Below are 136,614 nucleotides of genomic sequence, written 5' to 3'. Positions count from 1 at the left end.
TCAAGAGAACTTACCAGATTATAAACGTGCCTGATTTTCACCTATGTTTAACATATATTTGGTTAGAAGACATCCAAAGTAGAGAACTCTGTGAAGGGCTCTGTACCCCCGTTTTCCACGTCTCGTGCTCTCTGGTGACATCGTCCTGTCTGTGGAAATGGCCCAAACAAATTGAGACAGAACTCGCGCTTTTGTTCTGTTTCTCCTCAGCTCCCTCTGGCTGGCTGTCACCGCTCTCAGCCGTGCCCTCGCTCGTATTTTCAGAAGGGTTTCTTTTTCTTTTTTTTTTAACATGCTCAAAACCACATCCAGCCACCAGAAGTGACCCCGGCAGGAGTTCTGGGAAGCTCTCTTGCTGCGTGCTCAATTCCCTAATAAAAATCATATGAGCAGTCAGGAGGGAGGTCAATTGCTGAAATTCTTTTCCAGCAAACAACAGATGATTCCTGGTCTTTATTTTTTAGATTAAAATATTGAAGTAAAAATATGTTCATTTTTCTACAAATAATTTTTAGATGAAGGTTTACTGTCAGTAGAAAACTGTAGGACTGTAGTTTTAAAATCACTTGTAACTGTTTTTATGTAAATAGATACTTTATGTTTCTGCACAAAATGAATTTGCTTTTTGACTTCAGTGTGTTTCTGTTGCTGCATATTACTGTGTTCATCAGTTAAGCAGTGTATAGAGTAACGACAATTGATTTTCAGTGTTTTACTTCTCTCAGACTGTTGCCCAAGTCTCTTTATGGCACGTTAGTGAATTTCAGGCAAAGTAACAAATCTGTCTTTTTCTTTGAAAACCTGGGGCAGGATAGAAATTTTGAACTAAACGTGTTGTGATGTACAATAGCATCTCTGGCAGAAAGACAGTGTGGGGATAAATAAGTTTTGACTGTTGATTGGTTTTTGACAGTGCTGACTCTTCTTTAAGAAGAGAAGTTACAGTTCAGGTCTTTCACTGAAAATACCTTAAATAGGTGCACAAGGGCAATGAAACCCTCAGTGCAGTGTCACCGTTCCGTGATCTTCATTTCTCCTTCCTCACCAGGTAATTTTTACGGCACTCCGAAGCCTCCAGCAGAGCCCAGCCCCTTCCAGCCTGATCCAGTGGATCAAGTTCTTTTTGACAATGATTTTGATACTGAAACACAGAGGAAAAGAACCACATCTGTCAGCAAAATGCAAAGGATGGACAGTTCTCTCCCTGAGGAGGAGGAAGAAGAGGAGAAGGACGCAGTTAATGGCAGCGGAGGGATAGGTTGGTTGACAAGGGGAGAAATTCCCTGCAGTATTGTAGGGATGGATAAGAACTGTACAGATAACACTCGTGCTTGCTTGAACCGCTTCCTTAGTTTTGGTAAAGTTTGAAGGCAGTTTTCTATTCAGACTGGTGTTTTTACAGGATTTTGAAATTATCTTTTAAAAAGAAACAGCTGTTCTCCCACCCAGATGTGCAATTGCATCACAGAGAGCAGTGCTCAGTGGAGAACACGCAGTGCTGGGTATCGGCCAGTTGCATGAGAAGGAAGGAAAAATCTGTGCACTCTCCAAATAACGGCATCCTTTGCAGAGTGTATTCCTGCCCTGTAAATGTTAGTGTTTCATTTTGGGGAGATTGCTGATTTGTGTGCAGGAGACTGGAGCGAAACGACTGGTTTAAGGGACAGCCCTAGCTCATACTGTACAGTTTTCAGGTGATTTTGGTTAAGGGAACTGTCGCACAGCCTGAAACTGCCCGAAGGGGAGTGTGTGGAGGGAAGTACAGCTGAGCACGGTGAGCCTGGGCTGGTGGCGTGTCGGAGCTGGGCAGGGTGTCCTTGTCCTTGGGCTGTCACCGTTCCTCATGGAGGGGGGGGCACTGGTGGCGGGGGGAAGCCATCACGTTGCATTTGCGGATGATTCTGCCTGTGAGTGTCTAAGGCAGAATTATTGAGCAGACCCCCCCTAATCTTGCAAGCTCCAGGGCACGTCCCGGTGGCCAGGCAGGTGGTGGGGGCAAGGTCTCGGACACGGTGGTGTGAGGGAGGGCACCGAGAGTGACCTCAGGGCTGGAGGGTGGACACTTGCGTTTAAAGTTTTCTGCAGAGATTTTGGGGATCTTTTTCCTCTTGTGGCTTGCGGGAGGGTTATTGGCAGTTTGGGTCTTCTCTACGTTTCATTCTGGTGCTTTGAGGAATATTAGTAGGATCTGGGGGGGGGGGGTTGATGGCATTACAAACACTGCTCTCTGTGTGGGAACAGCACCAAAGTGTAGTCAACTTGGATTTCTGCCAGCGCTGATTTTTCAGCGTAGGCTCAGACACATAATACAAGGTTAATTCTGTTTGGCAAGGGAAAAGCAGAGTTCAGTGTTTTTATGTCAGCTTTTCAAAGTTCACAGCTGAAAAAAGTAGTGGAAAAATGCACATCACATACAGGGACGTGTTTGACATCCACTCGTAGCCAGATTAAGAGGGTGGTTCTTGGTGAGAAACAACATAAACAGCTGACAAATAGTAACACTTTCCCCGAACAACTGCAGAAAACAAAGAAAAACATTCAGATTCTCCTGACTGGATGAAACCTGTTCCCAGCTACAACCAGACAAGCAGCTCCATGGACTTCAGAAATTACTTGTCGAGGGATGAAACCCTGGAGCCGCTGCCCAAGAACTGGGAGATGGCCTACACCGACACGGGCATGATCTACTTCATCGAGTGAGTGGACCCACATGGAGGGGCTGCTCTGCCCCTCGGGGGGGAAGTGCTGGTGGGCTGTGCCTGGGAAGTTGCTCTTACTTCTCTCTCCTGCTCTTACTGCTTCTGTTTCTGTATGAAATTTCATGTATTTCTGCTGTTCTGTTCCTCACTGCTAGTCACCTATGCTGCATACTTGGTACGATTGCCATCGCGCAGGAAAGCCTTATGGTTCCACGTGCAAACTCTGTTTGTAATACGAGTTCTGTATCTCACAAAATACAAGGCTGGGTGGGTATTAGGTGAGGTGTAACATCTCGTAAACCTTCACTATGTCAAATTTCTCTGAAATCCGAGAGCTTGTTTACTCTTTCTTCCTTGGCTGGGAATGCTGCTTGAAAACACAGACAGCACAGATTAAACCCAGGATAGGAACGCAGCTCGTATGTGCACATGGGGAACAGCCTCATTTATTAATTTCTAAAGGAAACAAACACCTTACTGAGATTTAAGCAGAAGAAGAGGCTAAAAATGTTGTTTCCTTTCAGGTAGAAACAGCTGATATTCCCACCTGAGCTCTTGGGGGAGGGTGTTTTTACCTCTAATATTTCACATCTGTCCTGGAGAGTGTTCAATGTGCTCCTACCTCTGAGCATCATTGTTGCCTTCTTTTAGCATTTTATGGTGTGACTGAGGCACAATTAAAGGTCACATTATCTTAAGGCTACAGTTTGCACATGGTAGTAAACATCTAAAAGTCAGAGTAAAGCAAAGTTTCTTCAGTCTGAGGGGGTTCTCTTACCTAATGGTGTGTTCTGCTCCACAGTCACAACACCAAGACAACCACATGGCTTGATCCGCGGCTCTGTAAGAAAGCCAAAGCTCCCGAGGACTGTGAAGATGGAGGTGAGATGTTTAGAATTCATGTGTCACCTGCGGCTGATAAATGTCGGAGTCTGTCAGAGCCGGACATGATCTGTCACTGCTGTGGTGGGAGCTGCTTCCAGGTGCAGGGGACGGGAGCAGGGGGAGCAGTCCTGAGTGTCCCCGTCTTGGTGGCAGTAGGACTTCAGCTAAGACTGGGGAAGTCCACAGTGTGTTTTCCCTGGAGCAGTAGAATCTGGCTGAATGGTGGGTTTATCTGCATTCCTGAGACAAGAATGAGGTGTTTTGTTCCAGTAACCATCATTCCAGGGAGAAAGCTGCATGTGTTAGTGACGATCTCACTGGAAATTGTTGTGTGGGTGGAATGTGGCAGGAGGAGAAGGTCCATAGGTGCTAGAATATAGGACTAATGAAGAAGATACAGCACGATACCTAGTGCTAATGATACCTTTTGCATGGGACATGATATAATATATGAATGCATAAGTAGAGGGACTGATCTGACTCCCTTCAGCTCTTCACGCTGTTGCTTCGGGGCTTATGGGTCAGGTTGATGATTGGCCTGTGGACAATTCCTGCGACCATTTCCTACACAGTCACGCAGTTTAGTCAGCCAGAAAAGCACAAAATAGCTCTATCTTCAGCAAATGCCTGACATGTTACAAAAGCTGAGGCAGACTCAGAATAGCCTGTCGTCTCCTAAACTGCACAGCCTGACAATCGCGTATTCATAATGACGCCAGCTGGAGCCATGGGCGCGTACGGCTGCTTATTAAACATATGTGCAGCTCACCACGGGATAAAAAGAGCACTTTAAACAGAGAGATGCAGGATATCCAAATGAACAACATTTAAATGAATAGACCCACTGGGTCTTTTGTCAAACCCTGTGGAGTGATGCTGGTATTAATAATTGGGAACATGCTGTCATACGCTGGGAGAATTCCTGTTAGCACCAAACTTGGGGCAGCCTCAAACAAGATGACATGGCAATATTATCCTGCAAATGTCGAACTACCTGGCTGTATCCATTATGCTGGTACTTAACATTTCCATGGTCAAGATAACTCGAGCAGTAAAGCTAGAGTAATTGGACCTCTGTGTTACCTACTCATCACCTTCAGTCAGTAATGATCTGCTGCTGGGCACCGTCTTACCAGACTTGGAATTTGCCATAAAAAGGAGCTTTTCCCATGTAACTGTCAGTACCTGTATCAAACAGGTAATTTTTTTATTTCTCCCCTGGCTTTAGGGATGTCCAAGCCACGTCAGCAGCGTGCAGTGGTGCAGGAGCCGTCCAGCTGCCTTGGATGTGCCCACCCCAACACAGGCACTGCCTGGGTTTAGGGTATCTCACTGGATTGTAGACATGGGGGCGAAATAGCCTCCCGTGGAGGGGCTCATCCTGCTCAGCACGGAGGGCTGTGACAGTTCTGAGTGAAGTGGTGTCAGAATGCAGTGAAATGTCTTGATGTTACTGGGAGGATAAATAGAGGCGGCATTGCTTCTGCCAGGGGCTCTGAAACAGAAGGTTCAAGGGGAGTGGAGATGCCTGGGTTTACAAGCTTGGGCTGAGATCCTGAGGGGCATTTATAGCTCTACTTTGTGGTGTATTGGGGGCAGAAGCACCGTGACCATATTCATATTGTATAGTTTATAAAGTCAACAACTATCAAATCACATTAATAATTTATAGTTAGATTAGATAATGTCTTTTTCTTCCCCTGTATAGGTTTATAGCTTAGTTTGTATCTTGTCTTTAAGTTTATTATATGTTTAAAGTGGTGTGATTTTGTTGAATACAAGTCTCCTCATCAGTGGAACAAAGAGTGAGAGTTACAGGGCTCCAGAGTCCCAGGAACAGGCTGGTACCCTTCGTATGTGGGACCTCCCCCAAACAGATGGGGGGAAGAATAAAGGACTTGTATTTTCCTCGTATTTTTCATGAGTCTGTAATCTGTCCTCTCATTCCTCCATAAAAACTCTGATATTTGTAGATAGTTTTCCACTGTAATGGAGAACTCTGTTCTTTTTGATTGCAGAACTTCCTTATGGGTGGGAAAAAATAGAAGACCCTCAATACGGAACATACTATGTTGAGTAAGTGCTAATTGTTAATTGGATGTAGTTGTACCTTGAGCGGAAGGTACTGAAGCGCTGGATGTCTGGTGTGTCTGGGCTGTGGTGCAGCGGGAGCATTAACCACATCCCGCAGCAGCAGCCCCCGAGGCAGTGAGCGCACGGACACGCTCTCCACCGGGGAGGTCCGAGCTGTGACATCGGTGACTCATGAGCCGGTTCCCGCCGGGGTGGGAGTGCGAGTGGCAGCCAAAGCCATTCATTAATGGGAATGAGCTGATGTCATTTTTGTTAGCTCTACCGAAGGTGGGGTCGCTTGATTTAAGAGTAGTGCCTGATAACTGCAAAAGAGCAAGAGTAACTTGTATCTCATCGCTGTCTTTGAAGAGCTGAGTAAATAACTACTAAATTGCTGCCAGAGCCCTTCTGAATCTCCTTCAGGTCAGAGTAAATGAAGTCTCCCTTTAGCCATGGAGAAGGAAATTAGTAGAGTTGAAAGTGTTAGCTTCAGAGAACAAGCTCATGGGGCTTGACTTTGCGAAGCCAACCCAGGCATTTAAATTCTGCTCAAACTTACTGGTTTTTCCCACTCTGCTGTACTGCTCTGGCGTCTGCTCCTAAAATGGTGGTGTCTGAGTTTGTAAACATTGTAGATAGATGGAAGCAACACATAACGAAAGAGAAAAAGCAGATTTTCTCAGTTCTAATTTATTACAACCTTCTGAAAATTACCTGATAATTACAGGAAGTGAAATTGTATTGGCTCTTAAAGTAAATTGCGTTGTTGAAAGAATAAAAAAGCTTTCAGTGTTGATTATGATCGTTTATTGTCATTCCTCCAGAGCACTAAATCTGAGATAATAAAAAATAGTATTTGCAGAGGTATCTTTTGTGGTTGAAATTTCAGCTTTCTGCTGAAATCCTGATCAAGCTTTTGTATGTCTGCAGTCACATTAACCAGAAAACTCAGTTTGAAAACCCGGTGTTGGAAGCCAAAAGGAAAAAACAGCTGGGACAGACTGACATTGGCTCTTCAAAATCAGGTACCGCTGGACGATACGTTCTTTGTCACCGGTATCTTTATCTGCCACTGTGCATCGTAAGTAACCGATGCTGGAACTAATCAAGGCATGAGCCTTGTCTTTGTGCTGGCCATTGTGGTATTGCCCTCCCAAATCTGCAGGGTTTTTTGAATGATTTTTTAAATGTTAAAATTGCATTGAGACCATAAGACTGCTTTAAAATAATTCTGATTGTTCCAAAGCTGGTTGTCATGAGCAGCTTTTGAATATACGGAGGGTTAGAAGAGCCAGGCAGGAGATGCAGGTTAAACCACACCTCGAATTTTTATGATTTTGATCTACTTTAAGCTTGGTATAGGGGGTGGAGTGTAAAATTGGGAACTACAGGTGGGAGCTTTCGTTCCAGTGCTGTTGTAGTCTGTTCTACGGTCTTGGAAACACTCACTTTCCCGTTCACTTACCTCAGTTGTGAAAGGAGCATTACAGTGTCCTGTTTGCTTTCCTCCGTAACAGTGCTGAGGTCAGCCAGTGCTAACCAAACAAATCATTAATCTGTATTACACCCTAAACCCAAACAAACAAAGACATTACCGAAACTAACCCTGGTTTCCTGCCTTCATGGCTCTTTATTCCGTAACTCCAAAGGAGCAGAGAAGACTGTCTTCACGAGAGACCCAGCCCAGCTCACGGGAGCGCTCATACGGACGGCACTGAAAAAAAGTACCATGGGCTTTGGCTTCACCATCATTGGAGGGGACAGACCTGATGAGTTCCTGCAGGTGAAGAACGTGTTAAAAGACGGCCCCGCTGCACAAGATGGGAGAATTGCACCAGGTAAAGTGTTATTTCTCTAAACTCCCGGTTCCTGTGCTGCTTTTAGAGAGTGCAGCTCCTGAGGCGCAGGAGGTTGGGTGACTCCATCCACTCTGAAAATGACCCCTCGCTCAATGAAATCGTTTCCAGTCTGTCAGAGATCTGTGCAGAGCCGTGGCTCAGAAGCAGCATTCTAGATACAGATCCACTTTGAGGACATTTCTGAAGATTTCAGTAGTTCTGCTTCAGCCAGAACTTTTGGATTCATGGTTGTTTATAGAATGGCTTTTTGTTCCCTCTCTATACGGAAAGTAAAAATAGTGCATTTGAATCCTGGTCTGTGTTGTGCCTTGTTGCTGCCAAGACACATAACACTAAATTCTGAAACTGCAAGAAGCCTGCAGCAGGAAGGAGCAGGCAAAGCTGTGGGCACTGGGAAGGGAGGGGACGAGGGGCCAGAGCACCTGCAGCCCGTGAAGAATGGCACGCTTTGTTGTTACACGTTTAATTAAGTTACCTGTAAGCTTACTGTAATGTACGGTTTACATACTGTAAAAACCAAAATGCTTCTTTAGGTATCACATAAATGCCCTTTCTCTTCAGAGAAGAAGGGTTCATGCTTTAGATGATTTAGTACTATTTACTAATGAGATGAAATGAAGGGATTTCCCGTCCGTTGCTGACCCGTTGTGTGAGCTGGTTTGTGCGCGGTTCCTGTTCCCCTTGGTGAGATTGAGGAGGACCCCGCAGCGCGGCGGTGGGGTGGGAGTGTTCCAGTGAGGGGATGGGGGTCTGTTCCTGCTGCAGGTCGTGCCATAAGAGAGTTCTGTTTCACTCATTCACAGGCATTTAGGAGAATAGACCGTTTGCTGGGAATATTGTATTGCACATGCAAAGTTTCCGGATCAAAATGGTGCAAATTATGGAAAGAGGTTTCAGGATCCGGAGCCTTCATCTGCTTCAGTTTGAAAATAGGAGGTTAGCCCTGTGTGGGCACAGTGTGAGACACAGAACGTGTGTGGGCACAATCCGAGTTTAAGTTCAGCCAGTCCTAAAATAAACATAGGACCCCCCCAAAAAAATCCGATTTATTCTGGGTGGAGTTTAGAAGCTGTACAATACGAATTAAAGGGGAAGACATCTGCTTGCAGGGGTGTGCGTGTGCTGCTTCATCTCCTCTGCCCGGACAATATCATTTTTTAAATCTGCTGCAGATTAAACTTTATATCTTTAGTATGCTGTGTTCTGAGATGAAATAGAATAAATGCAAAGAGGAAATCCTTTATGCTTTCTGGCAACAGATCGCCAAGAGGTGATGGCCCAGCCACTGCTCGTTACTAGTTTTGGAGACTGCAGAGCAATTCCCTCCTTGGGCTTTGCTCAGAGCCTCCAACGACTCTGGGTGGGTCTGGGTGCTTTTGTTTCTGGTTTTGATGCTGTTGAACTTTCGTTTGTGACAGGGGATGTCATTGTAGACATAAATGGGAGTTGTGTCCTGGGCCATACCCATGCAGATGTTGTCCAGATGTTTCAGCTCGTTCCTGTCAATCAGTACGTGAACATGACTTTGTGTCGTGGTTACCCTCTCCCTGATGACAATGAAGACCCTGTGGTGGACATCGTGACAGCTACACCGATCATTAACGGACCGCCTGTGGCCAAGGGGGATGTGTGTGTGACCAGCCAGGATTTAATAGCAGGAACGGTTGTGTTGGACCAGAATGGGAAGATGGGCCCTATGTTGGTCAACGGTCGTCTCAATGGCCCTTCCATGGACACAACTGAGCAGAGGATCTCTCTTGCCTCCTCAGGAGGCTCCCAGCCGGAGCTGGTCACCATTCCTCTCATCAAAGGTCCTAAAGGCTTTGGGTTTGCCATTGCGGACAGTCCTACAGGACAGAAGGTGAAGATGATTTTGGACAGCCAGTGGTGCCAGGGCCTTCAGAAAGGGGACGTAATCAAGGAGATTTGCCATCAGAACGTGCAGAGCTTGACACATCTGCAGGTGGTGGAGGTGCTGAAGCAGTTCCCGGTAGGAGCAGAGGTGCCGCTGCTCATCTTAAGAGGAGGTAAATTTACAGTTGTCATATATGGTTATATGCTTTTTAAAAGTCCTTTTTAGTACAATACCTAAATCGTGTCCTGTCTTGACGGCCAAGTAGCAGCTCATTACGTCTCTGAGCTGTTATGTTCCAAGTTTAATTTATACCCCTGAGGATTTGGGGTGAGAGCATGTTGCTAAGGGTTTTTTTCAGAAATTTTATTGTGATATGTTTATGCGCTATCTCTTCCAAGTGTCTGGGGACCGTTAAAGCAGAAATGTGGTCTGTAGCATAACACAAAGCACATGATGGATAGAGTTTTCTGAGGCGCTCCAAGTGTGTTCCAGTAACTGTAGCTGTAATGGGCCGGTGGTCACAGGAGACAGGAGGGAGCACCAGCGATGAGGTGGAGCTGATCGCTGGAAATACCAAGATAGTGCTCATTTTTGCATTTGCATAGTTATACCTCTTCATTGACTGTCAGTCACAGACAAGAACGTGTCTTCTCCCCAAAAGCTGACTAGTGGGTAGTGTACGTTTGCCAGGAGCTGGGGGAATTAGGAAGCAACACGTGGCTGCTGAGCGTCCCTTTAGGCTTTTCTTGCAGCCTGGGAGCGCCACATCAGTCAGTCACTGGCAAAAATCTTCAGGTCTGTTGCTGTATAAATGCTGCTATTCCTCAATCAGCTGAGGAAATAACTAGATTTCTTTGGCAGCAAGTGAAATTCCTCAACACAAATTCAGGAGGTCTCTGCACCAAGGAACTGCTATGTGATTCGATTGACCAGCATCGAGCAAAAAGAGAAATAGATGGTTTTCGTTGTTACAGAGCTCGCAGTTCTGATTCGAGACTTCTCTGAAATGATGTTTTTGGTCAACTGAACACTCACTTTGCCGCTTAAAAGAGGAGTGAATAAGCAGTTATTATTTTCAACCCGGGAGGAGCTGATTATATTGCATTAATGCTGTGTAAACTTTTGGTGACCTAGTATTGAAATCGCTTTCTACATTGTATTTTCTTCAGGTCCACCCTCACCTACCAAAACTGCCAAAGGGGTGAGTATTAGCAATGTATTTAAATTTGTTTCTGATGGAGCATATTCAGGGGGTTTTGGTTGCAAAACAGACTCATAAATAGGGTCTACTTAACACAAGAGAATCCTTTGAGTTTTTTGAGTTGTTTAATGGAGGTGATGGATATCTCTTACTGCTGGGAAATCAAGAACACAGCAAAGATCTTGTGTGATGACGGTGTAGTGTGGTTATGATTTTAAATATGACATTGCCATGTAAGTTCTATCATTATTTCCCTTTTTTGCACTGTATTTGAAATTCCTGTCTGTGTGCACTCTTTGACCTGCTTTTGTAATCTCGTCTCCTCAGGATGTCAGTCCCTGTGGTAATCTGCAGGATGGTTCAGCAAAACCACATCTACTTGGCTGGCACGAATTCATTGTCTTAAGTAACGGCTGTCAGAGTGCCCACTAAAAGGGAAACAAAATACAGTATTTATGGCTTTTTCATTGCTAATTACCTGTATTAAAGTGAAATGGGATTTCTAAAGGAGGTTTATGGTACTTCGATACTGTTCAATCCTTGCATAGAGTTAATGGGCTGGCTAGTTCTCCCATTTTTGAAGTGCTTGCTTATCTTTGAATCCATATTTTCAGGAAGTCTCTACATAGCTGTGCATTTCTAGTTTGATACTCATTATTCTTGGCAGCTTGATCTGTTGCGGTATCTTTAATATATATTAGCTCAGTAAAGAATCCTTGGGCTTAATAAAATCCCTTCTGATTTGTTAATGCTGATAGTAATGCATCTTTCTGTCCTGAGTGCTTCTTGTACGAATGAGGCTGGTCAGTGAACAGAGCTGTTCCTTTAAAATGTTTCTTGTACAGAAGAAATTATTTCATTTTAGGAAGAGCCCATGTCCAAGAGGTACATGTAGCTGCTTTTCCTCTCTTTGTCCAGCTGTTGAGTATTGAAGCTGTGTCCCAGCAAGGGACAATGTGAGCATGAGACAGGCTGCACCCCATAAGCTTTGCAGGTTCCCTTCCTTGCAGCCGTAGAGCTGCCCACCCCAACGATCTGGGGTAAATCCCTGTGGTTTGGGGGCACGGGGCTTGTCAGGCTCCCGTCTCACCTCACTGAAAATCCTTCAGGCTCGGGGCTGGCATCCCGGCACGGGCAGTACCAGCTTCCCATGGAGCACTCGATGTTCAGTGGCATTAAGCAGCGTGGCAAAATAACTCAGTTAAAAAGGGCAAGTTCGTGTGTTTGTAAACATACAAGAAGTGTCAAAGTGCTAAACCCCTCGGGGGAGTTCTCTCCACTCGTTGTAAAAGGGCATAGCTAAGGCTGTTCTGCTTGTGCTTCTGTTTAACACGCACAGACACATGCAGACGACCATGTTCCAGTTTCCTGGGTTTCAGCCCAGAATAAGCATTTGGAGTTACTTCAGTACATCATCGACTGGCAATTAGGCTGGGAGACCACAAGGATGCTTGGTCTCCTTTCTTCATGAATTACTAATAGGAGTGTTGCAGCTATCAGGTCATAAAAAAAAAATGCACGTACTGAATTACTAATGCCTGCACTACCCGAGTGCATTCCGCCTGCTCGGTATTCGTAATGCGGCAGCAGCCTGGCCTTGGGCACACGCGGGTGCTGGTGTTTGGCCGTCCCCACCGAGCCCCTTCTGCCCGTGGTCCAGAGCTCGGAGCTCCGGCCGGGGCAGCCGGTCCCGTCCACCCTGTGTCATCCTGCGGCCCAGAGCCAGCAGGAGCTGGTGGCTTTGCTCATCTCCGGGCATCGGTCATTTCAAACCCCTTCTCAGCCCGGTGGCCGTAGAAACCCGGCCCGAGGAGCAGACGTCAGTAGTGCGGTCAGACACGTGCGTGGGAAAAGCTGCGTTGAGTTGTGCAGTATTCCCCTGTTCCCTTGTTTTGCTCCGCATTTCACCCCTGTGTGATGTTTGTTGTCTTTGCACACCCACATACACGGGTGCCATTACGTTTGGGCTAACGCGGTGTTGTGGGGTGTGTTGCAGAAGGACAAGCAGGACAGCTCGGGGAGTCTGGAAGCTGTCGGGGACCCCATCCCTCAGCCCATGCCCTTCCCTCCCACGGCCGTTCGGTCAGGCTCTCCTAAGCTGGACCCTTCGGAAGTCTACCTGAAGTCTAAGTCTATATATGAGGACAAACGTGAGTACACCAACTCCAGCTTGGAAATGCTCGGTTAAGAAGGAATTTTTTCTTTGCCATATGTGTGGTAAAACACTGTGACTTTGGTATTGAGTTTTTTAACCTCCTGTCAATAAAACAGTTCAAGAAACGTGTAGTTCATACAGAAACAAGAAACTGTGGAACACCTTTTTTAAAAAAAGATACAATATGTTTCAGCCATATTTACAATAAAGCAGTTAATCACAGAAATGGGCTGAAGGATGACCTGGGAAGTAGACCCGACCATTTCAGAGTCTGTAGGAGGCAGCTCTGAGCTGTACCACAGACTGGTTTTATCCGCAGCTGGGATCTCTCCTTTGGCATTTGTCAATCCATCCTGTCCTTTTCCAACCTTCTCTTGAAAATTTCTTTTTCCATTTTGGAAAGAGAATGCCTCTGAAAATGTGACTGAATTATTTACTCTATTTCTGTTTATTGTGTTCTCTCCATAAAAAGAGTCAGAATGTACCACCAAAGCATAATCTTTCAATAATCAAGGATAACTCCTTACATGTTTTGAAATGTTGCTTTGTCTCAGCTCCAAACACAAGAGATTTGGATGTTTTCCTGCGAAAACAAGAGTCAGGCTTTGGTTTCCGGGTGCTTGGAGGGGATGGACCGGATCAGCCTGTAAGTGAAGCGATTCACGGTTTCCTACATGTCACCTTTCAGTATTGCTGCTGGGTGACTCCTGCTCTGTCAGCCTCTCTTTCTCCCCTCTTTCTCCCTCTCTGAGAACCTCCCCTCGTTCTGAGCAGTTCAGTGATGGCAGAATTGATAATTCAGTAACTGGTTGGACTTAGATGAGCCTCTGCTTGGGAGTAATGGCCAGGGAATGGGGGAGCTGGAGGCAGAGGGGTGGACGCTGGTGCGGAGCCCCCCGGGAGGCTCTGCCTCCAACTGCAGGCTTTAGGGACGCCCCGCTGTTTCCAAACAGGCAAAAATTGTTCTCTGGGAAGAAGGGCTGGGGCCTGTACAATGTGTTGGGGGTCAGGCTGTCGAGAGGAAAAGCTTTTGGAATAGACACTTATCGATGGCTTTCCGATTACAGTTATGGAATACAGGATTGTCCGTTCCCAGCTGTGATCCAGTCCTAGTCTGTTGGGTGGTTTTTTTCCTAACATGCATTTATAGAAAAGGAAGAGCAAACCCAAAGAATGTGACTTCTGTGGCACTGTGTAGCATTTGTGGTGTTTGGTTTCCATAACAGCCGTGGGTCGGTGTTGAGCTCCCGTCATGGATGCTGCGTGCGGGTGAGCCCCCCACTGCTCACCTCCGACAGCTACTGGCCATAATTACTCTTAATCTTTCATTTGACCTGGCTGTGATTGTGGCATATGAAATAGCATGGGCTGTTCTTATCTCGTTATATTTAGTAGCACTTTATGAGGTGGGGGTAGACAAAACTGATAAAAGGGGAGTGCAGCTGCTTGAATTCATTATCTAATCACCAAAAGCTGTGCACTGAAAAACCTTCAAGCGTGGAGCTGTCTGAGCAGCTTTTCAGAAGTGAATTTGAGTTCTTTTGAAAGCTTTTACTTCTTCCCCAATTACTCTGGCCTAGTCTTGGTTAAAAAAAAAAAAATAGAATAAGTAGAATGAATGACAGAGGCTTTTCAGTAATGTCTGGGAAATCATACCTATGTAAGTGCACAGTGTATGCTTATGTCAAAAGTTGGTCTTTTTAGCAAACTGACAGATCTCCTCAAGAGAGGGTGATAATTCCAGAATTCATGGAAATAAGGATTAAAATCCCCCTTAACAGTGTATTTACTGAATGCTTTGAGCCCCTAGATCGTATCCACTGAGTCAGCCTGTGCAGAGCACGTTTGCTGGCTGTTTCTGCTGGAGCTGGACAGTCAGATAGTCTCTAACGATATATTCCCAAACGTCTTCATCTCCTGCCGACAGATCTATATCGGGGCCATCATCCCGCTGGGAGCAGCAGAAAAGGATGGGCGGCTCCGAGCTGCAGATGAGCTGATGTGTATCGACGGGGTCCCTGTGAAAGGGAAGTCGCACAAACAAGTTTTGGACTTAATGACCAGCGCTGCGCGGAATGGGCAGGTGCTGCTCACCGTGCGCAGGAAGATCTTCTTCGGTGGTACGTGTCCGTCAGTCTGTCCAGAGAGGGCAGTCTCTTTTCTGTACAACATGCTGTATTCTCAAGTCTTTTGGCATCTATGTGTAGTGTCTATGAATAAGTGGATTCAAACCAGAGATGATTCGGGGCAGCATCTTGTGATTCTGCAGTTTTACAGCGCTGCCCAGATAGGCAGCGCACAGGAGATGATTGTCCCTGAGGTGATGATGCTGATGGTGTGAATGGCAGAGCTGGGGTGGAGCTCAGGAGAACTGGTGATGGTCCCCCGTTCCCATTAGTGATCAGTATTGCTTTTCCATTGCTTTATTCAACCATTAATTCTGAGTATATGCGAGTAAAAGGAAAAAGTTATTTTTAAGATCAATTCTCGATTCCTTTAAGATGCTTTCTGATAGACAGACTGCTTCAGGGCCACAATTTTGTAGGTTTCCTAAAAGAAAGTCTGGCTTCTGTCTTTAAACTGCCTCTTAAAAACATTTACGTTGTTCCGAGTAAACAGTTGTTCCTCACTTAAGATAGCAATAGCTGTAGTTTGTAGCTGCACCTCTGCCAGAGATCTTGCACTTGCAGCATGCAGAAAAGCCACAATATTCTTCTACTATCAAAAGGCTGCAGGTCGCTCTGGCAGCGTGTCCCCACTGCCAGGGCAGTGCAGGCCGGGGTGTAGCAGGGTCTCCCTGCAGAGCTCTGAGCACCTGGAGAGGCTCTGGGCTTCAAGTGCCTCGTCCTGCCTCTGATTTCTGTTTGATCCAAATTGCATTGTTAATAAACTCACCCCTTACTTTCCCCGGCAGTGTTTCCTCACGCTGGCACTGAGATGTACAGTTTTGCTGTAGTTGCTTGTGAAAACAGCAGTATTGGTTTTTCCTTACTTGTTGTTTTCTGTTACCCGCAAGGGGAAAAGCAAGCGGAGGAGGAGGAGTTGCAGCCTGTCCTGACGCAGAACGGCTCTCCCCGACTGAATCGGGTGGAGTTTGCAAACCAGCAGCCCCCGGAGGTCTATGATGTCCGTCTGCAGCGGAAGGAGAACGAAGGCTTCGGCTTCGTCATCCTCACCTCAAAGAACAAACCTCCTCCGGGTGGTAAGTGGCGTGTTCTGCCGGCCCGTGGAGAGGAGTGTGCGCCTGTCACAGGGCAGTCTGCAGGACAGAGGCCAGGCTGTGGTGATGTAGATTCTCACACTGCATTAATTTGTAGGCATTTTAATGGAAGTGTAGTTTTAACCTTGGCTTTATATTACCTAATCAGGGAGAATTTCAAATTTGGGGGATCTGAGAAAGCAGGGTTACCTGTGTGAGCCCTCGGAATAGGAGCCAGCTCAGTGTGTTCACCCACAAACGAACTCCAGTCACTGACATTAAGGTACAGATAACTCCCAAAGTCCTTATTCAGTTCCTTTAGTTCCCTAGTGTAACTCACCCTCCTGAAAGTTCCTCAGCTGGTTCCAGACACACATTGATGGCTTGAAAGTGTGTTTGTGTTTTATTGAGCCTCAGAAAGTTTCTTTTGTTTTTCCACTTCATTTTACTGCACAATAAAAAAACAGCAGGAGCACAGGAAAAAAACTGTTTCTAAATAACATTGTGCTGAATTCATACAATGGATCTTTGGAGTGTGATGCAGCCTTGGCTCAGATGGTACCTTTTCAAGAAGGTTAAGGCCAGCGCCGTGGAAGCTCTGGGCCGGTGGGATGGTGCAGGGAAGGGTCAGGCACGGAGCCGCTGTTGGGTTCCGGTGACAGAGGCAGGACGAGCTGTCACCCTCCCGCGTGTGACTGTCCCCCGCGTCAGTCACTGTGGGGGTGGCGGTGTGCTATCTGGTCAGTCGGATATTACGAAAAAATATGGTAAGCAGAATTATTCTATAATATGTTGGCGTTCTATTATAATATAACTGTACTACAGACAACATTTTTGTCTGAAAATGTGCTGCAAATCCCTATTTATTTGATACTACAACTGAAACCAGTTCCAGTGCTGGAAACATAAGCCCTGTGGTCTGGGCTGTTTCTGACACACAGGGAGAAGGAGACACTGGTGCCTCCCTGGACTGGGGATGTGTTCTGTGCAGAACTTTTCTGGGCCACAGTTTGTCATGAAACTGCTGTGTTTTTCTCAGGCCACAATACTTTAAAACAAGTAATCAGCAATTGAGTCTGCAGCCCTGCAGTGCTTTGCTCGGCACAGTTGGCTCTTAGGTTTATATAATACTTAAAAAAACAGTCTATTAAGGGAAGTGTAATTAAAATTTAAACTCATGGTAAATGCTAGAAGGCATCAATGTCTGTTCCTTCACAGTAACTTCTGCGTGTGCTAGCTCATTAAAACAATCCTTGATGGCTTTTTAATCTTGGGTGGCTGATGATGCTGTGAAAGTGTTTCGGATTTGCTGTCATGGCTTTGAAAGGGCAGCGGATAGTCCTGGCAGGCACATAGTGCTCCTCACCTCTCCCATCCCTCGGAGAAAAGCCTGTTTGGGAGAGCAGCACCTACAGAAAACAGGTATCCCTCAAACCAGGTACCCATCAAACCCACCTCAGGCTCTGGAGACATGAACGGGTGCTCACGTGAAGCACCGGCACAAACACTTGTGACACGTGGGGGTCGGTCTGGAGAGGTGTTTGGAAATGAGCTACAAAGGAGCAGTGAGGCGGTTCCTTCACAGAAGAGCCCTGATGAGATTTGGGGAGGACAGGAGCCAATTTTGCTGTGCTTTCAGGCGTGCAGAGGAGTGAGAGGCTGGTTCAGAGGCGTGGGGAAGCAAAGCAGACTGATGTGCTGGGATGGGATGGGGATCTGCTCTGCCAGGGCCACGCTGGCGGCTCCCCCAGCTGCTCTCTTGCCCCAGTTCTGGGCAGGCTCCCCGCATTGCGATGGCATCTCGCTGGCTGCTGTCATCTGCAGTGCTGATGTCGGGGTCAGCAAACCGTGAGAGGGGGTCTGTCCCCGGACACCGTGGCAGGGGCTGACCTGTCCATTCTCCCTGCTGAGCAAAGATTTCTTCATTCTCACAGGCTTTTCTCGTACTGGCAGTGCCACCCTTCAGAGCAGGAGCGGTCTCTGAGGTGACTGGGGCAGTTCTGGGCCTGGGCGGTGCTTATCTGACGTGAATGTTCACCATGTTGCTGTACCTGTTCTCGGTTCCCTAGTGATTCCTCACAAGATCGGGCGAGTCATAGAGGGGAGCCCGGCCGACCAGTGCGGGAAGCTGAAAGTGGGCGACCGCATCTCGGCGGTGAACGGTCAGTCCATCGTCGAGCTCTCACACGACAGCATCGTGCAGCTCATCAAGGACGCGGGCAACGTGGTGACTCTGACGGTGGTGGCTGAGGAAGGTAAGGAGGGAGCGGGGCCCTGGCAGCTGGATGGGCCCTGCCACACTGCCGGGGTCTGACCTGTGTAACTTCTGAAGTTAATTCACTTAAAGTAGAGTATTTTAAGATGTTTGGGAATTCAAGAAGGGAGAGTGAAGCTCACCCGTTTGCTCTGGAAGAGCTGAAGGCAGGTGGGGCAGAGAGAGACAGCTGCCAAGGTGGTTATACTGAGAAGTAAGATGCAAGTATTAACCACAGGATGCAGGCTAAGAGAAATTCTCATGGTTTCTCACGTGAGAGAGAGCAACTGCTGCTCCCACAGAAACCTGTCCTATCCAGACCTTCCATTCTTCAACCAAAGAGAAACAGCCTCTCCTGGGGGAGTTGCAGCCGACACAGGACGATGCTCTTGCTCCAGACAGTGCCCATCTCTCGCTGCCAGGAGCTGCGTCCCAGAGGAGGGACGTGCTCTCAGGAGCCCACGGGAGCAGCTCTGCCCGGCAGAGCCAGGGAGCTGGAGGGCGGCAGGAACACAGGGACACCCCCTTTCCTGATCCTGTCCATTTGGGCACTCCTTTTCCTTCCTGCTATGTTACAGTACTCAAATTGCCAAGTGCCACATCCCCGGGATACAGCAAAGTTCTGTCTGCCCAGTCTGCCCTTTGAACAGTGGCCACGTCCCACCATGGACACCAGGCTGGGGTTCTCCTGCGGAGCCTCCCCAGTTGCGGGCACGTTCCTCAATGCAGCAGCTGTGTCACCCGAGCAGCAAAGGGGGTGTGTGTGACTGCAGAGTCCCAGCTTCAGGGACCGTGTTTTTAATGGAAGCTCCCATGCAACGCTGCCTTCAGCGTGGTATTGTTCCTGCACAAACAGTTCACTATAAATATGGAAAATCCAATCATTTGAAGAGAAAAGCTGTTTTCCAGCCCTGCTTACCTCTGTGCTTTTCTGGGTTGCTGCTTGTGGGTTTAATTAAACTCGCTATCATTATTTTGCCAGAAAGTTGGCTTTCTTCACCTTTTAAATAATAAATACTTGTGAATAAAGCCAAGAGATCACTCTCTAATTTCACATTCATTGCAAATATTTAACATGCTATCTCAGCCTGTAATACAGAATTTCAAAGACTTAATTTTCCTTTTTATTAGTGCTTGAAACAGAGAGACTTCTATAAATTGTTATTTTCCTATTGAGATTTTAATTTTTACCAAATCTAATTCATTGTAGTTTGAAGGGACACACCTCAAAGCAGTTGCCCAGGGCTGAGGTCTGAGTTGGTTGCATTAGATCTGCTTCTCTGGGGCTCTTGATCAGCTTTGTTTTCCAAAGAAACTTTCTGAATATAACATTTTTGTCCCTTATTTATGCATGACCTTACTTGAACTCTGTGTAAGAACTTACCTTTTCTCACTTCATTAATGACAGACTTGGAGCCAAAACATAGAAGTAAAACAACAAAGAGAGGGGGGGCAGGAGGTCAGTAGCGGGTGATAAAATGAGACTGAGTGGTCAGAAAAAACATGTGGCTTCGAGGGGCTGGAGTTGGCGTGGGTCAGACGTGGAGGATGTCATGGGTCAGATGTGGAGAACGTGGTGGGTCAGATGTGGAGGATGTCGTGGGTCAGACGTGGAGAATGTGGTGGGTCAGACGTGGAGGATGTCATGGGTCAGACGTGGAGGATGTCGTGACAGTGAGGGAGAGCAGCAGAACCTGTTTCACAGCAATGGAAATGTGTCGCCCTTAATGTTCTCCTTGGTGTGGCCAGAGAATTGGGGTGCAGGTCCCTGTGCACCTTGAGCAGCGGCAGACGGGGGTCAGGGGGTGAGTGGGGGCTGCGGCATTTCCCCGCTGGCTGCAGGAGGAGCTGGGCTTGGCGGGGGTTAGCACTGGGAGATGCAGGATGCGACCAAAGAGAGAAATGCCCCTTTTCCAGAAGCTGCTCAGTGTCACAGGACACAGACCCTCGTCGGGGGCTGCTCCCCCCGCACCAGCTCCAGTGCCGTCCCCTGAGACTGAAAATACACCCCGTGCCCCTTCCGCTCCCTCCTGACCTGCGATCCGTACGGATAAAGGAGTCCCACTGCAGGCGCCAGAACACATCCTCTAACATTTCTCACAAAGCAGGAGCCTGTCAGCTCCTGTCGCCTGTGAGCTGGGAACAAAAGAGCACGGGCTGGGGAGAGGCTGGGGAGTTTGTACAAACAGATGGCATTTTTCTTGCCTGTGCTTCTAAATTAAAACTCTGAGTATAAACCAGGAGTAAAAGTTGACATTTTGTCTCTAGAGAAAATCCTCTCCCGGGCATGTCATGGGGGTAGCAGCGAGCGGGCCTGTGAAGGGCGGGAGAGGTCTCTGTACCCCAGAAATTCTGTCTTATAACGTGCATTGTGTTTTCCTGCCCTTAAAACGCTCGAGCGCTTTGTCGATCTTACTGGGGTTTGTTCTTAACTGAGAGGCGCAGCAGTGGGGTGCACTTGACAGAGGGCAGGAGCATCCCTGGTTTGGGTGCTTGGGATTGTTTTTTAAAACCCTTATAAGCAGAAGGAGTTTATTAGTGTATAATTCAGCATCTAAGTTCATCTTGGGCCACCTCTTGCCATTTCAGGTTCTAGCTAAGAGGCAGGGTTTGCACAGCCCATGGCCATTGCTGTGAAGTGACAGAGACATTTTGTGTCCTGAAACATGTTTTTTTCATAAATGCACTGGATTCATCGTAAAGTGCATGATCGCTGTGTTTTGTGTGAAGGGAAAATAAGCTATTCTAAAGGATTTTATTAAAATGTCATTATAGTTTAATTTTTACTTAGCCTTTGGGAGAAGGCAAAACAGTTTAAAGTTCTCTCTGGTAAGCTGTCAGTGAACCAGTCCCTCCAGTGTGGTGGGACCAGGCCGTGACCTTTCCTGTGGCTGCCCAGTAGCAAACTCTCAATTTGTGCCTTAAATGAGATGACGGTTTCCCTCCATCGTTGGGGCCTTCACCTCCGAATCCTTGTCCTGCAGGTCCTTCTTCTCCTCTTGCCTTTAAAAAGCGATGTTCTCATTCTCAAATGGACGTTATTCTTCAGCTCTTACAAAATTGTATTATATTGACTGTCCAAAACAACCTCATGAATCTGACTATCCCTGATCCCTTCTGGTCTTTACCACCTTGCAGAGACCATCTAAAACCCTGCTCTTCATCTCTGGTTCGGTTAAAATTGTGTTGTTTTTCTGAGGAAAAGCAGTGTGGGTAAGAATAAAATTCCTAGGAATTTATTCCATGGACCCAATGAACTGCACTTGGGTTCCTGGGTATGGCGTTAGACCTTGGAGATCCCTCTTTGTCTGTGGCGAGCGCGGCTCGGCCCGGGGGGGACCACAGCTCCCTCGGGGACCGTAGACACCGCTTGATGGTCACCGTGGCCCCGTGACAAGTGCTCTCTCTGGGGAGCTCTCTCTGACTGTGGGTTTTGTTTGTTTTACAGAACACCGAGGCCCTCCATCGGGAACGAACTCGGCGCGGCAGAGCCCGGCTCCGCAGCACCGGCCGCTGGCCCCGGCACAGCCCAGCGCCCCCGGCACCGGCACCGACAGGTACGGGGCTACTGGCCAGGGGGCCAGCGGGAGCCGCCTCCCCAGAGGGGCGGTTAGCGCAGAGGTGACAGCCCTGTCCTCTTGCCTCCCGCAGGGCAGCTGCAGAGGGTGAGGCTGGAAAAGAAGTGGCAAACAGCTACAGGATGTCCTGGCCCGAGCTCAAGCACCCGACGCCCTCGGAGGCTGCGGCTGTCGGCAGCCGTCACTCCCAGGTACAGGTCACCTCCCCAGAGTGGGTTTGCTAATGTTTTAAATTGGATTATCTCCTTAGTATAGTTGAATACTCATTATAATTGTAAAAGAAACAGAAAATGCTTGCAATGGGGCTACTACAGACCCTTTGACAAAGTTTCTTAAAGAAATCCCATGCATACCTGAAACTTAGAAGGAAAAATGCTGTGTATGTTTAGACTCAGAATGAAACCCCTGCACCTGCTCACACACGGGTTGTGGTGAATTCCCTTTAAATCATGGATTGCGTGTTTCTCAAAATATAGAAATGCATGAAGCATTTTTCCAGAAAAATATGTACAAATCTACCTATTAGTGCTCATCTTTTTCTCTCCAACTTTCTGTGCAGAATCCTGGCTGTTTCTTGGTGGAGCTGGAAAGGGGCCCCCGAGGGTTCGGGTTCAGCCTGCGTGGGGGGAAGGAATACAACATGGGCTTGTTCATCCTCCGGCTGGCTGAGGACGGGCCGGCCGTCAAAGACGGGAGAGTGCACGTGAGTTGGTTCTCCCTAATCAGCACTCCCTAATCAGTTCTCCCTAATCTCCCTAATCAGCAAATTCTCCCCTCGCACCTTGCTGTGCAGGGGACGCGTCCGCGCCATGGTGGTGTCCCGAGGGAGCGTGGCCCTGGCTGGAGCCGCTGGCCATGGAGGAGCAGGGCCACCAACCCCGTGCTGGGTGTCCCGGCAGCCCGGGCACTGAGGGGCTGCGCCCCCCCAGCCTGGGGGTATTCACAATTCGCAGTTCAGTTTCCACCTTATTTCCACCTCAGCTGGAAAGTGGTGCCATTTTCTGGCGATGCTTTAGAAGGGTGAAGAGGAATTTCTCAGGCAGTCGTGGCAGCAGAGCACGGCAGGAGGCACGTCTGTGGTGCAGAGCCTCCTGTCCTGGCGATGAGGAACCAGCCAGTGACCGCCCTTGGCAGAGACACTGCATTTAGCAGGTGTCTTTAATGGCTAATTTTATGCGCTGGTGACATCCACTGGCTGCTCCCCGCACTGCCGGATGGGCTTCGGGACCCTTTCGGGGGGGGCTACTTCAGCCCCTTTCCAGCAGCCCGCAAAGGTCACATGAGCTCTAATTACCTGCCCAACGCCTCTGTAAGTTGCTAATTGGCCTCAGAGACCTCAGTACTGATAACTGCGTAGTGATCTCCTACCTGGAATAAAAAAATCCTTTCCTCCCTTGAAGCCCGTTCTGGAGGGGAGCGCCCAGCTCTGCCCGGCGCCAGGAGCTGCTGTCACTGTCCCGCTGGTGTGACAGGGCTCGGCCACTGCCCCAGGGCTACGGGGTTCATCCCTACACCCCCTCCACACGGTGACCAGAGCCGTGGCTGCGTCTGTCTCATCCCTGTAAACCAGCCCCAGATGAGTGTAAGAATCTTCTCCTGGGCCAGCCGAACAGGAGACCTTGGGGGAGGGCTCTGAGCCGCCGCAGCGTCACGGAGCGGTGCTGCTCTTGCCGTTGCTGAGTGCGTTTTAGCATGAGAGGGAGATAGAAGCATCTGTCTCATTTTTTTTTTCTTTCTAATTTAAAAATGAGTTTACGGTGTCAGAGATAAACTAACCTGGTTTCTCTTTTCTTGTCAGGTTGGTGACCAGATTGTTGAAATTAATGGAGAACCCACCCAAGGAATCACTCACACACGAGCCATTGAGCTGATTCAGGCTGGAGGGAATAAAGTTTTGCTGCTGCTGAGACCAGGGACCGGCTTGATACCAGATCATGGTACGTTGTGTCGAGGGACCCGGGCCAGGGAGGGGGGTCTGATGAGGAGACTCTGGGGCTTCTTCACTGAGGTAGTTCCCAGTTCCTGCATTGACAGGCTGCAGGTGTTCTTATTTATTTTAAAATATAAGGAATATTTTTTGGTAAAATTAACACATGGCAAGTACCTAGGAATAGTACACAGTGTGAAATTACTGCATGTTTGTATATTTTACTTCGCTGGTTTTAGCCTCCTAAATTAGGGAATGCTTTGTTTTTCAAAGCCCAAACTTGGGAAAGCAGGAGAGAGGCACCTCTGCTCCCCAGGTGGACTCTGTTGGTTTAAGGTGTGAATTCTGCATCTACAGCAGGAAAACACAACTTTGTAGGCAAAAAAAAACAAAAAAAGAAGGACAGAAAAGCAAATACTCACAGGATTTGAGCTCTGAATTCAGCTGCTGCTCACAGAACTTTAGGAAATGCTCCAAAACAACAAATCTGCAAGACCTGGGGCTGTGGTGGGACTCTAAAGCAAAGGACACCTCTCCAAGCACAGGTTTCAGTCCTTTAACCCTTGATGCTGACACCAGGATCCTGATGGCAGACTTCTGGAGTTGTAGGGTCGCTTTTTCTGATGAAGAACTTTTCCATAATAGTGACCAAATTGGAGTTTATCATCTGAAAATTTTAAACACAGTTTGGACAGCGGAGAGTTCGTTGTGTTCAGTCATTTACAGGCAGCAGCTGGCAGCTCAAGGGATGAAATCTGCTCAGAACATTCTGCATTTCTTTGCTCCAGGGAGCTGGAAGATGCCCCATAACATCCCCATTCTCCCCTGTACAGCCCAGTCAATCTGGAATTAGCGCTTGGCACCGGAGGAGCCTGTCGCCAGCCGGGGGCTGCTCTCTGCCATCCCGCTGGGCTCCCGGCTGCTGCCTCCTTCTCTCACTGAATGACCTTGTCGTCAGGGGTTCACGTTAAATATAGTGCTCCTCGTGCTCTTGGGAGCTCCTGCCGAGGTTCTCTGTAGACCCAGCATTTGCAGCTGGGGGAGGCGACAGCGTGAGGGCACCCCCGGGCTCTCCTTCCACAGCTCCCAGCGTGAGGTGACACCGGCAGCGACGAGTGGTGCTTGTCCTGCACCACGGGCTGCGCTGTAGTTACCTGGATCGCGCCTGGCCTCTCCTTCACGGAAACCTCCCCAGTCCGAGGTAGAAACAGAATCGTAGATGGGTCTGAGGGAACCCCTGGAGCCCCCCCAGGTCCAGCCCCGTGTCAGGCCTGAGACCGAGTGAAGCCACTTGGATCAGATCAGAGCCGGGGAGGGGGGAATGGGTTTGTGCCTCTTGTCCTGCCGTTAATCACACGTGTCTGATGGAGATCTTGCTTGCTCTGTGATTTTGGTATGTACTTCTGGGCTTTTTCTCTTCCTCCTTCAGGTTTGGCTCCTTCCAGTCTGTGTCCCTACGTGAAACCTGAACAACATTAAGGGCTTTCACTGCTTTTCTTGGTTTTTCCTTAAAGACTTGGTAAATCTGCATGTCTTGTGTTTCGTCTCTTCCTATTATTAAAGTGCAAAGCTATGAATAACCTCAACTTTTCACTGTTTTCAGTTTTCCTGTAGTGTAGCAGTTTGGGTTCATTTCGGTTTCTTGTGTTAAACCCGGAGGTCGGGGGCTGCTCCGCAGTTCTGCTGTTTGGGCTCTAAGGCTGACGCGAGACTCCCTCGGTCCTGCGGGGATCGCAGCGTTGAAGCACAAGTTTTTCCCAAAATTGCCTCCCTGGGGTTGTTGCAGGCAATAAAAGATAGAAAGCTGACTAAATAAGACTTGGAGAGTATATAAGCAATATATACATAATGTTCTTAAATTGGAGATTTGCTCTAACACCCTGGAGCCTCGGTAGAGTGCACATTTCTGAAATACGTAGTGGGTTTTGGTAGTCATTTAATCAAATCTCTCGCTGTTCACTTCCAGGTGATTGGGATAGTTACAATCCATCTTCGTCAAATGTAATATATGAAGAACAGTCACCATTATCTTCATCTCCACATTCTGCTGCCCCATCTGAAGCGTGTTATTTACCAGCACCAGGAGAAGCTTTAACGAGCATTCAGCTGTCTGAGAAACTGGAACAAGCAAAGAACACTGTGCCTGAAAAGAAAAGCACTTTAACTGAGACCCAGTTTGAGATGAAGCCTCAGTCTTCTCCCCAGAGAACAAAGAACAGGCGGGAATGTCCCCCCAGCCCAGGGTTTGAAATCACAAAAGGTAGTTTAGAAGCAGGGACCAGAAGAGACGGATTTGCAGGTCCAGAGAAGTTGGGGGCTGGTGAGGAACACCCTCCTGCAGGATTCCATGGCCCCAGGAAGGGGGATCCTGAAAAAACCTACAGCAATTTCTCACATAAATCTGACAGTTCCAGAAAGAGTGAGAATAAAACCACAGAATCAGGGATGAACAGTGGTAACAGCAGGGGGTTTTCCGGTGGAGGTCAGGGACCATGTGCCAGTCCCCAAAAGCATCTCGCTAAGCAAGGAAACATGGAAACAGTCAGCAGGTTACAGGAATGTCACGATAGAACAACTGGTGGTGATAAGACGACCATCGAGCAATTGAGAGGTGGAAACAGTAGAACAGGAGTCACCGGGAAAGACACGAAGCAGAAAAGTTCTGGGAAGACAGAAGGGTGGTCTCCGGAGAGACAACGTGCTGCGTTTGATGAGAATAATCTTCTGTTCAGGGACTCCAGGAGAAATGCGTCTGAAGACGAAAAACTGAAGAGGTCTCACTCTGGGGAGCCGAGTTCCAGCAGGCTGAAAACTTCCAGCCTTTCCAACATCCCCCTGCTCTCCTTGGAGAGACAAAGGCGGCCAGAGCCGCAGGAGACTGTTCCGCTGGACAGACAGCACGGAGCACGACACACGGAGCTGCCCCATGGAACCAAAGATGATGGAATTTCCAAATCTGAGCAGAGTTCTCCAGTCAAGAAAACACCAATAACTCCTGGGCCCTGGAGGGTACCGAGCGCCTGTAAAGTCACCCCAGCAGCAGGTGTGGCTGAAAAACGGGTTTGACTGACGCTTTTTTAGAACATGGTTTAATCAAGTTTCTAATAATGGTCATTTAAAAGCATTGTTTCTTTTCACGAAGTTGTCATTTTTTACAGAAACTGGTTGGAGGGTGGAAAGTATTTGATTTGTTCTTAAATTATCTCAGCTGCATGAAGGACCTTGTGGATTGCTTAAATGAAACTCTCCCTCGAGCTGCTGTCCCCTGTCCTTTGCCGGCCTGTTCTGCTGCTCCCAACGTCACGCTGCTGCCGCTTCCCGATCGTGCTGTGAGTTCTGAACAAAGTTATTTAATGCCTGTATTGCCAATGTGATCATGACTCACTTGTTCTTGTGCCAAGTTACCTGCTGTACCCGCTCAGCCTCATCCTTCCCGTACATCACCGTCACCGGAAAGACAGAGTTTTGTTGGAAATGGGTGTTTTCTCAAGAGCACGTTGCATGTTTACGTGGGGAGACCCCCGTGTTCTGGCTGGTTCAGAGAGGAGTTGGGCGAGTTGGTTCTATCCGTTCGAGGGCAGCAAATGAGCCACTGCACCAATTGATGGCTTTTCTTAAATTTTATATCTAATACAAAATTGTGTAGATAAAAATTATATTTGACATAATGTTTTGTAATTTTGCTTTTTATGAACACAGCAAAATTGCTTTATTTTCTTGATTCATAAGGATGTTATAAGGCTACTTATAACAACTGTCTGCAAACATGTGGCTGAGAGGAAAGTCTGGGTTCTGTTAAATAACATCATCCCTTGTCTCATCGTGGCCCTGTGTCACCTGTAGCCTTCGCTGCAAACATCAGTGAGTGCACGTTGATTTTCGGCCTCACCGTGGTGCCATGTGCTCAGCTCCCATCTTTAATTAGTTAATGCTGGTGAGGAATGGGAGTTTCATCCTCTGCAGAGGGAACAACTGACCTTTAGGACAGAACCAGCTGCCGCAGCCGCGTCTTAATGCAGTTCCTGCCCATGTGTGAGAGACGTCTCCCGTGTTTTACTTTGCGTGTGTGATGTGTCTGGGAGCGGTAAATGGGGTGATACTCGGGGTACAAGAGGCTTCATATTTGTTGTTTGGGCTATAACCGTATTCCATAGAGGGATGTTACCGGAACATACTGATCCATCAGCCCTCCAGCTCCGAGAACAGCCGCCTGCGTGAGTTGAAGGGCTTTTTTTTCTTCAGTTTTAATGATGTTTTCCTGACACATTAAGTTTTAATGACTGTAAAGAAGTGGTAAAAGAAGCCCATTGGTCCAGTTTGCAGAAGGGAGTGTAAAACATCAAGATTTACTTACTCGTGTTAAAATTCAGACTAATACAATTTGCTGTTTGAATGAGTATCTCGTTTTGGCTTCGAACATTTCATGTTTTTAAAGCTAATGAAGCCCAGTGAATTGGATCCAAGTTGAATTCTTTAGAAGAACAGGTGACTCCTCAAACAGCTTTTTAAACAAAGACTTTGAAAATGAAGTGGGCTTTAAAGCAGACCTGAGCTGTGCTCTGCTGCTCGCCGTGGGGTGACCCATCGATACGCTGCGCAGCAGAACTTGTGCAAACGCTCCGTCCCGGAGCGTGACTGTGAAAATATTTAATACTCTGAAGTAGCCTGTGTAGATATTAACCGTGTGTTCTTAACAAGAGACTCTGTTTTATGTTGAGTTGTACGCACTTGCCCTGACCACTGAGTACGTAAAAAATTCAGCTGTTTAATACAAAGATTAATTAGCACCACTGAAATTACCTCCCCGTCATCAGCTGCCCCTCTATTATATTTTCTCTGTGTTGATGTGACCTGATTTCGTGTCCTACCTGTGTGTGACCTCTCCTTCCACAGGACTCGTACCTGTACTTACTGTATCAGACTTAGCGACGTGGCCTTGGAACGCGGAGCAATGTATGGATGTACTGGGTGTAAATTTTATATATTGTACAGCACCTTTATACAGACTTCGGAGGTTCTGACGAGAGAGAGACCTGTAAATCGCTCATTATTTTTTATATAGATATTAAAAAGAAACTCCAGTTCCGGGCCTGTTGGTTCCGCACTGTATGAAATAGATTCTTTGTTGATTTCCGTGCTGTGATACTTGAAACAGCTCAACCTGTGACCCAGGTTTTATCCACAAACATAATCCTCTCCTGGAAAACAAACGCAATTCATTATTGGACGTTCCCTTGACTCCCTGCTCAAGTAACAAATGGTCAACAAAGGTGTTATAAAAATCATCATGTAGACACACTCGTTAATGCTGAAATACGTGTACTGTAGGTTTATTTGTACATCTTGATATATAAAATTGTCATCTCCTTTTACATCTTAGAACTTTTCCATGTACAGAAAATAGCTGTAAACAATTTGCTACCAAAAATTCTTACGCCATCTGACCCCTGGTGTGAAAGAATGAAGCTCTGAAAAGTTCCTCAGTTTCTGCCTTTTTCATTACTAATAAATAGAAGACACTGGAGTCAGTTCAGGAGAACCCAAGTTTCACAGACATCTTTGAAACATGTTGTTTCTCTCCTACCCGTTCTAAACACGAATCTATTTTCGGGTGAGGAAATCCTCGCCACGTCTCTTCCACCGAGGAGCTGACTCTCGGGACAGTTTCTTCCCCAGGGGTTCCCGGCCCAGGCGCTATCGCAGGATCGCACCGACGCGGAGCTGCAGCAGCTTCTCAGGACGTGGAGCGGAGCCGGCTCCGGGGAAAAGCAGCACCGGGCTGAGCATCGCTGAGCTGTGACAGGGAATGAGCTCAGTGCAATAGTCCACAATTGATAAACGCGTCACGTGTAGTTTGTGGTGTGAGGGTAGTCTCAGGTAACTAACGCTTTTCAAAAAATGACCATCATTTATTCGCAGGAGTCTCGCGTCACTGAGCTGTCAGCCTGGAGGCAGAATTCCCGTTGCACAGAATGAATTTCACTGCGTCCTGGCTCAGTTCGGGACAGAGGCAAAGCCTCAAACACACTGAGCTTCTAAGGAAAACCCTCTTCAGCACAGGCAGAGAAATGCCCCCAGGTGGGATCAGGCAGAGCGGAGCTCTGGAGGAGGATGCACAAACTGGAAAATTCCAGTATAGCTCCAGAGGCCCCAGGAAAAGGCTGATGCTGAGACGGGAGGGCCAGCGCCTCACTTGCCACAGGCACAGGGTCCGACTGACAGAAACAAGGCACCTGGGGCTATCCTGGTGTCCCTGCAGTGGATCCTGTGGGGCTTTCCGTATGGATGCCCCACACACAGTCCCTGCTGTGGGCAATGGCACCAGGAGTGTTTGGCCCCAATAATTCTGTGCCGTGTGAGCCACGGGGTGACTTCACGGGTTAGACCAGTTTATTCTGTACGCTGTAGAGCAGCAAAGCAGAGGGGGAACTCTTGATACGTACAAATCCATTTAAAAATAGTAATTGCAGATGTCCATAGCTTGAGGGCACCTCTGCCTTTTGCCCAAGCTGTTGTTTATCCTCTCTGGTCTGGCCTGGTGCAGACGCTGGGTGCTGAGGCTTGGTCTGTTCACGGTTTAATTTTCCATAACTGAAAAGAAACACAGAGTGAGTTTGGGGCTGAAAGCTTTTCAGGTAAGACTCGGTCCCACCTGCCTTGACTGCTCTGCTCAGTGAGTGCCGGTTTAAGTGGGACCCCCCGGGAGCACTAAAGGGAAAAGAACCCAGGATTCTGAGCAACAGCTTTAAGTAAGTGGCACTGAAGACCTGAACAGAGCTGAAATTTGTCATCCCTGTCCTTCCACCCCCAAAACTGGCCTGGGGGGGAGATTCAATCCTCTCAATTACCGTGTGGAGCCCAATTCAAACCCAGCACCTTCCTGCTCAGGTGGGAGGAACTGGCCCATGGTACAAAAGTGACCCCAGAAGGTGTGAGTCCGTGGGAGTTCACACTTACTCGGATATTGAACCCCAGGAGATCACTTATAACACCCGAGACAGCGGAGAGTATCACAACACGTGTTATGTTGTAGATTAAGGGATTCATGGTCAGTCCATACAGCCTAAATGGAGTGTCTAATTCCTGCAGTGAAAGGGCAAAAAAGTCCATTAGTGTTTGTCCAGAAGCAATTAATCCTGACTTTTAGCATAATCCTGGCTCTGGCAGCCTCTGTATCCTGTCTTACATGTAGGTACTGAAATTCCCACTCTGTTTCAGGCCTCCCAGTTCAGAGAGGTTTTCTAACAGCCCTGGTGAATCTGCAGTCTCCTGTGCAGCGAGACTTGAGCTGCACAACCAGAGCGTGACACAACGGGTTGCAGAATTTGTCTAATTCATGTGACTCTCAGACTGCGCTTTCTTTCCAAATACCTGCTCTGCTGCTGTCAACCAGCTTCAACAGCGCTGCCGCCGAAGGAAAATGCAATTCTGGCAGTAGGAGACGGGCTGTGTCCGTACTACCCACTCCTCTCTCTTATCCAAATCGTAGGAAGCTGCTACTAATCAACTGTTCGCAGCACTAATTAACCACACCCATCTCATACTGCTGCCTGATCTCATGCCACGGTGATAGCACAGAAACACTCCCATAGTGAGAACTAACATACCACATGGAGACACAAGAGTGAGAAGAGCAAACACACACTCATTGTCATTAGTTAGTGCTTCCATAAAATTTAGCAACTGTATGTTTTTCGAGAGTGTGGCTTTACCTTCAGCAGCTTTGTAGAGAGTTTCAAAACATTGTTCACGAGAGACAACTGTTCCTTCTTGTTTGGCTTCTTCTCCATCTTCAGGTACAAGTTTATCTGTGACAGACGTTACAGACCAGATGTAAATAGTCCAGCGCTCGCCCCCAAAACTAACTTCTGACTACAAGAAATTAGCATCATTTTTTGCAGTCTGTCACACCTAAAGAAGTGGTGCAGCCACAGACAGGAAATTAGCAGCAATAATGTCATTCTTTTTCCAACGGACATGGCTAAAACTTGTTAATGCAAAGACAAAAATAATCTAGAATTTTACAATTTGAGTCTGTCCAAATGGCTAACAGCTCGTACAGGGTTTCATTGCCTTCTGTCCAGCAAAAGTGTTGATTTCTAAATTTTAAAATTTTATTCCAGTATTTTTTAAGCTGGTCTGAAATGCAATAATTATCTCTAAACAAGCCCCGAAGCCAAGGGGAGAATAAGCTGAATGGAGATACCTGCTCCGTGAGCAAGATGGAAATATTACTGTATTTCTTGTTAGTTTCAGAGCCCAGAGATGCCAGACGCAGTAGAAAGAGAAGAAGTGCTGCCTCCCAGATTAGGAACTCCCAGTTGTAAGCTGCATTCAGAAATGTTTTGTGACCCTTAAGAACCTGTTTAAGGGAAAAAGGAGGCAGTGTCAGTAACAAGTTGCCGTTCTTGGGCAAAGTGCTGCCCTCACTCCTCTCCTGAAGAGAGGTCCCTGCTCTGCAGCTCCTGCCAGCCTTTCCCTGGGTGTGGAACTCATGCGTGGAACAAGGGTAAAGTAAAGGTCTTGTCTCTAACCTGGCTTTCACTTGGAATTTGATTTATTTCTTTCTGCTTAGAAAATGGCACTTGTTCTTTCTTTCCTCCCTCTTTCCAATTAAAGGCAATAAAACATCTTTCCTTCCACATGTGCTTGTCCCACTCCAGCCTCACCCACCGCAGCCACGCTGCACTCATCCCACCGTTCCCAGGGACTGACCCGCTTTCCAGCAGCAGTGGGGAAAGAGGGCGCTGCAATTTGCCCTCTTAAATAAAACATCCTGTGAGCACTTGGATGCTTGGGCAGAGTCCTGCACTTTGGGCACAAAAGCCTGTGTCCTGAAACTTTCCTAATAATCATAAAAACCCAGCCTTCCCTCTCAGAGAACAAACAGCTATTACCAACTAAATGTTACAAAGCTTTTAAAAAATGCAAAACGCTCCATATTACTTTGGAGCTATTACAAACAGCTGCAGTTCAAGCACTTTACAGACTGGCAAAAGAAAAGCCTCAGTAGTTTGGTGTTTTCCCCCTATTTCTTAAAAAACAAACCAACCCAAAGTTAAGGTCTCACCTGGGCACAGCATATAAAAGCAATGGAAAGAGCCAGCAAAAAGACTGAGGATACGACGACGTCCACAGAGCGCTGCGGGCCTCGCCGCTGCCGAACAGAGAGGGAGGCGGGTGTGAGGTCTGGGGACAGCGCTGTCACCTCAAAGCTCAGCACGAAGGGCTGGAGCTGTTTAAGGGTTCAGGCAGCGCTGCCCAGCGATGGAGGTCACGTACATTTACCAGAGATGCGATCACAGCTTCTGCAATGACCCAACCCTGGCTCAGAACTCACCTTCAGATAGGAGCGAAGGGATAACCAGATCTTAATGTTTTCTACCTTCTTGAGTCTAAAGTGAGGAATTTCATATTTCCTGGCTTTCCGAGCAGATGTGATGTGACTAAAAAGCTTGGCAAACAAAAACCTCTGCAAATCAAAAACAACACCGTACACAAACATAAATTAGTCTAAAACAGAAAAAAGCTTGTTTAGGATTGCTTGGTGGTGACTGGCAGACAAGGTGACCCTTGTGGGACCTGGGGGAGCCCAACGGGGGTCCCTGGTGCGTGACCTCTCGGGTACATGGCAGTCGTCACCCTGTGCATGCAGAGGCACTGCTGTGGCTGTGCGGGAGTAGCCAGAGCTCTGGCCACAGCAGTGAGAACCCTGGCCTGCCCCCGCCACGTAACACTTACAGCCACTTGGGCAAAGCTACTGCCCACCAGTGCGAGCTGAATGCGATGCAGCAAATGATCCAATGCTCCACCTCAGACCCGGCAGCGGCTGCTTGCCAAACAGCTCCGTGCCAAAACCGTCCCTTCCCCACAGAGCGCCATTGCAAGATGTTAACAGTTCTTTTTCCTTTGGAAGCAGGGTATGAGAGGGCCCCGGGCTCAGGATGGGCACCAACAGCATTAAGTCTGTGACTGATGAGCAGGGGTCTGACCAGAGTCCCCACCGTGACCTCTCGGACACTCCCCAGCACTGAGACACTTGTCCTGCCCCTGTCTCCTGCAACAGGCAGCAGGGTTTGACAGAACAACTGCCCCGGGGCTCGGGATAGGAACCTGCACTTAAACCCACCTGTTTGTACGTTCTCTCGGCAACACACATCATGAAGAAAAACATCCAGGTTAGGCAGAGTCTTTCAAGGAAGTTGATGGCAGACAACACAAGGACGGGGGTGCTGGCGGGTGCTCCACAAAAGATGTGCAGAAGCTCCATCAGAGAAATGGAGCAGAGCTGCTCCAGGTTATCCGCGCGGAACAGCCTGTAGAGGAAGGGCAGGAACGCCAACCCAATGGTGATGATGTTCCCCAGCATCTGATACCCCACGCCTTGCTGGTACGCATTAACCTGGCAAGAACAAAACCAGGATGATTACCTGGGGGTTTGCAGCAAGGAGAAGGCCTGCTGTTGTGGCAGCAGTAATTCAGTCACGCATCCCCTTCTCCTCAAGGGACATAGCCTAGAATAATGCCACCCATTTCAGTCCAAACCCAACAACAATCAGTCAATCCTAATCGGCACTTGTTGGTCTCCAACAGGACCTCCTGCTGGGACAACTCTAGCTACAGTTTTATACCGCACCTCCTATTTGCATGGATAGCTATTTTCAAGTTTTTTGGTGGTTGCTTTTTAAAGCGTGGGGGAGAGAGGATGCAACTCCTTACAGCCCTCTTACCCTGCTCATGATAATCCCACTGATCTCCAGCACAGACATGTCCACCTTCTTACAGTCATTCCCCTCCCAGATCAGTGCACTCACTTTGGCAGAGGCGGGGCTTGTGTTCTGCAGCCAGAACAAATGGTTCTGTAACAGAGAAAAGAATGTGAAAGGCGTAGGATCTGTTTCTGTCCTGCTATTAAATAATGCTTTTTCCTAGACAGTACTTAGGTTGAGAAAGGGATTCCAAATTTGTCTTTGGGTGCAATACTTTGGGGATTAGCAGTGGTCCAGATAATACCAGGATGAGGGAGTTTATTGTTGATACTATTTAGACCATTCCAGATTTCCGTGTGACCAGTGGCTGACAGAAGGGGCTCACGTTAAACCAACAGCGTTCAGATGTGCCTTTCCTATTATTTGTGTAGACGGGGGGACAAGGATGTGTGTGGGGTGTGGAATCTTTCACAGAATTCTCAGCGACTGGATACAGATCCACAAACCTGCTGGAAAACATCTTCCTTCAGATCCCGCCGGGTGCCCCTCACGGCCGTGTCCTCGCTGTCGCTGGTGCAGGAGGAGCGACACTCGGGCCCGTGGAGCAGATCGTCCCAAAGCATGTCTTCGGTCTCAGAGTCGTGGCGAGTGCTCTCCGAGTCCCTGCGGGTCACGCTGCAGCTCCGGGAGCCCGCGCTTGTGCAGGACCGCGAGTCCTTGGGAGAAGAGCACAATTCTCACCACGCAGCCCCCTCCCAGTCCACAGAACCTCCTCCTCCCCCCAGCATTGGGTGAAATCAGCCTCCCCAGGGCAGCCGCACGCCCCCAGTCCCACCCACCCGATGGGAACTGTTAAACACAATATTATTAGAGACAACATTACTCAGTGAGTTTCTGCAACCGGCATTTCCACACAGGAAGTCACACAGAGAGCATGAGTTCCCCACCTCTATGCCCAGCAACATAAAAATTGACTTATTCATTCTAATGCAAAAGTTTTCTGCCTTTTGCATAATCTATTTCAAGATTTCATTTATATTTTATAATTTGATATTCATTTATTTTATTTCTATTTTATTGTCAGGTGGGTATAGTGGCAGGGGGCAAGATAAAGTAATGACGTGAATAAGTATATATCACAGAACAGATTTATTTCTACATTTTAAAATCAAAATTTATTAGCATAAAAGCTACCATTCAGTGCTGCCTCCCAAAGCACAAGAGCAATTGTAGCAATTCAACAAGAGGAATTAGAGGCAGCTTGGACCACACTATGCTGCCAATAGGGTGATTTTTTGTTGGTTTGGTTTAGTTTTGTTAAACAAAGGAGCATACTCACAACTGTGAACAAAGTTTACCAAGCTGCCAACAAGCAGGGAGTGAGGCCACACCTTACACCTGAAGAGGCTGAAGCATTATCATTTAATGATGGTCTGTCTATGGGGATGAAGCCCCTGCGCTGCCCAGGATGTCCCTCTACTCCCCAGGCTCTGCAAAGCTCTGTCTCTTGAATTTATGACCATACCTGACTATATAATGTGGATTCTAGTTCAGATTCCACGACACTGTCAGAGTCTCTGGCGACTTTCAAGGCTTGCTTGACCTGACAAAACCAAAGGAAAACCAACTCATTATCCATAGCAAAAACCAGTGGGAAAAATGGCATAAATTCACCCCGAGTACCTGTGAGACAGCCTGGTTCAGAGAAACAAGAGGCCTCTTTTTCTTCTCTTCATAGCTATTGTCACTGGAAACTCCTTCTACGTTCTGGCGTAACAAGATCCTTTGTGCCATCGCTTCAGCATCCTCCTCACTCGAGAGCTCATCGGAAACACCACCCCTGTTGGTGCAGTCATCCTGGAAACACAGCGGTCACAGTAAGACAAAGGCACCAGTAAAAGACCAGCCTGAACTCCATCACACCAAAGGTTAAAGACCAGCACTGCTGCTGCCCAGGCACAGACAGGGATCACTGATCACCTGCCAAGGCCGGTGGAAGATGATCTCCACAGAATACGCAGAAACAGAATCCAACTTGGCATCACAGAGACATCACAAATTCTAACTCATTACCCCTCTGCCTTGCACAGAGGTAATGAGGGAATCCTGGAGGGGGTGGAGTTGGGTTTGGGGCAAGGCTGGGAAGAGGAAGATGAAGCCGCAGTTCTTGGCTATGTCTTACCAGCAACTTTAAACCCAGGAGAACAGATGGGTCTACAAGCTGGTGGCTAGCAGACCCAAAATCGAGAGAGGTGTCCCCCCACACCTAGCGCTGCTCCTCCCCAAACACCCAGAAACAGAGGAGTTGGGACAGGACAGTACTGCACTGTTCCACAAATGTTCTTCATGTGGGAGTCAACACCTCACCAACCCAGAGGAGCCTCAAAAGTAACTCCACACGCTTTACATAGATTTCAACACAGGTCCCGATGCTTTAACTCCGTCTTCCCCAAGAGATGCTTCAGTTTTTACTTTCCTGCCTCCCCTCCAAGAAGGTATTGTGCAGCATTCTTTGCAAGGCAAATTATTTTACAGAACTGCTTTTGAAAATTGCTAATTTATTTATTTTTAATCATTACTAGTGGTCTTCCTTAACCGAACATCTTGTGATCAGAAGTTTCTACAACTAAACGAGCACTTTGGTAAAACAGACATTTTTCAGGCTTGTCTGTGTTTGACACACTTGACTATTGGGACAGATGAAAAGGCACTGACAGTGAAGCATCAGCACCACGTCAGCTGTGCAGTCGAGAAGCAGAAAGGGTTTTCAGGTGCCCTATATGCAAGCAAAGATTAGGAGAAGAAGGGAGTATCTTGTATTAGATCAAACCATACAGTTAAGTATCAACAAACTTTCAGGCACACACAGAATACACTGACATTTGCAGCTTCAAATGGATCTTTCCTGCCAGTACCTGGTGGCTCTTTTCCCCATCGGAAAGTTTATTTTTCTCTTTGAAGTGCAACAGCCTGTATTCAGATCTGGCATGTCTGTGCTTAATGCCATTATTCACAGCATTCACACCATTTTCTGTCTCAGTCCCTTTCTCAGCTACCAACTTTATTCTTCTAATCCTATGAGAGAAAATACAATTAAATGCTTTCATGTCAGAGAAAATATCTTTGAGGGAAACATCATGGTCTCTTTCACTTGCCACACAGGTACAACACCAGACAATACAGCTATGGGAATACATCATTGTCTGCCGCTGACAGGCTCCTCGTGTCCCGATTCTGTTGAAAAGACTTTTATCTACTTCACTCTCACTGGATGGCTCTTTTGTAACTCTAATAGTATCTTAAAACTTCTAAACCAAGAGGGAATTTTTTTCTTATTATTATTTTGAAAAAAAAAAATAAGTAAGAGCAATTAATAAGACAAAAAGTCCTCATCAAAAGACAGGACCTGTCAGTTGAAAACTCATCAAGAAACTCACTGGACAGAACAGCAGAAGACAATGAAATACTTTCCCGAACAATCTATCCTCCTTTTCCTCGAGTTACTTTTAGAAAAAGTAAGGTGGTGAAGTGGGATGATGATCCAAGCAACTTAAAACTAGAAGGAACAATTGCTTCGGGAAATCAGGTAAAACAGCGATATAATTTGAGCAGACGCATTGAAGAAAGGTCACTTATCTGATAAATAAAAATAAGGTCCCCCACTTCCTGCAACTCACCTAACGTTCGGTTTTAGCTATTCTGGGAGATATGGTATGATCTCCTAATAAGGACGTACTGAAAATTCATGAGGAATCAGCCTCCTACAATCCCAAGAGTGCTTCTACTTCAAAAGAAAGTCATTGGCAGACTCCGAGGATGTCAGTGACAGAACACTTCATTTTCCAGCTATCAAATTGTTCAGTGTCATTACAAACACAACAAACCCAGTGGAGATCACATACCTCCTTCGGAAAAGCACACTAAATACACCATTAAGAACGGATTCAGATTCAGCCTGCTCTTCTTTACTGTTTTTGTCAGAAGACCAACTGTTCCCATCGACTCCCACAGATTTGCGTAACTTCCTGATTTTTAAAAAAAGGAGAATTAAATTTGCATAGAAAGCTAATTTTAGGTCTTTCTTAGAAGATCTGAATCAGAATTGAACAGCTTCTTAAATGCTATTTTTCTTAAGTCATGCAGACAGAATGCTTACGTGCAGATAAAATAAATTTTGTTTGGATTAACAGTTCTGCATAAACCCACAGGACACCAGTGCATCACTGCCAAAGGATGCAACAGACAAAATCTGGACAAAACCTTTGCTGTAGAAATGAAGGCAAAACTACCCACATCCATCATTCTGGGTTCAAATATATTCTATCAGTGTTCACACGGAGTCAGACACCTAAGAGTCACATTTCTGGCCGGAGACTGTAACGTCTCCCACATGCACAAATGGCAGCAATGAATCCCCCACAGTCATCTCTGCCTTCATTTCCCTGTTCTCAGCACACACCAGCAATTCCCTGCAGCTAATGCCACAGCAGGGCACAGCACTGGGCTGCAAGACCTTGGAAAAATGCCTTTCTGCACAGAAAGCCCTCCTCTGGCCACACAAAGAAACTGTATTAAAAAGCTACGTTAAAAAAAAAAAAAAAAAAAGCCCAACTGACAACTAAAGCAGATCTATCACAGCCTGGAAAATTCGCTGCATTTGTCTTTGTTATGAGAAGATTACAAGTGAGACAGAAAATACTCATTTTCACATTTATGGTTGAATAACATATTTACATAAAAATAGAAGATATTTACCCATTAACTGCTACCACGAGCAATCCATCATGTGCTTTGACACCAACAACTGCACCCGTTACCCCACTCACCTCCTCCGCCTGCTGAGCCCGTTGTTTCCTGAAGGTCTGTTGATCTGGGTGGAGACGATCTGGCAGTGGACTGTTCCCATCAGTAACATAAGGCACATCGGTCCCATGACTTCGCTTGCATTCACAACTGGCATCATGAAATACAACACAACAGCTACGACTGAAAAGGAGAAAACTGCATCAAATGCAAAAATGGCCCAGCTTTTCTATCTAAAGAATTTATTTTTACTGTTTTATAATTTCAGCAAATACCAGTGCCACGCATCTTGAAATCCACATGAAGTAGGCTTCAGATAGGACCCTTATGCTTTAGATTAGGGACTACAAAATGATGTCACACTCCTCAGAAGCAGGACCGTGGCACAGACTGCCACCGCCCCTTACCTTGCATAACATAAAGCACCAGGAGCCACATAAAAATGCGCTGGGAAGTGACCTGTATCCACCACTGGCTGAATAACGGAAAAAACACAACTCTCACAATTCCTTTCCGAGTTAGCGACGTCCAGGGGATTTCGGGCTTGGCCTTGGCAAATGTAGAGCCTTGGAATTAAAGGAAAAACAAACAAGTCATTAATCGTGAATTACAAGAACTTCCGTACTTAGACCAGAGGCGGCAGTTCCCGAGGGTGACAGCGGCCCAGCCCCAGGCTCCTGCCCGCCCCGGCCCCTCGCCGCGTCTCAGCCCCCCTCGCCCTGCCCCGGCCCCGCGGCCGCCGACCCCTCCCCACCCGCCCCAATCCGCTCCCCGCGACTTCTGCTGAAGCAAACCCCCGAATTCCTCCTGCCTCCGCTCCGGGGCTTCCAGCGCTCCTTGTGCCGCCAGCGCGGGCCCCAGCCGCGCTCCGTGCCGCTGCCGGCTCACGCACAAGCCCCCGGCAGGGCACCGGCCTGTCCGGCTGGGCCCGGGGGCTATGCGGGGGCACCGGCGCCGCTCACCTCGGATCAAATCCACGTCGATCAGGTCAGGCTGGATGTGACCCTTCTTCTTAGGCTTGCTTTTGAAGCCCTACAAAGCGGAAAGCGAAGGCCCGTTAGCGGCGGGGGGCGCGGGGCCGGGGGCGCGAGCGCCGGCCGCCGCCGTTACCTTCATCTCGGTCTGCTCGATGGACTTCTCCCATATCTGCTGGTCGTAGGCCCCGATCTAGAAGGAGAGGAGGGCTGAGGGCACGGCCGGGGCCGCGCCCGCCCGCGCCGCGCCGCACTCACCTTCTTCTGGTACCAGGAAATGGCATCGGTGCCGCGAGCGGCCATGGGGGCACCGGGCCCGGTACCGGGGCCCCGTTACCCTGGAGACCGCCGCGAGCCCGGCGCTCGACTGCCTCCGCCTGCCCTGCCCCGCCCCGCCCCCGCCCAGGCAGCGCTGGGAGAGCGCCGAGCCCGGCCCCGCCCGCGAGCGGAAATAAACAGCCAGGCCGTAAAGGACAAAATCAGACTTTGTTTATTAAAAAAATACTTTACAGGAAAAAATTCTATGCATTCCGTTGGACTATTTTACAAAGAAATAGCTTAACAGTTTGACACTGGTGTACAGTCAGCTACTGAGGGAGACGCGCCGCGTTGGGGCGGGCCGAGGCCCCGAGCACTCGCTAAGGGCAATAAATAGACTAAGGCCGCACAAAGCGAACGGGCTCCGGGCGGGGGGACGCGGCCTCCGCGGGCACACGCCCTAGATAAATTAAAACCACAGAAAAAAAATAATCGTAGCTGCCAATCAAAATCAAATTAAATCACAAGAACAGCGATACAGAAATCTCTTTACACCTTGTACAAAGGAACCAGAACCGCGTGTCTCCCCCTGCGCCCGCAGCCCCCCCAGCACACGCACACTTTGGGGGGAAAAAAGCCGCTTTTCCGGGAGCAGGACCAGGTCCTTCCCTCTCCCCGCACCCTCGGCGAGCCCAGAGCTGCCAACGCCCCCCGGGAACCAGCTGTCCCAGAGCCCCCCAACCCGGGTGACCCCGCAGGGCCTGGCCCCTGCCTGTGGGAAACGCTCCGACGCTTCCCGGTGTCCGGGGGAACTCAACTGCGACAGCAGGAAAACCGACAGAGCACAGCAGGGAGCCCTTTTTCTCTATGGCAAGATCTATACCTGTGAAAAATGTCGATTATAAATCCCCTGAGAACACTTCACCGAGTGTCCCACCTTCCTGGAAGAGAACGTGTCAAGTATCAGCACAAAATGACTTGTAGCATGTCTAAAGGAGAGAGGAAACCAAAGCTAAACGGTATTTCATCTTTAAGTTGCATTTTGCTAGTCCATTTCTAGCACAACTGAGCCACTTGCCTTTATCCCAAGTGACAATTTTAATCAACAGCACTTTATTTAAAACAGAAGCCGAAGCCCGAGTGCCATATCTCAGAGCTGATCACTTCACAGATAGATTCGCAGCGTCTCCAGCAAAAAGCAGGAGTGGTTTCTAGTTGTCAACCAACACACACATCGCAGGGCAGATCCTCATAGTGGGGAACCGAGGATTTACAGCAACTGGCCACTGCGCTTGGAGTTACAAACTTGGAACGAGTCTGGGAATGGTTAGAACCACCCATGGAATCTGCCAAAGTTTCTCATTACATAGGCTGTTTTATGAAATCTTACAGAGAAATTCAAACAGCTGGTTATTTAACATGACAGATACTCAAAAATATTTACTTGGACCTACCCAAAACCCAGAGATTTGTTTCGCTCAGCAAGCACTAAGTGGCTTGAACTCTACTTCATTTCTAAACAGTGATATCTTATAAAAATCAGTATTTTACGTATCTTGTTCTGGAAAACATTTGCATCTTTCACATCCAGGCATTGTTCTAATTCTGCTCTGTTGTTTTCAGTGCAATCAAAGCGATGTGGAAACAATGGCTAGAGACAGTTTAGCGATCAGCTTCAGACGCAATCCCTCTCATACTTTACACACAGAATTGAGGTGGAGTTTGAAAGCATGTCATTTCGGTTAAAACGTATTAAAACATAAGATATTTAGGCAATGGATTTTTATAAAGTTTACTCCTCTCTTCCTCAATCTTCCCAGCATGCTAGAACAGCATCAGCCACATTCAAGTCATTTGAAGATACATTTCTGTAGTTAAATCTGACATTAGTTGATATTAAGTTAGTAACTGAACAGAACATAAAGAGAACACGACACTGTTGGTCACGTCCCTCCACCCAAAGAGATAAATCAGAGTATTCTCCTGGTATTTGAGGCTGTAGTCACAGATTTCACTAAAGCTACAGTTTTGAAAGCAACATGAGCCACTCTGGTCATCTTCCTTCATCCAGCTGAAAACATGCTATTAGAATTCACAGAGGATTTCCAAACTGATTCCCTCTTCACTCTACTTCAACTTCCACTATAAAACAGACAAGTTGGTGTACGGGGGCTCTTCATCTGTTTATTCTGCCTTTAAAGTTCTGTTTGCAGAATGACTGCAGTACCTGCAGATTTGTCAATTCCTGAGTGATTGTACGCAGTGCTGGCTGCCAAGGAACACCGCATGGATGCGCCTCTACTGACACGACCAAAGAACAGCACGTGAGGAGTGAGATGGGCACTTGGAAGACTAGCAGACTTGGTAAAAAGGAAAGAACACCCTTGGGTAATACGGTCTTTGAATGGGAAGGATGAACTGAAACCACTATTGCCTGTGAGGAATTTTACTTTGCACAACCCTTAAAGCTATGAAATTCCTCTCAACATAAAAAGTGGAAAAAACCCACCAGAGAACAGACGGCTCATTTACGAACCCGTCTGGGTCATCTAGAATTTCTGCTAAGATTAAATTACACCCCTGCATGAATCACATTACTTTTCATCATAAAAGCTTTCCATTCTAACACCTTATTTACACAGATTACTAAACAAGTCACTACCACTTCAATCTGTAAATTAGTTTTAAATTGAAATATTTCCTAGTCCTCATTTTTGTACCGAAGACAATACATACATACACATAAGGAGTAATACAGGTTCTAACTAATCACTGCAGTATCTTCTGATGATTATTTTTCTACCATTTTAAAATAGTGACCTCTACACTGAGGTGCTAATATGTATATAAAAGCCTACACAAACAATATTGCACAAAGTAAGATTTATAATAGAGTAACATATTTTAGAGACCCTTATAAAGAGAAGACTAATAATTGATATTAAAAAGATGCATCCAGAACTAACACAGCATCTTTGCTTTTGTCTAGTCTAACATAGTGTTTCAAATCTTTCCTACCCCAGTGAGGATTAGAACAAATAAAGTTGCACCAAAACCCAACTTGTATTCTAGATGTGGGGAGGGGCAGAAAGGGATGGGACTTTTCCTTTTGATGGTTGGACAGGGCAGTAATAAATGGGGTGAGTGAACATCAAATACAGACCACGTGTTAATATCCAGAAATATTGAAAGATTGTTTAAAAACTGTTGATAGCTGACACTCTACACAATTAGCATGTGCCACTGATTCTGCCACAGTAGCTGGGCACCCAGAAGCTACACATGGAAACAGCACTCCGATGCCAGAATACTTTTTATTGTGAAATAGTGATACAGAACTTCCTAGGACAAGGACAGCCGTCCCATGTCAGTCAGTTACCAACTCAATGCTAAATATATTAAGTGCATCAGTACAAGGGAAAGTGTGGTTCCATTGGACACGTTACGACCTGATCAAAACAAGCTGCCAAGTTGGTTAGTATTTTAAAGCCTTAAAGTGCTCAAAGATAGCAGTTTCCTCCACAAGACTACCAGTAGGTTCTCTAATTCTGACACTAGTATCATTCATGTTCAGGGAAGATGCATTTCAGAAGCAAAACCCTCACACCAAACAACATAAGCAGTGCTATGAAAAGTGTTAGGTCAGTAAGTCCTTGCATTTCAACAGGATCAGACACTTTCTTCAGTTAATTTTACAGATCACCTTTGCAGGAACTGTAAGAAATAGAGATCAATTTCTATAGCTTGTTTATAAACCAACATGTCAAGAACAGACATACCAAAGATTTCACAAATCATCAAAAGTGCTGTGCTTTCTCTTTTTTTTTTTCTTTTTTTAAGCAATTAAAATGAGATGGGAAAGTCACTTTGCAAGTCTTCTACAAAAGCATCGCTTTCTGGTGAGGATTAGAGATAAAGTAAAAGTAGGGAAGTAACACTGACCAATACAGTTCAACCATTTCATGTTCCTGGAGGAATTTCATTCTGACTTTGAGGAGATATTCAATATCTCTTTTCTTAAACAGAAAGAAGTGGTAGACCACTGTTACAGGTTGTACTAAGGGGTTAAAATACAACTTGAATTTTGCATAATCTGTGTAAAAAAGATATGCTTGACATTTTGGAATGTCACCTTTCTTTATAGAATTATAGGCAAGATTTCTCCAATAAAACATAAGCCAGTTATAAAACTATAACTTCACATCAAAATTTTAAAAAGTTGTTAAAAAAATGTTTGATTATATACATATCACACAGAAGAGCCTGCATGATCCTGTGGATTGTGTTGCTGATCAGACTCTATTTTAAAACCTGGAAGGGGCTGGGCCACCTGATCTGGTTGCACAAGTCCTGATACCGGAGCAGCGGAGGAGGAGAGCAGCCCTGGCCTGAGCTGCATCTCTACACCTGGATCTTCGGACTCTATTTTTACACTCACACACTGGGGTTCACCTTCTGACTCTGTCTGTCCAGGAACGCTACTGTTGAGGCTTGAACTGCCTTCTGCACTCTGAGAAGTCTCCCCCACAGGGTGATACTGTTTAAGTCTGATGTGCCAGGCTAAGCTGCAGACTGCTGACACGGTTTTGAACTGATGAATGACATTTCTAGGGATGAAGTAGATGTCATTGTCACACAACTGAATCCTAGCATAGCGAATGCCTTCCCGTCTCATTTGGTTTAGTTTGGCTTCATCCACCCATTGAACACACTGAGAGAAGGAAAGATGGTAAAGTTAGTGTATACTTTGTTTAAAGTAAACTCAGTACCCACCTATTTTCAACATACTTCATGTATAAATCAGAATGTTTCTGTTTAACAGATAAAGCTTCAAATTTAAATGAAGATTGGAGTTTTTAAATATAATTTAAGATGTGCATATCTTAAGAGAGGTCAACGAACAGTTAAGAGCATTCTACAGTTACAACTGAAAACAGCAGGCTCGACACGAGGCTGCGTTGTTTTGGCTGACAGGATCCTAAGACAAGATCAGTAAATCAGAAAAAGCAGAGATAGGCATACGTGACCACTCAATCAACTGCTAGTTGTCCTAGAGCACATTACCATGACTCACAGCACAAACCCCAGCTTGGTGGAAAGGAAAAGCAGCTGGACTAGGTGATCATTGTAGGTCCCTTCCAACTGACCTACTCTATTCTGAAACGCGACACAGGAAACTGCCCAAGAAAGCTGAGGACTGAGGGTACGAAGGGCTGGCCGTACGGTGAACATGGAAATGGTCAGAAGCTACTGCCAAAGCGCTAAGAACGAGCTGTCATTAGGGAAGGTTGGGTACCTGTGACACTGGAGGTTCATGCAGGTCCAACTGAAGTCTCTGCACAACATCAGTGAAATCTTCAGCATGAAAACAAACCACATCTTTGGTTATACGAGGCTGGTCACTCCTAGAAAAAGATGAGAATTCCAGGAATTTTTAAAGAATTTGAGTTAGAGAGTTACAGCTATTTCCAGCAGAGAGTTTCACTGAACCAACAACCTACTTCAATTTTACACTGGATGTGAAGTCTCATCACTTCTCAATACACACATTATTTTGAAGAGGAGATATAATTCACAGATTTTTATCTCTTTGTTTTTTCATTTTACTTCTTTCTTGATGCACACACAAGAGAAGTGATGTTTCACGGACAAATCCTACTGAAATGTCCAAGAACTAGGTTCAAATTGCTACTAGTGAAGTTCTATGTTCTAGGAACCACAATTTGCCCTTATTTTTCCATTCTATAATTAGACAGAATAATTCTGTATTAAAGGAAAAACAAAGTAACTCTGAAGCCAAAGTAAGAAGGAGCTGGGTTTTATTCAAGGACCGTGAATCAGAGTAAAGGAAGTTCTGGCACCTTTTGTTCAGATGAAAATCTAATGATATTGCTAACGATGCTCTCTAATGTCTACTGTAATTGCTGGAAATAATGATGTAACTGTAATTTCTGTGCAAGGTCAACAGCAATGTCCTAGGTCCATGAAATGAGAAGGTTCTGTAGCTATGAAGTTAATTACATTGAGTTCTTAGATTACGGTTACAGAAGTCAGCATTAATATCCCTATTCATGCAGAAAACAATCACAGATGATGGTCCAGGCATGATATCTTAAGCCCTTATTTTGTGTGTTACTAAAATTTTCTGCGAACTGCTGTTAAAACTTTTCTACTGCCTCAAGAGGAGGGAAAAACAACAGGTACATAGCTCGTGGTGTTCAGGCTCTGGACAGCACGTACCTCATTACAAGGTTTAAACCATTTTTTTGATTAGGCTTGTTTTCCAAGAAATTTTCTTTTATTTAAGAGAAAAAAATGTTTAGAACTACCCTCTCCTGCCAGGATGGTCGTGTTTCGGTGGCACTTACCATTCCCCAAACTGCACAGCCTTGAGAACCCCCACGGCGGCCGTGCTCTGCCAGTCAAAGCCCTGCCCCACGTGGTCCGCATGGGCTCTCGTTCGGTCTTCGAACAGGACCTCGCGGGGCTCGCTGGTCCGAGGTAGGTACTGCAGATTCTTGATTTCGTTCATTGACCTCAACAGGATAAAAACACATACTAAAAAAAAAATGTTTCAGACTTCTCAAAAATAAATACTTGTAGTAAAACAATCTTAAAGTGTTGTGTGCTGCAGGCTTTAAAATCAAAGACAGAGCACCTCCCTCTGATTTCTTCTAGGCTTCTATTCGACAATAAAATATTGAAACAAATAGAGCAAAGCACAATTCAGGTTGAGACAAACTTCATAGAACAAATCCAATCACTAAAGAAAATATTTTTGTTCACTTGTGCTGAAAATTCTTCCAGGAATTTAGTGGTATGTAAAATAGCTCTATTTTAATAGATACTGAAGTTTAGTTATTTGATAGTACGTCCAAAAATTCTACTGGAAATTAGAATTAAAATATACTCCCAATTCTTTATCTCCTAAAATTTGTTCTACAGCACCCTCTTCCTGAGAAAGACAGCAAGTACACACATATACCACAATTCTTCCCCAGAAGGCAGACAAAATTACAAGTGCTTTAGCACTGACATTAAAATGCGACATGAACAGTGTAAGGATCTCTGCTGTTTTACAGCCTTTCATCTGCCCCCCACACCAAATTAGTTCTTTCCACAGAACTAAAGAGAAATAAAACAAGTCTCCTGAAGGATAATAAAAAGAGATTTCAATCTTAATAAAGCATTGATCTAGGACATACTACCATGAATAGTGGTGAAATAAAATAAGCATCACAAATAGCATATTTGTCTTATCCACTGAGCCAACTTGAAACAGAAATGGAAATGAAAAACTTAAACCTGTGAATTCGCCTTCTGAGGAACTAGTTACATGAAGTATATTGATTTGTTCTCAAATCTAATGCAATATTTTGCATTTAATACAGAAAGAAAACATAACAGAACATTACCGGCGCCGTTTGAACGGGGATTTTGGCATATCAGCTGTTGGGATCATCTGCTCCCCTGGTCTCACCCACATTATGGGACCATCGTCACTTTGTGACCTGCACTGAAGTCTGAGACTGGACAGAGTGCCCCAGGGCAAAGTCATCTAAAAGAAAACAAGAACAAAACAACCCACAAAACACACAGAACACAAAACACTGGGTGAGATAGAAAAATTAAATGATGCCTCTGGTAAAACCAGTTCAAACTTGCTGTCAGAAGAATTGCACAGAACCTAAAATAAGTTGAAGAGGTAAAATATATTCCAAACTAACTGTATCCAACTCAGTTTTTAGGGAACTAGATGATTCTGTAGTGTGTATATATGATAAATAGTATCTAATTTTAATTATTTACACAACTGTAGCTACCTAATTCAGTACCTTTTGTTTGGATGCAGTAAAGAACATACCTCTGTACCCCAAACGACAAGCACATCAATAGAGAGAATACTTTATGGTTTCTAATTAAATATCTATAGTGCTCTAAACAAAATACTGTAAGTTTCTGCTTACTCTGAGAAATGGAGATTCTTCTAACATATCCAGGAATTCCGGGAAATAGTCCCCAACTTCTTCGTCCACTGCTCCAACAAGGCTGATCTGCCGCATGGGTCCCGCTCTGTAGGTCCCACAGCAGTACGTTCGATTGACCTGGATGGCCAGAAAGGGAGAGACAACACCACCACAGCTTTGGTTGTGTCACAAGAGATTAAAATTGATTAATGCAATACATAGGCCACAGCTAAGCTGAACCTTGGACTCATCTACAGCTATTAGAGGTCCCTCTGGGAAGATGCAGAGAGACCATTTAGAACAGACAACCATAGGGTACCCCACAAGAAAATGAGCTATTATTATTATTAGATCCACTAAGACCTTTCTCAAAGTTTCTTTTTGTTTAAAGTTCAGTTCTTGTTTAGGAACTTGGCCTGGGTCATTCCAGTTTACAAGGGCATCAGAAGTTAACAACTTAGTGAACAAATTACAGCAACAAAAGGGCTGTCTTTAAAAACAGTAGTGGATGACATGAGCACTAACTGCCACCACCTACAGACCAGACCATGCACCGCCTCCACCCTTGTAAAAGGGCCATGGGTAGTAAGACCCCTCAGGCGTCCTGTGCCTTTCAGAACACCACACAGCCCTCACTACCCTGCGTATCCCCTGCTCCACAAACTATCACACAAAAAGCATAGTTACAGGCATATTTAAAGTCAGCTCTTCCATGCTCGTGGAGCCATTCTACAGCAGCTGAACAATGTGCCAACCCATGTTCCACACACAGTAGCCAGCATCAGTGTTTCCTGAGACCACAGACCTGGTATCTGTGTGTTCCTAAGAGTTCAGGGTTAAGCAAGGAGTGCCCTTCTGTAGGGTAAGAATAGGACGCACAGATGAGGCACAAGCTTCAGGCAAATCAAGGTTAAGCTTCAGAAGTTTCTTTCTATTTTCAAGAAAAGCATGAATCGGTTGACAGTGACAATATTTCAGTATGACAAGGCAGCTATAAAACCAGCCATGCAAACACTTTGCTCCGAGGAAAAAAGCAAGAACACGAGGCTGCTGACTCTTTACAGCAGCAGGAGAAAGCAGGACAGTGTGACACGCCACTGCAGAGAGGGTTGTGTTCCACCAAAACCTGACAGGTATTTCAGTAAGGCCATCAGGCATTATTTATATGACTTAAGCGATAAACTAAATTGAGTGCAGTACAGATGCACAATTTCTCCATTTCTTACTTTGATAGCTTTTGTTAAAAGAAGAACTTGTCCTTCCAGAGTGAGAGACCTTTTTCCAGGATTAGGAGAAGTTATGATGGGGTAGACAACCAAACTGCAATATGGTTCACAAACCAAGGCTGTCAGGAATAAGATTAAGCTTTTCTGACAGCATGTTGCAGGAGCAGGAAGACTTATCCTGTTATCACCCCTTGGCTGCTTCTCCCACCTCCTGCCCGGAAGCAACAGCACCTTATGCAAAACCGACTTCACTTCCAGCTCCCCCCCTTCCCTTCCTCTGCGCCCGCTCGGCTGCTCCTTAGACCACACAGAGAATTCATCAGGCAGTTGATACGTTCCTTCTTGGGATAAGTGGAAGGGGGTTTTCAAGTGTAGGTATGTTCCAATTCAGACCTAGAAGCAGTAGTACCGGACCAGCTGGTAGGGAAAGTAAGAGTTCATTCTGGCTACGCTGCTAAGGGCTTTCAAACTGATGTATGTCCTTACGCAGAGAAAGCTCTCAAGTTACTGTTCAGTGATTTGAGTCTTGAAAGAGCCCTCAAAGGCCTTAGTCCAAGAGAATAGCTCCAAACTAAGCTTAGCTTTAGCGCTAACACATTAGAACAGATGAGCAGAGCCAAGGCAAGCAAAGAATCCAGAGAACATTGAAGCTTAAGTATTTTAATGTACAGAAACCAACCAGTTATACTACAACTAGACATGGGAGTGCTTGGTTATAAACATCCAGTTTACATTGTCCTCATTGACTGGAGAACAAAGGAGTTCACCTTGTGAGGGAGTTAATTATCACTAGATTTTTCATTAAAGTCCCCCAGATTACAATGCTTATTTTGAATTGGAGGCACTTCCTACTGAAATTGAGTTTGTCTGAAAAGGCACACAGAACGGCTGTACAAGCCAAAGGTCACATTAAATGGCAAGTTAACTTGCAGTTTACAGATCAAAATTTGATTTCTTGACACCGAGCCTCTGGGACTCCAGACCACCTAATGCCCGAAATCTCCTCACCCCAGCATGGGTCAGGTCAGCAAAGGGGTTCATGTGAGCAGAAGGTTCAGCGTAGAATGGAGATGACTTTTAACTGTCTTCAATTAAAAATAAAATCAATATTACAGCACACAACACTACTGTAACCTGCTTAATCTGCAGAGGCGTAACCACAAACTGCTTTCGTATTGCACGATTTCTCACACAGGAGGGTCCAAAAGTGAAGCTTGGCCTGTTTGTTCGTTCCTCAGCAGCACTGCACGGCACAGCAGAGACAGCCAGGCTCTCTGAAACGGGGCATTTTACCCCTCCTTAGTGAAGACAAGCGAGCTTCCAACACTTGGGTTTTAGCAGCATGCAGCCACCGTAGTCAAATCCACCATCAATTTAAATGCATCCATTTCAAACCAGACACCGTAGCACCACCTGTATCCTCTGAAGAGTCTCAGGGGTTGTGAGAATTGCACCTCCCCGTGTCGGCTCAGCGAGAGCAGCACCAACAGACTCGATCAGAGAGGATTAACCAGGTCACACTGGAGCCGGGTTTAGAGAGGTGTTTTAGACTGACCGAACCTCATGTCATGACTCAATCTTAATCAAGTTTAGACAGTACTTAAAATAGAATTAATTGAAATACCAGCACAGACTAGAACTAATTTATGACCATACGTTCCTCACACGTATGTATTTATAGTATGAGCTATTCACGTTCACAAGATGGAGACATTCACCGAGAAAAAGTGTACTTGTTAAATATCCAGTTGGCACTCTTTAGCCATTTTAGGGGGTCACCACACATACTTGAAGTAAATTAGAATGTAATCGTGATGCCAAAGAACACAGATAAATCACTAATAGGGCAGCCTTTAAGGCCTAATCCATGGAGAGGTTTCCCACCTGCAGAACACGTCTGTCCCAGGCAGACGTCTCGTGCTGGCAGCAGCAGTTCCTACGCTCAAACCAGCAGGTTTTGGAGAAATGTGCTCTCACATGCAGCTCTGTCAGCATAAGGAATTACTTAAACCAAGACAGAGAAGCTGGTTTAAAACAAGTGCTGCAGCAGCTACTCATCATCAAACAAATTCATAAGGTGTCAGAATCACTAATTTAATGGTATCTATGATAAATGCTGCAAAGTATTCAAAGATGCAGCAAGTGACCAAACAGTAACTTTCTGTACAGAGGTAACAGCTTTTCCAACACAAGTCTTGCTTATAAGCATGTGGTGAATTTGGAGAGATGCAGATAGCCCATCCACCAGCATTACTCTTTCAAAGCCTGTTACTAAAGGCAGCTCGTTCCACCAGCGCCCTGCACTACACAGGTCCTCCCTTCCAACAGGTGAACCAGTAAAAGTAATGAAGGTCTTGAATACAGACTTTAAAAGTAAGAGCAGTTTTAATCTGTTCTCAGACTAGACTAAGCGAGAAGAGGTTTTATTCCATCCAAAATAAGTTTACCTAAGTTGTAGTATTGCTGTATGTTCATAGACAGTCCTAAGCTTGATCACAAGAGTCACACGCAAGGGTTTTTCGTACGGGAATCTTGACATTTGCGTAGTTATTAGTGTTGCATCCATTTAAGATGCAGTTTGAGAATCTAAGATAGTTTAAGCCAATTATGAAAATCAAGGTAGTACATAAAGTGAAAGCCTTCTTCAAAGGCAATTAAAAAGCTATTCTAACCACCTCTCTGAAGCTGGAAAGTTTAAATAACACCCAGCATCAGCTACTGGGAGAATTAAGATGAAGTTAAAAAACCCAACTTATTTATAGTGAATGATGCACTGAAAGCTGAGCAGCAGTTGCAATCTGAACAACTCTTAATACAGACTTACTGTTCTTTTGAACAAAGTCAGTGCTCTCCCAAGTTTAGACCAACTGAAAATCTGCATGAGGGGAAGTGCAGATCTTTCTACAACTCAGCAGCGTTTGAAAACGTGCTTCACCAGCTACTAGTGGGCACAAAAGAGCTTTAAGCAGGAACAGGGATAAACAGCACAGCAGTAGTAGTTCCAACACCACCTTTTTTCATCTGCTAAGAAAAAAGTTTGTGCCTCACCTACTTTAGGCCATCCCTTCTCTGGATTAATGAGACCAATCAAATCCAGGTGTTGTGCAACTTTTATGCCTTTAAACAGTTCTTACCTGAGAGTGAAAGTTTGAAATTGTTGTTGTTTCAATGTCCTTCTTGCCCAAAATTTCCATTTTCACTGGAGTGTTAGGAAAGTTAAAAGCAAAGTAATCCAGGAAGTCTGGTAAATAAGCCGCGGCTCCATGCACTATGGCTAACGCATAGTAAGCTGCGTTTTTATCATTTTCACTGAATGACAACGCCAGAAACTCTTCTGCAAATCTCTCCATCTCCACTGGAGACAAAAATGAGAGTTCATCCATGTAAGCATGAAGGACCAGAGCACCACCATTGGACTGATGTTCTTCATGAATGAAGTTACTAAATTTAGTGCCAGTTTTCAAGAAGCTGCTGCGAACAGAGTGCTCCTGGTGCGTCACAAACGGTGTTTGTACTCCCTGGGGTATCCGGTATTCCTGCATTCCCAAATTCAGTCTGCAGAGCTGCTCATCCTTCAGATACCTGAAGGATTCCTTGTTCATCTCCAAGTTATCACACTGTCCTGGAGACAGAGTCTCCTTGTCGATGCGAGTGAGTCCAGCACACACTGTCTGCACTTCCTTATTGTACATCTTCAGGCGTTTCCCCCTCACATCTTCCCGGTGTTTCTTTTTCTTTTTTTTCTTTATCTTCTTCATAATAAGACTGTCAGCTCGCTGGGTTTTACCGTTTTCATCTGGAGTTTCTGGCAGCAATAATAAACAGAAGATCAGAGTTCTGCAGTTGCAGCATATTCACCCAAAAAGAATTAAGACCTCTCATTTGCTAAAGCCATCTATTCCCAGAGAGACTGGCCAATAGCAGTATCGTGACTTTTGACTTAATTATACAACAAAAAATGCAATAACATCTAGTTGTTATACAAAGAAAGCCTTGGATTAAGGAAAACTTTCAAAACTCAAGCTTAATATTTTAGAAATATTTCTATTTCTATTAGCTTTATTAGAATACCTTTAAAAGGAGTGCGTATTTCAGAACATCTATAATTAAGCATATTAATAACTTCTGACATTTAAGGCAGTGCCACGCAGGGGAGGAGAATAAACAAGTATGTGCAACATTTAAACATTAATACTTTCATTACAGAACAATTCCCTGATTTTGGATACACAATATAGAAGCAAAACAGAGGGCAACCGAAGAGGTAGAAGCATTATTGACATTTACTGCTGATCTTTTGTATTAAAGCTTAGAACTGTTATTTCCAAATAATGAAGATATGGCTAAACAAAAGTAAGTTTTCATATCAACAACACACATGGTTATAGTAAAATATCTAAAGCTATTTTTATGATGTGAATGGTTAGCATCTAGCTTCGTCATGGCATTTTATTAGACATTAATACATGATCTTTTATCTGACACTTGAAGTCCAGGAAAGGATTTTAACAGGCAGGATGTTTTCACAGCCCTGCAGCTGGTGGCTCCTGTACCAGTTACTAGCCTAGACAGAGCCCAGCAGAAAGCAAATACCTGGTGAAAGACATCATTCTAGCCATTTTTAATCCCCATTATAAATCTGCCCCACCAAAGTGGTGACAGACGCTGTAGCCAAGGCACCCGTCCTCAACTCATGGCTTCCTGAGAAGCCCAAAGCATCACTATTTTGTACAGACAGAGCACAACAGTGGCACTCCTGCTGATGACCCCATGCTAACCTGCCTGCAAACAGAAAGAATCCCAACCATCACACCCACATCTTCAGCCACCCTTTGCCAGTCTTGTAGTTAAATACTCAGTTAATTCAGAGCTAGAAATACAGGTTTGGGGTTTTTTAAAGGCCAGTCGACCCACAAAAGGCTGAGAGAGAAAATGTAAAGTAGTTGCGTCAGGCAAAATGTAACAGTTTAATTGCTCATCTTTTAGGAATAAAAACTAATTCAAATATTTAGCAAATAACAACGGAAGTTAGAAATCTTGATGGCCCAGCTGTTAAAAAACTCCATTGCTAAAGCAAGCTTTTAATCTGCCTGAACCAAAGAACTATTTCATGCCAGCATCGCTCACAACCCCCGAGAGCCGTGTCACCACGATGGCTGCAGGGACAAGAGGCTGCTGAAGGGAACAGCCGAGTAGAAGATGTGATCGCTGAAGTTTTTCAGCGGCACAGGGCTCTGTGCTAACACTTCCCTTCTTTGTCTGCAAAGCTATCAAATTTGTATTCCCTCTTTATTCTCTTGCAGTACTTGAAGTTAAAGAAAAAAGCATGTTACACTGATCTACGGGAAAAGGTGCAATGATAAATATACACGGCGTCAAGTTATTCAGTCTAACCACAGGATTTAACGACATCATCACACATTTGGTCTCAGAGCTCTTCACTAAAGATGAGTGACCTTCATAACAGCCTGTTGTAATGAACAGAATTACTCATGAAGCAAAGAGAGAGTTGATTGCTTAATACTAACTTCATACAATTGTCTTACGACCTGAAATACAAGTTTTCACAGTACTGCTGTTAGCCTTTACAAACAGCAAATGCCATTATTTCTATATTACAGCTAGGGAAAGCAGGAAAAGAAAGGTGGTATAGCTTGTTTTGATAAATGAACTGGAACAGTTCTTTGAATAAGCTTTTTTGGAAGTCTCAGAAGTTAAAGCGAGCATAAGCTTACTCAGTCACTGAGCTCTCAAGTAGAGATACTGCTTTACTAACTGCAAGGAACATACTAATCACAGATCTTTGTTCTGGTGAGACCAGGGAGTCCAAGCTGAAACTAAACAAGAACTCCATGCCATCAATGAGCTGTTGGGAATACTTCCTTGTAGATGTTCCTAAATTAATTTTTGGTTGTTAAAGGTGCCTTATTTTAAGCACTTCTAATTTTAGATATAGTTTAAAAACCTCAGACGTACACTAGTTCTAATTCAGAGTATCTTTCTGTTTGAAGATATTCCCCGACAGCAGACATACACCTTGCACTCTGTATTTCAGAGCTTCCAGTGAGCACTGGTCTATTTTCAGGATAAAATCCGCCCCGACTCCCTTCCACGGCTGCATCCACTGAACACAGCAGAGTCCCACTGCTGCAGTGACAGTAACCTCTGCACTAAGTGAAGCTGGACAGTGACAGCATGGTGGTGATACCTGACAATCTTGAAGAAAATACAGTTTTAATTATTCCTTTAAATAAGCAGAAAGCCTCCAGTACCTCAAACACAAGGAAAGCTACAGCCAGGCCATCAAAGAACCCCCACAGCGAGGCAGAGCAACAGCAGCGCCAAGAACTCAGCCAGGCTGGAACTATTAGACATCACGTAACTGAACACACCAGCATCAAACAGCGACAACACTGGAGATGTTCATTGCCAAAGATCAGAATAGTTTAGTCTAAGAAACAGGCAGTTTAATTAGATTACACATAGAAGTAAAAACTGATAGTGAAAGACAGAAAACGAAACCCAGCCCCATCCTGAGAGCCACTACACACAGCCTGGGACAAGCACTGAAGACGTTCAGCCAGAAAACAGCTTTCCTGGGCAAATCGGGAATTCAGATGGTAAATTTAACAGTGTTTAAGCCTTCATTAAAAGAAGGCCTCATTTGATTCCTGGGTTAGAACTGACACACAGTGACACTCCCGCTCTAGGAAGATACACTACTTCCGTAGTTTTATCAGCATTTATCAAGCTAAAGTTTGAAATACACAATCCAGCAGCTTTTATAGTCATTATTCAAACACAGAGGTTTAGAAGCATTAAGCAGTAGTGAAAAGTCCCTCCCCATAATAGTTTTGCCTGTTGTTAAGCCAGTACTATCTGGAGTTCACACTATAAACCTGTATTTCGCAGGCACATGCATCTTTGCTTTCTCTGGCACAGCAGCTTCCCGTACACTCCTGGAGCATAACCCACAACATGTCTTTATTCCAGCAGCTTTTACAATTGCTTTTTATCTACGTTGCTCTCACCAAGAGGCTTTTTACTATCAGAAACTCGTGAGCAGAACCAAAACAGTCATTCTGTACTGTTTAAAAAAAAGAGACACACCCACAGGGCGATCCCGAGCCCTTTCGGCCTCCCCACCGGAGAAGCCTCTGGGGATTTGTCTGGGTGGGAGGGGGAACATCAAAACCAAACACTCGCACAAAATCCCACCGGCAGCCTCCCCGCTCGGTGCCCGTCAACGCGCCCGCCGCAGGACGGCGGCTTCGCTCCCGCAGCGGGGCAGCCCGGGTACCCCCAGCCCCGTCTCCGCCGGGGCACCCGGCCTGATGCCCCGCCGCGGCCCCGCGCCCACACGGGCCCGCTGGGCCCCGGCAGCGGCCCCCGCTCCCCTCCGCTCCCGCCTCGGCCCGGCCGGGCCCGAGCGAGCGGCTCCGCCACCGAGCGCGGCGGGCGGTCTCCTCCGGGCTCAGCCGCACCGGCCGGGCGGTCAGCGGGGCGGGCGGCGGCCGGTCAGCTCCGCGGCCCCCCCCTTCCTCCTCACCTCGCTTGCTGGGCCGCCCGGCCGCCCCGTCCGCAGGGCTGCTCCGCCTCGCCTTCTGCGGCTGCCCGGCAGCCAGGCGGCCGGGCTCGGGGCCGGCGGCGGGGCGATGCCGGTGGTGGTGGTGGCGGCGCTCCTCCAGCGCGGCGGGCGGCGGCGGCGGCAGGCTGAGCGGGGAGAAGGTGAAGAGCCCGGCGGCGGGCAGGCCGGGCAGGGCGGCCGGGGGCAGCGGCTCCGCCGGGCCGGGCCCCGCCAGCAGCGGCTGGCTCAGCCGGGCCCGCTTGCCGCCCGCCGCCTCGCCGGAGGGGCCCCGCCGCCGCCGCCCGCCGCCGCGGGGCCGGCCGGGCCGGTCCCCCGAGGGGAGCGGGGGTGGCTCCTCCGGGGCCCGGGAGACGGCGCGCACCGCAGCGACCTGCGCAGCCATTTCACAGTCTCCCTCACACACATTTAAATGGCCCGAGCGCCGGGCGGCACCGCGCAGGCGCCGCGCCACGACCCGCGCCCGGCGGCGGCGGCGGGAACTGTAGTCCGGGGGCGCGCGCATGCGCGGGCGGCGCCGGGCGGGGGGGTGGTCACGTGCCCCGGCGGCGCGCGGGGCGCCGGGAGGCGGGGCCTTGGCGCGGGTCCGCGGGGGCGTCGCGGCGGGGCTGCCCCCCCCCCCCCCCTCGCCCCGGGCCGAGCCCCCGCCGCGGCCCCGCCCTAAACACGCTTTGTTTTCGCGGCGTTTCTCGCGCGTCACGAGACGCCGCGTCCGTCGCGTGCGGGCGGGGGCGGCACCGCGGGCGGGAGCGGCCGCTCCGCTCCGAGCGGGCCCGGGCCCGGCGCACGGCGCGGCGGGTGCACGCGGGGGCGGCGCGTGTTCCTGCTGCCGGGGGACGCGGTGGCGCCGGGGCCGTTGCTGCGGCGGGAGCGGCTGGAGTTCCGTGGCCAAATGCCGCTGTGTTCCTCTCTCCCGCCGGCAGACAGTCGTACAAAGCCATTTTCAGCATCTTTACCCCTCCCCGCCGAGGATATAAACACCGGAGGAATCCGTCTAGAAATGCCATCTTCCCAGACGTGCGGCGGAGGCGTTGGGAGCCCGGGGTCCCGAGCCCGGCGGGGGCGCGGGGCCGCTGCTGAGCGGCGCTCGGCGTTTCGGGTGGCGAGGGCAGCGGGTCGGCTCGCTCTGCCGCCCGGTAACGCTAGTCCGGGCTGTGACCGATCAGCGTCTTATCCTTACTGAGCAACGATCGAGACAAATCACCTGGTTCGCTCAGAGTAAAAAAAAAAAAAAACTAAAAGAAAAATTATTTCTAAAACCTGAGATGCTAATTCTGTTTTAGTCCAAGAAATGTAAACACTTCAGAAACGGGGCTCCCTGATCCCGGGGGGGCTGCGCCTGAAGTCCCACCGGTGCTGCCTCCGCAGCTTCCAGAGCCCGGTCCCGCCGTGGTCCTCCCGCATCCCTCAGTATCCCGGCTGGATCCCCTCACCAGCGCACGCTGCTCTGTCTCAGACAGCTCAAAGCCATCTTTTCGAAGTGAATACATTCCAAAACGCAACAGAATATGTGTCCCTCCTTAGGATAAAATATCTATTCGCGTTTTTAGTTTCCATCCCGTCGTAAATTAGCTGAAAGTGCTGGGCTGCTGGTTCCTCTGCGAGCTCCTCTGCTTTGAAACTTTAGCTGATGAAGAACGTTCAAGTAGTGCCTGAGCTGCAAATACCGCGCAACAGCTTTTGGTGTATTTATTGTGATGGAAACCTCACTGGGATGAGCACTCCAGGCGGATTGGCAGCACTTCACAAATTCCTATAAAACGTGTCTAAATGTTCCATGCTGGGGGTGGGTTTCTTGGTCCTTTAGGTTTTGAAAATCGATTTGCAAAGCCTGGGAAGAAATTATTTTTTTAATGCAACAGATTCTGTATGTTATAGATGTTGATTGTGTAATTCCTTAAGATAATACGGTATTCAAAAATACTTGTAATTTCAGTTCTTTCCCAAACTTTAAGTTAAAGCAACATCCTGTAGCTGTAAGTCAACTGGAGCAGAAACAGCCTATGGGTGTGTCTGTCTGACAAACACTGTCATTATAGCAGCAGTATCAAGATAACTAGATTTTATGCCTAATCTAATAAATGATCACTCTCCAGTAGAAGAATTTCAAGTGGAAAACAGGGTGTTTCTCCTCTGCCGTGTTACCCAGCGTCAGCAGCAGCCCAGAGCCCGGGCCACGGCTTTGTCTTTTCTTCTGCTGTCTCTGTCGCCACATAAAGGCTTTGAGATACAGGAAAGACAAACACAGGCTTCGGGCTGTTCACACTCCGAGAAACAATTGTCAGAGCAGGTTTCAGGGTTTGTGTTTCCCATCCTTACCTGGTCTTTAAACAGTTTGTGAATGAAGTTGTTAATGTGTGAAAAACTAATAAACATTTGTGATGTTTGTAATTTTTTAGCATTCAGCCCCATACCTGCATTTAGACTTTCAAAAAATAGGCACTTCCCACACCAAAATATAAAGACAAAAACATACCAAAGTTAAGGAAAGACCTGGAATGGTTTGATGGGGCTGATTCTGATGGTTTTGTCTGTGAAGATGGACCGCAGATGCCTAGAAATAAGAAATGAGACCGAAGCACTTAGTCACTATGGTGATTCCCTGAAGAGCTGAGCTCGGACACATGTGTGGGAAAACATGCATGGACACACGTGTGGGAAAACACACATGGACACACACGACAGCACCCGGCAGGGATGTGGTTGCAGCACAAGACAAAGTTAACTATTTTCCAGGTTGCAGAGCTGGAACGCCACACAGCTTTAAGGACGTTATTTGCTCGTAGCAGGGAGCGAGTGCGTTACTGCAGCACAGTCCACTCGGAAAATGTTTTCTCAGAAGTGCTTTAAACAGTTCTTAACAGTCCTGTTTGCCAGATAAGCATTTTAATTTTAGATCAAAGGCAACTTCATGAGAAACTCCTTATTTATGCTCCCTGTAGCCTGGGCAGAATCCAGGATGGGGCAAGTTCTCTGTACTTGCTTAAAGCCATCAGGAAGATGCAGACTTACCCTTTTTCACATTTTTCAATATTTTCAAGCTCTGTAGAAAAAAAAAAAAGCAACTTGTTGGAAAAAAATGTAGGGAGCAGGAGCTCAGGCACTATGATAAAGGGAATTCACTGATAAATTAAACGTCTCGTGTCTCATGAGAAGCATCATGCCCAGAGTGAAATGCAGATTTCTGCCACCTGCTTTGTCCCTGCCTTTTTTCTACCCAACCCGAATGCCTCCAGTTTGCATTATTCCTGCTACTTTCCTCAGATGCTTTTGTGCTCAACTGTAACATCCTGAAGTACAATTGCTCATGAGATAGTTAACGAGGGCCACAGGAAGAGGAGAGGGGTGATGAGCAGCGCCTGCCCGAAACGGGAATTCGGACTCCACTCGAGCAGCTTTTCCCGAGAGGAGCTGGGACAGGGGCGGATGGAGCCCGAGGGCTTCGCATGGGTCGGGCTGTGTGACTGTTCTAGTGCAGACAGGGCTTCAGTTTGCAGTTCTACACCAGAGTATTTTTACGTCTTGTTTCCTTGCCCTAAACGTGAGTGGTCTCAGAGCAGGCAATTTTCACAAGGTCAGCAGTGAGAAAGTAGCGATAGCTGTAACTAGAACATCTCTTCTTCTCCCCCCTCCCTTCTCAATGGCTCTTGCTTTGTCTCATTTCCGTTACCTTGCTTCTCCTGAAGCATTTCGTAGGCTCTGGCCACATTTCAGAAGCGCTATTCTCCGAGCCCAGAGGACTCGATGTAGAATTTCTAGCAGCTGGCTGCAGACCTGGGAACATAGATCACATTTTCATTGGTCATTCAAGAGCCCTCTTGCTTTTTTCTAAGTGCTTTGTTGTTGCTTTTCATTTCCTGTAATGCAGCAGCTCTAGAAGTTTCCAGCAGGTCCCCCAGTTGCCTTTACTTTCTTTCTATCTGCTGAACTCTCCTGCATTTGGTCCCGAAGCGCTACCGTTGGTGATGCCTTGACCAAGTGGGCCGCGATCTCCTCAGCTCCCTGCAGGCTGAGGTCTGAGTGTAAAATCTCAGTTACATGCTGAGAAAATAACTCGTCACTTACTTGCTGCATCAGCAAGAACAAATGACTCCGGGGTTCTTTCAGGAAGTGGAGGAGGAGAGTTAGAACGATCCCGGGTTGTCTCTAAGAAAGCAAAAATAAAAGTGTTGGTTACTGAGCTTTAAATAGATATATCCTTTCACTGAGAGGTCCACAGTGCTTTAACTGGCATAGGCCAGTCATCTCAAAGGAAACACAACATGCAGCTAAAGATGCGACAGCCCTGTGCCTGGGGAGGCTGCAGGGACCACCGTCATGTGCGGGGTGAGGTGGGAGCGGGTTAGGAAATACAGAACTAGCCGTTCGTTTGGTTGCAGAACTGTCTAGTTCTGTTTAGGACTATTTAGTTGCAGAACTATTTAGCAACACAAAGTTTCCATTGGACTGAGCACAGATCCTAAAGACATTTACTGAGCATGGTAAAGCAGCTTCAGTAAAAAGCAGACCTTATTTCCCAAGACAGTTTATCCCAGCACTAAACTTATACCTGTTTGTGGGCTCCGAAGCTTCACACTCTGGAAACAAAAAACAAGGAAGGTATTTGAAATCCCACAGCCAAACGTGGTTCCCTTGACACAAGCAAGCCCGAGAAGACGAGGAAACGATGTTATGTGCAAACACCCTCCCACACACACCTCCACGCTCATGTAATGGAAGATAGACTTACGCCTTATTGTTTCACTTTACAAAGCTATAATTCCTCTACAGGATGATGAAGAAATGCCTAAATTTGGTTCAGCTCCTGCCTGTTCCACTGGGCGGTATGAACCTCAGCAGAACACTGACTTCCTGTTGTCATCATCCTTCTCTAAAAGGGACAATATTTGTACTACCTTGTATGGGATTCAGGACCCCAAAAATTAATGTTTGGAGTAAAGTAGGTGTTGATAAAGAGGAGCCTGACTGAGACCACATCTTCCTCCCAGTCCTGAACCCTGAAATAATTCGGGTAAAGTGCACAGTGCCAAAACTAGAGTCTTTTTCACAAAAGGAAACATGGTGAGGAGATTGGCATAGTGATAGCGCTGGAGAAGAGATAAAAAGCCACTTACGTACCTTAGATGGTCTCAGTCTCACTGAGTCGTTAAACCTCTCTGAGTGAGACTCACCACTCCACTCCAGAGAGGTTCCGACATTTGTGTTTCTGGCTGGAAGCTGAAAATCAGAAGTGGCCAGAGGAAATTGTCCTAGAAACAGTTGGACACACGAGAGGTCATTTCCCATCCCAGTGCCCAAAGGCACTGCTGGATGCTGCGGCACCACACAGGGGTGGGGAGAGCCCCCAGAGCACTGCTCGGCCCCTGCTTCGTTAAATACACTTACCAGATTCTCCAGCCACAATGAAGGACTCGGGGGTTCGCTCGGGCAGGGGCGGAGGATCATCATCATCTGGCTGTGGCAGGATGGCTAATTGGGGAGACAGGGACAGATTACCTGATAGCAGAGACTCAGAGCTGACTGCTGCTGCCCAGCCACACAGCAGAGACGACGGTTAAACACCTCTAAACGGAAGTTAAAAATCCAAGTAGTCCTCAGCACCAATTCTCCTGCCACCAGCTACATGGCCCCAAGGGCGGACGTCCAGTGGTGCTGGCCGCAGAGCTGCCATTGTCCATTGACAATGGGGAGGGAGCGCAGCCCCAGCACGCAGCTGGCCCATGGCCACCATCGCTGCGGGGCTCGTGCTGCAGCTCCCGACGCTTCCCGAGAGGCTCCAGCACCCAGATAACGAGCGCAGTGCTGTGACACTGGGCACTGAATGCCCAGCAAGACACAGCCGAGCAAACGCCACAGCTGTGGACAACGGGAAATGTCCGACTGGGCCAGGACTGACCAGAGCAGGGAATGGTTCTGCCGCCTTCGTACGGCGGGGGATGGTTTTAAGGTTACAGATCTGGGAAAGACACTAATGCTGAAGTCCTGGTTTGCTCAGCCTCAGTGGGATGTCACGACACGGGACACTCTGCAGAAAGGAGTGGCTTTTTGACTTGGAAAGTAGCTCCTCAGAGAAAACTATTTCTGGGAGCTTTCTGAATGCTTCTTGGATCAGCCTGTTTTAAGAATTAGTCAGCCCCAGTCCCCGCGAGAGCCCTACTGGGGTGACACAGAGCAGCTGTGTAGTGTGGAACCCAAAATCATGCTGCTCTAAAAGTGTCGTTTATTTTTATGGGAAAAATTTAAGGCAGGATGAAATGAGTGCGAGGGTGAAACCAGTTGTTCCCACGGGAGCGCAGCCCCGAGAAGCAGCCACAGCCCTGCCTGGGCGCCACCGGACACCCCTCCAGCGCGTCGCCGTCCCCAGTCACCCAGCCCCGCTCGTCGCAGAGTCCCCCACTTACTCAGGGAGGACACCCTCTCGTCACGCAGCCGTGGAGCGTGGTGGGACACGGCGCTGGGCAGCGGGGGGCTGGCCACGGCGGGCTGCAGCAGGGCCCTCGCAGCGCAGGGAGGGAGAGGTGCGTCCTGCGCCTCCGCAAAGCTCTCAGCAAACACGGGGGACATGGGGTCATCTGGAGAGAGGGAAGAGAAGTAGGGGTCTTCTGCTGAGCAGAAGTAAGGGTAAGGACATTGCCCATGTTTCCTGCGGCGTGGGGGGCCATCCACGTCTTGGCTCAAGTGGTTCGGCTCAACAGGGGAAAATCCATCCTGCGTCTTCACCCGAGAGCTCAAGTAGCCGGCGTTCGGCAACTGTGAACTCAAACCGGGCTTTGCATCCCCTCCGCCGCATTCCCAGCCCTCTCCCCACTGCGGCAGCACGAAGGGGGTCGATGCAGTCCGTGTCAGAGGGGCTCTGCCACGGGGCCCTCTCCGGCCGGCTCCCGGCGGCTCCAGGGGGAGAAGCAGCTGCTCCGGAGAGATGCTGTTGAGCTCCAAACTGCGGTGCTTCTGAAGAGCGTCCCCAGCACCCCACTTTTGGGCAGCAGCCGCCTTCCTGCAGTTGATGAAGTTCAAAGTGCCGAAGGAGATGGCCTGTCTGATGGGCTGGGCTCCATGCCCAGGGCTGTCCCGTCCTCCCGTGGCAGACCACGATGTCGGGGGGACTTTGCTTTGTTCCGCCGGAGGAAGACCTCGATGCATGTCCTGTTCCTCTTGGTCCGAGCTGCAACAGAGCACCGCAATGTGAACTCAAAGCCATCTAGTACTCAGAAAAGCCCGTTAACCTGCTAACAGGGCCCCATGACATCCCGAGAGCAGACCCAGCAATGCAGAGCCCGGTGTGGCCTCCAGCAAGGAGCACAGGGCAGGACTCTGCTCTCTGGTGCACCTTCAAACACCATCAAATGGCGCACAGAGGAGCCCCTTTACACGGGTAAACTACACCCTCAGTGCAGGCTGCACCAAAAAGCGAAGCTTTTTACAGAAAGCAGACACTGCAAACCACAAGATGCCCACAGGAAGATCCCACCCCCTCTGAAGCTGCCCACGTCGGAGCCCTGACTCCTCCGGCTGCTGTTCCGATGGCACGAGGCATCGGAGTAGCACGGACAGCTGAAAGATGGGGCTGGTCGGGGGTCCCGGGCAGGGTGACCCGCTCTGGGCTGAGGGGAACCAGCACTGGGGGGTCTCCAGGTGCAGGAGACTTTTTTTATACTGCCCTATGACATGTTTTCAGTGCATGTGGGAAACATCGTGTGAGCACAACATGAAACAGAGCCACAGGCAGAAGAGGGGGCAGATAATGCCCACAGGGAAGAGGCTGAGACTCAGTCTCATCAACGAGAAGAGAATTATGTTCAGAACAGTGAGAGTCAGAGTGGAACTCACGGGAGGCGTCAGATCCCGCTGACAAATTAAATGCTACATTCAAACAGAACTGTGTCACAAAGTACATGTTAAAAAATGCATCTTCCTGAAATCGCATGGGTGACTGAAAATGCTAACCTGGGGAGTACTCGTGCCATGGCCTTACCAGGTTAGTAAACTGAGGGAATAGATATCTTCCAGTGGAGTCAGAAGAGGCTTGGCTACAGGATGCCTTGTTTGTACCTAGTGAAAGAAAAGGTCAGAAAGCAAGAGTGAGGAGAAAGAATGCAAAGAACACAAACATGCTATTTCAGGAATCATAGAATCATAGAATCATAGAATGGCTAGAGTTGGAAAGGACCTTAAAGATCATCTAGTTCCAACCCCCCTGCCATGGGCAGGGACACCTCTCACTAGAGCAGGTTGCTTAAAGCCCCATCCAGCCTGGCCTTGAACACTTCCAGGGATGGGGCATCCACAACTTCCCTGGGCAACCTGTTCCAGTGCCTCACCACCCTCACTGTAAAGAATTTCTTCCTTATATCTAATCTAAATCTCTTCTCTTCCAATTTAAAACCATTGCCCCTTGTCCTGTCACCACTCTTCCTGACAAAGAGTCCCTCTTCAGCTCTTCTGTAGGCTCCCTTCAGGTACTGATAGGCTGTTATAAGGTCTCCCCGGAGCCTTCTCTTCTCCAGGCTGAACAACCCCAGCTCTCTCAGTCTGTCTTCATAGGAGAGGTGCTCCATCCCTCTGATCATCCTCGTGGCCCTCCGCTGGACCCGTTCCAACAGGTCCATGTCCTTTCTGTGTTGAGGACTCCAAAGCTGGACACAGTACTCCAGGAGGGGTCTCACGAGCGCAGAGTAGAGGGGCAGAATCACCTCGCGAGACCTGCTGGCCACACTTCTCCTGATGCAGCCCAGGACACGGTTGGCTCTCTGGGCTGCCAGTGCACACTGCCTGCTCATGTTGAGCTTCTCATCCATAAGCACTCCCAAGTCCTTCTCCTCGGGGCTGCTCTCCAGCCATTCTCCACCCAACTTGTATTTGTGCCTGGGGTTGCCACGTCCCAGGTGCAGGACCCTGCACTTGGCTTGGTTGAACTTCATGCAATTTGCACGAGCCCACCTCTCCAGCCTGTCTAGGTCCCTCTGGATGGCATCCCTTCCCTCCAGCGTGTCAACTGCGCCACCGAGCTTGGTGTCATCAGCAAACTTGCTGAGGGTGCACTCTATCCCACTGTCCATGTCACCGACAAAGATGTTAAACAGTACTGGTCCCAGTACCGACCCCTGCGGAACACCACTCGTTACTGGCCGCCACCTGGACATTGAGCCATTGATTGTAACCCTTTGGATGCGGCCATCCAGCCAGTTCCCTATCCACCGAGTGGTCCATCCATCGAATCCATGAGTTTCTAATTTTGAGACCAGGAATTTCCAAGCCTGCACAGACACCTCTGCCGTCAGGACCCCAGGCAGACCCTGAGACACCTCAGCCCTGTCCCACATGTGACACGTCAGTCACGGTCAGCCCCCGTGCTCTGCAGAGCGCTTTCAGGAGAGCGAGGCTGAGGTGGGCGAGAGGTTTGGCCATGAGCTACAAAACCACATCCGGACTTGAACCGTTTTCTGCATTTTGTGTCAAATTAGTCCTGTGTCTTCTTTGCTTACAAACTGTCCACAACACATAGAGAAAGGCTCTTTCCAGCTTTTTTCTTGCTCAGCTCTGGCTTGGAACATCCTGCAAGTCCTATGGCAAAACTGAGGCACGAGTTCCATCACAGGATCCTGTTCCCAATTCTTTAGACAAAAGCTCATGACAAATTCAGCTAATTGTAACCTTTCAGCCTTTGCCTAAGAATGGCAAGACATTGACTTCAGCCAGATTGCAAACGGCTGCACAGGAAAGGTGAGGTTCATGCCACAAAAGAACAGCAAGAGCAAAGAAAAGCTTAACCATGGATGCTTTGGATGTTCCTGTTCATGCGCTACTTCATACCAAAACCACGTTGTTTTACCTTGGAGGTGTATGAGACTTGAAAGATTTGACATGTGTTTTCACAAGCTATTTCAGCCTACCGTCTCCCCCAGACCAGCTGTAAAGCTGGTTTCCTCACTGGAGAACCACCGCCTTGCACCCTTGGCCATACCCCAGTGTGTACCCAAAGCTCCCCAGCCCAGACTGAAAGTCACTCTGTTCCTTGCAAGCACTCCATGAAGACAGGTTTCACTGGAACACCCACATGGAAATCAGCTGCTACTGTAGAGAGTTGGCGCTTTCCTAGTCACTCATTGCATTAAACAATTATGAAAGTATATATAAAATGGTTTTGAGACCAAAAAAAAATTTAGCTCTCGCCTGGGGCCAAACCCTGTGATAAGCATTGCACATTCAGGGAAACAGCTGGGTTCTCATGGTTTAACATGAAAAGAGGCTCGGTTTGGGCATCGAGGGTAGCAGAAAACATGGGATTCATCCCAGGTGTGCGGAGGAGACCCTGCAGCAGGAATGAGGTTAGAGCTGGGGTGCCCGGGGCGAGAGGCAGCGTGTTTATCCCAGGGACTTGTACCTGTGAAGCAGCAGAATCTTCCTGGGCATCGAGTGCTTTAATCTGCCTTTCGAAGAGCTCGATCACTGCGTCATAAACCAGCTCATACTGCTCCTGCGGCCCAGACAGATAAAGCAGAGATGAGAGCCAGCACCTGCAGGACTTGTAAATTGTCACCTGTACCCAAATCATCAGCCCCTGAGAGGAGCTGCCACGTTCCAGTCCATTGGCAGGGAGAATTCTCAGAAGAGGTAGAAGCCACAACTTTCAAAGGGTTCAGACTGAAGCATTTGGGGGTTTTTCGAGTGCACAAATAACACTGTTCTGCATTGAGCTTCCTCTTCAGTCTATCTCAGCTGAGAAGAGTTCCCACTTGATTTCCTGGACAGTCCCTGGTTTCACAGCATAAGCGTTTGATAAACCAGGCTGCAAGCACTAAGCCGTTCCAGCCGTCCACGGGGAAACGGTCAGCTACCCTCTGTTCAGAGAAGGGACCTTACGGAACATCCACACGCCCCAGTTCCCAGCAGCACAACCGCTCTGTGTTTCCCCACTGCGAACCCTCCTGGGAAAAGCTGAGGTCCCAGTGTGGAGAGTACACCAGTCGTCCCAGTATGGAGAGTACACCAGTTGGCTACATTTCCCGAACGTACCTTGGTCTGCACTATGGAAGGCCTTTGCGTGCGCATTTCCTGGATCAGACTAAAAATACTGAAGTTCACTGGAACAATCTTGCAGGAAAGAGAAAAGACGAGAAGTTAGACAGGTCTAATTCCAAGCAGCTTCCAAGTCGTGACGTGGTTTAGAGCAGTGTTGGAAATTCCAGCCTGCTTCTGCAAGAATTTTTAACAAAGGACCTGTTTTAAGCGCTATTTTTTTATTATGAACCAGCTTGCCTCCTCCCTCCTGTCTTGCACTCCACAGAAAATACCCTTTTTGTAACAGCATTGGCAAGAGCTGAGAACAGCAGGAAGGGCACGACACGGATTTCCCAGATCAATGGGTTTAGGGTCGCTGCGGCCACTCCTGCGAGTCCCAGGGACCCACCGCAAGCCCAGGTGTTACTTCACACACATTTGTACTGGAGAGTCAGAGTAAAGCAAGGTGTTAGTTTGGAAATGCTGGATTTCTGGTACTTAATTGCAGAGAGACAAACCCAGGCAGTAAGGCCCTATTTAAGAGTGACGGCCAGTGCAGAGCCGAGCTCCTGATGGGAAGGTCCTGCCAGAGGGAGGATTCTCCCCATCGGCACAAGCATCAGGGGCTGTTCCCATCGGGATGGGGAGGGGACAATGGCAATGGACAGTGCGCAGATGATGCAGAGCCTAAAGAGAGAAGGAGCACAAGCTGGGAACGGGGTATCAGTGGTTTGGCCAACACAGTTCTCTGGTCAGGCTGCGGGGAGCCCCCATTCCTGGCTGGAATCCTTCTGCGTGCAGTTAGGGGGTGCAGGGGAGAGTGGTGGGTGAGAAGGCGAGGCAGGGACAGCAATGCAGGGGTGCCACAGGCAGCTGCTGACCGGGCGGACACTCACCCCGTCCCTCAGCAGCTTCTGGGTGTAGTCGATGGCACAGATGACTCCTGTCCTCCCACAGCCAGCACTGCAACGACAGCCACAGCAGGGCCGCTAGCGGGGGCAGAGGACGGGAACGCTGCGTTTTCTGGCAGGGATATTTGAAAAAGATCCACAGCCTCCTGTGACCCTCCTGTCCCGCACCACGGGGGGTGTAGACCCGCACGATGGCCCTGCTGCAGCTTCCCCTGCCCCAGGAAAGGCTCCCCCTGCCCACGGCGCTGCTGCGGGTGGGAGGGCACAGCTGGTGCTCCCGCATCACTTCTCACTCCTCCTGCGGTGACCAGCACCCACAGGGACATGCCCGGTGTTGGTGGTCTCCCAGCCACATGTGCTATTGCTGGCCCACTGCTACCTCTCTCCTCTCGGGCCACCCGGCCATGCCAGCTGTCCCCGGAGGACACCTTTGCCTTAGGACTTCTACCAGAGGAGCTTGGCCTCAGGTCTGTGTGGCTGCCACGTGCCACAGCCACCCGTCCCCCCGGTGACTGGCTCACCCACCTGCAGTGGATGCAGATGGGGATGCTGTCATCCGGCTGGTAGCAGCGAATCTCGCCGATGAGTTCCAGGATGGGGTCAATGGATGAGGGGACATCATGGTCCGGCCAGTTTTTATAGTGGAACTGGTGGATGGTGCGGATTTCCTGCAAGAGGAGAGAGCGCTGGCAGGTCCGGGGCTGCCCTGTGCCGCCGAGGGGACACTGCCACAGCTCCAGGGGCAGAGACCGGGACACCGGCACGGCAGGGGGAAGCTGTTGAGCTGCAGAGATCTCCATCCCCATCTTCATTGGGAGGCAAAGGTTAGAGGTGCAGTTTGCAGATGGTCGTGCTACAAAAGGAACATTGCCATTTTATGATATTTTTGATGTTACCTGTTGGCCTCGCTCACCCAGGGGGGCCTGATTTGCCACGACTGACAAACAGCTTCAGAAACTGACACTTGAGTTAATTAATTTTTTACTTTCTTTATTCCTTCAGCTACTGTCAAATCTAAAATAGCAGGCTGAGCACCATAAGATTTTCTGCACAAAGTGTGCATATTTGAATATATTATTTATATAAAAAAACCCTAGCTAAATGCATTCCCTGCCTTGGCCTTTCCTACTTACCTCATTCAGGGTCACCTTTAAGGTCCTAATCACATACTCATTTTTCTTCTCTTCAGCTTCCTGCGGAACAAGAAGTTGGAGTCACATTTTCTGGGGATGACACACGTTCCCAGCGCTGGTGACGTGATGCGGTGCTGGCGGCAGCCGTACTCACGCAGGTGACGGCGAAGGGACCGCACTGCTGGGGAGAGCCCTCCTCGGCCCAGTACCGCTCACATTTCTTCTGTTGCGAGAAGCAGGACACGTTTGGTTATTCACCACCCACACCCTCTCCTGTCCCACTTTGCCGGACAAACTCATGCCGGGAAGAGGCTGGTTCCAGCCCCCTGGCCCCGCAGCCATCATTGCTGGTTTATCCCCCCCGGCCCTGCAGCCATCATTGCTGACATCATTGCTCCAGAGACACCAGCTACACTGCTGGAAACTGGTGTAAGAGTCTGTAGCTGGAGACTCAGGAAACAGCATGTATCAAACACATACTCGCTGTCACTGATGAGATTTAATAAAAATCTGCCTCTCTCCACCCTGCTCTGGCGCTGTCACCGCAGAGGCCATCTCTGACACGTTACTCACCTTTCCCATTTCAAACTCCATACAAGCCATGACCACGATCTGCAGAAAGAAGGTTCATTAGAAAAGTCTGAACACAGGTTTCTTATCCAGGCAGCAAAATCACTTGCAGGTCCTTATCAGCAATGAGGAAGTTCTGTGGGCTGCCTTCCCCAGACCCCCAACTGCCAGGCAGATCGACGTGGGGACATCACCCACAGCCCGGGCACAAGGACCTTTCCTGCTCAGAGCCCGAATGCAGAGAGAGCCACGAGCAGACCCCTGTCTCAGCACGAGTGTGGAGAAGGCTCACGGGAAGGATGTGGGGCACAAACAACATCTGGAGTAAAACCCTGACCCTCCCACTGTCTGTTCAGTCAAAAAGGATCTCTGGCTGGCTGTACAGAAAACTTTTCTTTAAAAAAAAAATAAAAAATAAAGGTATATTAATCTGCATCTTACCAGGACTTTATACTCCCAAATCATCCTCCAAAAGTCAATGACAGTAGTGGGGAGAGGACCTTGGGTTGCAATGTATGCTCTTGGCCCATAGACGCCCTAAAACAGCATTCAGATCAAACATGGTGACATCTTTGCACAGTTCACTAGCAGAAATAAAGTCATCCTTCTTTCTCAATCTTACTTCAACTCAATGAGACAATTAAGATTTTAGAAGGGCTTTCATATAGTTAAGTTTTAGGCACTTATATTAAATTAAGCAACCAGAAACGAATGGTGTGCAAACCCCCCAGAGGCAGACCCAAGCCAGGGAGCTGGGCTCGAGGTGAGATCTGCTTCCAGAGACCACCAGCTCTTGCAGCGCGTTTGGGAGCTTGCAGGTGATGTTGCGGCAGCTGATCCAGCTCCACGGGGCACAGCTCGGCACGGCTGGGGCTGGTGGCCAAAGAACGAACCCCAACCCCCTTGTGAAGGTCTGCTCTTCTGCAGACAGGTTACACAGAGCCCTCGGTCCTTACAGTGGAGAATGAAGGCAACCTATCATCTATCTATCTATCTCTCTGTCTGTCTGTCAAAGAAGGGCTGTGAGCACAGCAGAGCTCCAAAACACGCTTTGCTCCCAATGGAGATGCCCCTCGCTGGCTGCCCCGCTGCCAGCCGCTGTGGTGGCTCTGGCCGTGCTGCAGTGCAGGGTTTCCTGCCCGTGCTCTGCTCCCAGGTGAGGTGACTCTGGCCGCAGGCAGTTTTGCACCACTGGCACCCACCAAAGGCAGTAACGCCGAGGAGGAAGTCAGAGCTGTGAGCCACAAACTGTTCCACCACCCGCCCTGACACGAGTGCACGTCCCTCGCCCTGCAGCCCGCTCCCTCCGTGCTGCCGGGGGCGTGTGGGAAGGACTCACTGATTGCACACGTTTTCTGTATGTGGATTTTCCTTGAGCACAGCCCAGAAACTGCTGCACAGTCCTTTCACTCACCGCAGCCACGGGACCCGCTCCTCCGGCCACAACGCGGCCAGGCAGCACTAAGGGCTGCTACAAACACCTTTGCACGGCAAAACACCACGAAAGAAGCAATACCTTGATGAAGTTGGCATTGATGTAATGAGAATCTGCATCTGATGTGATCAGGGACAACTCCACTCTGCTGTGGTCAACTGCAGGCACAAAAGCAGAAGCAGCAGCAGTTAGTGTTTGTCTCTTGTGTGTCTCTTGTGGTGTTTGAGCTCCTCAGGCTGCAGCACGAGCTGCTTTGGAGGAGCACACACATTGAGAGCTCGCCCCAGACAGACGAGGGGCTGCACAAGCCTCCTCCCGCGCTGTGATAGCCCTGCACAGAGCCACCATGGCCCCCGCGCAGGCAGGGATGGGCAAGGTCCCTTTCAGGGTGGTGGTGAGGGCTTAGGCGAGAGCTGCAGATGCTGTCCCAGTGCAACACTGATCCCTGACCATGGAGCACGCCAAGCCTGGAATCACACTGTGCTCCCTCTTACAGGCTCAAGTGAGGGTTTAGATTAATTTTTTTCAAGCTAGAATGGATGAAAGGAACTGTGTTCTCTGATCATCCTTGTCCAAAGCCGTTCTCTACCAGGCCTTGCACGTGGCTGCAATCGCACCTAGAGCTGGCAAGGACAACTGTTAGAGGACGGGCTTCCTACTGAATGGAAGTTTTTCTGTCTGTAGAAAATACGTGCCAAAGTCTTACGAAGCACATGCTGCGACAGCCAAAGATAAAGCCTTAAATCCAACCAGCAGAATTCCAGGCCAACTGACAGCAGCGAGGTGCTCACAGCCCAGCAGCTCTGCGGGCAGGTACAGGAGGAAGAGAACAGGCTTGAGCTGGCACAAAAAAAAGGCTGAATAGGAACATTTGCCATTTCCAACCTACAGGGTAATATGTCCTTGTATCTGTTCTTCTTGATGTTCTCTGGTTGCTCAGATGCTGCTGTAGGGTAGATTTTATCCGATCTGTACTTTGTTGACTGCCTTTTCAGCTTCTGTGATAAAAGAATGGAACAAATTACAGCAGATGTGCTACACACAACACTCTACTAGAGAGTACATGTGAAGGTCTCCAGGGGTCAGGTTCACTACCACAAACCAAGGTCTGCACCATTAATTCTTTCCTGAGCGGCTTTTCTCGAGGTACTCAGAGCAAGAGCAGAGACAGAAGCCACCTGAGAGCCCTGGCTGGGGCTGCTGAGGAATGGAAAGTGTGTGCCGAGGCAGTGCCCACACGTGGCTTCTGGAGTGGAATGATGCATTTGTGCAGCAGACAAAGCATCACCCTCACAAAGAAGTGCGATTCAGGGGAACCATTCTCAGTACAAATGGCACCCGGGTAAGAGGAGTAACAACATTAAACCACCTTTGACAAATTATATCAGAAAAGACAGATGGATCGATTCATTTTCCTCGCTTTGGTAAAGATGTTCCCATCTGTAGCTGCAAACAGCAACGCTCAAGCAACTGAAGGAGCACAAGCAATTGGGGCAGAGTAGCAACATGCACTGATGAAAGAGAATAGAGGTGGTCTAGGATCGACCCTCAGGGTATGAGTCTCTCGTCTGTCTCATTTCCAGGATGAAGCTGCAGCACTCCTGGAGAGTTCAAGCATCTTGTTCCTGCCAAAGCACAGAATTTTATTTCACTGACATCAGCTTTTAAGTAACACACAATGTTCATTACCATCAACTTCAAAAGCACCATTCCTGCATATTTTTTATTTCATAACTTTTTGTCTACCTAACCATCAAGGGCTACTTTTGATTTAAAACAAAAGGCCATTTCTCTAATCAGTGTCTCTACCACCTGACACTCCAAAGGGCAGGTCTTCCTGTCCCACCGCCCTGGAGCCATATCTCCTGGGCATCCCTGCTGGGGCCCAGCATGGGGCTGGCACACTCGGAATCGCGTGTGCAGGGGGGAAAGCAAAGGGAAGGGACCATGGACACGCCTGAGCTGGAAGGCGAGAGGGTTTCTCTTCGTGTGCACCTCACCGTGACCCACCTGAGTCCCTGGAAGTGGGAACGGTGGCTCAGTCACTCTCAGTGTGGGGAAAAACAGCCCCCTGGTCTCGGGGCCACCAAACCAAAACCAGTCCCAGTCCCTCCCACAGCCCTCCCCAGCGGCCGAGGGCAGCTCAGGCACGGCAGCAGGAGTCACCGGAGTCCTGACGGTTTCAGGGCCCTGATTTTTGGGTGCTCACCATAAATTGCTTCAAGGGTCAGCAACTGCTGACCTTCCCACAGGAGCTCAGAAGCGTCTGCATTTCCACTCTCCCAAAAGGTCTCGTCCAGTTTGAGGATCCCATCCCTGTCCTTCCCTGCTGCCGACCCAACGTATCAGCAGCTGCAGGAGCTGAGAAACCCCTTGACTCCAGCCTGCTCGAGACGAGCCCCCGTAGGACATGACACCCGCCGGGGCCTGGGAGCCTCAAACCACAGGACGGTATTTGCCCAGGGACCACGCCAGGAGCTGGAGGCCTTTGCAGCTCATACATATGTGACCGATCCCAGCAGCCCCTAGCAATAGCACAGATAAAAGGTATATACAGCCACAAGTATCTCGTCTCCACAGTATTTCTGTGCACAGATATTCAAATTCAAATCCAAGCCAGAGTTGATGGTTTTTAACATTAAACTGCAATTTTCAAACCCTAAATTCTGCTGCTCTCCAGCCACAATGCCGCGGGAGTCACATCTCACCGACCTGGATGGAATGAGTCTGGAAGAAGGTCCAGGAGGCCCAGGACAGCCACCTGTCCGGTCTCTATTAACCAGGAACAGGGGAGCAGGCACAACGTGACAGAAGAGGGAGTAGGATGGGGTTTGTAGACTGCACATCCCTGTAACCTCCCGAGCTCTCCTGGTGTTGGCCCCATCCTCCCCCTGCCCCTTCCAGTGCAAACCCAGCTTCCAGGGTCAGCTTTCACGGGAGGGCCATCACCGAGTACCGAAGCCAGTCTTCTCGTAGCTGAGGCTCTGAATCACCTTACTTTTCTGTCCCTGCATAAACTGACATCAAAGTGCTTAAGAAATGGCTACATACGAGAAAGCAAGCGAGAGCAGTGAGGATCAAACTCTGGCTGTGGGACTGCACAAACAGAAGAAATGGAGTTGAACAAAAAAAATCCTGTCGCACAGTCACCACCGCAATTTGCATGTACAAATTTTCTTGTTCACACAAAGAGAGGGGAGGCATTAGGATGGAGAAATAGCATTGAACATTTCTACCAAGTTTGGAAATGCAAGCCAACACAATTGCCCGTTGAGGCTTCTGCACTTGCCAAAGTGGCCGACAGCCCGGGCCATCCTGGGAGGATCACAAGATACAAGAGGAAACACAGCCCTGACCACTTCTACCTGCCATTTTGGTCAGAAAATTGACTGTACATTTGGCACATGCACGGGGGCCCTGCAGCCCGGCGCGGCACGGCACAGCTCCAGCACAGAGCGGGAGGAGGAAGCTCAGCAGCCTGTGACAGCACTTTGTTCCATGGAACAACGGACTGTCACTGCAGGCTCAGATTAATCACTTCCCTCCAGCCCAGACACCCACCAAGCACTAAGCTTTTCCCAAGTGTTTGAAGTGCCAGTCTCCGCTGGTGTGGCAAAGCCGGGCTGGATCTCATGGGGACTCCTGTGTAACCCCCACACCTTCCCCAGAGCCCACTGCCCACTGCAGTCCCCCCCTGGAGGGGCACTCGGGGCCAATGGTGATTCTGGAGTTTGAGACATCTCAGATCTTACAGAGGCACCAGTTCTACCCTTCCCGGTGTCTGCCAAAGCTGGGAAATGCCTTGGCTTCTCCAAGCAGCCCAGGCAGCCTGCCAGAGCAACCTTCCTCCAGCTGGTGGACCAGCAGCCATCCCCATCCCCAGCTTTAACTGTGAGACCCCGGATTGCCGTCCTGCCACCCCTGCCACCCAAACGAGGAGAAAAATGTCAGAGAGCTCCCAGATCGGGGCACTGCACACGTCTCAACCAGCTAGACACTGCAGAACACAGAGGAAAGTGAGAGCCATCAGCATTTTTTGCTAGTTTTGCCTTTAGGGAACAAGAAATTAACTTCCAGGAGGGGCCAGAAGCGTTGCTGGACGTGCGGCACGTGCACTCGTTGCAAATGGACGCAAAACCCTTCCACACAGCAACGCCGGAGGCTGGAGAAGGGCCCGTCCAGCCACTTGGGTCGGCACCTCCTCAGCCCTGGCCAAGGAGCCCAGGGCCGATGGGGGGGAGCAGTCTCGGGTCTGTGTCTGAACGCCTGCTCCCCACTCCGCGGCGGGTACAGGGGCATGGGAGGGTCTGTTGAGATGAAAAAAGGAAAAGCCATCTCAAATAGCAACCGGGGATCCCTGGCAGGAACACATGTGTCACGGATATAACAGACTGCAACGGGCAGAAGGGGCAGGGGCTCCACACTCCTCACTGTACCCCCGGTTCTATCACCCGGCAAAGGGAAACCGCGTCTTGACAAGTGCATTCGCAAAGCAGAAAACAGGAAGCTCTTGGGTAATTATTCAAAAAGCACACAGTTTTACTTTGAAAGCAAGCTATTAAATTACTTTTCTGCCTTTACATTTCCTTTACCCCAGTTAACTCCTGTGTCTATTTCTGCTGTAAAATTCATAGAAAATCTTATTGTCACACGTAAATCACACCCCTGTTCAAGGAGAAGTGACTGAGCGGTTCCCTTTAAAATCAGCTGAAACACGGAGCCGTGCCTTAACCGAACTTACCAAAAACTCCTCTACAAACTCGTCTTGGTTGAGCTTCTTGCCTCGGGCCCTTTCCAGGTTTTGCTGCAGAATCTGCCTTTGGTCCATGTTGCCGTCGAGGGAGCGGGACTGGCCTGTGCCGCCCGGGAACGGACATGTCAAGTGCCTGTGGCAGCGGAAAGCACCAGCCCTGGGAGCGCTCGCAGCGGCTGTGGTTTACTGACTTCATCACAAGCCTTAAAGGAAATTAGTACGCAACAGATACCGTGGTCAAATAACAAAACAAAACACACAACCTGGGGCCCAAGCACCTCCTTTTAAACCCACACGCAGGTCGCGTGCACCGCTCAGCAGTGTGGGCAGCGCTGGGGGCAGGAGGCAAATTGTCCCCGTCCCTCGGGCACCCCAGCCCTTCCCCGTGCACAGCACCATGAAGATGGCCAGATGCTGAAGACCAGGGCTGAGCACCCCAATGTCTGACTCCTTTAAGCACCGTGTCGGGCTGTGGCCAGCAGCTTGGCCGCGGTCAGAGGGGCGAGCACAGAGAGCAGCCACCGGGCACCCATGTCCCCAGGCTGCGCTTCGCAGCCGGGCAGAGGCTTCAGGCTTGGAATATGCTGCGACTAGAAGAGTCCCTAAAGCAGGATGCAAAATCCACAGGTCCCCTCCACACTTGTAACTTTGCCTGTTTTCCACATTACTCACAAAATGTTTTGAAGGGATACTTCAGGCAGATGCTGAGCAGCTGAACCCAGCTGGCACGTCGTGCTCCCTCAAACTGCACAACCGTGTCTCAACAGAGAAAACCCATCAACAGCTCTTCCAGCCACAATTCCCTACATCTGTGAGCTTGTGCCAGGAGAGAGGGTCAAATCTGACTCCAGTAGATGACAGAAATCCAATTAATTATGGCAGCCTAATTCACCTCCCTCACTCTCAGTGACCCAGTCACTCTAAAGACCCATAGGACCCAGTGGAGGTCGTGCCGAAGCGGGAAGGAGATGCAGAGAGCAAAGTTCTCTAAGGTCATCCATTTTCTCTGCTTGTAGTAGAGGGGAAAACTAAACTAAACAAAACTAAACTAAAACCAACAATCCTCCAAAAAACCCAAAAGAAGCTGTGGGAATCACAACCTTGATCTTTCCAATATCTCACATTTTGCACAAAGACTTCAGACTGACTGCACCAAGTCTCTTTCTCTTTCCGAATGTAACCAGAGTCATTAAACGTATTCCCCCTTCTGTGTGTTCATGCAGATCGGGTGCAGAATAGCTGTAAGATTTCTGTATCCAGCTGCTGAAAGGCACAGGGCTGATGATCACTGTTTAAAATGATGACAAATTTTAATTTTGCAAAAATAAGACTTTGAATCACCTGAGAGGAAGAGAGAGATCTTTAGAATAACTAATGGAAACTTGTTTTAAAACAGATATTGACTTGATGAGTCTGCAGCACTAAGCACTAACCTAGAAGCCTTGAATAAGAGTAAAGCCCACTTTTATGGCTAAATTTAATAGAAACACAAGAAGAGAAATAAATTAATAAAAACAAACATTTATTATTTTTTTCTTTTAGTGATACAGAATCTCTTTTACATGTTGCTTATGTGTAGAGTTCTGGGTGCATTCTCCTGAAGAAACCCAACAGCGTTTCTCCCAGTTAAAACAAAGAAAAGCCCAGCTTCACCTTCTGGAAAGTAGTAGAGCCCTTTCTCTCAATTGTCCAAGTTCTCCTGAAAACAAACAAAAAAACCTATGAGTATTTGCTTTAGAAAAAGAATTCAAGGCAGGTTTAAGGGAACCATCAGGAAGAGAAGGATGCGGGATGGAGGGACGGTGTGACCGTCTCCCAGGCCAATTCCATTCCTTCCCCCAGTAAAACGCAGCGAGTGGGTCTGTAAAGCTGCAAGAGCAGGACAGCGCTTTCTGTATGGCCCTTCCTTCATTATTTTGATTCTCATCTAAGGGAGCAAGCTGAGCTCGCAAGACACTGAGATCGGGAATTAAACCGCAAGACAGAGAAGCAGATCGGGAGTTTGACGTCGACTCCAGTAAGACTCCACCGAGGTGTCCAGCAAAGCCCAGCTCCCCTGGCCACACGGGGCTAGCTGGTCCTGGGAACACGCTGGGTATCAGTGAGGAGCCGAGCGAGCAGGAGGGAGAGGCAAGAGACACAAAGGAAGGACCGAAAGTGTCCAAGCAAACATCACCGCCACCTTCCCGTCCTTACCCATCCGCCGTGGGCCTCAATGTAGTTTCTCACTTGAGAATTTCCATTAATGGCTCCTACAAGGTATCTGGGATGCAGCATATCTGGAACTTTCTTAGCAAGATGCATTAGCAATTTCACAGAAACAGAGAGAAAAGCTCTCTCATACACCAGCTCGGGGTTCCGGTTACTCCAGCTCGTGATGAGAGAATCCACAGCAGCCCCAAACTTCTCCATCTGCAAGCATCGAGAGGGCAGTTTGAGCTTCTTTTTAAATGACAATGTGATAAGTCAGTCTTGCCTCAAAATCCAACATTCAGCTAAACTCCTGCATTTGCTTTTACCCTCGACTTGGCAGTGACCCCACGCAGCACAGGGCGCCCGGGGCAGGGCCCTCCGTGCTGCGGCTCCAGCTGCGGCTGAGGGACCAGGTGGGTGGCCATGGGCTGTCCAGAGCTGCAACCAGCCCGAATGGCTGCAGCACCAGAAGGGCGGCTGCAGCACCCACTCTGCCCCTCACCACAGTCTTCCTCCTCCTCCTCCTCCTCTCCCACCTGCTCCAGAGCAGCTCCTGCCATGGCAGCTCAGCCCAGGCAGTCCCAGGCTTCCGGGGGGATAACAAGCAGCTCTTTTGGAAGAGAGAAGGAGGGAAGGCAGCTCCCACAATCCAGTGTCTGTCCCGCAGTGAAGGGAGGCTGCGGGGGCCATTCCCCCAAAGTGAGGGGCGCCGTGCCGCTCCCCAGCCCCTTCTGTTCCCCGGCATGGGGCGACACGAGAGGCAGGAGAGGACAGGGTGTGCTTTACCTTTCCCCTGAGCACTTCAGCAAGAGCCTCTGAGGAAACACGTTCGAAATCCACATTGCACTGGTCCCCTATCCGCCGCAGGCGACTGGCAATCACCACCGGGTCAAACGGGATGTCCAAGTCGTCCTCTGTTCTCCCCTGGGGTCTGGACACCAAGAGTCCCTGATACCTGACCAGGCGCAGCCCCGCGGCCTGCACGGGCCCTAGGGTGGAGAGAGGACGAGGGGCAGAGAAGGCAGGGCCACGGCCCGGCCGCCTCAGCTGCCCCCACACGCTGCCCTCAGCGGGTGCCATGGTGGTTACTGCCTCCAGCGCCCGGGAGGTTCATGTACCCGACAGGACGCATTAGGAAATGTCAAACCGAAGTCCCTGAGAAATATCACAGCCATTCAGGTACTCATGGACTTCAGGGACCAAGGGGCTCTGCACCAGGGGTTTGTCCAGGTCTCTCTCCTCCCACCTCAGCTGCTTCATGCTCAAGTCTCGGTTCATCCCCACAGGCATCCCTAGGGCCTCTCTTTCACCCCTCGGGATTTTGGCAGCTCCTTCCCTCCAGGCTGCCAGAAGCACACGGAAGGTCAGAGGACTCGGAAACCCTCTCATCCCTCTCTTCCAACTGCAGCGACACGGCAGCACCGACAGGACAGCCAAGTCCAGCCTCCATCCCCCAGCGTTTGGAGGCTGTGGATCGCTGCCTGCAGTCTCCGGAGAATTTAAATATACTCAAGGTCTCTTCCGAGCAAGTGCACATTGCAATTGTTAAAGCCTCATAGGCATCCTAATTTGGGAAGGTTTTTCGCAAGGGAACAAAAGGCATGTTTCACAAGTGTCAAGTATAGAAAACCATTAGAACTTCTCAGCTACGCTGCATAAAGTGGGGAGGGAGCATCAGTTAAAGCATTTTTCCCTTAAAGCATCCTGAGGGGACAAAAGAACAACAGAGTATTATTTATTTTTTCTGAATAGTACCAAAACAAGGTTCAGCCAGAAGGAGCTACCCGACAGTGAAGGTTTCAGCAAAACCATTTCCACGCTTGACAAAGTCATAGGGAACTGAAAGCAGGATATTTCGACATAAAGCGATGGACAACTAGATCTGGAGGCATTGCTTCCTGGTCCACCCTCCCTCCCTCATCCAGCCCCTAATTAATTCCAGTTCAGCTCCTCTCATTGGGGTGCCTGCAGCCTGGGGCCGAAGCCTGCGCTCCCCAGCCCTCGGGACAGCGGAGGAACAAGCGTCCGATCCAGGAAATGAGCACTCCGTGAACGGAGACTTTTCCTTCAGGCAAAATGACTAACCTCCATGAAGCGTTTGAGAAGTGAACTTTGCTTGCTGTCTGGTGTCAGCAAGATACCAGTGTCTCTCGGGACATTTTAACTGGTTTGTTGCCAAGAAAATAATGGGAAAAGCAACATAAATACAGGTGAAGTTCTGGGTTTCCTGCAACATTGCCCAGCAAACCAAAGTAGCCCAAATGATACTGGGAGTTTGGGAAGCAAAGACTACATTCTGTCTTACACATTGAAGCAACTGTTTTTATCCAATAAGCAATATGAGCTTTCTTTTCGATAGCAACAATTAGAACTTGTCCCACCGGCTGGTTGGTTACTGAGGTCCAGGGGACCCGCACAGGGCTCGGCAGCCCCTTCCCTGCCCGCAGCCGCAGCCCCGGTACGGAGAGTGGGGAGGGGGGAGCCCCTGGCAGCCCCCGCTGCTGGCCCTGCCAAGGCAGACTGCGGCGGACGCTGCCCGGCATCCAAACACCTCCACCTTGCTCTAACTTTCCCGCCAAAACAGGGGTCACTTGGAAGTCATCGCAGACCTGTGTTTTAGGAAACTCAATGACTCCAACTACAGCCTCCTTCCTTCAAGCGTTCAGCCAAAGCGCTCCTGTCATCTGCACCAAAGAAACCACTTTTTCCTCCCCGAAGAGGCTTTACCTCCCGAGTCTGTCTCCAGGTTCCGGTAGCCGCTCTCATCTTCACTCAGCAGGTCCAAGAACAAGGCGTTGACAACACACTCCGTTTGCTCCTCGAAGGTCACCATTGCAGCACGTCCCCCCGCCCACGGCCACACCGACACCACACTCCTTCACAGGTGGCTTTGCCTCCGGGTTTCGGCTTCCTTTTCCCAGAGTTGCACAGGTTCTTCCTTCTGGGAAGAGCATGACCACTGACTCCTCCCCGGGACAGCACCACAGGCAAATATTTGCTCTCTCAACTGTTGTAATTCAACCTATGGGTGTGGTTTAGTATTGAGATAAACCCTTTCTGTTAAGATCACTGAAATATTTACAAGTTACCAAAGACTGCGGACATGTCCATTCATCAAGGAAGGTGTCTGAAGAAGAGCCCAGAATCTCCAAGTCCCGTCCCAGACAGACTAGACCGGGCCCAGCCCCAGCAGAGGAAATGATGGTTTGCCAACAACTATTTTTTCAACAGCTATTTTTTTTCTTCTAAAAACTGCATAATGCCAATGCTCCAGTGCAGCTCTCCTCAGGGATAAGAAAACAACGTATGCATAAAAACACTGGAAACTGTGAATAGGAGCTCTGCTAGAGCCAACTTGCCTACCTTTGAACTCACCCGTACGTAGCTCACCTCTGGCAATAATTTGGCATATGAGACTGAAGTAAATTTTTTCACAATTGCTCCTTAAAGCCTTGCTTCACGGAAGTTGAGAGAGAAAAGCCCTGTCTGACAAAGGCAGGATCTGGACCACAGTTCTCTCCAGATCCGGTAGTGATCAGATGACTCCATCCCACAGACTTCAGAGTTGAACCAACAAGGAATGATTCACATTTTTATTAGGAAATTCAGAAATAAAACCTAAAACCTGTTGTTTAACAGTAGCAGCAGTGTTTCAGTGAAGTGCATGGAAGGCATATTGCAATTTAGAGGTACAACATCCATTAAAAGAAATTTTCAATTACAAGAAGTCTTACAGAACAGGGTTAGCAAAGGCACTGCTTGGGGCACAACATAAAGCCCCATTACCGTGACCGGTGGCTGCAGCCTCAGCCACGTAGTCTTCCTCAGGCTCTGCCACTCTGTGGCTGTGACGAGGACACTTCCCGTGACGCTGTACAAAGTCCGACTCCCCATGACTTTCAGCAGAGCAGACAGAGTGCTGTCAACACGCTCTTCACAAAACGAGTCCCGCGGCTGCCCAGAGTGTAACTTTAAAAATTTACTGCAAAAATTTAGTCACACAGCAGTGCCCCATCCTGCGCACTGTACTGCAAGGACAGGGTGACAGAACCGCACAGAAATAAGCACGACGCAGAAAACAAACTTTTTAATACCCTTTCTAGTTAGAAAGTAACAAATGGTAAAAATCAGCATCAGCAAAAACTTCATGCTCCGTACAGGTTGTGACAACCACCATAGATGCCACCACTTCCGTGCCTCTCGCCAGCATCAGCGGGCTCAGGAACACGTTCCTTTGTCCCTTCCCAGCCTGGAGGGAGGACAGACCCCTCATCCTGCCCCGTCCACAGCTGCAGCCACCCCCCCCATCGCTCTGCTCCCTCGGCCCAGCCCAGGAAGGGGCAAACACTCCCGCAGGGTAACAGTACAAACCCAGCATCACGTGTGGCGAGTGAAGCCAGAGAAAAACACTTCCTGTGCCCCGAGCAATATCCCACTGGGATAAGGGAGCAATCAGGACCCCAGTCCGGCAACTGTCCCCATGACGGTCCTCAGTGCCGAAACAAAGGTCTGCAGCGCCTCTGGCCTCACCTCGCTCTGCTTCACCGAAACCTGCATCCCCGCATCTGCCGCCTCCAGCAGGAGCTCTGTTAGGAAGAGGCATCCTGTGTTGTCCTGAGCCCCGAGATAAGCTTTCCAGGGCTGGACGCCAGCTTTGGTCATAGCAATAGTCTGGATGTGGACAACGTGAAGGGCCGTCTGTATGGTATCAGGGTGAACAGCCCCGCACCAGGGCAGAGAGAGGCGGCAGCTCATGTCCAAGCTCAGCCAGGTCTTCTCAAACTGTTCTGCAGTCAGGTGAACATCGGGAATTAAGGTCAGGCTGCCTGTATCAGGATGAACCTTGAGGACGTCTTCATTCCCTTCAGAAATCAGTGACTCTGAAATGAAACCACAAACATGTGAAACGGTGCAGCTCCCAATTTCACAAAGAACATCTCACGGGGTCATCAGATGAAGAGGGCTGGAATCACAATGCCTTCAGCATCACACAAAATAAAACACTAAGCATTCTCAAAGCACTGTCATCTTCTTCCAAAGAAACCCACATGAGAACATCTACTGACAAGGGGAAAATCCCAGGGGAAGGTGAGGCCGATTACCTGTGTCTCTGTTCCTGGAGTCAGTATGAGGAGAACAAGCGTAAGAGGGTTCTGGGGGCTCATGAGCAGCGACAAGCTCCCAGCATTCTCTGCCATAAACCGGTGCAAGGGTATTAAATTCTGAAGCCCATGTATTCACAGGTCGCTCAGTTTGGTCTTCCAGGAGCCCCAGAGAGGGGTCAGACTTGGGGCCACACAGGACCCGTTTCACTTCTTCCACACCCGACTGCAAAAGGCGATAGTAGAACAACCCACGGTCTCGTACTGCCATATCCATCTCCTCCTCTGGGAATGAGAGGGACATAGTTTATGGAGAATTCTACCGTCCAGACTTCCCTGAAGTACTAAGCCTTAATCACAGAAGCCAGATTCCCAGCGATACAGCGTAAGCCTGTCACACTCACCAACCACACAACCAGGGGCCCACCAGCAGCCCAGGGCATAAAGCCACCATGCCGTGCCACCTGGATGGCTCCCTCACAGCAAGGTTCGAGGCACTGGGGACGCAGCCAGACCAGGTCCCCAAAAGCCTGTCCTACAGCGTCAGCGAAACAGAAGGAAGGGAACCCACCTATGCAGTAATAGAGCAACCTCCCGAGCATGTCCTGACACTCAGCAGGACGAGACAGGAAGAGTCGCACCAGTGCCGTCAGAAGCTCCATCTTCACTGCTGGGAACATCTCCGACTTCATGTTCTCCACAAACTCCTCCAAAACATAGGGGGCATTGGGTACCTTCTCGCCGTGTGCACCCAGGAGCCAGATCAGTGCTTGTTTGCCCTGAAGGAACCACAGATAAAATAGCAAATAGGTGCCACTTACTAGCAAGAATGCTGACACGAAATAAAGAGATATGAGAGAACAGGTCTTTTGAAGATTTGTGATCTTTGTCCTGCCAATGGCGACCCAAAAGAAAGCCAACAGTCATTGTCTACCCACCCTCAGCAGCTGCCAGCCCATGGCACAAGGCCGCCTCACCTCGCTGTCCTGGATGGTGTCCTCACAGCCAGGCAGTGCCCGACACACCGCGCCCGTGCACTGCGGACACAGCCAGACCAGGTCCCGGAAAGCCTGTACCACCGCTGCAACGGAACAGAATGCTCAGCATTCCCCAGGAGTCATAAAACCACCAGGGGGGAAAAAAACATTCCAAAAAACCCCACTTGAGACTTTGCAATTCTTAGCCAGGGAGGCCAGTGTCTTCCGTGTGACTGTGATTTGAGACACCCTCCTTCAAAGCCCCGTGACGCAGTGCCGGTCAGAGCAAAGCTGCATCAAGGCTAAAATAGAGCACTGAAACTTCAGGTTGTTCCTCTGGCTTCTAGAAAGTAATCTATCTTCTGGACATTCCCCAGCCTTTCAAAAGACACTGACTCATGATGGTTCACACACACAAGGTTAGAATGACAAATTAAAACTAACGCCAATTCAAAACGAGTCTCATGAACTTTAGGTCAAAATTTTAAAGGCTCTGCTGCCTACTTACAGAAACACCAGCAGCTCCTAAGACTTAATTCAGCAGCTGAGTGCAAGCATGTGATTTTCAAAACTGAAAGCAAGACCATTTAAAAGAGAGGGCAGGAACAGCAATTATATGAAGTTAGATCTGAGGTCAGCAGAAGAAAAAGAGAAGCCTGGGTACAATTGAATCAGACTATTATATGAGGAACAGAAATCACAGAGATTTAGAAGACACAGACTAAGAGTCCCAGTTCGCAAGAACTCAAAATCAGATCTGTTAATCATCTTGGCCCTCATAAACAGTCACTAAAATGTCTCTGCCGAGTCCCTCACTCCCCAGGTCAGCAGGCAGCAGCCAGGAAGGACCCTCCACATCAGAGAACGCAGCTGTGACCATCTCCCCCTTCGCTACAGAGTAGGAAGGAAAAACTCCAATGTCCGGTCACACCACACGCCACCACTCCACCAGGAAGACTTCCACATGCAGATGCCAATTATATTAAAAGGCAAGTCCTTTTCAGAGCCTCGAGTTTGGGATCACAAGCCCCAGCAAGGCTCCCTCTCCCTGAGAGCATAAGCCAGGCAAACACCCCATGAACGATTACCTGAAGTGATGTGCTCCTGCTGTAGCCCCAGGAGCTCTGTCAGAATCCCCACACACTGCTCTGTGTATGTCCGGGCAATATTGCCTGCAGAGACACCAAAGGACGTAAAAGCCAACCTTTTATCAGAGTGAAATAGGAACCACGAGCCCAACTATTCATCACAACTCACTTTGAAGAAAGTCTTTCTCTTTCACTTTTTGACTAAGATTTCTGAAAGTGTAGTTGAATGAGCTGGTTCTCCACCCAGGGGACAGGTTCCTCCTTCTGAAACCACGCCTCAGAAGAAGTCTGAACTTTTCTTAGATATTGTCCTGGTTTCAGCTGGGATAGAGTTAATTTTCTTTCTAGTGGCTGCTGTGTTTCAGATTTGGTATCAAAAGAATGTCAATAATGCGTATTGTTTTAGTTATTGCTAGGTGATATTTATAGTATTCAATTACTTTTTTCCACTTCCCATAGAAGCCGAGAAGGAGCCTGGACAGAACGATGGATCGGCCAATGGAATATTCCATACTACAGACACGCTCAGTACATAAACGGGGGCTGGCCAGGGGGGCAGGAAGGAATCCACAATTGCTGCCAATGGTGCCAATTGACCAATTTACTGGGTGGTGAGAGTGACTTGTGTCACTATTATTATTATTGCTATTTTCCTTTTCTGATATTGTTCTATTAAACTGCCTTTACCTCAGCCCACAAGACTTTTTATCTTTCCCCTCCTTTTCTCCCTGCTGTTCTGGGGAAAGAGAGAACTGCACGAGCGGCTGCGTGGTCCTGGCTGGGGTTAAACCAGGGCACACGTAACATGCAAGAAAGGCATTTTAGCATCCCTGGCTTTCTCATTATGAATACTATAGAAACTCACATCTTTTAAAGCTTGCAGAAACAAAATGAAAGTGCCCCAAATCACCTTAACTCTGCCCCCACCACAACTCAAAGAGGAAGCAGGGATTAGAGCAGCTCCTCCACCCACTACAGCTTCATTCAATGCTACTGGGCTCATTAATAAGATGAAATGCCATGATTTCCTTAGAGCGTCTCATCAGAGCACAGACATCTGAATGGGATTCAAGGACATTATATGCAACCTGAAACAGGTGAATGCGAGGGATTCCCAAAGAATCAGCACAATTGTGAATGTTCACACAGAACATTCCTGGGGAGGCTGCTCTACAGAGGCTGTACTGCTTCAGCACACGCCGGTTCTTTGGCATTTGCCCAGATACACGTGGGCAGAGAAAGGCCTGGACGAAAGGTCTAGAACTGCAGCTGCCCCTGAGGCCAGACACAGCTCTCACCTATGGCAAAGATGGCTCCTTGGGCAAGCTCTACCGAGACATCAGTACAATAGCCCTTCAGCTCCTCCAGCACCTGCTGTACGTTTTCATCATTCACCAGCTCACACAACACCTCCATCTTCTGGCATTTGATGTAGTGGGGCTCTGAATATGAACAGAAGAACTTTTTGTAGTGGCTGCTAAAATGGCCGGGAAGGCTCCCAAGGATCTGACGCACGTGGCAGAGTGCAGTGAAGCAGAGCTCCCTGCTCTCGGAGGTGCAGGCCGACAGCAGTGGCCCCTTCACCCTCACCAAAACGTCTGCCTGCACGTGGGGGTACTCCCTGGCCAGCACCAGGAAAAGCTTGGTGGCTGCCATCACAACGCTGGGGCTGCTGCTTTTGAGATAGCCATCCAGCAAACTGAGTATGTCGAAGAGCTCCTCCTCACTGCGGGGCCTGTAGCGCAGAAGGAAGGCAAGCACCTCGCTCTGCCCCCACTGATCCAGGTCTGCCATCCTGCCAAGAGAATAAACACGGTTTTCAGGAGTCAAGAAGCGCACAAAGATCTGCACTGTGCAGAGCCCTCAGAGTTTCTTACACCCTCTTTTTCAAACCAAATGCTTCAGAAGTAGATACCACAATTTTGTCTCAAGAGAATTGATCCGTTTATGGACATAGGCTTAACCCAGTACCAGTCATGTGCACTTCTGGTGGTGCTCTAAGCCAGACAGCAACAATGACAGGAACCCTGGGCACAACAATACCCCTCTTTTGCCAGATCATGTAGAATTATCTGCAGAAAAGTTAATTTCTTCAAGCAATGGATAAGCTATATATATATTTTTCAACAGACTGGGAGATATATAGTATAACATACCTGTGATACCTGTCCCACAAATATCTCATGTGTACTGTCATCAAAAATAAAACCCAAACCTGACCCCGTTAACTTACAATTCCAAAACAAACGACCACGTGAAGCAAAGACTCCCTGGAAAAGGAGTCTTAAGATCTTAGCACAGAAGTAATTTGGTTTCTCTTGGGATGGGCCCCTTCCTCTTTGGGTTCCTGACTCTTCCCTTCAAGTTCTGACAGGAGCCCAGAAATACCTGCTTTATTTGCATGCAAAATGCAAGAACGAGAATGAAGCTTCCAGCAGCATCTTAACAGCAAAGAAAACAAACCTGTTGAGGAGATGGTGGGCAATGGGTTTGTTGATGACAACTCCTCCCTCCTTCTTCAAGATCTCTTCTAATGCCCTCAGACAATTCACGACTACAATGGGATCCTGATCACGAAGCAAACTGTACAGCTCATTCACCAATGCACCATCTGCAAAGAAACAGGAGTCTCTGTAGGAAATTCTGTTGACACGCTGCAATTTAATCACCGCCTATACGCATTTATCACCAACGAAAGATACGGCTTGAACCGGGAGAAGCAGTGAACAGCACTTCCAGCTCTGCAGTAACACCCGCCCCGGCACGACCCCTCCCCGAGGTCTGCAGGGGCTGCGGGAACGGCGGGGTGAGAGCAAGGAGGTGAGGAACCGCCGCAGTATCGACTCCATCTGCAGCGACAGCCCCCTCGTCTTCCTCCTCCCTTTCTGTCTTGCAGCCCAGAGGCACAGCCAGGAAAAACCGCAGGCCTGGACGTGCTTCCAGCGGCTGGATGCCCTCGGCTCCCGGGGACCACCGTGTGTCCCCCCCCCAGCTCCCGGGGGCCACCGCCCCGTCCCCCCGCACTGGGCGGACGCCCCCCGCAGCCCACTCACCCACTTCGGAGTCCCCCTGCAGCTTCACCATCTTGGCGCAGCCCAGCACGGCCGCTCTCCGCACGTAGGAGGCCTTGTCCCGCAGCCCGCTGAGGAGGGGCTGCTGCAGGTACTCCTGGATGCCCGGCATCCTGCGGCGGGGGGAGGCGACTCAGAGAGACGGCACCGGCACCCCCCGCCGCCGGCACCGGGTCCCTCCCGCCGCCCCGGGCCTCCCCCCTACTCCTGCTCCGGCGCCCCCCCGTCCCCCAGTCTCCGCCTGCCCCGAGTCCCCCCGGCCGCCCCGTCCCACCTGAGCCCGCACATGCTGCGGAGGGCGAGCCCCCGCACGGCGGGGCTGGGGTGGCTGCAGTCCTTGCGCAGCGTGTTGACGGCCAGCAGCGCCAGCTGCGGCTGCCGCGGGGCCTGCGCCCGCACGTACAGCGACACCAGCTTCTTCTGCACCACGTCGGCGGCCGCGCTGGCCTTCACCATCTCCGGGAACAGCCCCGACACGTCCGCGCCCTGCGCCATGTGCCTGCGCCGGAGACACCCATCAGCGACCGCCCCGCACCGGCCCCGCCGCCGCTCCCCCCCCACCCCGCCCGCCGTACCGGATGACGCGCAGGACGGCGGCGCGGTACCGCAGACGATCCGCCTGCACGTGCGGGTTGGCCAGGGCCCGGCGCAGCTCCCGCACCGCCTCCTCGCCGCCCAGGTACGGCATGGCCCCAGTAGGCCCGGTCCCGGTCCCGGTCCCGGTCCCCGTCCACCGAGCGCCAGCCCCGGCCCCGCCCCTGAGGAGCCGCCTCGGCCCCGCCCCGCGCTGCGCGCGCAGCCCCGCCCCGCCCCGCCGGTGCCCGCGCGGCGCCGCCCGCCAGTTTGGGCGGGAAGCGGCGGGTGGCGCGCGGCGGCCGCCATGAGCGGGACGGTGCTGGCCGGGACGCCTATCGCCGTGGACTTCTGGAGCGTGCGGCGGGCGGGCGGCGCCCGGCTCTTCTTCCTGTCGCACATGCACTCGGACCACACGGCGGGGCTCTCGAGCACCTGGAACCGCCCGCTCTACTGCTCCCCGCTCACCGCCCGCCTCCTGCACCGCCGCCTCCAGGTACGTGCCCCCGGCCCCCCCCGGCCCGCCCCGGCCCCCCCCGGCCCGGCCTCACCGCCCGGCCCCGCAGGTGCCGACGCGCTGGATCCGGCCGCTGGAGGTGGGTCAGAGCCACGTGGTGGGCGAGGAGGTGACGGTGACGCTGCTCGACTCCAACCACTGCCCCGGCTCAGTCATGTTCCTCTTCGAGGGAGCCTTCGGCACCATCCTCTACACAGGTACGGCCGGGCCCCCGCGGCGCCGCCGCCGCCCCGACCCGCCCTGACGCCCTCTCCTTGCAGGGGACTTCCGCTACGCCAGCGCCATGCAGGGGGAGCCGGCGCTGCGGGGCCGCCACATCGACCGCCTCTACCTGGACAACACGCACTGCCACCCACAGCGGCCCCTGCCCTCACGGCAGCACGCCACGCGCCAGGCCGCTCACCTCATCCGCGCCCACCCACGACACCACGTCGTCATCGGTGAGTGCCGCCCCACGCTGCCGTGCGCCCGCCATCCCCGCCCTGCCCTGGCCAGGGCTCAGCCCCACGCTGCCGCCGCTCTCCCCGCAGGCGTGTACAGCCTGGGGAAGGAGACGCTGCTGGTGGACCTGGCCCTGGAGTTCCGCACCTGGGTGGTGGTGAGCTCCTGGCGCCTGGAGCAGATGCGGCTGCTGGAGCTGCCCGATGTCTTCACCACTGAGGAGGGGGCCGGCTGGATCCGTGCCGTGGATGTCGCTGAGATCCGCTGGGATACCCTCGTCAGCTGGAACATGCTGCACCCTACCATCGCTATCATCCCTACCGGCAGGCCCGTGAAGGTCACCCACCCCAACATCCACCTTATTCCATACTCGGACCACTCTTCCTTTTCGGAGCTGTGCGAGTTTGTGAAGTGGCTGAAGCCTTGCTCGGTCATTCCAATCGTGAGGGGTGGCGTGTGCCAGGCTTACTTTCAGAACTACCTAAGTTCTGCCCCCCAAGCACTTCCTGACCTCAAAATGCCAAAGCCCGCGCAGGAGTCTGCACAGCAGCAGAGCAGAGGGAAGGGGCAGGAGCCCGTGTGTCTCTTGAAAAGAGCTGCCCACCGTTCTGTGCCCCGAGGAGTTGTTTATGAGTCCCCAGAGAAATACACTGAGAAATCTGAAGACTTCACGGGTGTTAAGGCTCCTCAGCAGAACAACTGCAAGTCAGCCTTCTGCTGGAAAGGAGGTTGTGCTTGTTGTCACACGGGCAAGAAGGGGGAGGCAGAGAGTGGAGAACAGGCAGGGGTGGCAAGAGCAGCTGGCACTGGCAGCCAGGCACCTCTCTCTGACCGGCACTTCGCAACTGGGTTTGCAGAGCAGTATTTACTCACTCCCTTAAATGTCCTAAAGCAGAATTCCTCACAGAAATTTGACAAGCTGGTAGAAGACTTCTTTAGGAGGGGAGAAGCGTCCTGAAAAATGTGACACTTGACAGTGCTGAGGCAGTTGACAGTGGTGATGAGAGGTCTTACTGCCACATCCCATGCTCTGTGCTCAAGTTTCCCACCAGGAGAGAGGAGCTCAGCTATGGGGCTCTTCTTTCTTTACCTCTTATTAGAGGACAAGGAGGAAAGTATAACCAATTTGTAGGCATTGGATTTTTATTTTATTTATTTTTATATCTCTGTTTACATCTGCTCCACACTACACTCAGGCAGTGTGGTCCTGCTGCACGTGCCTTGTATCTGCTTCTTGCAGTGACTTACCTGTCTTCTGTGGCAAAAGGTGCTGCCAGGTTGATTGGATCTGAGCAGCAGAGGGTGTGAGCTGCCTGCAGCTGAGGTAATTAGTGGGGATGAAGGAAGCAAGAAGGGGGGAATCTGAGAGCCCCAAAGGTTCTTCTTTCTGTATGTCTGTAATGCTTCCTTGATAATGAGCGGTTCACTCCAAGATGCATTACGAATATTATATATTAAGGTCTATTTAAAAAATCATGCTTAAAGAAATCTAGAAAATGAGTGCCACTAAGTCTATTTGTCTATTAATCTAATAATACCTCCAGACAGCACTGCTTTTGTATCCAGCCAACTGCAGCTGGATGCAGTTCTGTTCTTCTGAAAGCACCATTTTAATGTTAATTGTCATTGCTTTTTCAGGTTACTGGCTGGAAAAAATAGGAATTGTCTGGGTTCCTGAGTTCTGGGCTTTCCGGAATGGGTTACTAGATTCTCTGCACTCAGGTCTGCACGTCTGAATTCTGCTTGAGTGCAAAGCGCTTCTGGTAACATTCTGCTGGGCCCACCCCACCGCCTTCCCACCCACTGCCCACTCTTGTCCCGCAGTGGCAAGTGGGATGGAAGGTAATGAAATGTCTGCTTAGTGGTATAAAGTGCTCGGTCTGTGCAGCATTGTTTGGGAGGAGTGCTGTGGCTGAACAGCAGAAGTGGCTGTGTTGTTAGAGGTCGGGCATGGCCAGGGTCAGCCCTGTGACGAGCCAGCGGGTGCCCATGGTAGAGCCTGGAGGCACAGGAGTCATCCATGCCAAACGGCACTAGCAGCGTTGCACTCTGGCTCCCCATGGGGTGAAGGGGAAATGGTCACTAGGCACTTTCCTGGAACAACAAACCAGTTCCTCAGCTTTGTCTAACCTCCTTGTTACTTTCAACACAAAGCGTTTTATGGGATGTTGACCAGGATCTGAGTCTCTCCTGAATGGAGTGTCCTGCCCTCTCCAAGACCAGCTGGATGGGTTGAACTCCCTGAATCAGGTCAGAAAAGGGGGCGTTTGCTCTTTGAGTAAAGCTCAGGCTCGTGGAGAACAAAGGTGCCTGTAGATGCAGCAGCCACACCTCTTAAAAACAAGGCTGTCCTGAACAGTAATCGTGATGACAGCCAGAGTGGGCATGTTTGGAAAGCTGTTTGGCAAACAGGAGCCCGATCTCCCAGCTCTGGGCCTTCCCAGGCCCTGCAGCATTTATCACTGTAAATTAAGCAGTGCCTCTGGTGAGGGCTGTCTGTGGACCCTGCTGCTGGGGAGGGAGGGAGGGAGCAGTGTTCTGTGAAACACACTTCTGAAGGGGCAGCAAGGGCAGCTCAAGCTTCTCGCTGCCGTCTGTATGGCCCTGTCTCTTTGAGGTTTCTGTTCGGATTATTTGCTGATCAGGTCTCTTTGAGGTTTCTGTTCGGATTATTTGCTGATCAGAACTCCATTAGGTCGGGGTGAGCAGAGGCACATACATCTTCTGTAACATCTGAGACTGCCAGGGAAGTAATGGTGCTGTGCTTGTAGTGTTTTGTCTGCTGCTGGCTGCCTTGGAGACACAGGCTGTTATTTAAATATTGTTGAAATTTAAGTGACTCACTTGACAGGCAAGTGCCTGAACTCCCGGATTCCTCGTCCTGCTCTCTCCTGCAGCCTCTCCACTGCTCAGGTGGAATGTCTGCCTTCTGAGTCACCGCTCCATTTAGGTGTGTTGCAAATCTGATGCGTTTCACTGCTGATGTTTTGTGGCATCCAGCCTTCCCTCTCTTATCAACCGTTATCACCTCCTGGTGAACCTCTGGGCAAAATGGAGTTGTAAATAGTAATCCTTTACAGAGGCAACTGATCTTTAGATGACACAAAAAGTGAAACTTGCAGAGACTTCAGAAGCTGGGATCTGCACCCCATTTCTGAACGCTGAGTTAAAACTGCAGAAGAAATGCTGGCTTCTGTTACATGAGCCTAAAAGGTAATTCCTGCCACTTCAGAAAGAAATTATCCAAATCATATAGCGCCAAGGAAACCTAAAATCTCCATGGTTTTCCAAGGCAACAGAAGCAGAAGAGACTTGGCCAACAGCACGTTGAAGATCTTTGCCTCAGCGCAGCAGCTGCATGAGGTGTTTCAGAGTGCCGCATGTTTCCTCCCTCTCTTAGGTGTTAAAATACTGCTTTTGTGTGTTATCCTAAAATCCTGGAAAACAAAACGTGGCCTTGTGGGGAAATCTGGCAGTATAGTATTGGTGAGCTCTGAGGTTTCTGAAGATCCTTTGGCTTCCCTTGAAGTCTCGTGGCAGTAAATAGCTGGCCTCTTACAGGCCTTGTTCTACCTCATGTTTGCCTCCAAAGTTTCCCCTTTTCCAGCCACCAGCCTGGTTCACAGGGAGCTGGGCTGTCACCTACACCAGGGGCTGAACGTGCTGCATCCAGCTCAGCGGCACAGGGCTGTGCCAGCACTGCTGCCACAGCGGTGCTATGCTCCCAACAGCGACAGTGAGGAGCTGTAGCCAAGTATTAGCTTGAGCATGGGCTATTGAAGGGCCACGTGCTTAGGAAATTCACTTCTCCCAGCAGGGAAAAAAAAAAAAAACAGTGCTCAGACCAAAGCCCCCCCAAATCTATAGCCACAGAGCGTGCCTGAGCTGCTTATCTCTCTTCCACAGCTGGGAACCAAGCCCCAACGAAACAACTCACCCGTGGCCTTACAGAGCAGCGAGGAGGGAGCCGAGTTCCTTTTGGCAAGTTCTTAGCTCTGTTTTTAACAATCTGCGATCAAATGCCAGCGTGTGGTGAGGGCAGGGCAGGTTCTTCTGGGAGCGGGGCTGCCTGCTGAGCTCCTTCCACACAGGTGCCTGTGAAAATCCAATAGCCGTGCTGGGAAACAGCCCAGTTGGCTCTCGCTTCTTTGAAACAGTAGAAAATCATGAAGGGGGGGTGCCCTGTCTGTGCTGTGGAGAGGAGGAGGACTCCTTAGGTTTAGTTGCTGCCAAGAGACAGGTAAAACTTGCCGAGCTCGTGTGCTCCGCAGCAAACAAGCGTATGCTGTAGATCCGTGGGGAACATCCCGCAGCGCTCGGTGCCGCCGCATTTCCAGCCCCGCTGCCTGCGCCGCGAGGCTGCAGCACCATTCCCTGCTGCGGAGTTGCCGCCCCCTTCTCAGCACACGCTCTTACTGGTATTTTCTAGATAAAAAGAATTGTGTAATGAGGGAATCTTCATCAACAAGAAAATTAATTCAACGAGTTCACATCATTTCCTGTAGGGTCTCTGCCTGTAACGGTCTGACTAGCAAACGGTGGATTGTGAGATTGAGGTATTTTGATTATTTTTTTTATTGTATCTTCTTTTCCGCTGCTTATCTGGATGCAAACCACTACCCTTGAGCCTTTATTCTCGTTAAAAGGTGCGAATTCGTGCTCGTTGTGCTGCTGTTCCTGTAAGAATAAATATGAAGCTGTGAAAGTTTCTGAGATTTTGGTAAGCGTCTTTGTGAACATTTTAAAGTAAGAAGAAAACCAAGGAACGTCTCCGAAGTGTCCTTTGGCTCCGGAAGAGGCTGAAATAAAGCACCCTGGATGGGGGGTTCCCTTCCCAGCCTCCCCTCCGCCCCCAGAGCGCTCCGGCCGCCGCGGCCTCCTCCGTGCTCGTTTGACGGTCACCGGCCCGTGGGGTGCCGGTTGCTGGAACGCCTCCCGGGTGCCGGCAGGGAAGGGGCCGTTGCCCCTGGCGTTCCCGCCGCTCCCGGGCCCGGGCCCGGCCCCGCCGCTTCCGCCCGGCCCGCGTCACGGCGGCGGCGCACGCGGTCACGTGGGCGGGCTCGGCGCTCGGCCCGCCTGGCCGGCTCGGGGCTCGGCTGGCTCAGTCTGGCGCGGGCGGCCGAGGGGCCCGGAGCGGCGCGGCGGGAGCGCGGCGGCGGCGCTCGGCCCGGGCGGCGGCGGCGGCGGCGGCGGGGCTGGGGGGGCCCGGCCGGGCCGTGAGGGCGCGGCGGAGCCTGGCGGCGGCGGCGGCGGACCGGCCTGGGGGCTCCCCCCGGCGTGCGCGGGCCGAGCGGGCCGGGCCGGCGGCCGCGGCGGGGCTATGATGCGCCCGCTGCGGGGCTCCGCACCCCCGTGTGTCCCCCTGGCAGGTCCGGCCCGCGGCTGAGAACCCCCCACCGGCGGTGAGTGCGGGCGGGCCCGGGCGGCGGCGGAGGGGCGCGGGGCGGCCCGGCGGGCTCGGGAAGCCTGGGCGGCCGCGCGGCGGAGGCCCGGCCCGGCCCGGCCCGGCCCCCGGGCTCGGGGCGGGAGGCGGCGCTGCGGGCGCGGCGGGGCCGGGCCGGCGGCCGCTGTCCGCCCGCGGCGGGGCCGGGCCGGGCTGGACGCCGTTCCCGGGCCGTGGCGTTCGGGGTGCGCTCTGCCGGAGCGGCCTCCGGGGGAAGCTCGACCGGTCCGGTTTGTGTTTCCCTGTGGCTCCGGTTTCACAGTGAAGGGGAGCAGGCCTGGGCCGGGGGGAGGCGAGCGTAGTTTTCTCAGCGTCTTCCCGCTGCCGTCTTCCATTCCTAGTACTGTTTTCCTGTCCTGTGCAAAGATTTCTTTAGACTTCAGGAAGCCGGATAAAGAGCTGCTGCTTCTTACACTGTAGGCAGGGAGGTGGCATGCGGTCCTTCCACCAGAGAGCCTCGCTCTGTGGGCGCCCCTAGGATCAGCAGTTCCAAAGGTTGCCTTCCTAGGTGGTAGGCACCATATGGTGCTTAGAAGAATACTTGTCGTTCTGTTTCTTGTGCAGACAGAGGGTCTTGTTCCTTTGCAACCTGCTGCCACTAAGCAGTCCTAATGAGTTCTCTGCGTTTTCAGGTATGGCCTCACAGCTGCAGGTGTTCTCCCCTCCGTCAGTATCCTCGAGTGCCTTCTGCAGTGCCAAGAAACTGAAAGTGGAGCCCTCTGTCTGGGATGTTTCAGGACAGAGCAGTAGTGACAAGTATTATACCCACAGCAAAAACCTCCCAGCAGCTCAAGGGCAAGCAAGCTCCTCTCATCAGGTAGCCAATTTCAGCATCCCTGCTTACGATCAGAACCTCCTTCTCCCTGCTCCTTCAGTCGAGCATATTGTGGTTACAGCAGCCGACAGCACAGGCAGCAGCGCAACAGCCTCCTTCCAGAACAGCCAAGCCCTAACGCATAGGAGCAACGTTTCTTTACTGGAACCATACCAAAAATGTGGATTAAAAAGGAAAAGTGAAGAGGTCGACAGCAACGGTAGTGTGCAGATAATTGAGGAACATCCACCTCTCATGCTGCAAAACAGACCTGCGGTGGGTGCTGCGGCCACAACCACCACGGTAACTACAAAAAACAGCAGTTCCAGTGGTGAAGGGGATTATCAGCTCGTCCAGCATGAGATCCTGTGCTCTATGACAAACAGCTATGAGGTCTTGGAATTCCTGGGCCGAGGGACGTTTGGGCAGGTGGCGAAATGCTGGAAACGTAGCACGAAGGAGATTGTAGCCATCAAAATCCTGAAGAACCATCCTTCCTACGCCAGGCAGGGCCAGATAGAGGTGAGCATCCTCTCTCGCTTGAGCAGTGAGAATGCTGACGAATATAACTTTGTTCGCTCCTATGAGTGCTTTCAACACAAGAATCATACTTGCCTTGTATTTGAGATGCTAGAACAGAACTTATATGATTTCTTAAAACAAAATAAGTTCAGTCCGTTGCCCCTGAAATACATCCGGCCAATTCTGCAGCAAGTGGCTACTGCCTTGATGAAGTTAAAGAGCTTGGGTCTGATACATGCTGATTTGAAGCCAGAAAACATCATGTTGGTGGATCCTGCACGCCAGCCCTACAGAGTGAAGGTGATAGACTTTGGATCTGCCAGCCACGTGTCTAAAGCAGTGTGCTCCACTTACTTGCAGTCACGCTATTACAGGTAAGAACTGACACAATCCTCACTTCCGTGCGCTGTGTGAGCAGAGAAGCTGGTCCTGGTGGGGTGTAGGGGTTTGCTGCTGCAAATACTTCACTCTTCTGCCATGAGGTCTCATCCCAGTTGGGGGGGAGGAGGAAGCGATCAGCCTATGCACTGTTCTGCATGTTTCCTGGAGATTTCTTCTGAAATTTGTATGTAAATAAATAGAACTTCTGCTTTGCAAGTGTGATGTAATGTGCAGGACAATACCTTCCTTTTACCCCAGATCAGTGCAGTAAGTTGATTTTACCCTGTTGCTAGTTTGTGATGATGTGTGAAGCAGCAAACTGGGGAGGCAGTATGCTACTAATAAGTAGTGTGTTTTGGATTATTTGCCATGATCTGAAACTAGTCCATTAACCATGGTCACTTAGAAGGGAGAGAAGTCAAAGGGATGCCAGTTTCTTTTTATCCAGTTTCTTCTGGTTCCACCTTTGTCTGAACGCACTTCATGAGCACATGACTCCCTGTGTCACCCCTCAGGAAGGCATGCTTTCAGGAGACCAGCAGCTCCTTTAAGCGGGGATAAGTGAGATCTCTGCTTCCCTTAGCAAAATGTAGAAGTGGCTCGTACCCTACTGCTGTCTTAAAATGAAAAATAAACTGCAGGCAAAAATGTAAAAACTCAGAAATTGTGTAGCTACAGCAAGCTGTGCTTTTTCTTTCAATTATTCCTCCAGCTTGGTCCTCTTAATAGTGTGTATTTCAATATAAGTAGCTGTAGACTTCAATAAATGGATGCAGAAAGAACTTCTGGCATCAAAGGGACATGAAGTCTGTGCTGTGTGTCAGGGTTGCTTTCAGTGGAATGTGAGCTTGCTTGACGCAGAACTTAACTAGTATCTAGTCCTTCCAGCTGGGATGAGACAGAGGACTCGAGACACTCCACCCCACCCTGTGTCTCTGCCCTGTTTGATGTCTCTCCTGTCCTCTGAGCTTCAGCTTAAAGCCCTGGCTTCTTGAAGGCTTGCTTTGTTCCTTCCTCATACTCCTGTATCCTTACTCCCTTTGTTTTGGTTTTGTTACTCCCTCTAATGCCGAGGACCAGCTTTCTGTGGCATTTCTTTCATGTGAGACAGCCTTTCTTAATCTATTCCTCATGATCTTCACTCAGGTTGTTGCCACCAATCTTCCTGATTCTAAACTGTTGATTGTTATTTTTTGTAATGCAGTTGCCTGTGCATCATAGCTCCGTTAAAATGCTCGCTGTCTAAAAAGCATTGTTAATTTTGTCGTTGCATTGGAAGAGGTGGCCACTGGTCAGGAATCTGCTCTATCTCACTTGCAGCACGCGTGAGCAAAGCAGCTTGGGGAGGCACATAGTGCTTTCCAGTTCCTGGTATTGCAAACAGCAGATCTGGCTGAGGCAGAAGCAGCGAGGGGCGATGAGTATCTCCGAGGGGCTGCTGGGGAGGAAGGTGTCTGCACCGACTCTGTGTGCGGCACCAAGCTCCCTGCTGCTTCCACTCCCGGCACGGGGTGATGGGCACTGCCAGAAGAGCAAATAAGCTGAGATTAGGTGGCATTTAAGACTGTCTGCTTGACTGAAGTCAAGTGTGCTGTGATGTGGAAATCTAATATTTAGTGATAGGTAATTAGTTTAATGGTGGTGATTACTAAAATCCATAATCTAGGAACTTATGGAGATGGTGTAGAAACCGGCTTATTGTGGGAGAACTGGATTGCTTTAACCATAGTCACATTAAATGAGTGTTCAAATGGGTTCTAAATTGGGATTTTTTTCAATGCTGTGTTTAATGAAACAGTATGGTATGGTGTGACAGAAGAGTATGGTTCTCTGTCAGCTGTTAAAATAACTTCTCGTTCTATGTTCACTTTTTTGTGTTTAATACCTGTTACTGGTGCTCGTGTAACCCCTGTCTCCTATAGAGGCATCCAAACCAGCCAGACTCGGGTACTGGAAGGTGAATTTTCTGATAGATACACCCTGAAGGAAAAAGCCTTCCTTTATTAATTATTCTTAGTGCTGCTGGAGATCGTCTTGTACAACAGCCTCACTTGCTCCAGGTTCTGGTTGTGCTTCTGGTGGTTGGACAACCTGCATGGTCTGGGTGACGCTGATGGGGCCACGCTTAGAGCTGGGGGGCGCTTGTCAGGGCAGCGTGTTACGTCCGGGGCAGGTGCCCCCTCGCCTGGGGCGCTGCTGGTGCCTCTGCAGTGTGACCCCAGTCAGGGAGGGCGGTTTTACTCCGTGTCATGGTTGACTTAAAGTGTGAGCAGCAGTGCCCGTGGAGAATTCTTTGGCTCTGAAGCCAGGCGTGGACTGGGAGCAGACTAACTGGCAGTCGTGCTTCTGTGCGGTGACTGGTTTCTATGGCAGCCCTGGGATCTATTTGCAGTAATTCCTGACCCAAAAACCAGAGTATATGCTTGTTACATCAGGTGTGGAAGGGCAAGGATGCTTTTGTTCTCCTGGGGAGGATAAAGGATAGAAGGAAGCAGACAGCTTGCAGAAATGAAAAGTCCCTGGGAAGCCTGGTCTTCTTGCTGTTGAGGGCGAGGGCCACCCATGTGCTGTTACACATAAGTACAGCCGTTGTGTGAGTCTTGCTCTGATCCCACCTCCTGATGCTTCCTGGGGCCAGCGCAGAGGCACCGAGCAAACGGAAGGTACTGGGCTGAGCGACACAACAGTCTGGGCCGTGAGGAGGTGAGGGAGCTGGCGGGAGGGCAGCAGCATCTCTCCTTGCCTCTGCTTTGGGCTACGTGACCTACTTCTGTCCTAGCCCTGCGGTCCTGGGACACAGCTGCACACGCTGCCAGACCTTCCCCACTGCCTGCTGATCCGCCCGGGAGCGGCAACTGTCTTACTCACCGCGCTGCTCGTTGTGGTTGTACAGGCTTCTCCTTGCTATCATTCTTCGCAAGGAGGAGGGCTGACAGCCCATGTGTAAACGTGGTGTGGTTGGAAATGTTAAATGTCAGTCTCAGATTTTTCTGCTACTGCTGTGAATCCTCTCTTCTGAGAGTACCTGGGCAAATTTGCCACCTTTGGAAGCCAGAGTTTGGCAAGCGTGTATGCAAAGAGAGAGTGTTGTTGATTTCTATTTCAAAGAGCTTAAGATCCTAAAATGACTTTAGTCTCTGACAGACCAGCTGTAAAAGTGACCTCTACCTGTTGTCCTGTGTCAACCCACATCTCATAAGGCCGCTAATTATAGTGGCGTAAAAGGAGATGGGAGAGATTCTGATTTACCAGTTCTGTCCTGCAATCAAAATGAAATCAGGTGGCTTGTGAGAAGTTCATTTATTTAGTTTCAGGGAATAAAATGCATAGAGTTCAACTTGCTGTCATTTTGGTATTGAGGTTTTAGAATACCCAAGTCTATTCCAGCGGAAGACTAACAAGCTATCCCATCCAGCCTTTGTTGGCACTAACCTCTCTTTCCACTGGAATTGGTGGCATTTTTTAGTGCGCTTGTGAAGGATTAGCCTGCTCTGCTTATTTCACAAGCCACTTAGGTTTTAGTTTGTTTGCCAGTCCAAGGCAAGGAAACTTCGCCTGCAGTGTTCCTTGAAGGTACCCTGCAGGTTTGGGTCCGATCTGAATTGGAAATTCCTGCATAAGCAGGGTAATGGAGGGGATCAATACAGTTTGTTGGTGACGACTGATGGCACGTGGGGTTCTGAACACCCTGAGAATGGCTGCATTGTACTCGCTCGGCTTGTGAGCTCCAAAGTACTGCAGAAATGGATTCCTCTTGTTTACACCTGGGAGCCTATAGCAAGTTGTATTTATTCTAGCATAGTTCTTTGAAATACAAATGTTTAGCAGGACATTCAGCATTCAAGTATTGGATATTTATCATATTTGCATAATCATCTTATATTTTCACATGCAAAACCATTCCAGAGTCAACTGCTGCCAGGGACAGACAAAGAAGAAGGTAGAAACAATGTCAAACAGAGTGAGTGTCAGAATGTCTTAGCTTAAATGATCTATTACTGTGATTGTAAAGGTGTGTCATGGCTCTGGTTTTGGGGGGCTCAGCCATGATGGAAGAACCTCTTGCTTTAAAGCTGAACGAGAGAGAGCAGGGGTGACCTCACTGCAGCAAACGGCTGGTTCAGCGCTATCTTTTTTTGATCGATCTTGTGCTTTCGGGGCACTGTGCCTGGGCAGCTGGGATGAGTGCACTTGTTTTGGAGACTGGCTGATGGTAATTGGGTAGTCACTTAAAACAAAAGGTATATCTGTGTCACCACGACACAAAGGGTAATTAATTGGAGAGTCACTTCTTGCCATGTACAAACAGCTGGGAGGGACATTCGGGTTGGACAGTTGAGGAAGGTGTCAGATCTATTGGCACCTGTACGTTATGCAAGCCCTGTTTTTCATAATGCTGTATAAAGACCAGAACTGGTTTCAGAGCCTTTTTTAACAACAGAAATATCCACACTGTGACATCAGAAGTGTCACGCAAGCCCTGGGGTGTGCTACCCAAGTCACAACCAGAAAATAGATAGCCCAGACTTTTCTGTCTTCCTTTGTGCTTGTGTTAGTTATGCATGAAGAAGATCAAGGCTTTCGTGTTTCCTGTACTTTCCAGAGTAAATTCCCACACCAGCTCACATGGGGTTTGCAGCACTTGGGGTTTATGCTGTATGCAAATGTATGACCAGAATCTAGCCTGACAGAAAGGCATCGGTTTGTTTCAGAACTGCGTGTAGGTGAAGAGTGGTGCTAAAATATCCTTTTGTGTTATGAGTCAGTTCCAGACAGAAATCTCCCTGAAATTCCAACCTGTTGCAGAAGCAAACCCTGCTTGAAGTTTGAGCTTTTTTCATCACCCTCTCATAAAGGCTAGGCCAGGCAGGTAAATTTTGCATTAGGTGTGGTTCAGTGCACAAAACCTGTAACACCACCTGGCAGAGCAGTCACAATCTCCAGCTGCCTTCTCTCCTTCCACATTAAACTCAAAACTCCCCAAACAAACCCTGTATGAAACCCCGCTGGTAGAAACCGAGTGCTCTACGAGAGCTGCCTTCTCTGGCTCTGCAGATGCTGTTCTTTTCCCCATGAAGAGAGGCAGCCTCTTCTGCAGCTGGTACCTGGGATCCTGAGGCCTTCTGGGCGCCCTTTGCCAGAACTTTTCTGCCCAATTCCGTTAGTGTAGGTCGTGCGCTGTCTCAAGGATGGCTCACACCATATATACGGGTGTAATTAGACGGGTTATTGAAGGAGTAACTTCCTATCACAGTTGCATAAAGGGTGCCTAGGAGTTGGAGGGCACCAGGGCCATAAGACAAATCCAGCCGTGCCACTCAGTGATGAAAAGGTTGGGATCTGTTAGGCCAGTGAATTGCTTCGTTTCACACAAATTTATTTGTGCTTGGGGGAGAGAAGGAGGGGCATTACTCAGAGCAATTTATGGTTTCAGAGCTGAAGTGTGGTTTTTTTTTTTGTGTTTTTTTTTTTTCCCCCCTCCCTCCAACAGAGCTCCTGAAATCATCCTGGGGTTACCGTTCTGTGAGGCCATCGACATGTGGTCCCTGGGCTGTGTGATCGCTGAGCTGTTTCTGGGCTGGCCTCTGTACCCAGGAGCATCGGAGTATGATCAGGTGAGAGCGCGGCAGGCACGGGGTGTTCAAATGAAACCACAAGCATCTGTGTCCGGACCCCCTGAATCCAGTGTATCCTACCTCAGATTGCACCTAGTACAAATCTCCGTTGTCTGTCGTCCTATGTTCGTTTTCTGTGATGTTCCCATCGCCTGTCTGTCTCTGCTGTACAGGAGAGCAGGGAGTTCTGTGTGTTTTAGCTTGAGTTGAATGGAGTTATCCAATATATAGCATCAATTTACGGTTAACCTCCTGGCTTCCAAGCCCAAAAGCTGTTGAAATACCTTCCTGTCAAAACAGAAGTGAGGTGTGTGTCCTGGCGTGAAACGCCCTTTGTAATTTCACCATGAGGGCAGTGTTCCCTGTGGAGACAGAGCGAGCCTGTCATTCCTGGCCTGTTAATACCTACAGCAGCCCTCATTTCTCATGCAAAGTGTGAGCCCCGAGCTGCCTCTGAAATACAAGGGCAAGAGCCTGAAAAGGCATCTTGAACTAATTAGTTCTTTCCGTGGATATGTAGCATTATTACCTGGGCTAGTCAGTGCCTATAAAAGGACAAAAAGTCTGTAGGAGAGGCTTTTTGAGGGTAACTCTTCCACTGTGGCTTTTATGATGGTATCTTGTTACCATGCTTGGTATAGTTTTCCTTATGTGATAAAGTACATGAAAACTTACTAAGTTTGAAAACTTACTTGTGTTGTATCTTCCCAGCACTGTAAATTTCCAAAGGAAACACAGTGGTATCTTACTGAGCGGAATGAGTTAGAAAATAACTGAGGTAGGGCTTGGTGGTTTCCTTGCACCCTGGGTTTTGTGTAATTCTGAGAACCTTATCTAGTCACATAGGTGGGTGGGGAGGAGCTGCTTTTTCCATTGCTTAATCGACAGGATTTTGCAGCACTTTGTGAGGTGTGACTTCATGTGGTCGATTGTGATATCTGAATTGCCCTTGAAAACTAGGGATGACTTGCTGTTGTGTTTTCTGAGATTCTGCAGCAGCAAGTAAAGACTCAGGGAGAACTTCTGAGAGGGCTTCTCCAGGAATGAGTTTGTGCATTGGGATGGGATTTACAGTTATTTTGTAAGCACCCTTTGGTTGTAAAGCAAGAGTTACGTCTCATACAAGTAGCAGAACTCTCAGCTGAACTGTTGTGTAGATACAGAAATACTCATCTGCAGTCAGTAAGTAAATGAGTGAATGGAGTCGTCCGGGGCACAGGGAGGGAAGGGCCCTGCAGGGCTCAGCTGTTTTGGCACAGTGGAACAGCAGGAGTTTTGCAAATAAGAAATGAGACATGCCAACGGACCTATAATTGATAATAGTTACCTTAACACTGTGCTTCCAGTCCTCGTTTTATGAATCAGACTTATCAGGGTTTTTTTCTTAAACTTTTAAAGAGATTCCTTTAAGGGGACAGTCATGACAAAGGTGATGCCGCATTTCTGACGTACATCTTGAGAGCAAATAGCATTAGCAATTGGGCAGTGTTTGGAATGTTTTAAAAAGCTTATTACTGGGATTTTTTATAACTTGCTATTTTCTTTCCTTTTGAGCGTACTTTTTTATTTGTTAGCTCTTATGTTAGTGTTTTATTGATACAGGTAATCAGGTGCATTTTCCATAATTCCGAGCCATTTTTTTGTTACATGTAAAGTATATTCAATGTTTTTGAGGATATAAGAGTCTGATGGTACTAGAGCTTTGGTTTCGCTTTCTTGGTCAGCGAGAGCTTTGCCATGACTTTATTCTCAAACCATGTGCCCAGAGTATATGTAGGCAGTCACAGCAATGTTGCTTGGCTGCTTATGGCTTTAATTATATATACACACATGATAACTTCTGTGGTATTTTTCTTTCAAAATGTGTAATTCTTACATTGCTGATATTAAAGACAATTAGTGTGACTTTACCCATGACTCAAAAGCTTACAGTCTGCTCCCATACACTTGGGCGAAAATTAAATACGTCTGTCTTATTTTACAGAAATAAAACCTAACATTTCTGCAGATAATACAATTGAAAAAGTGTCCTTATAAATACTTGAAAGAGTCCCTTTGATTTTGCAGTTTCAGTTATCTGGGCATTCTTTATTTACAGGTTATTTCCTACTCACTGTGAACGAACCTGGCTGATAATTACTCTGTTAGCTATGAGTTCTTTATATTGGGAGTCCTTATTCTGTTCATTTTCTTTCCTAGATTCGTTATATTTCACAAACTCAAGGCCTTCCAGCGGAGTATCTTCTCAGTGCGGGAACGAAAACAAGCAGGTTTTTTAACAGGGATCCAAATTTGGGATATCCACTGTGGAGGCTAAAGGTGCGTCTGTTGTCGTAATTCCCAGTTCTGTTTGTTCATGGAGGACTTGAAGTAAATTCACACCTAGTTTTAGTGTGCTGTAAAAACATTCCGGTTGAAGACTGGATTTGAAATGCCATTCAAATATAGCTGATTTGTGTATTTTATTTCAGAAACTGTAGAGCCCTCCTGGTGTTCATCTGACAATAGCAGCTGTGCATGATAGTGCCGGCACAGAGTGGGTGTTAAAGTCATTGAGATAATGGTTACTTATTATGGCCTGCTCAGTCTTGGGGAAGTATGTCATCTTGTTGTCATCTCCTGACAATACGATGAGTAAAATGGGGGGTATTTCATGATGGTCTTTGTTAGTTTAACAGAAATCTGTACATGTATTGGCAGAGGACAAGGACGAATCAGATGTACCCTTGATTTGCCTTTAAAGCTGAGCAGCAAAATGAAAGGGATTTTGCCTTTCTTCTTCTTTGTGAAGGAGGGATTTAAAATATTTATAGCCTGTTCTCTTCCTAAATCAGAAACCTTCAGTTCTTCTGGCTACACTACCTAACAAAGCCTTGAAATGAAGTCATCCTGTTGTTAATTGAGCTTTGCAATGAATGATCTTTCCATAGAGGAAATGAGAGCCCCTGGCTGGTTTGGTTTGGCCTATTGGCATATTGTTTGTCTTAAAGCAGGCAGAAGATCGCCTGGCTCAGCTCTTTCTTGCTGCTTTTTCTTTATTGGTGTGTGATGTCTCTGTTTATTAACAAATGCTTTCTTTTGTAGACCCCAGAAGAACATGAGTTGGAGACAGGAATAAAATCAAAAGAAGCTCGGAAATACATATTCAACTGTTTGGATGATATGGCGCAGGTGAGTGGAGATCTTGTAACATGCAGATAACTATCTTATTAATTGCATACGTTACTGGGATCCCTAAAAATGAGGCTCCTGTGCTGGAGCAGTCCTCCTTCCCATGCTGTTGAGAACGCTGGTGTAGGTTTGCCATGGTGCCAGTTTGCGTCAGAAATCACTGTATGAAAGACTATCAGAATGTTAATTATGAAGCTGTTAGAAATGCCTTGTTTTTTCTTAGTAAGTGCAGTAAGTGCAACAAGGGTGCTCAGCCTCTATCACCAGAAGTAGCCAAGCAGTAGGGATCTGAGCACCTCCAGACGTGTTTATAGGATTAGGCCTCCTCTTAGACTTTGGGAATATTCACAGGAACTACAGATCATTCTATTTTTTAATTCTGAGTGGTTTTAATATCGTGAGGCCTTGAATCTTAAATATGTTGGTCTCAATTTTCTGTTGCTTTTGTAGCTGTTGCCATCACTTTACGTCTGTGCAGAGACTGCAGAATGTTGCCGTTCTGGTTTGCTGGCCCCTTACAGCCCCCCTCAAAATGAGGGCGTATCGCCAGGCAGTGGGGAATGGAGCCTGGGTGATGTCTGTTGAACAGCCCAATTTCACGTGGAGATGAGAATTCCATGTGTTAGTGCTGCAGTGCATAAAACTAAGCTGGCTAAGAGACAAATGCTTAATAAATATTTCTGTGTGATGTGAAATTACCGAATTGTTAGGTAGCAATTAATGTGATGTTTGTGTGAACTACTCTCATTTTATTTTCAAGGTGAATATGTCTACGGACTTAGAAGGGACTGACATGTTGGCAGAGAAGGCTGACCGAAGGGAATATATTGATTTGTTGAAGAAAATGTTGACAATTGATGCAGATAAGAGAATTACTCCACTGAAGACTTTGAACCATCCATTTGTTACAATGACACATCTACTGGATTTCCCACACAGTAATCAGTAAGATTCCTTAGATTTCTTCTTTTGTTTCAGGAGTTTATTGGAAACACAGGATGGCACTTTTCTGCAGTTTCTGGCTGATCTGAAGACAGCAATGGCGTGTGTAAGGAATGGAATGTTCAAAAGCTTCCTTTTCATGTTTTAGAACATTCTTTATTGGTTTAAGAAAAAAACAACAACTAAACCTGAAGACATGTACATAAAGTTGGGAATCTGTCATGTCTCTGTTGTACTGGTTCTACAAATCTGATATTTTTCTTCTGTCATTCTGTTTCAGTGTGAAATCTTGCTTTCAGAACATGGAGATATGCAAGCGAAGAGTTAATATGTACGATACAGTGAATCAGATCAAGAGCCCATTCACGACTCATGTTGCTCCTAATACAAGCACAAATCTGACAATGAGCTTTAACAACCAGCTCAATACAGTACACAATCAGGTATAGCATCTTTTAGCTGTTTTATGCTAATCAAAGAAATGGAATAGTCTAATTTTGTGCCTTCAGGCCAAATCCTGTTCTGCAAAATTCTGTATTTAAATTGCTCTCTGGAATTTTTAGTCTTGTCTTGAAATTTAGTTTTCCAAAGGTCAGGCCAAGGCAGTCTCTTTACTTGACCTAATCATTCTTGCCTGTCAGTTCAGCAACATAAGTAAAGTTGGTGCAATTCATCTTTTTTCTCCTACGTTGTCTTGAGCCTTTTACCTGAAACCTTTTCCTGGTGCTTCACAGTATGGTAATGGTGGTTCTTGTTGTTTGTTTTATAACAAGTACGAGTGATAAATCTGATTTTATTTTTTTTCTCTAGGCCAGTGTGTTGGCTTCCAACTCTACTGCTGCTGCTGCTACTCTTTCCCTGGCAAACTCGGAGGTCTCGCTGCTGAACTACCAGTCTGCGCTGTACCCGTCCTCAGCGGCACCCGTGGCAGGGGTGGCGCAGCAGAGTGTTTCCCTGCAGCCCGGAACCACCCAGATCTGCACCCAGACCGACCCCTTCCAGCAAACCTTCATTGTTTGTCCCCCCGCTTTTCAAAGTAAGCAGAAAAACCCTCCGGGGGGTGCCGTGGTTTCAATCAGGTAGAAGCGAGACGTTGTAATTTGCACTAAACTGAAAAAGTACAAAAGACCCCTCTGTGCGCGTCACGGTGGTCTTGCGTCAGATGGAAGTGTGGAACCAGATCAGACATGTGTAGACAGTTTGGTTCCCTTCCAGGTCAGGCTTGAGCAGGTGACAGTGTCTTCCCTGCCCAGGTTGCAGTTGTCTTCTGGTTGTTCAACCAGTTTTTCCCCCCAAACTGAACCCAGCAGCATTCCTCGGAAAGCAGTGAGCGGAGGAGCCAGGCCTATCTCAAAATAAGAACGTGTAGCGCAGTGTTTTGTATGAGGGAATGTCTGGCCTCTGCGTCTCGGCTCACAAGCACTGAGGCAGCTGGCAACAAATTGTCACAGATCACAAATACGTGAGGTTAGCACAAGCCCAGCTCTATTAATCCTGGAAGTTCTCTATTTATGCTTATATCTGGATTGTGTTAGTATGCAGCATTGTATATGAAATGGGAACCAATAGCGTAAGGTTTGAGCTTTGAACCTGGTCTCAAGCGACATAGAATTCAATGTCTGCGTTACCCATGTTTCTGAAAACAAGACTGTGGAGTTCAGCAGAGCCAAGCTTTTAGGGACCAGTTGTTCATCACTGCCCTTTGGCGCACTGGGGCTGTGGGAGTATTTACTTCAGCTGGTGTTTTATTAATATGTTTTTGTCAAAGGGAACAGCTTTGCTTTCTCTGCATCTGACTCTGTGTTCTGCCCTTACCTGGTAGGATTTTGGAAAGAAACTAAAAGAAAAGAATAACCATAATAAAGCAGCAGCTTAGCAGTGATGTGTTCTTGTCCTCCACAGCTGGGCTTCAGGCCACTACGAAGCATTCTGGGTTCCCAGTAAGGATGGAGAACGCTGTCCCCATTGTACCGCAGGCACCAGCAGCGCAGCCGCTGCAGATCCAGTCTGGAGTCCTCACACAGGTAAAAAACAAAAAAAAAACCCATACCCAACCCCTCCCCCCAGCATTAACTGCAATTCCTACCCCGTGCAGGGTGAGTGCAGGGGGTTCTCAGAACACTGAAAGGTTAAATGCAGATAATTCTAAGACAGTGTTTTCTTGTTTAATTTTGTTTTTCTGGAATATTTAAAGTCTAAACTATTTTGTCATGAGCCTCCCTGGTTTTAGGAGTTTGATTTAATAATGGGAATAAATATGTAGTTGTCAGCTGCTAAAACCAGACTATTTTTTCCCGGGTATGCATTGCCCTACGGATAGCGCTGTACATTTGTGCCTACGCTTTAAAAACGTGGCAGCAAATTTTGGAAGAAATCATTTCTGTGAGAAGCGAGATCCCAGTAAACAGAAGTGGCAACACAGATTAGTCATGTTAAAATTCTGTCTTTAAATCAACAAAATTATTTCTGAATCCTTCTCAATTAGTTACATTGTGAGTGTGAATCGATGTGTGGCGATGACGTGTCTATTTCTGTTGTTTGCAGTTTAAACAATATGGAATAGCAATATTCACAAATAATTCTAAAAAACAATATTTTAAACATTAGTAATGTGTTGTAAATTGAAACAATTTTTATTTCCAAAAAATAATGCTTTAATATATAGTGAGTGCCCAGTGGTTCACAGGTTTTATTCACTGACAAGTTGTAGTTGCCTTTATAATTAAGTGCACTTTTATTTATTTGCATAGTTTTAGTTCCTGCTGACATTAACACAGACTTTATTAGTTTTACTCTCCAGCCAGTATATTGTACCTGATCTGCTTGTAGAGGAGTAATTTTTAGATTGTTCAGTCCAAATAACTTTGGTGGCATTCTGCTATCTCTGGTTGGTTTAGCATAATTACACAGGTAACGGTATCCCACAAGCAGAATGCGCTTGAGGGAGGCCCACCTGAACCGTGTTCTTCCTGAGAGTGCAAATTGTACACCAAATCTGGTTTTAATTAGGCATTTGATGGACTTGGTAGTTTCACCACAGATAACTTTGCTCTTTCACAACACAAAAGACCCACCATGCCTTCTATGAAATCCCTTAGTTTACCTTTTCCCAGGAGTTCTGTGTGTGAACGTGGGGGTCCAGCAGCAGCCGCTGTGTCCCGCTGGGGTGCAGCTGCGTTAGGGCGTAGGGCAGGGCTCCCGGGACCCGCTGAAGTATCAGTAGCTGAACACTATCTCATTTGTACTTTTTAACCATGTCACCGGAGAGCTCCTGTTCCCCAATTTCCTGTTCCCCATGTTCCCCTCAGGGAAGCACTCGGAGGAGGGTGCCTGGAGGGGCTGGGTGTTGGTCTCGCCGTGTCCGTTACAGTTCTGGAGTCTGCTCAAGCTCGTTGAGTGCCAGCGAGGTGAAACCTCCTCTGGCCCTATTGCTGAACCCACTTGTCCTGCCTCAGTACCTGTGTTTCACTCACTGCCTGATCTACGTTTCAGGGAAGCTGTACACCACTAATGGTAGCAACTCTTCATCCTCAAGTAGCCACCATCACGCCGCAGTATGCGGTGCCCTTTACTCTGAACTGCGCAGCCGGCCGGCCAGCGCTAGTAGAACAGACGGCTGCAGTACTGGTAATTGCTCCCTTGATTGTGTTCACTAACTGAGTTTTTGTTTTAACTTAGACTTGCAGAGGGCATGGAAGCATGTGCCATCTTGTGGCTGTGTTCTTGCTACATCTTAATGTCTTGTTGTTTTCCTCCCCAACATTGCTGAAGCACTGTCTGACTCTGACGTTTAGTGTGGCTCTGTAAAGAATCCACATCCATTGACTATTACTTTTTACTAGCCTAGTATTATAAAGCTCTTCTAAGCTATACTATAGAAGAGTTGTAATTGTTCTTGTTCTTTGCTTACTATCCTTATCTTTGCCTTTTGATTGTTGAATACAAAGAAATCAGTCTTTAGCTTGACTCTGCTACAGGTACCTGGATGGCCAGAATTTGAACTACTTGGCAAGTTAGCTCCATATTTTGTTTTCAACAAGTATAAAGCTGCTTTGCATGTAGAAATGTTTCAGGTCATTAATCACAGGCTAAAATCTCTAATGATAGCAAATCCTTTAATGTATTGCTTTAGCAGTCGATTTCTCTTAACCTCTGTCGAACATTGACAATGATTTTCTGGCCTTTTGTTATTTTTAGCCAATCGCAGGTAGCTTGCTTCATCCAGATAAAGATACCCTTCTTCACAGATACTTTCAGTTCATAGGTATTTCTTGGTTGAAATTAAAGGTGAGCTCTAGTATCCAAAATGGCAATAGGTAGCTTTTAGGCTATTTGGAACAATTTTTAAAAAGGATGGGGAAAAGGATTAAATGCACCTTTAAGAAGCGTATGTTTTCAAAATTGTCCTCTTCTGTACTCACTTGGCACCTGCATCAGAGCAACTTTGCAAGTGCCACAAAGAAGTCATTGTAAAACTCCAGAATCAGATCAGTGAAGCATATGACAACATCGCAGTGCACTTAAGTGCTGGTTTCCTCACGTGTCTTTCAAAGCACATTCCATTACGTGAACCATGGTGTTTCTTGTGGCTTTAAAGTGGTAGTTTGAGTGTCGTTTCCTTCCAAGAGGGAGACCTCTGCTGAAGTGGAATTTGCTCAAGTCATACCTGTACTGAAATTCAGACCCGCTCCTTTGAGCTCCTCTGACCCAATTAGTGCTCCTGGTTCCTGAGGACGGGGAGGCAGGAGGGGGGGGTCTCCTGGGTCACGGCTCTCAGCTAAACTGACCCAGGGAGGGGGCTCCTTCCCTCCTCTGGAGGTTTGGTTGCCGAAAGGCTGCCATTGAGGCTCTGAAAACAGCAGGGGGTGACTGTAGCAGAGCTTGGGAGGCAAGTGAGTGGTTAGTGGTGTTTTCAAAAGTACATTTGGGCTTTTGATTCAACAGGCAAATTTGTGTGTGTGCAGTGGGCTTGGTGTCAGCTCCCCTGTACCGCAGTGGGGATCAGGGCCGCTGCTCCAGACTCTGAGCTGGATTCTGGGTTTCTCTGGGGGACTGACTATTTCTGTTTGGATTCTGGGAGCCTTTGGCGTGAATTTGCTCACCTTTAGTGCTTCCGACACTTCTCCCCTGCTGCTTCCCCTGAGTTTGCATTAGCCATTTGCTGAGCTTTGCATATTTTTGTCCTTCCTCTGTCAAAACAGTTCGTCGCTTGGAAGGCCCGATTTCTGCCTCTCATTGGGAATTTATATCTTGCTGTATTAAACTCTCTGCTTTGTCTTGTGCAGGTGTTGGCTTTTGGAAAGACGCATGGTGTGACTTTTAACATATTTCTCTTTTTTTTTTTAAATATTATTATTCCGCTTATGTTGGCAGAGGTTTTAGCAGTTCTCTGCTTTGAAGGCTTCTTGTTTGGAACCGGTATTTGTAAAAAGTGGATCTGTTACTTGCAGAAATACTTTATTTAAAACAGCAGGTGTTTATGGTTTTGCAGTTTGAACTGCAAGAAAGAGACATACATTTTCAAAATCACAGAAATATTGTACTGCCAAATTTATTTTGTGGTTTTGTTGTTTTTTCCAGAAAAAAATGCATTTTGTCAATTTGGATAGAAACATAAATAATATTAATGAACTGAAAATATCTTCACGTATCTCCCTTGTAACTAAATGTTTCTCTCAGTGTGGCTTTTCTTAAATACTTTTGTTGAGATGGGGTGAATTTCCCCAATAATAACCCTGTCTCAGCTCTCCCGGTGTGAGCCCTGTAAGGCCAAAAATCAGAAAGGACAAAATTGGCTTCACATTTTGGGATCCTTCAGCAGAGCAGAGTGTGTGGACTCACACGCAGAAGGTCCTGACGGCTCGTGCTGCAGCTGGCCGTATGGTCTGCAGTGCGATATTAACGCTTTTTTCTCCAGGGGACATCTGTGACACAAAAGATTAGCGAAGTGTCAGGGGAAGTTGTTTCTCTGGTTCTCTCACTCTACTGAAACATTTTGAGAAGGTGCAATGATGTGCCGTTATCTCTGCAAGCTAACAATCTGCGCCAGCGCGTTTATTGCTTGGAACAAGTCTCTCCCCACAGGTGGGAGCTGAAGTGAGTGAACCCCTGTGTGTGTTTGCTGTTTTGCAGCAGGCCTGGCCCGGGGGCACCCAGCAGATCCTGCTTCCTTCCACCTGGCAGCAGCTCCCGGGAGTTGCTTTGCACAACTCCGTCCAACCGGCGGCAGTGATCCCGGAGACCATCAGCGGCAGCCAGCAGCTGGACTGGAGGTAGGGACTGCACGGGGTCTGGCTCCGCGCCGTCGCAGCACCACCTGCAGTGCAGGGAATTTCCCCTTTCCCCTTAAAATCACACCGAGGCTCGGTGCTGCTTGCTGTGCCCGCAGTGTAGTCATGGGATTTGGGTCTCTTTCTTTTTTCCTGCCCCCAGGAACGCCCATTCCCATGGAAATCAGTACAGCACTCTGATGCAGCAGCCCTCACTGCTGACTAACCACGTGACATTGGCCACAGCACAGCCCCTCAACGTCGGGGTTGCCCACGTTGTCAGGCAGCAGCAGAGCAGCAATGCTCCAGCCAAGAAGAACAAGCAGCCAGCGCCAAGTGCAGCCAAGTAAGGCTTCTCTTCCCTTCCCAGCCCCAGAGACAGGGGGTGCCTTTGTGGTGTGAAAAACTGATCTGATCACAGAGGCATTGTCTGCAAACTTCTTAATGTGCTACAGTTGCCTTTAAAGATGCCTTGGAAAAAGTCTCTGTACTGTAGTCACTGAAAAAGTCTAATTTCGGTGAGAGTGCAAGGAACATGGTTGACCATGTGCTTAATTGTCAAAGGGAGGTTTTACACATTCGAGGTGTGTTGGTGCCATAGTGACAGATATAAGTGACAGAATTGACATCTGTCCAACAAGGGGTAGCATGTTTCTGGCAGTGTCCAGATGAATCCATCCTGTTCAGAGCATCGCTGAGGCCATTGGTCCATTCTGGATGTGTTCTGTGGTGCTCTCCTGTATGAGTGTCTGCACTGAGCTTCTCTTTGTGTGTTTCAAGATGTTTCTTCTGGCTGTTCTCAGTGCTGGTGCTGGTTTGTCCCAGCCTGCTGACATGTAGCCGATCACTGCTTTCGTTTTCCTTCAGGCCCAGCTCAACGCTAGAGACTGTGCCCTCCCAAGTTTACTCACTCATCGGGAGCAGCCCCCTGCGCTCCACCTCCTCCTCCTCCAACGTGCTCGTCCCAGTGCAGGAGCAGCACCAGCCCATCGTGATCCCAGACACTCCGAGCCCCCCTGTCAGTGTCATCACCATCCGCAGCGACACTGATGAGGAAGAGGACAGCAAATACAAACCTGCCAGGTAGGCAGCGCATTTAGGCAGGTGGTACTGATCTGTCTGGAGCTCAGCCCAAGCATGAAGGGGAGTGGAGAACAGTTCATGCAAAGCCCTTGCTGGGCTAAGGAGCACTGCATAAGACAGAAAATTCTGCATCCTGTCCGCTGTGCTGTTTGTGTCTCTAGTTAATCAGAATTTCAGCTGACAAGTAGGGAGGGTGTGAGATCCCAGAGGGATATCCTGTATCTTGTGGTAAAAGCGAGAATGTTTCCTGTTTGTTTGTTTTTTCCCCACAGTTTGGGTATGAAGCAGAGATCCAATGTCATCAGCTACGTTACTGTTAATGACTCCCCGGATTCCGACTCCTCCCTGAGCAGCCCCTATGCTGCAGACCCACTCTCCTCTCTCAGGAGCACCGGCGCTGCCCTGGAGCTGCCGAGCAGCGGGGCACCTGACAGCTCCAGCTCTCGCACCATCATTGTGCCACCACTGAAAACACAGCTCAATGACTGCGTTGTAGCTACCCAGGCTTCAGGTGGGTGTGCTCTTGGAGGTTACTGCACTCAACAGTTCTTGCCAAGGCTTAGGTTGCTGGCTTGTCCCCAGCAGTGTTGTTGTCACAGTTTCGGACCACGCATTGGATCTTCAGCAGCTCTAGGTTTCACGGCTGCTGTTCTGAGAGTGCAAGCCTTGGTCTGTTTTCAGTTTCCTTGGTAGATTTACCTTTCCTGTATGTTTAGCTGCATTTAGAAAGATCTGTAAAAATTCCTAGTGATTTCTTGTACACTGAAATTTTAAATCATAATTGAAGAAAAGAGTCTGTTACAGAAGTAGTCCCCATGTGTTCTTTAGTTACCGGTTATCACAGTGCATTGCGTGTGAAGGGGAAGAATGGACTAAGGTTTTGAAATCTTTCAGGCATCCTGAGCAGCACCAGTAAGACCAAGCCAGTGGCCTCTGTGAGTGGGCAGTCGTCGGGATGCTGTATAACACCCACCGGGTACCGCTCGCATCGTGTGGTGACGAATGGCGTGCAGCCTCTCAATCTCAGCCAGGTGAGCGCGAGTGCCTCTCCTGACTTCAAGCACGGTGCTTTAGAAATACTGTGCTGTATGGAAGGGGGGTGCAAGAGGATCAATATCTGCTGCCTCATTAATTCTTTGAAGCAGATTCTGTCCTGTGGCTGTGGAGGGAAGGGTAGACTCTAGGGAGTACAGGTGAAGTTTCCCAAGGCAAAGAATTTGTTCCTGCACCAGAGTGCAGGAGGAGGACGCGTGACTATGTCCAGATTCTTTCTTTGTCACACCTGAGGACAGCCACTAACCTTATTCACTTCTTCTCCCTGCAGAACCAGCAGACAACCGTGCTGGCCTCACAGGAGAGAAGTGGAAATGCTGTCCCCCGCAGGCAGCAAGCTTACGTGGCCCCCCTCACCTCAACTATTTCTCAGGCTCCCTACACGTTCCAGCACAGCAGCCCGGTGCATCCCCACCTGGCAGCAGCCACGGCAAATGCCCACCTGCCCAGCCAGCCACACATGTACACGTATGCGCCAACCACCGCCGCCACGCTGGGCTCCACCACCTCCATCGCCCACCTCTTCTCCCCTCAGGGCTCATCGCGACACACCACCTATGCTGCCCACCCCAGCACGCTCGTCCACCAGGTCCCTGTCAGCGTTGGTCCGAGCCTGCTGACCTCGGCAAACGTTCCGCCTGCCCAGTACCAACACCAGTTTGCTCCCCAGTCCTATATTGGTGCTTCCAGAGGATCTGCTATTTACACTGGATATCCGCTGAGCCCTACAAAGATCAATCAGTACTCGTACTTGTAGTTCCCGGCAAAGCACTGTCCCGCAATAGGGCTGGGAGATTGGAGAAGGATTTCAGGTGAAGCTTTACCTGGTAATGACTCACCTGGTGTTCGTTTCTCCCTGATCTGGTTGTATGTTGTTCAGAAGCTCTAGTGAGTTCAGTCACTAACTGAGCAGCATGCTTTGTTACCAGTACGAGGGTCACTAATTAAGTTTTTTAAATTTTACTTACTTTTTATAGATGCTTTTAAAAAGTTCATGGTCACATTTATTTAAAATTGTTCTGTTGTGCTAATCAAAAGGAGAAAGAAAATCAGTGTCTTGGAAGACAGATCCTGGTGACTTTTTTAACTTGTATAACTTAAACAAAAAGACTAGCAGATTATATTTTAGCAGCTTGCACAAATCCATGTTGCCACTAAAAATGTAATGCACGTTTATTCATTATGTTGCTGGGGCAGTTTTAAAATCAAGTTTAATATTTTAACATTTGTTCTCTAATTCACTTTGTCTCTAAGAAAATTGCTGGTTCTGCAAAAGCCATTACATCTCCATACAAGTTCCTGTCAACATTTTGTTTACTTCTCCGCTTTGTTGAAGGACTGGTAGAGGCAGCTGCCTCGTAGGAGCAACATCCTATATTCAGGAGTCTGTAAACCCTGAAATCTGATTTGTTTTCTTGAAAAGTCTGTGTCTCCATAACACAGCTGAATTTTTATTGCATTCATTGCAGAATTCTTCTCAGTTTTTCAGACTGTAGTCCAGATCTCACTGTGTACCAGCTCAGCAGCTTGGGCAGGACGCTGTAGTCTCCAGTTGAGAGTGAGTAATGCAGCTTTGCTCGAAAATTTGGTTTCTGCAGCTCGGTAGATGCTGGCCCTATAATGGAGCTGGATTCCTTCACAGAAGCACAGGGCTTTTCTTTCTTCTGTTTTTCTTAATATTTTTCCTCACATGATTCATTTAGGAGGGAGTTGAATTTGAAATACAATGAAACATCACTGTATTGATGTGTACAGCTTTTTATACTCCTGTGAACGTATCCTCCTGGATATGTCAGCAGCTACTTTAAAGCGCTCTTAATAAGACTTGTATACAGTACATGCATGTAGGAATCGCAAAAGAAAAAAAAAGAAAAAAAAAGAGAAAGAAAAAGAAAAAAGGAAAAAAAATTCCAGATTTTAAAGTTTATTACTGAATTTAAAACTATTTTAGAAGTTTTGTATTGGTGGTGTTTTAATATTTTACATAAAATGAAATATGTACATATTGATTAGAAAAATATAACAAGCAAAACTTCCTGCTAACCCCAAATGTTCTGTCTTTGTAATCAAAATGTGTAGTGATTATACTTGAACTCTGTACTTAGTGTTTGTCTAATTCTTAAACGTTCCTGGGGATGGAGTTGATGTATCCTTTGTATTTAAACCAAAATGAATGGGTTCGTGTTGGAATGTATGTGATCTAATGCAATGGTTAGAGCTCATCACTGTAGCACTGGGAGTGGAGCGGAGCTTGGGGTGAGGAAAGGATTCCTTCTGATTTGTTTTGCACAGGTGTGTGTGACGAAGAGTTGTCTGGTGTGTCCCCTCATTGTAGTGCCTTAACCGATGATGTAGTGTGACTAGAGTTTACAGTGCGCTTGCCTTAGGAGGGACCAGCAAGCCCCCGTCGAATTGAAGCAATTCACTGAGCTATTCACAGCAAGAACAGCCGTATGTCGCATAGGTGCATTGTTCTCGGTTTTAATGCTATCATAAAAAGCTACATTTTTGTTCAGAGTGAAGCGATGTTTCCTTAAAGCTTTTCCTTGAAATGGCACATGTACTGTTAGATGTCTGTCAGTGCATTTCGAATAAGGTAGTGCTGGGAATGCATTGGAATGTTTAGTCTAATATTGCAGAAGTGATTAAAGATGTGCAATCACTTTTTATTAGATTAGTATGGCGTTACCTTCCCCCACGTTAATAGCAGACATTTCTTGTAAAATATTGCTAGCTTGGTGATAGGATATTTATACCAAAGAGAGCCTGCTGTAAAGCACATAATACCATTTTAAAGTTTTATAATGCTACTGCTAATGTGGAGTTGTTGGGAAGGTTTGTCAGCTGTAGCCCTAGTTAGTGTTCAGAGGAAATGCTCATTTTGGATAATCAGTGCAGTTTTTAAACTACGCTTTGTTTTCTTGAGTCCCTTGTACTAGGAGTTGTTTCTCATCTTCAGTACATAGATTAAGTATCTTGTCCAAGTGGATGATAAACTGGCCTGAGCGGTGGTATCACTGCAGCAATAAGAGGTTTTGGTAACCTTGAACCCCAGTTTCTGTGCCGTCCCATTGGAGAAGAGGCCAGTTCTCTGACCAGTATGTGACAAGAACTGCAAAAGTAATTTCTGAAATTCCACATTATTGATAGGATAAAGTCTGGACTGACCTGAAATCGCTGAACTGGTAAAGGTTTGGCATCTCTTTCAGTAGAGGGATCCAGGACTGAACTGGGTGGTTGCATTGGCCACGTTGTTGTTGGGTGTGTTTTCGGTGGGAGCAGTTCTGTGGGGGTGCAGGTACCACGCTCCTGCTGTGCTGCGTCCCCGCGGTGGACGATGCTCTCTGTTGCTGTGGGCACTTTCTTGCCTTCTCTCGTGTGACATTGCTTGTGTTCAGTACAGCTCTGAGGTGCCTCTCGGGGACAGAGTTGTGCCTTTCCATCCAACGGCAGAACAAGCTCCGATTCCTGAAGTTCAGGAAAACATTAGTCCCTGTTTCACAAATAGTAGAGTGTTTTCTGTGAAGTCCTAACAGGAAAAGACCTTTAGCAAAATCTGCTAATAATTTTGCAAAGAAATGGCCCAATTCCCCCATTTTAAGCAGATTAAAATGACCATTTGTCTTTGGAGTCCCTATTAGATAAAGAAACCCAATCAAATGTATTCACAAAGCACAGTGTCATCTCTTTCACTCCCCATGTTCCCAAAAGTATTGGAACAAGGAGGATGAGATGGAAATGACCTAGGTGAAATGAAACGTGCCCCGTTTCAAACAAGTTGTCAGTTACCCTGAAACTCCTCTGTGATCCCGGGCATAATCCAAGGGAAGGGCCCCCTCCCCAGCAGGGCCCGGCTTTCCCTGGCACTGGGATCCGACTCTGACCAGCGCATGTTGCCTGATGTGAGTCGTCGTGCTCTGCTCTAAGGAGACCCATCCCTTCTTCCCGTGCCTATCCAGCCTCCAAATCAGGTCAGAGAATTGACTCTTATTGGCAGAGCCGCTACCCATATTTTGTAAAGAAATGTGCTATCTCGGGTTAGAAAATTGGAGTCCTTTCGTTCTTTTAAAACTAGTTTGGGATTTACCTTTTGAATATCTGATGGTGGTCCCAGCTAGACCGGTCCGTCTGATCTGTGGTAGCCACCACAGAGGTGACTTCTGAGGCTTCCTGCTCAGCACCTCGTTGATGGGGTGCAGTAATTTACCTCTGACTCAGCAATTTCTTTTAGTTCATGAAACTAAATTGCTTCTAAATGACAGGATTGGCACAGCCCTGCTTTCTTTTTTATTTAAACTCCTGAATAGTGCCGCATGTCCACATGGTTGGTTGTTGCTAAACTTTATATAATGTGTGATTTCAGATTCAGCTTGAAATATATCTATCTCACTACATGTAGCAGTACATTATATGTAATGTTAGTATTTCTGCTTGAATCCTTGATATTGCAATGGAATTCCTACTTTATTAAATGTATTTGATATGCTAGTTACTGTGTAAAATTTAACTTTCTTTTATGGTTGTGCTCTTCCTTTTTACAAGCCGCTAGATACAGGTAGTTTCTGACAATTACTGATCTATGTTTGTATTGCTGATGTACTTAGGGGGTATGTAAAAATCATTTTAACAAAAGATAGATATTTAAAAATTTAATACTAACTATATGGGAAAAGGGTCCATTGTGAAAACATAGTTTATCTTTGGATTCAATGTTTGTCTTTGGTTTTACAAAGTAGCTTGTATTTTAAGTATTTTCTACATAATATGGTAAAAATGTAGAACAATTGCAATGCATCAATAAAAAGGGTTAATTTTCTGTACTCTATTCATTTGGTCACTTGGTCTGTTAAAGGGAGTGGAAAAGAGAAAGCCTCTGGGCTGGATGGCGGGGGAGACGAGAGTGAAGGGCTCTTCCCAGATGCCCTGTCCTCGCAGGGGCAGTCGTGGAAGGAAACGGCTGCCAAGGCCCCGGCCTGGAGTGAGTCCCTGGCTGCGGGGGACACTCTGCACCCCCCGCGGCACCCAGGGACCCCCGGACCCAGCAGCCTCCATGCCCTGGCACAGCCCAGAGTGAATCCTGCAGGAGCAGGGCAAGAGACGAGACACAAGTGTCTGCCCAAAGGTGCTCCATCGCCGGGGTGGGCTGAGCTCCCGATGGCACTTGGTGCTGGGGATGGGCTCAGCCAATGGCCCCACAAGCACTGAAGGGCCGAGCACTGCTGTGCTCAGCGTCCATACCCTGGGCAGGCGGAGATGCACCCCGACACCTGGGCGAGCTGTGTTTGCTGGCACCCCGGCTCTCCTCATGTGAAATGCAGCAGGGAGGTGCTGGGCTGAGCCCAAACCCTGCCAGCGCAGCAGCCTCCTCGGGCGCCCTGCGCTGTGCCAGCCCCGCGGGATGCGGGTGCAGGATGCGGGAGCACTAGATGGCACACTCGCCCTGCACGCAGCACCGTGGCCCTGCGCATGGATGTGGCCGAGCATCAGCCGTGCAGATCCGCAGCGGCAGAGCCAGGGAAAACCACGGGCAGTGGCTGGTCTGGCAGCACCCACGGGACTGGGTGGGACACGGGCACGACCGCAGGCCTGGCTGCCCCTGGGCACAGCACTGCGGCCTCTGTCCCTCCCTCCCGCTGCAACGGGGCCCTGCCCCGTCACTCGGCCGGCACTGCAGGATCTGCCATGCGGCTCCACACTGGTGCTTGGGCAGCCTCAGGAGCCGGTGCTGAGCAAACAGCCCCAAAATTGCAGGCAGCCAAGCTGCTGGGCCAGAAGGGCTCTGCGTGGGGGAACCCACGGGATTCTGGTGTGAGGTGGGGGCAGGCACAAGCTCCCCGCTCAGCAGCCAGGACAGGGGGTGCCACAGGCTTGGGTGGCTGGTGGCCACAGTGCTGCCCCAGCTTGGACTCCCCCTGCCGTGGCATGTGGCCAAGGCCGAGGCAAGTTGAGGTTGGCCATCTGCCTCGTGCATCTCTGTTGGCCAGGAGTCAGGGCTGCGTCTGTGCCCACAGCCTCGCACCAGGCCCAGCTTAGCCCCACGCTGTCCCCCGGGCTGTCCCCACTGTGACTTGTGCTGTCCCTGGCGGCAGAGGACACATCCTTCCCGGGCTGCTGCAGCGCTTCCCACTGTCCTCAGGCCCCTGCCCTGGCCCCACAGCTCCTGGCGCCATGCAGGGCTGGTGTGGACACCATGCGGGGCACGAAGGGGTTAAGGCGCCTCAGGCTGGTCTGCGGGGAAGGAGCAGCCTCTCCTCCCCTCTTCACATCTGGATTCAATCAGGGCTGCAGAGGCCGGAGCATTCCTGAGCACTGAGGTGGAGGCTGCACTCTCTGACGGCCATGGGGCCCTGGCGCTGCCTGCTCCTCCTGCCTCTCCTCGCTACGGCTCTCCGCGCCCAGCAGCAGCAGTTCATGGAGTACGTGGAGCGGCGCCTCACCCTCCTAGAGGTAGGGCCCCACATCGCCCCACTTCGCCCCGCCACAGGGTCCCAGGCCTTTCTTCCCCGGAGCAGGCCCAGGGCGAAGGAGGAGTTGGGAGCGGGGCAGAGCAGAGCTGGCGTGGGGTGTCCCAGCCTCCGCCTGCCAGGGCCCTGCATGGCCCCACACCAGCAGCATGGGGACGGGAGCGTGATGGGAATGGGAGCACCATGGGACGGGCGGATCGCGGGAGCAGGGGCATCACAGGGCTGGGAGCATCGTGGGTGCAGGAACATGGCAGGATGGGACCCAGAGACACAGGCACCAGGGCTGCGGTGCCGCATGTCTTCGGGGGCTCCCACAGCCATGTGCAGGCAGTGGGATGGCTGCCACAGACAGGCTGTGAAGTGCAGAGACCTCAGTGTCCCCTTGGCCACCCCAGGAGAGGATCTCCCAGTGGCACGACCAGAGCAGCCGCTACTCCACGGAGCTGCGTGACTTCAAGAACCAGGTGCTGGGGATGCTTGAGACAGCAGAGAAGGAGCGGGAGGCGATGCGGTCGGAGGCAGAGAGCGCAGCGGTGCGTGTGGACCGCCTGGAGCGCGAGGTGGACTACCTGGAGACACAGAACCCCGCACCGCCCTGCGTGGAGGTGGACGAGACATTGATGGAGAAGCAGGTGGCCACAGCCAAGCAGAGGAAGAACGAGAAGTACACCAAACTGACAGGTGAGGGGCTCCCTGGGGAGACGGTCCCGGGTGTGGGGTTGCCTTCCCATCCCACCCAGGTCCAGGCCTCCCCTGCCACATGCTGTGGCATTGAGTCCCAGCAGGACAGCTCTCGGGTGTCTCTGGCACAAAATCCTGCATCCCCAGAGCTGCCTGGGAACCGCATCCGAGCCCCAGGCCAGAGCCTTGGGCTTCTCCAGAGCCCTTGGAGCAGGGCTGGGGTGAGAGTGGCCTCCCCTGCCCGTGGCACAGGTGCACAAGGGGACTTCTCAATGCCACCAGGGACAGCACTGCAACCTATTCAGCAAGGTTGCCTGAGGGCAGCTTCAGCAGCTGCCTGAGCGCTGGGGTGGGACGCAGCGGGACCTGTGTGACTCCAGCACAGGGTGGGAGCAGTCCCCGCTGCAGGGCTGGGTGGCTTCCAGGCTTTGACCACTGCCCCGCTCTTGCAGACTGCAGTGACACCATTGCGAGCATCAGAGCCATGAAGATCCTGAAACGTTTTGGCAGCACCTCGGGGCTCTGGACCAAGGATGCCGCAGGGAACTCCGAGAAGATCTATGTCTTCGATGGCACTGCCAATGACACGGTGTACGTCTTCCCCCGCATGCGGGAGTTCACCCTCTTCTCCGCCACCCGCAAGGCCGCCCGCATCAAGCTGCCCTACCCCTGGGTGGGCACCGGGCACCTCGTCTATGATGGGCACCTCTACTACATCCGCCAGCAGGGCCCCTTCCAGGTGATCAAGTTTAACCTGGCCAACAAGACGGTGGTGGACAGCTCGGTGTTCCCGGCCGAGGAGCAAATACCTGTCTTTGGGCTCTCCCCCTTCACCTACATCGAGGTGGCGGCAGACGAGGAGGGGCTCTGGGCCATCTACGCCACCAAGGAGGACGAGAAGAACATATGCCTGGCTAAGCTGGACCCCACCTCTCTGGACATCGAGCAGATGTGGGACACGCCATGTCCGCGGGAGAATGCCGAGGGCGCCTTCGTGGTGTGCGGGGCACTGCACGTGGTCTACAACACCCGCCTGCCCAGCCGCTCCCGCGTGCAGTGCGTCTTTGACGTCAGCGGCACACTGGCCCCCGAGGACGCCTCCCTCGTCTACTTCCCCAAGCGCTACGGCTCCCATTCCGGCATGAAGTACAGCCCCCGGGAGAGGCAGATCTACGCCTGGGACGACGGCTACCAGATCATCTACCGCATGGAGATGAAGAAGAAGCTGGAGGTCTGAGGGCCAGAGCAGGGTGTCCTCGCACGTCTGGCCACTTCACCCAGGCAAGTGTGGCTCTGCCCATCTCACCCCATGGGGCACAGCTGGCCCCAGTGTGGGACGGCATCTCTGCCCTGTCTCCCGTCACTGTGAAATGATGAAATGCTGGACCCCTGCCCCCTCCACCCACCAGCACGAGGCATCCCTGCCCAGGACCACCCTGCAGAAACCTGGACTAACTTAACAAGATTTTTCTCCTCTGTGATATAACGAATAAATACTATGCAGCGAGCTGCAGCTGCCTGCTTGGGGGGAGCATGGGGCGCTGGGGCCAGGCAGTCAGAGCTGCAAGCTCCACATTGCCCCAGAGTCACCCCAAAAGACACCTGCCAAGGGTGGGGTGGCCTGAGCAGCCAGCACAGGTGGCTCCTTGGGCTGGGGTCTGGGCGCAGGGGCTGGGCTGGGCTTTGGGCAGGGGCTTCAGGCAGGGATTTCAGCTGGGGCTTTGAGCTGGCACAAGGGGACCTCAGAGCCTGGCCAGGGCCAGCCTGTTTTGCATGTACAAAACTATGAGCAAATAGCAAAATCCCTTAATCTGAGAGGACAACTGGAGATTTTCCTCGCATGCCGGGGAGACAGCCTAGCCAGCAGGCACCAGATGTTGCTGATTTTCTGAGTTCACATCTGATGAAGCACAGCCATCTTCCCCTGCAGCTGCAGTATTGCCACAAACCCTTTCCATAAGGCCCTGGGTCCCCCCAGCCCCTTCCCGTCCCTGTGTCACGACGCCACGGCGGCAGCCCCGCGGCGATGGGGCAGGACAGGGCAGGCGCTGGGAGCCCTCAGGACGGCAGCTCCGGCGCTGCCAGGGCTCGAGACCCCCCCATCCCCGACTGCTGGGCATGGGCACAGCCCCGCATGGCCACCACACCGCATTACCCAGCAGCAACCATCCCACATGTGCCACTTGCCCTGGAGGGCAAGGATTTTTCCCATTTCTGGCCAGAGATGCCATGGGCCCCCAGAAACGCAGATTTGCTGTAGTTTGTTCCTGTCACAGTGTCCTGAGAGCAGAGAGGGTGAATTGTGAGGTGTTTGTGTGTTGTTAAGCATCCTTTTTCCCATCAGAGACCAATTCTGGGGACAAACGCTGACCTGGTCAGACCAGGGGGTCGCATCCTCCTGGTGCCGGCACAAGGTCCCCCTCCCGGGTGAGAGGCCCTGGGGCTACCAGGGGGCTCCCAGGGCCACCTGCCCTCCCAGAGGTGTGGCATGGCCGTGCCACCCCCACGCTGCCAGAAAGCCATTCCGCATCCCCCTGCGGCCACCTCCAGGCAAGATGTCCTGCCATGTGGAGGTGACTTGGTATTTGCTTCAAGTTCTTCTGTGTTATAATTAAAATATCTTTTGGTTGCATGAGAAAAATGTTTAAATACACACTTTGAATGACTGTAATTGGATGGTGCTTAAAGTTCAACACACAGTGCAAGTCAAGCAGAGAAATTATCCAAGTGTGAAGAACTATGTGAACTGTCAAGTTAATTTATAGCCCTTTTCAAGATCAATAACTCCAGTAACAGAAATATAATTTTCAGAAATTGCACAGTTGTAAATAATTATGCCAATGATTTCTCAGGCTTGAATTAAAATTGATGGGGCAGTAATGATTCTGCACCACAAACCATATTCTAACCCAAAACAAGCCCTGCAAAATCTGCCACTTGCTCCCCTGAGATGCAGGTGCTCGCCGGGGCACGAGCGGGACGGGGCACGGCCGCTGACAGCAGCATCCGGAGTCCTGCTTGTGCCGAGCACCACGTGCTCGTCCGGTGTTTTAATCTCTTTAGAAAACCTGGCTCACTGGGCTCTGTCCTGCCAGGCAGGAGGGGCAAGGAGCCGCTGTGCCGGGGGGTCTGGCCTGCGTTGCCCAGGGCCCCCTCGGAGCGCCCGTGCCGGGTCTCTCTCTCGGGGCGGCTGCTGCCGCCTGCGCCGGCGGGATGTGCCCCTGCACCGGGGCCGGGTAGCGGGGGCACAGCGGGGCCCTGCGAGCGCCAGGGGGTCTGGCTTCTCTCCTTTGGGACACGTTTACTGACACCGGGAGTCGCGGGTACGAGGGCGCGCAAAAGTCCCAACATGACAAGTGCCTCCAGCAGCCACATGCTCATGTGAAATTTGTTTTTTGTGAACACTTTGGGAATGAAAAGCAAAATGGAAAAATAACTGCAGCCCTGATCAGCTTATAGAGCACAGCACTTATCTGGCACTCCACATCTTCAAAGCACTTCAAGAAACATCAACCAATTAATCATTTGAATAACACCCATAAAGCAGAACAGCGTTATCTTCATTTGGTGACAAACACATAGACAAAAAACCCATGTTTGATCATTAAAGTGGTTCAGCCCTGAGCTGGCTGGAGGCAGGTTGGGCGAAGAGCGGTGAATCCCGGCCAAGGTGCCCCCGGTGCCCTCAGGGTGACAGGGGAGCGGGGGCAGGACATGGGTGCTCTTTGTCCCCACAGTTTGTCCCTGCGCTGCCTCCGGGATGGGGTCACTCCGCTCAGCACCGTCTGATCCCGCTGGAGACGAGTCTCTGCCATCGTCCGGCTTAATGGGGGACTGTGAGCGACCCGGGAAGGAGCCTGCACATCTCTGCTGCCTGATAACCACGGGGGAGAGGGTTGTTCACGGGGGAGAAAAACAGCAGAGACACAGGGACAGGCCTTCTGTTCGCCGTGGGGGGGAAACGCACCCCCTCTGCTGTGGGCTCCTGCCCCGACATCTCCAGACACCCCCCGGGCACGGCGCAGGCTTTGCTGCTCGCACACATGGGAGGTCACCCCCCACCAGGGTTTACTGACTTATTTTCCTCTTGTTTAAATATTTATCAACCCTATTAGGAGGAAGCAAAGATTGTGCCACAGCTGGTGGGATTGTCAGGGCCCTGAGTGCTAATAGGTGTTAATTGCCCCCGCCAGCCCCCCCTGCTGCCCTGCGGGAGACCTGGGCTCCCCCCTGGCTTGTGGGCACCCCTCTGCCCACTGGGGAAATGGGGTTTTTGTCGCTTTTGTGGCTGTCCCCACAGCAGCCCAGCCCCAGGGCTGCCCAGCTCTCTGCCCTCCCTGCCATTCCCTCAGAATTAACAGATTTTCGGGAAAATTCAGCCTTGACTTCAGGGTTACAGGTGGCGGAGACTCCACCGAGCTCCAGGGCAGGTACCTGCAGCCGCTATGGACGGCTGGACCCTCCCCTCCAGAAGGCTGTTAAAACCCGTCATTTCCAAACATGTGGCCCTGGGAGAAGGGCTGTCCCTCCCCCGTGTCCCCGCTCCGGGGCCGTGGGCTGCAGCACGAGATGGCTCATGGCCCTGAGCCCCCACCCTGGGCAGGAGACCCCCCCCGCAGCGGCCACGCTCCACAGCCATGTTATCGCTTTCCCTAATGAGGGGTTAGTGGAAAGTATGCTAATGTGGCTGCTCCAGTGAAGTCACTGCTTTCCTTGTGAGTCGGCAGCTCCTTGTGCTTTAATTGCCAGATATTTTATCTCTTTAAAGAAGAGTCTCTGTAAGTAATAACCCCTTTCATCTCTGCTCCTCTTGAAAAATACTTCTCTTTGGAAGGCAATCTGATAAAGTAAATTGAGAAGTTATGCTAACAGTAGGAAAGAGAAAGCAAGATCTTCTGGCTGTTTTTTTCCCCTTTGTCTAATTCTCAAGGATATTGACTTTTTCTTCCTCCCTGACTTTTCCAGCTCACAGGAGCTATTGATAAAGTGAAACGGTTCTGCGGGTAGTATTAGAAACAAGGGAACTAAAATTAAAAGTAGGCAATTTAAACAAGTGTATTTTAAAGATGCTATTGTATTGAAACAAGAAGGGGGGGATGATGTCCCCATTTAACACTTTCTTAATGGCTGGTTGGCAAGTATAATCACAGGCCTTTAACTTCAAATAGGTATTCCTGCCCATGTAACATCTGGTTGAGGTCGAACTCATCACACATGAATCTGGAGGCAAGGTGTCGCTCTATCCAGGACTTCTCAGCAGAAGTGAAAGGACGCTGGAGCCTGAGATGATCTGGGAAGCTCTAGGAGGGACACACAAAGGCAGCAGCTTGCCAAGGTCCTTTGCGCCTTCTAATGAAAATAGAGAATAGGCTAAAACCAAATTCACCAGAAATGTTTGCTTGGAGCTTTGCTGCAGAGAGGGAGAGCTCAGGCCTCCATGTCAGCGTGGGCTGGGCTGGAGCTAAACCCCCCTCTGGAGAGCGCTGCCGGCATCTGGCCAGATGTGCTGGGACAGGGGTCAACCATCTTCCGAAACGGAGAGAGTGGAGAGAAAATCAAGCCTTTAACTCCAGAGCTCACAACCCCCTCAGAAGAGCTGTGGTTTGTGACACACACAAAGTTTAGTTATTTTCTGGGCAGTTTCATTTACTAACAGAATTTGCAGTTATTTGAGTGCTTTGATCAGGACGGATTACTCTGCCTGCGCCGCTCCTGTCCGTGGACATGTCTCTGTCTCCAGCCAAGGAGGGTACCGCTGACACAGGAAGCCCCACGCAGGCAGCTCACACCATCCCAGGGATTTCACGCATCCTGAAGTCTACATGATTTCACTTGGATTTTCTTTGGGGTGTTATTATTACTAATGCTATTATTATGGAAGATGTTTCCTGAGGACAGAAAAATACTAGCTCAGCTATTCGGCTAAGGAGTTCTTTAATTTCTTTCCTCTCCAAAAATCAGCTCCCCAGAGCCTTTCTGGAATAGATCCGAATTTTCTACTTAACACATCCTCCTGAGGCAAAAATGCAGAGGGACGCAGTGATTCTCCCTGTGCAAAGGAGGGCTTGGGCTTCCCTCCCCGGCGCTTTGCCCCGGCTCTGGCTGCAGTTCGGGGATCGTGGGCCAGCTCCAGGAGATACAAGATAAAGTTTTGTTTGTCTGTTTGCCCCCAGATCCCCCACCCCAAGGGAAACACTGGGTTTGGGTCCACAGCCCCCTCACCCCCCCGCTGGCCGGGGAGGGATGAGTGGGGCAGGCAGGGGCCGGTGCCCCGCTCTCCCCGGGGGTTCCCGGCTCCCACGGCTGCACCAGCGCTGGGGCAGGACGAGGCTGTGGGGCCCCAAGGGGGCCAGAGCAGCTGCCCCCCCCCCCAGCACAGCACCCCTGGCTCTGCTCACGCAGAGACCCCATCTCTCTGCTGCAGGTGTCTGACAACGTGGAGGGAGATATAACCATGGTAACTGTGATCATTACAGAAAATTGCTGCCATTACTACAGAGGTAGGGTCAAAACAAACAGAAATTACCAATTTTTCTGTTTCTAATAAAATACAGGAGTGTATTATTGACTCACTAATTGCTCAGTTAAATGGATTTCTCCAAAATTACCTACCAACCCTTGTAAATGAAAATGATGCAAAGATTAGCACTTCCATGGAATTGCCCAGGCAAGGAAAAACAAGAAGTCTGACTAAGTACAGGAGGCAAAGCCGCTGGAGGAGCTTCTGTCCGAGGAGCCCCGGGTCCAGGGCAGAGGGGCCAGGAGCGGAGGGCGGATTCTGAGCGGGGTGTTACACTAATGGCACCCGTCGCAGTGCGGGTGGGCGTGCGGTGCCGGTGCTGCAGCGGGTCCTTCCCCAGACCGAGAGCCCACGCGTGTCCCTGGTGCGTCCCTTCTCCCCTCCCAGAGGGCATCAGCCCCTTGATCCCCCCGTCCCCCACAGCAGCCTGCTTTGTTCCTCTTCCCTTGCCAAGAAGCCGTGCTCAGAGGCTTAATAGCTCTTAATTCAAGATATAAACTTTGTGAGGCTGCAGAGACATTTCAGCGTTGATTTAGAGCAACGGCGCTTCTCCGATTGCCTGGCCCCGGGCTGAGAGAGGAGACCCAGGGCTCAGAGATGCAGTGCTGCTCGGGGGGGAGAGCTCTGCGCAGGGGTCTCGGGGGGGAACGAGGAGGGACTGGGCAGGGGCACCCCCTCGGCTGCAGCAGGACGGGTCCCCCCACCCAGCGGGGTCAGCAGGAGCCTGTGGGGCAGTGAAGCACCGGGGGGGGGACCCGTGGGGACGAGGCAGGAGCCATGGGGCAGAGAGTGAGCTCTGAATGGGAGTCCAAGGTCCTTAATACGCAGTTAGACCATGCAGGCTAGGGGAAACAAATGTTAATGCATCAATTAATTTGCAGTGGAAAACCAGTCCCTGACCTCCAGGCAGCTGCTCCTTCCCAGGTGCTGGAGTCCAGCCCGTGACTTTCACAGTCCTTCTCCTCTTTTTGTTTTCATTCCCTTTTAACCTAAAATCGCTTCAAGCCTTGCAACCTGGAGGGCTCCAGCAGCCAAACACACAGGCCACAGGGCAGAGCTGTGCTTTGTAACTGGCTCCTGCAGGAGATTGCTCCTCGCAGCTTTGTTCTAAATTGCCAATTCTTCCTTGACTGCTGTTTTTCAGGAAAGCAGGGTTTTAAATGAAAAGCAGTTTTCCCCAACTGAGCCACCTCTGATGTTGGTGTGATCTGCCATCTCCTGCTTCCCTCCATTCCTGATCCAAGCCTGTCTCAGAAATTGAAATGTTCAGCTTGTTATAGAATAAATGAAGGAAGAAATATAATTTAATCAAGAGACATCAGTACCAGTAAATCCCGTGAAATTCTGCACGGCCGGGGTGCAGTGTCATCGTGCCATGTGTTGACTGTGCCCTATCCCCATGCCACGTTCAGCTCTTTGCCGGCAGAACAGGACATTGTGGGCCACTGGCGTGTGTCGCTGGCTCTTCTGGTTTTCCCTTCAGCACAAGGTCAACTTCCATAGGCTCAGAGAAACACGCAATTTTAGGAAGTAATTACTTTTGTCGCATCATCAACTCCATTCCTTTTGCTGGGAGCTCTCACTTTGGGCCAAAGAAATCAAATCTGCCGGGGCCTTTGGAACCGAACCCGGACGCAAAGGAGACCTCTCCCTGGGATGCAGGGGCCCTCCCGGCTCGGTGCTGCCCCCCGGCACCCTGGCACTTGCCGTGGGGCAGGGATGGAGCCAGGGGCTCCCTGTGCTCCCCGGGGCCGGAGATCTCAGCGCAGGCTGGTCCCTGAGCCTTCACTGGGCAGAGGAGACATCGTTTGGGTGGGAAGGAAGCTATTTCAGATTTTAATTCTCACATCTTAATTCTTCCTCTGGCTAAATAAATCCTTATTAAATCCAATCTCTAGCCAACCGTGGCTCACCCTGAAGGATGTTTGCTGCTGACATCTGATGATCCTGTTCTGGCAGCACAAATACCTATTGCTGCTGGGACGGTCTTTGCTGTGGAAAACATCTTATTTTTTGCTGATCATTTTGTGCACACCAGACAAGTTCCAGGTTTCAGAAAGGAGCTTGATTTTTAAGTACTGTGGATTTATGACAGAAAATAATTAATTGCTCCTTCAGCATTTTGACATCTCTGCTTGTTCATGGGAAGGAACCGTGTGTGGGGCAGCTCACCCCTCGCCGGGTCGGGGCGTGCAGGGTCTCACCCACTCGCAGCCCCCAGCCCCATCGCCCTCTGCAGCCAGACGGGGGCGGGGGGGCACGGGCAGAGCGGCTCAGCAGCCCCGCAGGACACGCACAGCATGCAGCAATTAGAGGTTCATTAGATAAAGCCAAGGTTACGCAACAGGCAGAAAGGTCCTCCTGGTTTCTGTAGCCGTTATGTCCTAGAAAAAACTGCATTAATTCATCTCCAGCAGGCAGGGCCCTACCCGGATTGCAGTGCAGCCTTTGGAGCAGATGAGCCCAAGGGGTTTGACCAAGCAGTGACATGGGACCCCTCCTGAGGGACCGAAGCCCCCGGCTTTGGCGCAGAGACCGGGGCTGTCAGCGCTGGAGGGGGAGATGTGATGGGGCGTCCATGGCCGGGAGCGGGCAGCTGGAGGGGTTGGCAGGGTGGTCTCCATCATCCAGGGGAAATCAGCAGCCCAATGAGCAAAATTTTGTTTATGTAAGCTATCCAAGAGTAATGCCAGCAAACTGACTTAATTAAAAAATTACTGCACTTCCACCCTATCCCTCGTGGCAGCAAAGAAACCCTCATCTTCTAAGGCAATTTGAAATGGAGAGGGATGTGTGGTTGCTAATGGGAGATTAGGAGAAAGTCTTCCACTTTGGAAGCAATTAACAACCCAGAAAGTATTTACATGTATGAAGTTGATGACTGGGTCACCTTTCCCAGTCACTGATTTGCCACAGGACATTTCTCTGCCTGCCCGGGGTCCAGCGGTGTCGCAGAGACGGTGTCGGGCACCCGCAGCCCATCCTGGCCGGGGGGACGCAGCACCGCGACCCCCACCCTGCCCCGAGCCCCCGGAGGGGCCAGGATCCCCACAGCTCCCCCAGCCCTGGGCAGGACCCAGGGATCTTGGGGTGCCCAGCTCCCGCGGGCGGGGAGGGGACGGGGACCTGGGTCTGGGGGGGCTTCCTCATCGTGTTTTTGCCTGGTTTTCCTGATGCCGCAGGTTACCGTGTCTGCTCTTGGCTTTGGTGTCAGCTGTTCCCACGGCAACAGAACATCCTCTGGATTTGCCCTGACTTGTTCTAAGGTACTTTATTTGCTTTAATGAACTGCATTTTTAATGGAAGCCTACACTGGATTTTTGAAAGATATGTGCTTTAAATTCCATATTTTTAATAACAAATGACATGGGAACATAAGATACATAATTATATTTGCATGACTAACACACTGTCTTTATATATATATATATATATAAAGCTGTAAAATATAATTAAAAATTATCTTTGAGAAAAGTCCAGGGGAAAAAAAGAAAACAACATTTATTGAACATTCAGACAGCATTGCCACTGAAGGCTGACTGCAGAGGTTTGTAAGCCAAGCAGAGCTACTGGGATGCCTCTGGCACTTGGACAAAGATCCACATTCTCTAAGCCCATGCCTCTGAAAAGAAGAGCCAAACTCCACATCTCCCAGGCTCACCTGCAGCACCGGCCTCTTGACAACCCTTGATTTTGGAGGGATGCTCACTCCAGCAAAAAAGGAGGCTACATTACTTTTTTTTTTTTTCAAAATTAAGACTAGATATTTTTTTGCTGTGGAGACACAGCACGACACGCTGCAGCTGCATTGCCCGGTTTCATGAGGTGCTGGAGGTCCCGGTCCCCCGGCCGTGCAGCCCGGCCCTGAACCCCCAGCAGCAGCTAAAGAGAGAACAGAGATTGGTTTTGTGCATCCAGAGCTGTGACTCCATATAAGTGACAAACAGAGTTTCTAGTCCCAGGGAGGTCATCCCTGCATGATGCATTATAACTAGAAATTAGATTGCTGACCCGGCATTTAAATAAGTGCACAACTGTGCTGATATATATAATCTTAATGGCAGGAAGAATGATCAGGGCCCTGGGGGAGAAAACCTCTAGCAAAATGAGAATGAGAAGTCTAGGACTGCTAGATTAGAGAGATGATTAAGAGGGCAAATAGCAAAAGTAGAAAAAAATGAAGAACAAATAAAGAACTGAGATAAGGATCTTAAGGAAAGGGACTATACTGTTCTCAAATGAGCTATAATTTGCTGTATAATTTATTACCTCATGATATAAATGAAGACAAAAGTATCTGGGCTGAGGATACTTGGACTAAAGACTGAAGCAGGATTGACATGTGTACGGGATTACATACTCTTTAAAGGCTACTCAAGAATTATGTGTAAATAAAAGGTTTTGAAAGAAATAGAATAAAATTTAAAAGGAAGCACACAAAGCTGCTCCTGACAGAGAGTCTCTGCTGAGCCCACAGCGGGCACAGGTCAGCACGAGTCGCCCACGTGCCCAGAAACCCATGTCTGTCACCGTTGATGCTGTCACCGTCAGAGGCAACCGCCGAGTGACCCAGGAACACCAAATATTCCCTGTGCCCCTTCTCTGTGAGTTACTATTATGTGGTTAAGAGTGGCATGGGAAGTGAGAAGGAGCGAGAAAGTAACTTTAACTAATCCTGGGATGGCGCTTGTGCCAGGCTCAGCTCCTTTTCAGAGTTATAATCCCTCTCTAGATGAAAGGGAAATATTTGCACTTGTACAGTGTATCTCGTTTCCATTACTGTGACCAATCTTCCCGCGGGGCTGCGCTGAGGCGATGACAAACACACAATGGTTTGATTATCCCCTCACCGAGGGACGTGGCAAAATCTCAGCATTTAAAATATAAGTGTAGGGGAGTTGATCCATCAAGGCGTGGGTGTTATTCACTAGTGTGAGATCCAGTTTTCCAGTAATGCAAGTGACAGCCAGTATTGAGTGGAAATTGATTATCTGTGTGAAGCAAGGATTAAAAATAGCAGCTTTGTGTCAAACCCCACGTATGTTTTGACTAAATCCTAGATAACAAGAAGAATGGATAAAAGTCAGAGATTATACAGAGAACTCCAAAAACCAAGAAGTCAGGATTAAAGAAGAAAAGGATCTGAGTGGGTTAGAGCAATTAATGATCGTCAAGTGCCATCCTCGCACCCAGCTGGGGCCGCTGCGGCTTCTCCTGGGTCCGTCCTGCCCTACGGGATCTGCAGACCCACACGAAGCTCTTCCAGCCCACGGTGCCAAACACCCGAGGCTCCATTCAGCTCGGGTCAAGGTTCAGGGGGCTCACAGTCAGGTTTTGAACCACCTACTGCAGTCAGTGAATTATTTTGAATGGTTAGAAACTCTTTCCCATAACAAGACCTGGAACGCTCCCAGAAAGGATGGGTTGTCCCAAAAAGGGGCCTCCTCAGCCATGTCCCTCAGTGGAAAGCTGGGAAGCTAATGCAGTTCTACCACCTTTTTGTTTCAATGAACTGTAAGGGCTTGAAATGTATTTTCTTTCCTCTGTGACTCAGCCGTTCCCCAAGGGATGGGCATTGACTGTCCCAGGACAACCCAGAACTGCAGTTTCCAGCCTAACAAGTCTCTGCTGCAAATCATGCCGTCTGCCCTGGCAGAGCCTCACACCACGCAAGGGTCCGTTACCACCCCGTTTTATAACATCTGCTGTGATTACTGCAACTGTCTAAAATCACATAACACACAATTACTGCTTCCACAAGAGGAAGTATTTCACCACACAAGGCAAGACTTACAAATAAAATAATTTTATTCAGTTTCTGCTCCTATAGCATGTGGCACATAAAGAGAATTAAGACACAAGGTGTGATGAGAAATTATGTATTTGTTCTTCAGTGAACAAAGGATTCATCTTACCCAGAAAAACAATGCAAACAAATACCCTTCTCTGCTAGTCATGGTGTTCAGGGGAGGCTGATGCTGTGACATTTAGGAAAATGGGAACTGAAGTTGATCTGAAGATAGTGGCCGATGTTCTGCTAACCTGACAGGAGGAGAAATGGCTGCCGTGCTAGCAAATCTTGTTTTAACTTGAAATCAAAATATTTGCATTTACTTAATTTAATTACAGTGGAACAAACAGCACTAATGTACTTATTAACTCAGAGAAAAATCCACGATGAGAAAGTGTCCAAAATCCACAGCTGTCTGATAAAGATCAGCTGATTTAGCTGCATTTGCAAAGCTAGTACTTGGGATGTTAAAACTTCACTTTTGGCCTCTGCAGCCAAGGAAACAGCAAAGTTTCATTTTTTCAAAACTTGATCTTTCTCCAGGCTTTGGGCCTTAGAAACTTTTTTCATTAAGGAAGTGCTGAGAGTTCAAGGCAAAAGTATGGAAGGTTTTTTTAGTATTGGTTGTGTTTCTGTATTTCCCTTTACCCCTTTGCTCACCCTTTATTACTAGGGTGATATAAGAAGTAAAGATCTAGTGTTCATGCAGGGATGTCAGCTCTTCCTGTAACATCGTTCCCCCTTTGTGTCCGAACCCCACTTATGGCAACGGAGTTGTCTCCACTCCACTCTGGGCAACGTGGTGATGTACAGCGGGGGTGAGTAGCAGCTACAAAGGGGCTCATGCAGGTAGCTCTAGGGAGACTTCAAATACAGGGAAAAAACTGTTTTCTCAC

General features: G+C 49.1%; 9 protein-coding genes across 23 annotated transcripts in view; 4 read left to right on the top strand and 5 right to left on the bottom strand.

The window, feature by feature from the left end:
- MAGI3 (membrane associated guanylate kinase, WW and PDZ domain containing 3) overlaps positions 1–28,765 on the top strand; it is a 64,260-nt gene extending 35,495 nt beyond the window's left edge. Inside the window, exons 4-22 of one of the 3 annotated variants that reach the window (XM_074163254.1) lie at positions 1,049–1,258; positions 2,522–2,696; positions 3,502–3,581; positions 5,603–5,660; positions 6,588–6,682; positions 7,307–7,495; positions 8,935–9,543; positions 10,541–10,572; positions 12,569–12,722; positions 13,282–13,373; positions 14,655–14,844; positions 15,744–15,929; positions 17,996–18,181; positions 21,629–21,737; positions 21,832–21,949; positions 22,318–22,461; positions 23,557–23,695; positions 25,115–25,204; positions 25,652–28,765. In XM_074163254.1, coding sequence (XP_074019355.1) covers positions 1,049–1,258; positions 2,522–2,696; positions 3,502–3,581; positions 5,603–5,660; positions 6,588–6,682; positions 7,307–7,495; positions 8,935–9,543; positions 10,541–10,572; positions 12,569–12,722; positions 13,282–13,373; positions 14,655–14,844; positions 15,744–15,929; positions 17,996–18,181; positions 21,629–21,737; positions 21,832–21,949; positions 22,318–22,461; positions 23,557–23,695; positions 25,115–25,164 — 2,816 coding nt within the window. In that variant the 3' untranslated portion in view covers positions 25,165–25,204; positions 25,652–28,765. Of the gene's footprint in view, positions 1–1,048; positions 1,259–2,521; positions 2,697–3,501; positions 3,582–5,602; positions 5,661–6,587; positions 6,683–7,306; positions 7,496–8,934; positions 9,544–10,540; positions 10,573–12,568; positions 12,723–13,281; positions 13,374–14,654; positions 14,848–15,743; positions 15,930–17,995; positions 18,182–21,628; positions 21,738–21,831; positions 21,956–22,317; positions 22,462–23,556; positions 23,696–25,114; positions 25,205–25,651 lie in introns of all 3 variants that reach the window. The other 2 variants (XM_074163253.1, XM_074163252.1) reach the window with 2 other exon arrangements.
- A 235-nt stretch (positions 28,766–29,000) lies between these two features.
- On the bottom strand, positions 29,001–40,565 carry PHTF1 (putative homeodomain transcription factor 1). Of its 3 annotated transcripts, none has more exons than XM_074163257.1 (18): positions 40,430–40,550; positions 40,308–40,364; positions 40,160–40,229; positions 39,605–39,763; positions 39,221–39,380; positions 38,297–38,419; positions 37,310–37,469; positions 36,069–36,251; positions 35,920–35,991; positions 34,901–35,110; positions 34,416–34,544; positions 33,815–34,087; positions 33,026–33,157; positions 32,756–32,842; positions 31,892–32,047; positions 31,398–31,493; positions 30,643–30,768; positions 29,001–30,276 (listed from the first exon to the last, which is right to left on the bottom strand). In XM_074163257.1, exons 1-18 carry the CDS (start codon positions 40,472–40,474, stop codon positions 30,256–30,258), a joined length of 2,259 nt encoding a protein of 752 aa, XP_074019358.1. In that variant the 5' UTR covers positions 40,475–40,550; the 3' UTR covers positions 29,001–30,255. The 3 variants fall into 3 exon arrangements, with proteins under 3 accessions (XP_074019358.1, XP_074019357.1, XP_074019359.1); XM_074163256.1 differs by having other exon boundaries at positions 37,310–37,494; positions 38,316–38,419; positions 40,430–40,511; XM_074163258.1 differs by lacking the exons at positions 29,001–30,276; positions 30,643–30,768; positions 31,398–31,493 and having other exon boundaries at positions 31,667–32,047; positions 35,920–35,997; positions 36,078–36,251; positions 40,430–40,565.
- A 3,701-nt stretch (positions 40,566–44,266) lies between these two features.
- On the bottom strand, positions 44,267–57,592 carry RSBN1 (round spermatid basic protein 1). The gene is made up of 7 exons (XM_074163387.1): positions 57,172–57,592; positions 52,757–53,427; positions 48,397–48,534; positions 47,845–47,987; positions 46,798–46,965; positions 45,726–45,834; positions 44,267–45,140 (listed from the first exon to the last, which is right to left on the bottom strand). Exons 1-7 carry the CDS (start codon positions 57,590–57,592, stop codon positions 44,679–44,681), a joined length of 2,112 nt encoding a protein of 703 aa, XP_074019488.1. The 3' UTR covers positions 44,267–44,678.
- Positions 57,593–58,469: 877 nt separating this feature from the next.
- Positions 58,470–77,082, bottom strand: PTPN22 (protein tyrosine phosphatase non-receptor type 22). Its single transcript, XM_074163354.1, has 21 exons — positions 76,996–77,082; positions 73,144–73,252; positions 72,336–72,412; positions 71,261–71,356; positions 70,823–70,861; positions 70,404–70,472; positions 70,250–70,309; positions 69,642–69,784; positions 69,102–69,168; positions 68,221–68,298; positions 67,589–67,681; positions 65,180–65,256; positions 63,609–64,369; positions 62,593–62,676; positions 62,326–62,456; positions 61,757–61,784; positions 61,273–61,353; positions 60,878–60,981; positions 60,220–60,250; positions 59,684–59,761; positions 58,470–59,038 (listed from the first exon to the last, which is right to left on the bottom strand). Exons 1-21 carry the CDS (start codon positions 77,080–77,082, stop codon positions 58,974–58,976), a joined length of 2,358 nt encoding a protein of 785 aa, XP_074019455.1. The 3' UTR covers positions 58,470–58,973.
- A 1,606-nt stretch (positions 77,083–78,688) lies between these two features.
- BCL2L15 (BCL2 like 15) lies at positions 78,689–82,033 on the bottom strand. The gene is made up of 4 exons (XM_074163494.1): positions 81,903–82,033; positions 79,987–80,155; positions 79,204–79,419; positions 78,689–78,706 (listed from the first exon to the last, which is right to left on the bottom strand). The coding sequence occupies exons 1-4, from the start codon at positions 82,031–82,033 to the stop codon at positions 78,689–78,691; spliced, it is 534 nt and encodes a 177-aa protein (XP_074019595.1).
- A 744-nt stretch (positions 82,034–82,777) lies between these two features.
- AP4B1 (adaptor related protein complex 4 subunit beta 1) lies at positions 82,778–90,178 on the bottom strand. 8 transcript variants are annotated; one of them, XM_074163194.1, is made up of 10 exons: positions 90,014–90,178; positions 89,713–89,937; positions 89,421–89,551; positions 88,831–88,978; positions 87,666–88,162; positions 86,368–86,451; positions 85,280–85,383; positions 84,874–85,081; positions 84,303–84,587; positions 82,778–84,080 (listed from the first exon to the last, which is right to left on the bottom strand). In XM_074163194.1, the coding sequence occupies exons 1-10, from the start codon at positions 90,124–90,126 to the stop codon at positions 83,653–83,655; spliced, it is 2,223 nt and encodes a 740-aa protein (XP_074019295.1). In that variant the 5' UTR covers positions 90,127–90,178; the 3' UTR covers positions 82,778–83,652. The 8 variants fall into 8 exon arrangements, with proteins under 8 accessions (XP_074019295.1, XP_074019296.1, XP_074019298.1 ...); XM_074163195.1 differs by lacking the exon at positions 89,713–89,937 and having other exon boundaries at positions 82,784–84,080; positions 90,014–90,126; XM_074163197.1 differs by lacking the exons at positions 84,874–85,081; positions 85,280–85,383 and having other exon boundaries at positions 82,784–84,080; positions 90,014–90,126.
- Positions 90,179–90,318: 140 nt separating this feature from the next.
- On the top strand, positions 90,319–92,705 carry DCLRE1B (DNA cross-link repair 1B). The gene is made up of 5 exons (XM_074163521.1): positions 90,319–90,507; positions 90,578–90,725; positions 90,789–90,968; positions 91,059–91,697; positions 92,608–92,705. The coding sequence occupies exons 1-5, from the start codon at positions 90,319–90,321 to the stop codon at positions 92,703–92,705; spliced, it is 1,254 nt and encodes a 417-aa protein (XP_074019622.1).
- Positions 92,706–97,046: 4,341 nt separating this feature from the next.
- HIPK1 (homeodomain interacting protein kinase 1) lies at positions 97,047–121,080 on the top strand. 4 transcript variants are annotated; one of them, XM_074163121.1, is made up of 15 exons: positions 97,047–98,122; positions 103,621–103,744; positions 105,944–106,063; positions 106,829–106,915; positions 107,676–107,860; positions 108,138–108,198; positions 108,668–108,893; positions 109,760–109,881; positions 111,350–111,484; positions 113,990–114,129; positions 114,290–114,472; positions 115,000–115,209; positions 115,482–115,720; positions 116,104–116,240; positions 116,534–121,080. In XM_074163121.1, exons 1-15 carry the CDS (start codon positions 97,047–97,049, stop codon positions 117,017–117,019), a joined length of 3,531 nt encoding a protein of 1,176 aa, XP_074019222.1. In that variant the 3' UTR covers positions 117,020–121,080. The 4 variants fall into 4 exon arrangements, with proteins under 4 accessions (XP_074019222.1, XP_074019221.1, XP_074019219.1 ...); XM_074163120.1 differs by having other exon boundaries at positions 108,138–108,300; positions 113,993–114,129; XM_074163118.1 differs by having other exon boundaries at positions 108,138–108,300.
- Positions 121,081–122,555: 1,475 nt separating this feature from the next.
- On the top strand, positions 122,556–126,233 carry OLFML3 (olfactomedin like 3). The gene is made up of 3 exons (XM_074163449.1): positions 122,556–122,709; positions 123,122–123,407; positions 123,860–126,233. The coding sequence occupies exons 1-3, from the start codon at positions 122,602–122,604 to the stop codon at positions 124,642–124,644; spliced, it is 1,179 nt and encodes a 392-aa protein (XP_074019550.1). The 5' UTR covers positions 122,556–122,601; the 3' UTR covers positions 124,645–126,233.
- Positions 126,234–136,614: the final 10,381 nt, after the last annotated feature.

This window comes from Numenius arquata, chromosome 24 (genome assembly GCF_964106895.1).
Source record: "Numenius arquata chromosome 24, bNumArq3.hap1.1, whole genome shotgun sequence".
NCBI lineage: Eukaryota > Metazoa > Chordata > Aves > Charadriiformes > Scolopacidae > Numenius > Numenius arquata.
This window is presented reverse-complemented; position numbering and strand designations above follow the sequence as displayed.

Excerpts from the sequence above, each read along its gene's own strand:
- OLFML3 (XM_074163449.1), top strand. The coding sequence starts at position 122,602 with ATGGGGCCCTGGCGCTGCCTGCTCCTCCTGCCTCTCCTCGCTACGGCT. Across the intron at positions 122,710-123,121 it reads GGCGCCTCACCCTCCTAGAG|GAGAGGATCTCCCAGTGGCA; the intron begins GTAGGGCCCCAC and ends TGGCCACCCCAG. Across the intron at positions 123,408-123,859 it reads GAAGTACACCAAACTGACAG|ACTGCAGTGACACCATTGCG; the intron begins GTGAGGGGCTCC and ends CCGCTCTTGCAG.
- HIPK1 (XM_074163117.1), top strand. The coding sequence starts at position 97,047 with ATGGCCTCACAGCTGCAGGTGTTCTCCCCTCCGTCAGTATCCTCGAGT. Across the intron at positions 106,916-107,675 it reads GTTTGGATGATATGGCGCAG|GTGAATATGTCTACGGACTT; the intron begins GTGAGTGGAGAT and ends TTTATTTTCAAG. Across the intron at positions 115,721-116,103 it reads TGTAGCTACCCAGGCTTCAG|GCATCCTGAGCAGCACCAGT; the intron begins GTGGGTGTGCTC and ends GAAATCTTTCAG.
- PTPN22 (XM_074163354.1), bottom strand. The coding sequence starts at position 77,082 with ATGGACCAAAGGCAGATTCTGCAGCAAAACCTGGAAAGGGCCCGAGGC. Across the intron at positions 70,862-71,260 it reads TTTGGGAGTATAAAGTCCTG|ATCGTGGTCATGGCTTGTAT; the intron begins GTAAGATGCAGA and ends TTCTTTCTGCAG. Across the intron at positions 70,310-70,403 it reads GTCCCTTCGCCGTCACCTGC|GAAGCTGAAGAGAAGAAAAA; the intron begins GTGAGTACGGCT and ends CTTGTTCCGCAG.
- RSBN1 (XM_074163387.1), bottom strand. The coding sequence starts at position 57,592 with ATGGCTGCGCAGGTCGCTGCGGTGCGCGCCGTCTCCCGGGCCCCGGAG. Across the intron at positions 48,535-52,756 it reads TTTCAAACTTTCACTCTCAG|GTCAATCGAACGTACTGCTG; the intron begins GTAAGAACTGTT and ends CTGGCCATCCAG. Across the intron at positions 46,966-47,844 it reads TCCCCGTTCAAACGGCGCCG|GTCAATGAACGAAATCAAGA; the intron begins GTAATGTTCTGT and ends TATCCTGTTGAG.
- PHTF1 (XM_074163256.1), bottom strand. The coding sequence starts at position 40,474 with ATGGCCGCTCGCGGCACCGATGCCATTTCCTGGTACCAGAAGAAG. Across the intron at positions 40,365-40,429 it reads TTTCCTGGTACCAGAAGAAG|ATCGGGGCCTACGACCAGCA; the intron begins GTGAGTGCGGCG and ends CTCTCCTTCTAG. Across the intron at positions 31,494-31,891 it reads CCATCTTGCTCACGGAGCAG|ATAAACTTGTACCTGAAGAT; the intron begins GTATCTCCATTC and ends CGTCTGTCACAG.
- DCLRE1B (XM_074163521.1), top strand. The coding sequence starts at position 90,319 with ATGAGCGGGACGGTGCTGGCCGGGACGCCTATCGCCGTGGACTTCTGG. Across the intron at positions 90,508-90,577 it reads TCCTGCACCGCCGCCTCCAG|GTGCCGACGCGCTGGATCCG; the intron begins GTACGTGCCCCC and ends CCGGCCCCGCAG. Across the intron at positions 90,726-90,788 it reads CGGCACCATCCTCTACACAG|GGGACTTCCGCTACGCCAGC; the intron begins GTACGGCCGGGC and ends CTCTCCTTGCAG.
- AP4B1 (XM_074163194.1), bottom strand. The coding sequence starts at position 90,126 with ATGCCGTACCTGGGCGGCGAGGAGGCGGTGCGGGAGCTGCGCCGGGCC. Across the intron at positions 88,979-89,420 it reads GCAGGGGGACTCCGAAGTGG|ATGGTGCATTGGTGAATGAG; the intron begins GTGAGTGGGCTG and ends GTTTCTTTGCAG. Across the intron at positions 85,082-85,279 it reads ACACCATCCAGGACAGCGAG|GGCAAACAAGCACTGATCTG; the intron begins GTGAGGCGGCCT and ends TGGTTCCTTCAG.
- BCL2L15 (XM_074163494.1), bottom strand. The coding sequence starts at position 82,033 with ATGGTGACCTTCGAGGAGCAAACGGAGTGTGTTGTCAACGCCTTGTTC. Across the intron at positions 80,156-81,902 it reads GCCTCTTCGGGGAGGAAAAA|GTATCAGGGACTCTTGGTGT; the intron begins GTGGTTTCTTTG and ends GCGCCTGGTCAG. Across the intron at positions 79,420-79,986 it reads CTGAAGTGCTCAGGGGAAAG|ATGGAGAAGTTTGGGGCTGC; the intron begins GTAAAGCACACC and ends CGATGCTTGCAG.